At 39.9% G+C, this 144,179-nt stretch overlaps 8 protein-coding genes across 9 annotated transcripts; 3 read left to right on the top strand and 5 right to left on the bottom strand.

Annotated features, from left to right (window-relative positions):
* Positions 1 to 20: 20 nt before the first annotated feature.
* LOC116333233 (voltage-dependent P/Q-type calcium channel subunit alpha-1A-like) lies at positions 21 to 404 on the bottom strand. Its single transcript, XM_039613167.1, has one exon. It carries the CDS (start codon positions 402 to 404, stop codon positions 21 to 23), a length of 384 nt encoding a protein of 127 aa, XP_039469101.1.
* A 56,399-nt stretch (positions 405 to 56,803) lies between these two features.
* On the bottom strand, positions 56,804 to 60,361 carry wdr83os (WD repeat domain 83 opposite strand). Its single transcript, XM_031756418.2, has 4 exons — positions 60,187 to 60,361; positions 59,262 to 59,367; positions 58,096 to 58,193; positions 56,804 to 57,163 (listed from the first exon to the last, which is right to left on the bottom strand). The coding sequence occupies exons 1-4, from the start codon at positions 60,234 to 60,236 to the stop codon at positions 57,097 to 57,099; spliced, it is 321 nt and encodes a 106-aa protein (XP_031612278.1). The 5' UTR covers positions 60,237 to 60,361; the 3' UTR covers positions 56,804 to 57,096.
* A 75-nt stretch (positions 60,362 to 60,436) lies between these two features.
* On the top strand, positions 60,437 to 64,801 carry wdr83 (WD repeat domain containing 83). Its single transcript, XM_031756419.2, has 10 exons — positions 60,437 to 60,587; positions 61,255 to 61,367; positions 61,555 to 61,675; positions 61,805 to 61,910; positions 62,079 to 62,127; positions 62,351 to 62,477; positions 62,642 to 62,709; positions 62,854 to 62,962; positions 63,385 to 63,499; positions 64,068 to 64,801. Exons 2-10 carry the CDS (start codon positions 61,265 to 61,267, stop codon positions 64,221 to 64,223), a joined length of 954 nt encoding a protein of 317 aa, XP_031612279.1. The 5' UTR covers positions 60,437 to 60,587; positions 61,255 to 61,264; the 3' UTR covers positions 64,224 to 64,801.
* A 127-nt stretch (positions 64,802 to 64,928) lies between these two features.
* Positions 64,929 to 66,411, bottom strand: LOC120440777 (persephin). The gene is made up of 2 exons (XM_039613999.1): positions 66,300 to 66,411; positions 64,929 to 66,178 (listed from the first exon to the last, which is right to left on the bottom strand). The coding sequence occupies exons 1-2, from the start codon at positions 66,376 to 66,378 to the stop codon at positions 65,712 to 65,714; spliced, it is 546 nt and encodes a 181-aa protein (XP_039469933.1). The 5' UTR covers positions 66,379 to 66,411; the 3' UTR covers positions 64,929 to 65,711.
* Positions 66,412 to 74,826: 8,415 nt separating this feature from the next.
* Positions 74,827 to 76,492, bottom strand: LOC116333237 (transcription factor IIIA-like). Its single transcript, XM_031756420.2, has one exon. It carries the CDS (start codon positions 76,442 to 76,444, stop codon positions 75,227 to 75,229), a length of 1,218 nt encoding a protein of 405 aa, XP_031612280.2. The 5' UTR covers positions 76,445 to 76,492; the 3' UTR covers positions 74,827 to 75,226.
* On the top strand, positions 76,419 to 83,303 carry ccdc130 (coiled-coil domain containing 130). The gene is made up of 10 exons (XM_031756421.2): positions 76,419 to 76,496; positions 77,232 to 77,281; positions 77,411 to 77,464; positions 77,549 to 77,631; positions 78,148 to 78,203; positions 78,304 to 78,364; positions 78,530 to 78,672; positions 78,942 to 79,114; positions 80,305 to 80,443; positions 80,613 to 83,303. The coding sequence occupies exons 2-10, from the start codon at positions 77,279 to 77,281 to the stop codon at positions 81,104 to 81,106; spliced, it is 1,206 nt and encodes a 401-aa protein (XP_031612281.1). The 5' UTR covers positions 76,419 to 76,496; positions 77,232 to 77,278; the 3' UTR covers positions 81,107 to 83,303.
* Positions 83,304 to 84,216: 913 nt separating this feature from the next.
* LOC116333232 (complement C3-like) lies at positions 84,217 to 117,690 on the top strand. Of its 2 annotated transcripts, XM_031756416.2 has the most exons (44): positions 84,217 to 84,296; positions 84,386 to 84,403; positions 84,522 to 84,557; positions 85,553 to 85,591; positions 86,153 to 86,342; positions 86,804 to 86,969; positions 87,221 to 87,291; positions 87,515 to 87,606; positions 88,006 to 88,088; positions 88,177 to 88,264; positions 88,736 to 88,838; positions 91,487 to 91,601; positions 92,183 to 92,298; positions 92,369 to 92,512; positions 94,096 to 94,308; positions 95,544 to 95,744; positions 96,054 to 96,209; positions 96,324 to 96,453; positions 97,129 to 97,197; positions 97,509 to 97,787; positions 98,389 to 98,701; positions 101,533 to 101,618; positions 102,554 to 102,693; positions 102,771 to 102,980; positions 103,086 to 103,146; positions 104,524 to 104,607; positions 104,694 to 104,897; positions 105,124 to 105,199; positions 105,464 to 105,626; positions 107,269 to 107,382; positions 107,468 to 107,618; positions 108,196 to 108,359; positions 108,462 to 108,617; positions 108,770 to 108,829; positions 108,960 to 109,050; positions 111,890 to 111,941; positions 112,292 to 112,379; positions 112,793 to 112,882; positions 113,021 to 113,126; positions 113,374 to 113,463; positions 113,558 to 113,641; positions 114,275 to 114,355; positions 114,536 to 114,683; positions 114,837 to 117,690. In XM_031756416.2, the coding sequence occupies exons 1-44, from the start codon at positions 84,217 to 84,219 to the stop codon at positions 114,979 to 114,981; spliced, it is 5,346 nt and encodes a 1,781-aa protein (XP_031612276.2). In that variant the 3' UTR covers positions 114,982 to 117,690. The 2 variants fall into 2 exon arrangements, with proteins under 2 accessions (XP_031612276.2, XP_039470061.1); XM_039614127.1 differs by lacking the exons at positions 84,217 to 84,296; positions 84,386 to 84,403; positions 84,522 to 84,557; ... (6 more) ...; positions 88,177 to 88,264; positions 88,736 to 88,838 and adding an exon at positions 91,385 to 91,402 and having other exon boundaries at positions 114,837 to 117,661.
* LOC116333234 (B-cell receptor CD22-like) lies at positions 116,396 to 130,934 on the bottom strand. Its single transcript, XM_039614128.1, has 15 exons — positions 130,881 to 130,934; positions 130,629 to 130,769; positions 125,998 to 126,351; positions 125,651 to 125,878; positions 125,022 to 125,372; positions 124,685 to 124,918; positions 124,272 to 124,532; positions 122,392 to 122,652; positions 122,051 to 122,311; positions 121,697 to 121,957; positions 121,240 to 121,330; positions 121,089 to 121,149; positions 120,613 to 120,654; positions 120,183 to 120,361; positions 116,396 to 119,935 (listed from the first exon to the last, which is right to left on the bottom strand). Exons 2-15 carry the CDS (start codon positions 130,690 to 130,692, stop codon positions 119,872 to 119,874), a joined length of 2,712 nt encoding a protein of 903 aa, XP_039470062.1. The 5' UTR covers positions 130,693 to 130,769; positions 130,881 to 130,934; the 3' UTR covers positions 116,396 to 119,871.
* Between the last annotated feature and the right edge of the window lie 13,245 nt (positions 130,935 to 144,179).

The following is a 144,179-nucleotide window of genomic DNA, read 5'->3' as shown; positions in this document are numbered from 1 at the left end:
ACTAGGCCACACCTAGCCAGTCACTCCAACACACCACACCACACAACATAACAGCGGCGATACCTTGGCAGTCTGCTTGGCATTGCTATGAAAGGATATGGCCATTCGGTGATCTTTTTGGCGTACTTCCTCACCACGTTGTCTTCGCTGAAGAGGAAGAGGGAGCGGTTGACCGTTAGGCAGCTCTGCCGGACGGGTATGGGGTTGTACAGGGCCATGGTCCGGGCTCTCTGGGCCATCGACTGCTTGTACATCCGCTGCGCTCCGGGGGGCCCCCCTTGCCTGCTGCCGCCACGGCCGGGGCCCCCTTGTCCGCCGGCACCCCCGCCACCACCGCCACCACCACCTCCTCCTCCTCCTCCTCCTCCATACCTGTTGGGTAGCTCGTCTCCAAAACGCGCCATTCTGCAGACACCAAACGCCAGAGGTTAGGAAGGTGCTGGGGGGGAACCTCAGAGTGACACCTCCACATGCCACCACCCCATCAGCCTCGGCTCCAAACACACATGCAGAATGGAGTTGGGCTTTCTCTGGCTTATCTCGAGTCTCTCTTCTCCTTCTATCTCTGTCTCCTTCCCAGATCTTCAGCGCCGAGAAGATACCTCCATTTGTGATTGGAGAGGGAGGGAGGAGGGGGAGGAGGAGGAGGAGAGGGGAGGGTGAAGAGGAGAGGGAGAGCGCACGGTGTCTGTGATCGTGTGTTTGGAATATGAATGGGAAACGGAGGGATGTATTTCTGGAATTTCTGGAAAATCAGTTCTCTTGTAGAAAAAGAAAAAAAAACTGATTGGTTTTAAGTGGTGGCCAGAAATTTGTCAGAAAAAAAGGGAAAATCTTGTCAAACAATCGGCGTTTTTCCCTCTTTAGATAAGTAAGACATTCCGTTTTTTGTTGATGTTGTTTTTTGTTTGTTTGTTTGTGTGTGTTTATTTTTATTTATTTATTATGGTTAGGAAAACCCTCTCCAAGAGCGAATCGCTTCTTGCATTTCATCGGGCAAACAAAACACCGATCATCCTAGAATAACGCCATAAAGATGCATAGCTGTGCGTTTGAGTAAATATTGCGATCATCTCTACTAAGTAGGCTATCCTAGTTTGAGACTGCGTCTTTCCCCCCCTCTCTCACCAGCCTAGTGCATCTTGACAGGATCTGCAGTTGTCTTCCCCCCACCTACCCAAGTCCTCCTCCACCTCTTTTTTCCCCGGCGGTGATAAAAATAGAAATAGATACGAATGAAATTTTTAATAATTCATTTAATTTTGTGCCATAGATCTGCAACGTTTGATATGTCGCGGCTGAAAGTCCCACTGCAGCCTCTTACTGCCACCACACTGCTGCTCGAGTTACACGCAAACGCCAGCCGAGGGGGGCTTCCCCAAAATCCGAGCCTGGTGACATTTGTTGATATTTGGTGATGGACGGTGCGGCATCCCTCCTCCCCCTCCTCCTCCGTCTTCTTCTTCTCCCCCCCTCCTCCTCACCGCCAAGGCGTCGGTCGCCGATTTTGGGCGTGATTGCACGCACTTGGAGACGCAAAAAAATAAAAAATAAAAATAAAAATAAATATATATATATAAAAAAACGTTTTTAAAATACACCGGTCCTCAGACTGCCAATTTATGTCTTTTCCCTGCGCTTCGCTTCCGAAAATAAAAAGAGTTGATGAAATTAAAAGAAAAAAATAGTGTCCACAGCAATCATCTATAATCCAGTGTCGGTAGAACAAGAATCCCGGGCGAAAGGGATCCGGAGGAGCAGAAAAAGAGCGCTGGGGGAGGCAGCATCATCACCATCATCAATTCTTGGTCTGAAAACACGACGGTGGCGTTGCGGGTGTTCTGTAGCTGCAGCTCGCATCTTCTCCTCCGCCACCGGGCAGAAACTGTGTAAGATCCCCGCCCAGCAGCATCGCCCTCGAGGCTCCTCGAACCACAGAGAAGCGGCCAGCCCCGCAGAGCCAGAGCCCAGCGTCTGTTCTCTCTCTCTCTCTCTCTCTCTCTCTCTCTCTCTCTCTAGGGGTCTCTCCCTATCGTTCTATTTTTATTTTTATTTTTACTTCTTTCCTCCCTCGACCCCCAAGGGGGACGTGAGCCAACGCGCAGCGGGTCCGGAGGCTGTATTTCCGTGGAGAGCAGTCGTGGAAACGAAGAAACACGACCAGCCGAGCGCTTCAGTGGCTCTCCTGAGTTCAGTCAGCCGTCGGTGTTTAGCCGCGTGCTGAGCATCTGATCAGTCAAACGGGAACCGAGCGCCGCGCGCATATCGGTGGCCAAGCCTTGCAGCGCACGACGCACGGCGCCTCCCCGGAGCCTCCCCCTCTCCAGCCCACTCCCCATAGCGCACGACGGAGATGTACGGGCGACACTTTTAGGTACGGCATCTCTCGCCTTAACTTTCAGCACAGTGGGTGAAAAACTTTACGTGTGTGAAGATAAAATCAGGAAGGCCAAAATAAGCCAGGTTTCTGGAAGACTGATTTCCCACGGGCTTATACACACGATAATCATGAAACCACCGATGTTAGGATCACTGGACTTTACACACATGCGGAAGGCTTCTATTGTCAGTAGCCAAGTGTCAAAAGCACCAACGGCGCAGTCCAATTCGCCTCGTTCACTGTTTACTCAAACCCACCCGGCTGAGCACAAGGTTTTGCCATGGGCACAGAGGAGCTTGAGGCATATACAAGGAATTTATCTCCAGACAATTTCAGTCTAGCCTTCCAGCAAATAAAAGTAGGAGTCTTTCAGTATGTACAAGGATGATTATTATTTATTTTATTATCAAAAAGATTCTTATGCAACTACTTTTTACCCCCCCCCCATCCAACTGTACAAACAGTTATGTAATCCTGTACTAAGCCAAGTCTAACAATACATTTAAACTCAAATGGACTTCCGCGGACAACAACAACAACAACCAAAAAAATCTACCCTCTACCGTGATTATGCTTTTTGCGGGCATAAAACCTCTCATGTTAATTGCCAGGGGGAGAGCTGGGAATTTAGTGTTTGCTTTTTGTGAACGTACGGTTATTTTAAGGACAATTTGAAAGAGTTTTTATCTCCCTTCAATCCTCCCTTCCTCCAGGCCGTCTGTCAGTCTGGCTCTGGCATCTGAGTTGTCTTTGAAGCGATTCAGCAATCTGTTTGCTTGGGCTAAACCAACCAAGCTGTCACCCCTCCAGAGCAGGAAAAAAAAAGAAATTCCATTCAAAGTAATTTTTAAAGGTATTTTTTATTTATAGGTCTGTAAAGAAGATAAGATGTTTGGTCACTTAAGCACTTTGATGCTATCCTTGGTCCTGAAATAGGCACTGACACGCTTCCAAAGGCCTATTGGCGCTGTCCAAAGTGCTGAAACAATAGTACAAAGCACCAGACTCCAACCCAACTCCTTTGGAAGGAGATTACTGCTCAGGGTGGGTTAGTTACTGTACCTGCTGCCATCTGTTAAATACTGAGAACTATTTGCAAGTTCTGCTTGCTGTTTGTCTCCTCTACCAGCTTCTTTGGCAGGTAACCACCCATCATTAGGAGGTCTGAATCTCTTCTAAAAACAAACAAAACAACAACAAAAAACAAACAAACAAAAAAACAGTCCGCGCAGAACTGAAAGTGGGCCATATGGTGTATTTTGGGGAAGATTCTGAAGGCAAACGGTGAAAGACAAAGCCAAAAAAGTCTCACCAAACTTCAGGAAAACAGTGGAGTTTAATTTTCTCCCGTGTGTGCAAATGCAGGACTGGTCATCATATGAAAATTGCACGCAAGGAACTGAGTGTCAGCACTCTGGCGTGAGTTGGAGATTTTCACAGACTGGTGATATTAGGTAAGAAAAACTAGAAATAGCCAATTATGTTATCGAGAAAGGCAGAAATGATTGGTGCTACAGTTTAATGCAGGCATGTTCTAATCAAATGGAAACACTGCGAAACATAAAGTAAAAAGAGGAGCAGCGAGTCGGTGGATTTGTTCAGCCGTTTACAGGAAAGTATGGATCATACAAAAATAAATCTCGTGAATAAATAAAATGCTACACATAATAATCTTTAGGGACTATGATAAAAACGACCCCAAATGAGTTTTAAGTTATTTATATTACTTCTAGCTTGATTGCAGTCTTACCCGAGGTCATATAATGTATGTACACGCCACCAGCTGTAGGCTCCGAGTTATGCTAGTATTTCCAAGATGCCTTTTCAACGTCACAATGTCTGCATGACTGGATTTGCTCGTCATCTGCTTCCCGCAGACTGGAGGCTACTAACAGCGAGAGAGAGTGTGTCGGGAAGAGGTGGGTGGCGGTGGAGAAATGCTCGGGTGGGGTTGGGGCTGGTGGACAAGCCTGGCTGTGATTTTGCGAAATCACGGAAACAACGCCGTGGGTCAGATGACACATGACACGCTGGCCTATCACTTATTCATGATGAGGACAGACGGAGCGGAAGGTTACGGCTGGACACTTTTTAAAAAAAATCTTTCTGCACCCTGGCATGCCTCGGTTATTGCTGCTGCTGCTGCATGGGCATACAGCCTTTCCAGACTGTACTCCTCCAAGTGTGTGTGTATGTGTGGGTGAGTGAGTGTGTACGCGCTGCTGAGGGAGTCGTGCTGAGGCCCTGATGCGCAGCATTGTCATTCAGGTAGCGTTCACACAGGCTACCCCGCAGGAAGCCCTGGCACCTCCCCTTGAAATGACGACCCCCCATCTCTCACTCTACCCCCCCCGTTCTTTCATCTCACTCAGCAGGCCAAGGCAACAGAGCTGTGTGAGAAGAAGTAGAGAGAAAACAACAGCGAGGGATCAGGGCCCGTTCAAGTTCGGATCAGAAAAAATGAAAACAGAGTATAATTAACTGAGACCGCGGGCAGCGAGACTTTTACACTAAAATTAGATTTACTTTGGAGCAGACATCGTGACAACTTGTCTGAGTGAGGTAGGCCTACTTGAGAAAAAAAAACAATTCTGCTTTATAAATGATTCATTGTATTCAGCTGAATCTGAAGATGAAGTGGTTCTCTTGAATGCAGACTGGAATTTTCATTCTCAATGATGGCAATCCAGAGAGGCTGGACTGAAAAGATGTCCTCCATCATTGACAAAAGTAAAAGTTGAGTGTCAGGCCTCCGGAGCCAGCAGTAGTTCATTCTATTCATTGACTGCTGTAGCTGCAGGTGTAGTCACGTGGTAAAATATAAATAAAAACAGAATGCAATGATGTGCCAATCTCATGAACCCATATTTTATTCACAATCAAACATAGAAATCATATTAAAAACAGAATCGTGTCAGCTTTTATAATATGACATATTTCTTCTCCTTTGGCTGCTTGAGTTGCAGGTCATCACAGTGGATCCAACCCTCCGCATATCTTTCTTCACTGCATCCATCAACCTGCTCTGAGGTCTTCCTCTTTTTTACCTCCTGCCTGGCAGCTCCTTCTTCAACGTACTTTGTCTGATATATCCACTGTCCGTCCTCTACACATGTCCAAACATCTCAATTCTGCCTCACTGACTTCTCGTCCATGATGTCTATAGTATCTTTAACAGTGCCAGCTCTGTTTCCTGTCTTTTTGTCAGTGCCACTGTCAAATTATAATTATAATATATAATTTCAAATTATATATCATAGCAGGTCTCACTGCTATCCCGTAACTCTGCTCTTCCCCTCTCCTATGCACTGTTTGTTACTTTGGATGGTCAGTTAAATTAATATCTTCACTATCTCTTCTTTTTGCATGATCACCTTTTCGTCTGTCTCGCTCTCAGTCACACACGTACTGTTTGTCATTCCTCTTCTTTTCAGAGCATACCTCCACCTCTACAGACTCTGCTCCACCCTCTGCAGATCACGATACCTTCTGCAAAAATCATAGTCCACAGAGAATGCTGCCTGACCTCATCTGTCAGCCTATCCACACCTCACCAATCTCTCGCTGACCTCATACATGTCCTGCACCACTCTCACATACTTCTCTGCCTCTCCTGACTTCCTCATACAGTACCCACTTCTCTCGGCACCCTGTCATCTACTTTCTCTAGATCCACAAAAACACTGTTTTTTTTCATCTTCTCCTCTGTACTACTCCATCAACACTCCCAAAGCAAAAATCACATACAGTTCTCTTTCACAGCATGAACCCATACTGCTGTTCACTGATCGTCACCTCTCTTCTTTCTTCTTGGTGAACCTCTGCTTAGCTTTACTTCTGAGAAACTCTGCCTCTCCGAGAGACTCTTTTTCATTCCCAGCTAATAGTTTTATGATTATTATTATTATTTTTAAATAAAATATGTCTGTTTAAGCATCTGATATGTTTTCTGTGTTCTATTGTGAATAAAACACGGATTTGTGAGCGCTGTAGGAGATTTCTAACTTTTTTTGGAATAGGAATTTGATATCACTTCCAAAGAGCACCTCAAATAAAACTATTTTGAATGCAGGAAGCACTCCTACTCACATGCTTTTTTCCCCCAGCATTGCTCAGTGTTAAAAGAGTCTAGTTGCTAAACTGGCCAGCCTGCAGTCCAAACTTGCCAGGCAATGAAAAAAAAAGGTTCCAAACTGAACAGGAAAAATTTTATCACCCACAAAAATGTGAGAACGTTTACTTTTAAAAATTAAAGCAAAGCCTGTAAATGAATTCAGCTGCTTTGAGCTGTCATATGCAGTAACATGCCTCATATATAGCCATCATCTACTGGTGGTCCATTTAAATGATTGTTTTTTAAAGTATAGTAAATTATTAGATTATTAATTTTTTTTCCATAGTATCATAACTTTGGTTTCCAAACATAGATTTAATGACAAAAAACTCAAAGCAGCTCTTATCCTAGCACCTCATTTATGATTGTGACTCGAAACCTCCAGGTGTGAGTGCGCTGTTATGGGACCATCAGGCAGGCTGGTGATAAAAACAACCTGCACAATCAGCAAACCTCTGCCCTGGATACTGAAAGCTTTGAAAAATGAAGCAACATTTACAGAGAAAAGAGAAACCAGAAGTGACAATGGGGTCTCTAACCAGCAAGAATGTAGGTTTAGTTTGATCATTTATTGTGTGTATTTGTGAACTCCATCCCAGCCATCCCAGCATACGATAAAGGGCTAAGAAACCTACTCTGTCACACACAGACACCCATCCACATATGAAAGCAGTTATTGGTATCATTTCTAATAATCCTTCTTTGACCTTTAACTGATAATCTGCATGTGTTCACCCACTGGAGGAGATCCTGAAATAGAATAGTCCTGAAGTAAACTTTGGCTTTTTACTCTGGCAGGAAACCTGAAACACAGTTAAAACTGGTGTGCTGTGAAAAGCTTCTGAAATGCTGTCAAATATGGCATGTACTTCTGGAATTAAAGATCTACTCGATTAGGGGTATCATGTAGATGGGAAACAACAGGGTTGGGTTATTACCTTGTTTTTCAAATATCCTGTTTTAGATAATAAGCAAACTTTTAAAAAGAAATAATTACAGCACAAAAAGGCTGTTTATTTTGCTTCCTACTGTATAGTAGCCGTGCAGCACTTAAATTATCAACAAAGACTGAGACCAGCATCAGAACTTTGAGAAAGTTTAGTACATCCGGAACCACATATTTCTTATAGGATGTGGTGGAGACCAAAAACAGAGATAAAACAGGATGATAACTCAGAGCAGTACAGTTGTTTTGTTGCAAACTTGCATGTCTGCATGTCAGGAAGCAACAAAAGGGATTCTTCCGCACTGATTTTGTTCTGCTGACTTAACCATGGATGGACACACACACACACACACACACATGCGGAAAACCAAACAGAACAAAAATGAAAAAGCTTCACACAACGTGTCAGGTGATAAAGAGAAGCATTTTGTAACATTTGGTCACATGGTGCTACATAATTTAAGAGCCCGTGTGAGGACAGGGCAGCTCTCAGTGCCCTGGATTACTGTGAATGTGAAAGTGTGTGTGCATGAAAGAAAGAATGGTGATTGCGCGCGTGTGTGCATGTATGTGTGTGTATGTGTGTGTGGCGTTGGTAGAGGCTTCTGCAGAAAGATAGGCAGAGAAAGATATAGAGAGCTGATGTAGCGTCCAAGCTAATTAGATGATTGCTCTTTTTTTTGGCTCGTTCTCATGGCGACTCAACCTGTATTAACTGATTGGCTGGTTAATGGAAGTGAGGAGGAAGAGGAGTGTGCTAGTCTCAGCTAATGGGCCCGACTCTGGCGTGTGGAGTAAGCATTCCGGTCTAGGAATCAGCACTATGAGACAAGTACAAAGAAATAAAGGGAGGGAGGGAGTGAAAGCAGCAGAAAAGAGATGCCTGAGATCAGAAGGACCTGACTATGAACGGCGTTTTTTTACATTTTATAATTAAATGCAGTGTAAAACAGACTTTGTATACCATCAGGACTAAACACGAGCAGAATTCTACATTTTCTGCATCATTACCTGAATGCACATCAATTCCCATGTCGTTGTAAGGCATACAGTTTACACTAATGAGATTTTACATCATCAGTTCATTCAGTGCTATCATCAATGCGCAGCTCAGTATGTTTGCAAATATTCTCTCAGTTAAGAGAGAATAGTTCAGAATAAAGAAAGAATTACTGAAGTGAACATGAACCAGGCTTTGTGGTAATCATGGTGATCTAGCCACCTTTGTGATGTTAGGCTCAACATACCCGGCTAAGATGTTAATCACACTTTGCATTGCTTCCAAATGCAGGACAGGAGGCAATATACCAAAAAAATGATGATAACAAGATTCAGGTACTGCAAACACGTCTGAAGAGTAAAAAAATAATAATATACAAAACCCAAAATTTACTTCATTTTCTTGCTGGCATGTATTTATTCTTATTACTTTGGTTGTTGTCAGTTAAAAATAATGTCTAGCATAGAAAATCAATACCAGTATCATTAATCTCTGTCTCTCTAATCTCTGTCTCTCTGTCTTTTTAAATGTAAAATTTAAAGCTTATTTTTGTTTAAGTCTTTGTATCTTTTGTTGGCAGGTTTTTGAATACTGCAGGTTTATGATGTAAAAGCCTTTTCAAATATAATAACATATTCCACAAGAACAAGCAATCCTTACTCACGCAGTCATGTGAAAATGAAAGTAAACCCTCTTTGATTTCAAAGGTTTTATCAGGATATAATTCAGTTCAGTTTATCTATATAGCACCAAATCACAACAACATTCGCCTCAAGGTGCTAATAAAATAAATAAATTCATTTTGTCCTTGTCTTAAAATTAGGTTAATTCAACTGCAGATGAACAACAACATGTAATATACACCATTATCATTGTTTATTCAAAAAAAAAAGAAGAAGCAAAAATGCATTTCCAGAAATATACCCTTACTGCTTCCATAAGTACCAGGTGCTGATAATCAAATACACCTGTATAAAAGCAGAAATGTTGGCAGTTTTCTGGTTTGGTGCATTCAGGCAACACAAAGCCAAGGAGCAAAAACATCTGCAATGATTGTAGAGAAGCAACTGTTTCTCTCCACCAATCAGGGAAGGGCTATAAGGGCATTTCTAAACAATCCAAAGTCCACCATTCTACAGCTAGACAGAGTATTCACAAGATAGGAAGCATTCAACATGTTCGCTAATCTCTTTACATATACTACATCATAGCACATATCCCCCAAAGTCAGACCGTGCAGTGCTCTGAGAAACTGCAAAAGCTGCATCTCAGACTCGACAGTATGTTGAAACTGAGGGATGGCCAAAGGAAAGGCAAGTCAAGGATGTCAGGTCCATATGTCCACAATGTCCAATGTCCACCAAGGGGCTATAATATCAAGTTGGATAAATGTCAAATCACTCCAATAAATATGCTTCATTAGAGAAATGGCCACCCATAGCTACACAGGTGAAGACAAGAAATAGTTTAGAGAAAGAGTAAATACAGAATTTACTCTGAACCCATGCCATTTGAAATGCAATTGCAGTCCATCGTCAGGCGTAACATCCCGTCAGTGTTCTTTGAGTTTATTCTGTTACTTTAGATGATGCATAAGTGGAGGAAATGCGATTAATCATTTCAAAGAGGCTGTCATGTGAGATCCGCTGCGCCTCGCTGCGAGTGAGTGAGTAAATTATGACTCCCAATACACTGACTGATAAGAAGAAGAAGAACACATCCAGGACAATGATAATATCCAGTGCTGCTCTCCCCTCATGCATCTTACTCATGTCCAAAAGCAACCGTGCAATTTGGGCGACAGGGAGGGTTTTTGAGTTTGTTTCATTAGAAAGGAGAGCGGGGCAGTGAAGAAGAGAAGGGATGAGCGCATAGAAAGAAAGAAAATGAATAAAACGAATGTTGATAATCTGCAATGACATAGGTATTTTGTAACACAGAAGGTGATGAGGTAGGGGAAGACAGAGCAAGATGAAAAGGTAGATGGATGGAGTTAGATAACCAAAGTGGGTCAGCTCAGAGTTCAGTGTGAATTTAATATCGTACCACAGGCTAATGGGACATGTTTATACAGTCCAGAACGAAAGACTGACGCTGAGAGATGGCGAGAATCCACTTAACTACACAGTGCCCAGCTGCAGACAGCTACTCCTAATTTCATGCATACATGTAATTGGCTATTTCCCGGCACCTCTGATATAAAGTCACTGAGAAACTCTGTGCAATAATCCTAACCCTCTGTGGCAGAAAACTGCAGTTTTAATTATTATACTGTCTCTTAAAAGTTTTCAGTCATTTAATTTCATTTAATGACACCACACGTGTCACTATTCAATAAATTTAAGAGTGGAAGAGAGTTTGACCTTCTGAGTGGTGGTGGAGAGAGATCCTTCCAGGAACCAAAGCTGCACAGGCCACGGTGCCAGGTACTGCGAGCAGTGATATCATTTTTGTACATGTTAAAATTGAAGTAACCATATTAAAATATATGTGCTCAAGCATTACTACGTAAAGAAATATATTTGTCTGTTTAAAGATGGGTTTTGATTTCATTTATTTACTAAAACAACATCCTTTTGGTTTGTTGCCTCAGGACAAAGCTGCAGTTAGGCCACTTTTCCTGGGGGCAATAGCTAAAGCTGTGGTTCTCTGCTCTTGTTCTGGGGACTGTTTGGGGTTCTTCCTTGCTCCAACACATTTGTTATCAGGCACTTGGAGGATTTAATACCCAGCTGATCATCTGACTGAGATGTCCGGGATCGGGATCCTCAGAAGAACCTCTTTATTAACATTTTTGACCGTGCTTAGTGATATATAAGGCATATATAAGTAGTCAAACCATGCACTAAGATGAACTTGTACCAACTTACAGGAAATGGACACAATTGTTGTGGGAGGACCCCCTCACAGTGAACTTGATGAAAGTGACAGTGAGTAAGAGTAGATCTCAGAATCAGGTCTGAGGAGCAGTCAGGAGGTCAGGGGTCACTTTGGGCTCAGGTATATTTGATGTGTTTGGATAAGGAATAGTGATAATGGTGATAACGTGAGTACAGGCCTGTGTGGGTGTGTGTTGGGAGCATGGAGAAGACCTTATGAAGGGAGATTTAAGACACCGGGATGCTTTAGTACTCCAAAAGTCAGGAAACTGTGATATTTTGGTGCCTTTATATGGAGCATGTTTGTTTTTCATGAGAAGGTTGAGGACTAACATATCAACAGAGATCCCAAATCTCCCAACAAGTAGGAAATATTTTATCCTTAAAAGTAAATAAATAGATAAATACAATTAATTCCACAGAGGGAGAATGTCTTTATCGATAGCTACTTATTTTTTACAAACTCGTCTATTTCATTTGGCTTTAAGTTATACTTGACAGAGTGTGCTGTTTTATCTTGCTCATTGTTAGATTGTATGCATGGTGATGCGCTCAAATAAGTGTATTTTGCTTTAAGCTTGCTCTTTACTTACACATTAAATTCCCCTTAATTATCAGTTTGATAATGAGTTTTGCATGCTAACCAAGCCAGCTAGCACTACGTTTGCTGACAACTTACAACGTATTGTTAAAATCTTCAAAGAAGCCAAGCTAGCAACAGCAATGGCACTAAACTTAAGGCTTCAAAACTGTAGTACACAAACCAGTGTTAGACATCATGGTGGCTGCATTCATCCTTTTCACACAGTCTGCGGCTGTGATGTGATTTTTTTTTTTTTTTTGCAGTACAGTTTGTACTGGGCTGCTGCTAGAGACCCAGTGGTGGATGGATGAAACCCCATACCAGGGCCCAATTAGTTGTTCTTCAAACTTTAGTCACAATCTGAATCATCCATGTCTCAGTGGGTAGTAGGTTTTAGAGCAGTACTGCAGCACTCTGCTGTTTTAGTCTATTTATGGCACCGTGTGGTGGAATAAACTTTCCACTTTCCGGATGGTTTCCAGTTGTTATAGGTGTCATCACCAAAGCCTGACGGGTAGGAAGATACGTATAATTATAAAACACTAAAAAAAGCATATCCATGAGAAGAAGCCCAAGCGAACAATTTTCTACTTCACTCATCGAATGCCTCCAGAGTCAGAGTGAAAACAAAACGAGGAGAGAAACTGACAGAAAGTCAAGATTGGGGAATTAAAACCAGAGAAAACAGAAGAGAGGATGGCAAAAGAGAGAGAGGGTATGAGAAAAGATTATAGAAGGGGGGAAAAGTATATGATAGAAGAAAAAGCAAAAGCAACATAAAGACAGCAGGAAAGATGCGGAGGGCAAAGCCAAAAGTAAGGCGCTAAAAATGAGATGAAAAGAAGGTGAGTGGAAGGTAAGGAGAGGCACGGAGGAAGCAGGAAATAGGACCAGATAGGACCTGAGAGAGGAGAGATAGTGAAATGACAAAACGGAGACGAGGGGAGGAGAGGAGAAAGCGAGCGATTGAGTGGGTACGATAAGGAGGTGGACGAAGGTGAAAAAGAGGAAAACAGGGACAGAGTGAGATAGTGTGAAGGTGAGAAGGAGGAGGAGAGGAGATATGAGGGCAGGGAGGGAGGGGGAAGGAACAGCCTGTTTTCACTGTACCATCACTATATGTGTGTAGGTGTGTGTGTGTGTATGATTATTATGTTGTGTGATTGTACGCTCTTTGCATCCTGCTGTTATATTCTCAATTGCAGACAATAATAACCATTATTAACTAAAGGCAAGTTCATTGCTTTAGCTGTTTACTAATTAACGTTACATCATTATATTTATTAATCTGAGAGTCAGGGTGGAAGTGGGTGGCACTGAGTGTTGGGCTGATTTGTTACAGAAGGGCAGCAGCAAGAGTGAAAAGGAAGGTTTACAAAATGTGGATATATTGGACCACGGATGTTGAAGATGGAACTGCCGGGCATCTTTGTTAATAATAACCGGATACGCTTGTTGTTTTGAAATAAAGGTTTCATAACTGACCAGTGATTCTATTTCATTCATGTGAATTACTGCCTTTTGATAAATGAACAGCTCTGAGTAAGGCACACTTGATGTGATGCACATGACGTGGCAATAGTGAGACCAGAAATCAGCCTGAGAGCTTTTATTAAAAAAAATAAAATGCTGCTCCTGTGTCCTGCTTCAGGTGCTCTGTGGATCTGGAGATGGCTTCAGCGGGAAAAAAAGGCCCGATACTTTTTCAGTATATTGCCATGAGTGCGTGTAGAGCTGGAATGCAACAGCTTGACTAAATAATGGAGAAAATGAAGCTTCAGTGTGCATCAAACAGGACAAAAACCACATTTCCAGGTTCACAGTCTTGTGATTTAGATGTCAGCAGGCATGTTGTAGGTCAGTTATACCTGCGTGTGTGTGCTTGTGTTGATTTGATATTTTCCCCTCAAAACACAAACTGGTGGTGGGGAATCTCTCCATTCTCTTCCAGCTGATTAAAAAAAATAAAACAGGAGCAGAAGAAGAAGTATCCAGAAACGCATAACAGGACTGACCAATCACTGCGAGCGTGGCCTGTGCTGACATGATGTGTAGCGACATTTCTGTGCGAAAGGGACATTTGACTCTGAAATCAAATTTAAGTGTTATTCATCCATCTAGATTATTTTCTAACAGTTTGCCTCCAGTGTCTTCAAGAGAAGGCAGACATCAGCAGCTGATATGTGTGTGTCTGCAGATGGCGCTCGGTTTGTGGTGCTCAAAGTATTGAAACACACACTCTCATCTCTCCTTTCAGAAATTATGACAAATCTGCAAACCTCATAGTGAGCACTGTTATTTAGGAAACTGCCAATCAAGAGAACTGTACATCCAGACCAGCAAAGGGTGATGCCATTGATGCTTACATCCTCTCATTTGGTCATACGCACCAGCCTTAAGGGAGAATAGCGAGCGATACACTTTGTGATGCCATGCCATTTTTACCTTATCAAAAGCACTGTGCAAAGGTTTCAGGGACTCTAATATTTTTCCGTTGTTATCCATCATACAGTACCATTGGTCCCACATTTTAAGACAGTTTCCCCAGAGTCGTGAAACGACAAGAAGAACACAGAGTCCTGTAACAGATGGTGTGGCCCCAAAAGAGCCAACATCACTGAATCAGTCTGGTTTTCTCCAAGAACAAGCTAGCTCGCTTATTTTTAGCTCCTGAAACTCTCGCACAGTGTGTGTGTCTTGTACTTTTGTCTCTCTGAGACCTTCACAGTGAAGGCTTCAAGGAACAAGAGGACATTTTATTTGGTTCTTAGTTATGCAGAGGTTTGTTAGAGGGTCAGGACTGTTAGTTTGGCTTAGAAAAAAAACTATTAGAGTTTCAGAGTTGCATCTGGTGTTTAGCCAGATTATGCTAGTATAATTGGAAAAATCCCAACAGTAACAGTTCTGCATATTAGTACAACAAATAAAACCGTCAAAGCTAAACTACTGCTGTAGTTTAAAGTGTAAAAAAATGCTTGTGAGTTTGGGATGCAGGTGATACCCCCCTCTGCTTTGCATTAACACAAATGTTGCAGTCACATTTATAACTTGTCTGAATGTCTGATTGCTCAGGTTTCCAGTTACACCCTTCAAAATCTTTGATTTTAAATGGGTGATTCTTAGGTTATGTTGAAGGGTAGAGTAGTTCCTACACATATAGTTTGTGATAAAATGTGGTCCTCATTAGTAGAAAAGTACAAATGTGTGTGTTTGCAGTAAGTAGAGCAGGACACAGAGGTAAACCAGATCTTTCCTTTATCCTTTATTCCTTCTGTTGCACTCCCCTATGTCCCCTTCTTGAATCTTCACATTTCTCCTTGTGTTTCTGTTCCCCTTCTCTCCATTCCTCCTTCCTCATCTTTCTATTTTCTTATCTTTTTAGTCTACACTCTTTTGCTTCCTGCTTTCTAACATTCTTCTCTCTTTTTAAATTTCCTCCTTCATTCCTAACTACTGAATTAAGCTCTATGTCCCCTCTCGTCCCGTTTACTATCATACCTCCCTTCCATTCCTTCTCTTTGGGCTTCTTCCTCCTATTCACTCTAACATACCTCCATAAACTGTCATCCATTTTTTTTCTTATTGGGCCTCATTGCTGTCTGCTTTTTGGCTTCTTTAATTGTCTTTAACTGGCTCTCCTCAGCTCTTGGTTTCTGTACATGCTGGTGTTCATTTGGTTACTGGGTAAGCACTATCATGTTCTGCCCAGAAGCAGGTAAAAGTCAAAAATGCACATTTGAAACAAGGGTAAAAAAGACGAGAAGAAGTAGAAGTAAATAAAGTGTGCAAAAGTGCAAAGTATAATTACCAAATAAAACAGGAAATAATTAAATTGAGTTCATTAAAAACATGAAACACAGAAAGAAAAGGAGGTTTGCTTCAGAGACCAGCAGGAATCCTGAATTATGGCAACAGTGGAAAAAGAGCTTAGTGATCAGCGAAAGCAGTGAATGCTGGAAAACTGCTGGCTTTGTTTGTTGTTTGGGAGTCAGTTTTGCCCACGACTCTTGGCTCGTCACTATAACGCGACCTGAGTAATGATGTTTATATAAGAACACAGGCAGACCTTCTTTATAATTTTTTAAAAATAATGAAAATCTTGCTTAAGTGCAGCTGCTTTGAGCTTGGCAGGCCACTGGAAGTTTAAAGTCATTTACCACATCAATCTATCAAGCATAAAGTGAATGCAGCCATATGTATGTGTGTTATGAATGTCCTTAGTATAAAGGTTTCATTGAGAAAAAGCTGAGGCATGAAGGGTAGGGAGGTGCCCTCACTAAATGAGGGTAGCTGGCAGTCGTTCAACTGTAAAAAGCAGATCTGGCGGCTGAGGTGTTGGATTTCTTTGAGGAGGCCATACAAAGTCATTTTTCTGTTAACCTTTTCAATGCAACAACAGGTTCATATCTGAGTGCTTCATTGGTAATATGTCAAAAGACGGCCGTGAAACTGACAGCGACGTTCATTCAGCATTCACCGTCAGCAACGTTCAGTTTTGCAGGCGATGAAAGAGGCCATAAACTATAAACTTTAATGAAACACTCAAATTAATTAATTAAAAATAAGGCACGGGATGGTTTGTCTCTTTTTGATTCCTCAGTCTTGTGTAATAATGTTTGTTTAACCTCAGGCCTTTCATCTGCAATCGACATTCATTTTTCCAGGATAACCAGGGCCACTGTAGCTCAAGTAGTCATCTGTCAGTCCACAAAAGTATTGTGACCAATCACAACTGCATAAACACCTGATTAATTTTTTGAATGGGATAGTCAAGATTCAGAGTACAATCAAACCAAACACCAAGATGTCTTACAGATGGATTTATACAGACCAGTACTCACAGAAACTTGTTTTGGGCCAATGATTTCAGTTTTGTCTGTATTCAGCTGTAACAGAATTCAGTAACATCCGATCGTTAAAATCAGTAAGGCGACACAGTAATGGAAGCTACAACTCTACTATTTCGACTACTGACCGGTTTTCAAAATCCATGTTACAGCATGCTTTTCAAGGGGAACAAAATCAACCACACAAGTCAAAAAAGTGTGTTTCATTGTCAATTCTGATTAGTTTAAAGAAAGCTGGACAAACTGGAACCACAAGGCAATCCATGCAATGTCACCAAAAAGATTATATGTGTCTTACTAACTTGATCTCAAAGTTTTACATATTGAATATTCATTCTGCCAGAGGTTTCTTCCTGTTAAAAGGAAGTTTTTCCCAGCTGTGATTGGTGTGACTCTATCCACTGAGTCACAAATGAACCTGATATGTATAGGGTGTATATTAGTTGTAACTGTGGGATGAAGGCGAGAGGACACAAAGGCTCAAAAGGAGCATAAAATCTCCACACAGCAAGGCCCCAGCTGGCTGATAGATTTGAGCCCAGAACCTTGTTGAGTGAGGTGCTAACCATGCTAACCACTGCACCACTGTGCTGCCCAGTTATTTCAAATTATCTTGTGGTCAAAACACAACTTTTAAAAAATTCTGACATCTCAGATTTCACACTCAGCATCTAAGCCTTTTGTTTGTTTGTTTGTTTTACATATGAGATGACTAAATGCAGGTCAGCAACAGAGTCATAATTAAGCTCTATTTAGATTAGCACTTTGCTCTTTTAGATTGCAGATAAAGCAAATTCATCAATTTCGCTAAGGAAACAAATGCCAAATGCCTGCATGCAGAGTAGCTCAACACTAAACACACCCCCTCCAATTCCTTCTCTCCAGGCAGAGAAATGGCTGTGTCATTACAGGAAGATAGCTGTGACTAAGACTATTAGCTAATTGATAGGCTGACTGTGTTGGCTGGAGCTGTCCATCCAGGCTGACACAACAAAACCCACACACCCGGCATCTGCAATAATCATTTCAGACGCGGAAACTTCCACCAACGTTTGCCTTAAAAAAAAAAAAAAAGAAAGAAAGTGGGCCTTTTTTTCTCTGCAGAAAAAAAGAAAGAAATCACCTCAAAGAGGATATCATTTTATAATATTTATGTGTAGCACAATAATTCTGAGAGTACATCTAAACTTAGAGCTCAGTGGACAAAAAAAATTGCTGAAAAGGCAAACCTGTTTTCACAAGCTAAAATGTGAGTGTGCTCTAATGGAAACAGTGCAGACGAAATAGCCAAATAAACCATCCTCCCACTGACCTCTGCTGGGTCGGAGCCAAAATCCTCCACCTTTGAGTCCCCAGTTTGATTTACAGCACCACCACTGTAATAGTATAAAAAGTGGAAGTGGAAAGTTGTTTATACAGGTAACAACGTAGGACGCAGGCCACTGTCTTAAAGGACCAGCCTGTAGGATTTAGCAGAAATGGAAACTACTATGGTGGGCCACTATAGGCAGATCTACATGGGCCACAGTGAGTTGTCCAGTACCGGTAAGAAATGTAGTGCTGTGTAGTGCTCACACAGAGAGAGGCCCACAGTGGGGTCTATTGTAGGGCTGCAGTGTAATCACAGCATGCCCAACAGTGTGGTGCCCAGGTGTGCCCCAAGGTCCATTACTGCCACCAGCTTGTATGATGTTTGGGCCAGAATGTTGAACAAAAAAACAAAAACACCACCTGTGTGAGTGGGGCAAACCCAGCATTAAATTGCTGCCCTGTGATTGGCTGATCAGAGAAGTTGAACAAGCGTACCTAGCAAAGTGATAGTTTCAGCTTTTTTATGGAAGGCAGAGCTGAGACCTTCAAAAACAATGTGAGAAGTGAGCCAAAGCAACTGTGGAAAAACTATAAATTTTGGATCAAAAATGCACGACAGATGGAGTCACATGGCACGGTTTGTTGTTTCCATATTGTAGGACGGCGTGTATTAATGCGTGAAGTACATGTATTTTCCTCTGTGTGTTTTGAAAGAGGATATTTGTTTAAACTGCTGTCTTGTGCACTGTTTAATCCTCAGAGAGCGTGTACGCCCTCCCAGTGGACTTCTCCTCATTAAAATAAAGGACGAATCAATGATTTCCAAACCTTCCATTTATTCGGGGAAGGAAATTGCTGAGGTTTCATGCTTTCTCTGCAGAAAAACTATAAAGCCTCTGCTGCAGATTACAAACCTTAGATCTTACACCTGAAATCTTCCTATTGTAGCAGCCAAATGTGATTGATGGAACTGGTTTAACTTGAACTGATGGTGAAAATAAGGAGCTTTTATTTTATTTTATTTTTATTTTTGCAGCTGTACCATTTACAGCATGAATGATAAGCTGCTAATAATTAAGATTTTAAATGTGTTATCAGCTTTAGCATTTGCAGTCCATGAAGTCTGAAGTTGCTGTGTTTGCACCTAATGACAGAGTGCATGGCAGTGACAGTTTGTGTTGATTCAGCATGGATGGATACTGTGATGGTCCTCTGCTGACACTTTGTGGTTGCATAAGGTTTTGCAAATAGGTGCAAAAACCTAAAAACAGGGTGCTGCTGGTGTAGAGAGCAATCAGCTCTATTTCACAAGTAATAAATTTCTTTTTCTCTGGTTTCGCTGCCGCTGTCATCTGTATTTCTCCTTTTCTTTTTTCACTATCTTTCTTCTTCTTTCTTTTCATCTTTTCATGAGCAAAGTGCTGCAGAGTCATTTTCTGTGATGTGACAGCTTTCACACTATTGACTGAGAATTTCATCTTCATGAAAACATTTGCATTTTTAATCACATAAAATATGTAAACATATAACTTTGCGCTACGTTGTCTTGAAAAATGAATTTTAAAAGTAAATTAGCATAAATCTTATACTAGTTTTGATAGTTAGAATATACAATATGAAATCAGTCTTGACCAAACTTTAGATCAATGGGCTGCTAAATGAAAAAAATCAATTTTTATTTGTATTTCAAAATCATCATTATCATGATCATATTAAGTTTTAGTTTTTTTTTATTTGTATTGCATTATGGTGTATGTATTTGCACATGTATTTGTGTTTGCTGACAACTAGAGGTCTTACAAGTCAGTGCAAATATCATATTTATTTTCCTGAAGTAACAACGATCAGCTGTACATGACTGCATGTGTGTCCCATCTTTACACTGTCAGATGGTGGACAATAGATCACCCACACTCTGGTGCATGCACATACAAAACTATAAACACCACTGCCTGTGCATTATTTTTCACCATACTCTCTTTCAGGCAACCCTGTCCTATATGGAAAAGATATATATAAATCTTATAAAGTTTGTATCTGTCTTGTGTGAAACTTGTATGAAAAGCATACAAGAGTGAAAACAGATATAAGATCCCTTGAAAAATTATATAAATGAAACTTGTATGTTTTGGATACTTCCTAAAACAATATATGAAAGTAATGAGAAAGTGGCCACTTTCATGAGTAAATCATATAAACCTTATATGATTCACTATATGAAGCAAGCTAAAGCTGATGCAAGTCTTTTATAAGTCTTTCCTATTTCTTTTCCATATGGGGTACTTTAAATCATCTTTATATGTTTGTGCTTCTTTCTGTCCATTTCTCTTTCTATTTCCCTTCTGAAGTGTAGTGTAGATATTAAATATAAAGAGTTTTTAAACATAGGATGTAAATATTGATCCTAAAATAGAAGACTATACAAATGAGCCAATTGAAGTCTGTATTACTAATAATGGCAGATTTTTTGGACATAGCCCAATATCACAAGAAAATAATAAAAGAATAAACCTGCGGCTGATAGAAGACACCAGACAGCAAAGTATAAACACCTGGTCAATTTATCGGAGTTATATTTTTATATTCAAACTGTATATATGAAGCCATTTCCACATGTGTCACAAAACAGTCCTGTCACATGACTGTCACATGATGTGTCCTGTCAAACTTGCATCCTTAGAGGTAGCTACAAAGTTGTGAGAGATAAGAAGCTTTAAACTCACTAGAACATTCTTTTGTGTTTAACTGGGTACTGTTTGCTTTTGTATTAAATGTGGTATTAAAAAACATTAATCACTTGCTTACTGAAGATAAGCAACAGTATCTTCAGCAGAATTCAAATATTCACTATTCAAACTAAACAATCATACGGCACAAACAGTCTCACTGTTACGCCTTTGCTTTTAAGAACAATCGTGTTTTTAGTCAGAAAAAATAGTCATTTCTGATAGCTGCTGTCTCACCCAGAGACCTCTCAGCAAATTAGCAGAAACAACTTCAGAGGCCCAATAAATTCCACTTTAACAGTTGACTCAGTTTTTATTATGATACTTCTCTGGTTTCACCTGTTAGCAAACCAGACCTAACTCATATGAGCAAAATTGCAACTAACACAAGCACTACTGGAAATAGCAGTAAAGTTGTGCATACATTCAAGTCACACACGACTGTAACATGAGCCTATGGAGGCATGGGACACATGACACAGAAGCTCTAGAACCCCTCCTTCAAGCTTGGGTGTGAGTGGAGCCCTCTAGTGGGTGGCCACAAGTCCTGCCTTTGCCGCCTCCCTCAGCACATCCAGACATAGCCCACTGCAACAGCTCTGAACCCTTGGAAGGGTTTGTCTTCCCTAAATCATACCCATTGTGTGGGCATGGAGCCTATCTACGTCAGAGTATGTGTCAGCGTGCACACACACACACACACACACACACACACACACACACACACACACACACACACACACACACACACAGGAGCTGTGATTTACTCTTCTGGACACATAAAATCAAACACACATCACTGATAATGACTTCACACTTCACCACCACGGGCACAAGAGGGCAGCAGCTTCCCACTTGAGTACTCCATCACCTACTCCTCATGCCAGAGTGCACTCCCTCTTGTGTTTCTGAGTGGCTGTCAGTCAAAGGAACATCAGCCCTTTGATCAAACTGACTTGCTAGTGCGGTTCAGGCTGCGTGTGTCTGTGGACATTGGCAGGTCGAGGTAGAATGAAGGATAGACAGTGGGGTGAGTCACTGAGGGTTTGGATGTTGGTTATATAAACAGAAACAGCAGGAGAGGGGCAGACTGAGACAGAGAGGTGAAGGCATGGATGAGTCCCATTCCACTACAGGACCTTTCCCTGGGGAAGGGTAACCTTTTTAGGGAAACCTGATTCAATGCACACACACACAATAAAAAAATACCTGAATAGAAGTTTGATCTAAATAAAGTTGTAGATTGTAATTGTGAAAGCATGTTAATTACCTACACTACAGACATGCTGTTTTGCTTGTAGACTGTGAGAGCTCTAGAGATTATATGCCCAATGTGAGCTGGACGTCTTGTGAGGCCGAAGCTGTGAAATCTGGGAGTGCAATCATTTTGTCATTGTTTGCAACAACTGTGTACAGTAGCACAACCAGACTGTCTTTTCAGATTTCTAAAGCAGTCTTTTATGTATGGTGTTTATGGTTAGTCTTTCATTTCTTCATGTTTTTTTAAATTTTAATCGTTTTTAAGATTCAAAAGAAAACCTTTTCAGTAAACAAGCGGACGGTTAAAGAAGGATTCAAGCTATTTAAGTAACTGGTGAAATAGCTCGGTTTGCTGTTCCAGACATACTGACACCTGAATATGCATTTGTGGGAAGCATGACGTGGAGAAAGTAGCAGCATGAATCAGCACAGAATAGAACAGGCAGGGACAAAAGATATGACACTGCTTCCAGTCACAGAGGTCCAGATACCTGTCAGTGACTGATAACCACCAGGCTGTGTTCTCTGCACCCACCTAGTTGATGTGTGAAACTAGTCAGAAAGAGGTATATGGTGCTGCACCAAAATGTCCTTGGGATTGCTTTGGTCACAAACAGATTCCAGTAGTTGCCAGCAATTTTTCCTGAAGATCCCGGCTTGTCTGCAAACACTTGCATACCACTCAGCAAAGACATAATGACACTGTGATGGAAACTGGAAATGGAGACAGCTTTTACTCTGAAGACAAAAGTTTTCGGTTTTCGGTCAGTTTTCTGTTTTTGGGTTGCGTCACACTTTAATGGCAGTCTGAGAGCACTTCGCTCTCTGGTTCTAAGAGTATTTAAAAGTAGAATGGGAGGCAGAGCCTTCAGTTTTCAGGCCCCTCTTCTGTGGAACCAGCTTCTAATTTGGATTCAGGAGACAGACACTATCTCTAATTTTAAGATTAGGCTTTCCTTTTTGCTAAAGCATATAGTTAGGGCTGGATCAGGTGACCCTGAATCCTCCTTTAGTTATGCTGCAATAGGTCTAGGCTGCTGGGGGATTCCCATGATGCATTGAGTATTTCTTCTTCAGTCACCTTTCTCACTCAGTATGTCTTAATACACCCTCTCTGCATTGAATCACACTTGTTATTAATCTCTGGCTCACTTCCACAGCATGTGTTTTGTCTTGTCTTCCTTCTCTCACCCCAACGGGTCGCAGCAGATGGCCCCGCCCCTCCCTGAGCCTGGTTCTTGCTGTAAGTTTCTTCCTGTTAAAAGGGAGTTTTTCCTTCCCACTGTCGCCAAAGTGCTTGCTCATAGGGGGTCATATGATTGTTGGGTTTTTCTCTGTATGTATTGTTGTGGGGTCTACCTTACAATAAGCGCCTTGAGGCGACTGTTGTGGTTGTATAAATAAAATGGAATTTAATTTTTCAAGTTTGACTACAGCTTCCAGAATAAATGACGAGTATTTGGTGTCTTCTATGAAAACTATGTGCAGGTGTAGCGATCTGCTAGCGATCAAAGCAATCACCATGAGGTTTTTGGTGCAGCAACCTCGTGACCGATTTTGTTCAGGGACAGCCTTTAACCTCCAGCAATCACTCACCAACCGCTTGGAAAAAATACATTTTGCCAGGGGCTTACCAGCTGATCTCTAGGCCTGTGTGACTGAGGCTTAAGTCAGATGCAGCTGCTTTACAGTTGCAAAAGTGAAGTTTTGCAACTGTGAGTGGACTAAGCCCTCTTTTGTTAAAATCTAATATATTTAACGTGTGAAAAATTGATGTTGGTCAAATAAGAGATTTTATGTAGCCTGTAGTCTTAAACGCTTCTTAAGAGACACAGTAAAACACTAAAGTAACTTACAAATAAACAGAATTTCCAACTTGGGAACTGTCCAGCCTTTTTACAACTGAAAGGGATGCAGGCAGTCAGTGCATTGAATTGTGAAAACGCTTTACAGTAATGATTAAAATACAGCTCACACAGCTTGTTTCATTAGAAGTAGCTGCTGAACTGTGGAAAGTACTTTTAATAACCTTGGTTGGAGACAAATGTCATTAATATATTTTATAGACATTCAGTGACATCACATGAGCACCAAAAAACATCGTATCAAATCAGAACACAAATCCACAAACTGATAGTAAGGGCAGAGGAAAAAACTGAGAGAAAAACTGTTAGATAAATGAGTGCTGAGAAATGATAAATCAGATTAAATGTAAAAGGGGAGGGAAGGAAGGAAGAAGGAGGAAAAGACTGGATAGAGAAGGACTGATGGATGAATGGAAAAAGGTGACGTAGAAGAAAAAAATAGGGGTAAAAATTAAAATGAATGATGTGCACTCTCCAGTCAGAAGTGCAGCTGGCAGCAGAGTTGTGTCGTCAAGCCAGTGTAACAAACTGACTGATGTTGGCACTAATACAACTCAACAGAAAGCCAGCCACTGAAGGAGAGACAGGGACGGGGAGGTACATTTGACTTTTTTCCCTTCTTTATAAAACCCATCCACAATCTGCCCCTCAAATAACCCCGTCTCCAAAACATCAAACCTCTGCTCTTTACTGTCAGAGTTTTATCAAATATGTTTTGGAGGAATTATCGTCCTGATGGCATTGGAAGGATTCAAGTTATAATGTGTTTGATTTTTATGCCATTAAAGAAGTCGCATGGAGGTGGCTGGTGTCTGTCTTGGTTGCAACAAACAACTTAGTTTTGCTAATCCAAAAGGACAAATCTGCACTGGTGTAAATTAATATCTTATGTCCTTCTTTTATCTGCAACATGAATGCAGCGAGGATAAAGGAGTGCTTTGGCTGTGGTATGTCTGTAGCTTTTATACATGACGATCAACTACCATAGCATACCCCAAGAGCGATAAAACTCAAAATGTTGTGTAACCGATAAAAACTTGTTACATATTGCTCTTTTTCACTTAGCCCTAGATTGATTTTAAAATAAACTGGATTTTTTTTTACATGTTTCTTCCTGTGAATGTGGCACACATGTTCTAGCTTGAATTTTAAGCTAGTTTTCTCAGTGCTGAATTGCTTCTCTAAATTACATTATAAAGTGAATGAACAAAAGGAAATTGAACTATCTTCTTTCAAACTAGAGACCAGTCAGCCACTCCTTGGCAACCACCAGTCGTCATGGAATAGCATGTATTCCCTGACTGGTTGTGAGAAGATGCTGGCTGTCACTGTGAAACTGATTGCTAAAGCTTCATTCATCCTGTTCACTGTTCTGGGATTTCCTGGCCCTTCCAAGCACATATGAAGAACTCATAATGTGGAGAGAGCAGCAGCAAGAGCCAACACAGAACAGAACTGGCTGGGATGAAAGATACTTCTTAAAGCCTCAATGACACAGGCCTAGAGATCTGTCAGTGACCCCCTGGCATCCTACAATCAACCAACCTCAGCTCAGCAGCCAGACCCTGAACTTCAACAGGTAACAAAGGCAGAGATGAGCAGTCAGGCTTTCATATTTGCTTTGTGTTCATAACTAAATACTAAAAGACAGATTGTATGTGTTTCCTCATTAGGATAGAGATTCATGTTGGTGTGTGGGACTGTAGCCTATAGGTTTATAATGTTTCAGGTAATTTGATAGAATACAGCAAGAGTAATCTAATGAGTAGTGTAATGAATTTATTTTTCTAGCAAATAATTAAGTAATGTACTGCATTACTTTTAATAAAAGCAAGTAATGTGATATTTAATACATTTCCTATGTAACAACTGCAAAACTGGCCAAGAGGTGCTCCAAAAAACTGTGTCATTGCTTTGGTTACTAGCAAGTTTTCCACAGTCCTTTCTAATTTGAATTCACGTGGCTAATTGTCTATAAACTACTCATTAAGCAGATGGTGAATCTCTGAAAGGTGAGGATGCCAAACCAGAAACAGATACCGCTGATTTTCAAAGTAAAACTTACTCCTTAGCACTGCAGCTATCAGATTTCAAAAGGAGCGGCTTTTACATTGAAAGTGAATGTTGTCCATTTCCAGGAGACTGTAGCAATTTCCAAGTGATCAGAGCAATTACAAGGAGGTTTTTAGTGTAGCACCCTCTTTGTGACCAATTTTTACCCACTTACAACCAGCAACCTCCAGCAACCATTTGCCGATGGTGAATACACGTTTTCCCTAGCAACTGCAGATTGCCAGGAGTCTCTAGGCCTGTGTGACAGAGGCCTTGGCTACATTGAAATGCAGGCAGATTATTAGTATGCTCCTGAAAGAAGAGTGTTCCGCCTGAGCACACCATCTCACACACATACAGGAAGTGATTTATGAGTGTGTGTTTGTGGTGTTGAGGTGACAGATTTTGGCATGATGCTGCAGCTTTGGCGTGAGGGCACTGCAAATAGCTGCCACTAAGGAAAAGGCAGAGAAGAGAAATGAGAAGAAATCTAGGAGGAGAGAGACGGGGCTGGAAACATCTCTGTGCTTAATTATACTTTAATTTTGGTGCTTTGAGCTTCACTGTGAAATCACTTGGATTAGCTCTCCCATTTGTTGTCATCTCCTTTTAAACACAAATCACTAGAAAAATCACAGAATCTGGCAAAACCAAGTATTGGCAAACAACAAATGGATACAAACACTGTAACCATGGTTACATGGCTACAGAGAGACTTATCTGTTCTAAACTGATGCTTCACATAGTACACATAATCAAGATAATCTAGGTTAAGATTGTCTATGGAGATAATACTCATTGCATTGTTAACAGACCCTATGTTGATTTATAGGTGATAGACGTTTCACTGTATCTGTTTCGTTTTTGGGACAAGTTTCTCCTGTTATGCCCGAACTGTCTGCTGTCTTTACACAGCAGCAGGCAGATGATTTTAATTAGCCATAATTAATGTCACCTACAGAAAATGCAGCACCACAGGTGTCTCTGGTTACAGAATTGCTAAAAATATTATTTTCATGTTGAGATGTGCTGCTGCAATGAACTTTCCTGGGCTGAATGCCTGTTTGATTAATCGATTAAACTGCTTTTTAAGAGATAAACAAACATGATATTCCTACATGAAATTAAAACAAACATAGTTGTGTGTGTAAAGGATGTTTTTCAAAGATCTAATAATCTGTGTAAGTAAGTTTCTAGACTTTGTTTCCAAAGTTAACAAAACAGCAGAAATGGACTGAAAAAGTTATACAGTGCTACAAGTCTTAGACTAAATGTTGAGGTCTTTTCTAATAATTAGTTTACATATTCATCTAAATGTTTTCTTTCCTATTTATTGATTAATGCATGTGAACCAAACAACAGTGTGGATACTTTTGCTTAGATGTCTGCTTTTTATGATGGTCAAAGCAAAAACTCACTCCCTATCAAACACTGATCATGATCATGGTAGCCAGAAATCCTGTCTACTATACTAATGAGGAACACTACAGACTACTCTTTGTCACATCCCTCTCATCCTGTTAGAAGAACCAACAAGGGGTGCTTGAAGATGTAGAAATTCAGAATAACAACAGTTTTCTGATTAATAGACAGAGAGCTAATCAGAGCAAGTTATGATTGTTCTGAGTAATGATTATTGGTGTAGTGGTTAAAACTCTGGACTCTGAATCCTGTGACCTGAATTCCAATTCACTGTCGCATATCCATCAGCTATGAAAAGGAAAGACTCATGATATGTGGTCTGATCTTCACCTAGATCACAGTTATAGACTAAAAACTCACAAACAGCCTGCTGAGTAATCATTCATTGTGTACCGTTTCTCATGCAGTGATAATAAACTGTAATTCAAATTTCTTGGGACTTCTACAAATAATCTTAACTCTAAATTTCACATATCTTTATAATGTCCATCTTGGTCGGTCGTGATTTTAGAAGTCTTGACATGGGTGTCCATGTCTTAATGCCTTTGTGCCAAAAGCAGTCATTTTGGGGGTCACCATAGTGCAGGGGTGGGCACCGAGGGCCGGTGTCCCTGCAGGTTTTACATGTGTCCTTGAACCAACACAGCTGATTTAAATGGCTAAATTATCTCCTCAACATGTCCTGATGTTCTCCAGAGGCCTGGTAACGAACTAATCATGTGATTCAGGTGTGTTGACCCAAGGTGAGATCTAAAACCTGCAGGGACACCGGCCCTCAGGGCCTGGAATTGCCCACCCCTGCCATAGTGGATGCATCCTCCTCCATCTCACCCTATATCTAGCACCCTTTTCTGTCACACTGACCTTCTGCATGTCCTTTCTCACTCTGTCCATGAACCTTGTCTGTGGTTCCTCTTTTTCTCCTGCTTGAAAGCTCTATATTCATCCAGGATATACACTATCAATATGGTGGCCCTGAGAGGCCAAACAGACTGCAACTTAAGAAAACACCAGCAAAAACGCTGCAAAAGCACACAAAACACAACGGAAATAGGAAAAAACACAAGGGAAGTGTTTCTGGGGAGACAATAACCTGACGGACCAGTTGCAGGAACCCAAAACATGGTAGGCGTGTTTTATCATGATTCATATAATACTGATGATGGATTTTTAGGCTAATAGTTAGGCTAACACACTTACCTCTCATCTTTTCTTTCCTCACAAAACCGATAGATCCTCCACTTCTTTTAAGTGTCTCCCAGCACAATTCTTAGCATATTTTTGTTCCTGCAACTGGTCTGTCGGGTTATTGTCTCCCCAGAAACACTTCCCTTGTGTTTTTTCCTATTTCTGTTTTCTTTTTTCCTATTTCCATTGTGTTTTGTGTTCTTTTGCAGTATTTTTCTTATTGCTGGTGTTTTCTTAAGTTGCAGTCCGTTTGGGCTCTCAGGGCCACCGTACTATCACTTTTGTGTGCGCATCTCCAAACCATCTAAATTATGAATGAGCGTTGAGAAAAATCAGTTCATACACAGGTAACATTTCTTGCTGGATGAATCTTAATTTTTAATTGTCCAGTTGTCAGTTCTTTTATAAATTCCCTCTCATTCCAGTGACATAAAATCATCTTGAGTTTTAATTTCTAAATCACAATGTGTACCACAACATGGTAGATGCATACTTTAGGTTTATTTAGAAATGAATGATGTCAAGGTTCTTTTTTTTTTTTTTTATTCCAAAAATAAAAGCTTATCTGATGTTTCAGTGTTTCTTGACAGGTCAGAATATACAACCGTCATCTTTCCCTTCGGACCCTGCCTTTGTGTCTTTTTGCATTGTGTTTTCAAACCACAGACTTTCTCAACAAGCCGTGACCTTAAACAATGTCAGAGCCTACAAAAACACATGTACAGTAACTGAGTGCTAGTGACAGCAAAGTGTAAGAGGGGTCTGACCAGGGCAGTGTCCCAGCTGACTTTCAAAGCTGGCTTTGGAGAAAAAACAATGCTTTATTGTGCTGGAAAAATTAAATTAAAATAGCATATCATGAATAAATATAAATATTAGATAATTAGCTAAACTTAGCCATATGAATAGCTTTAAGGCCTCATGATTTGTCTTTACCCTCTGCTTTGTTGATCCACTAAGTTTTTCCTTAGTCACCATAATATAGGTCAGTGTTTAGCTCATTTAGCTCATCAATGTCCACTAAACATTTGTTAAAAGTGAAAATTAAGACCAAAAAATACAGATATGTGGCATATATATAAACCTTACATGGGTAAAATAGCTTGGCTGGTAAAGTTGGTTAGATGTACAACTTAATAATTATAATAACTATCCATAGAGATCAAAAGTGTATCAGGCTCTAAATGTGTTTTTTTGACACTGTAAAGCTGGACATTTTAACATGGGAGTCTATTGGGACTGACCCCTACAGTTTTTGCCTCTTTTATGTTGAATTCATCTTTCAGCTCCTACGATTGCTCCTTGGGATCAATAGGCTTTTGAGGTCAGACCCAAGTGACTATTCCAGGAATTGCAGTTTGTGGTCTGTGTGTGTGACACAGCTGTAGATTGACACAATTGTGTTAAAATTCAACCATGTCTGTTTCTATTCAGAGCTCACATATATTTTTCTTTCTTTTTCTCTGTTTCTTTTGCTGTTGCTGTAACACCAGCTGCTTTTTATTCAATTGAGGAGTGTCATTTGAATGACTTTATCTTTTTTTTTGGCAACACATGGAACTCGGTATTGTGCCAATAATGAACTCACTTAACTGAACTGATGCCAAAGACAGCGAGCCAGCAGACAGGTGATGCACCAGAAGCAGTAAACATGCTCTCAGTCACAATTAGAGGGGAGTAATGGCAGAGGATAGACGAGATGATACAGCTGTTGGTCCTGTTGCATTACTTGCCATTCGGGTTTGATTGGCTAGTAGAAGTGCGCTACCTCTGAGACTGGCATTAAAAGAGATGGAGTGACAGACACACAGCACCAGAGGGTAACAAAATCTATCCTGCCCATCGGCAATCTTTGCATCCACAGATCTACTGCGTGACAGGGTAAGTGGGGCTTTAACCTGTCATGTCTAATAAAAATCAGCTTCGCCCCCTCAGGCTTCGCTGACACACCTGGTCTGATCTGCAACTGGGTCAGCAGCTGTCTGCCTGCCCATCGTTCTGCCTGTTTGTCTGTCAAAAAAACAAAAAACAAAAAGGCAGAATAAGACCCTGTCTGTCACCGCTCTCTGCCTCTATTACAGATCTCAGTACTTGGCTGGCTCAAGGACACGTGATGGAAAAAGGAAACTTTTGCCTTATGGGTGGTAAGAAGGTCACGTCAGGTAATGATTAGAGTAACTGCTTTGAATTATTATCTGCCATGTGGTACTGCGACTAAAGATCTTTGTAATTTTGCAACTTGTATGATCTTTGGTTTGTGTTGCATTTTTAGCTTTTCCTTTGTCCTGGCGATCATGGGTATTTGGTGTTTTCACTTCACTCCCTTGTTCCTTTTCCCATTCGTGTAATTATCTTAATTGAGCTCACTTGTGCCTTGTTACTCCTGTCCCTGGTGTGGGCATCTAATCTGTGTCGTTCCTCAGACGTTTTTAGGTTTCTGTGTCTTTCCCCATGTTTCCCTCGTATTGAGATTAATTTCATGTTACAGCTGGGCACTACTTTTTGTTCTCTCTAAATTCTCATTAAAGATGGTTTTTTCTGAATTGAGTGTCATCCTTTCAATCCATAAACACGTTCTAACCGTTGTGACGAAAGAGTCTGCATGTACACGTGGCAACCGCACTCGCTTTCATTTCACTGATTGCTTCTTCTCTGAAGGTGTTACTCAATGAAATCAGCTGCTGCAGGATTTGATTGGAAGTAAAACCTGCAGACTCTTTTTTTTTTTTGCCAGTGACTGCAAGTGAGAGATATGGCACAAGTTGCAAAATTGTAGTGCCAAAGTGCCAGATTTAGTGTAACCAAGATCCCGAAAATCATATAACACTGGTTTCTATTTCTATTTTAAAAGCATGAATAAAATAAACATAAACCTCTTAATTTATTTCTAGAAAGAAATGCAAAAATTAATATGCACATTTTTGTAAAGAATACGAAATAAACATTTAGATGTTTTGGTACATGATCAGGCTATACTGGGACAGACAAGATATTCTTCATATCTTGTTTAAGACTTTCAAACTATAGACATTTTATCTATAAACAGTAAAAACAATCCCCTCAGTTTGTATGTTGGACTAAGAGCTATGTGTTCATCTGGTAACAGATATTTACATTCCTTCTTGTTGGCTGAATGACCATTTAATGCACTCCCAGGTTTACTAGTCTTCTCTATCCTTAGTGTAAAATATCTAAATTCTAAGGTTTTACACGTCTTTTTTATTATAGTATTGTCAATGCTAATTGTATTAATCAAATCATGTGTTGTAAAATGAAAAGTGTAAATACAACCTCATGATTACAAGTTATTGCTGCTAAAGGTGGTTTCTACAAGCTGCTGAAACGTGAGGTGTACTTAGTATTTCCACATCCTGCTTCTGCATTTGATTAAGTTTCCAATAAATAAAAAATGATAATATCCAGTACTGTGCAAATTTCTTGAGGCACCTCTTATTTCTTTAAATGTTGCTTCCAAGGACTTTATTTTACTTTTTGATAAAGTGGTTTTAAACAATAATTCTCCAGGCTTCTGAAGAGCTTTCAGGCTGTTTCTTCGTTTGTTTAGTCATTTAACACTGACACATGAATCATTCAAGCATTAAAAAACCTCCTAACTCAAAGGATGATTTGGTGTTGTGGCAGACATGGCAGACAATTTAGGAAAGAACAAATTTTAAACTCTATTGTTAGGAAGTTCATTTTTAGCAGTCTGCTGCAAAAACAGATAATTTGTTCACATTTCTGTAGTTGAGTCTACAAAAAATACCACAGATCAGACAGTCTGACAGGCATAAAATAGTATTTTTTCACCAACAAGGTGATTTCCAAAGTGCTATTAATCAAAAATCTGGTGTAGCTCAGCATGGTGGCAGTATACGTCAATAGAAATTTGAGGAATCTATAAGTGGACAACAAAAGAAGTGGAAGGTCTGAAAGAAACTACCTACATGACCTTAAGAAATGGGAAAACAGGTCCACTAAAGACCTGACACAGGACCTTATTGATGTGTCTGACCATTCAGTTGATCACTGTTCACTGAAGCCTGATTTTTAATGGTATCAGTGGAAGGAAAACTTCAAGAAGCCTTTTTTTAGGAAAAGAAACAGGAAGAAAAGGCTAATATATGCCAAATTACACAAGAACTGGTGGCAACAAGTCTTATGGAGTGATGAATCCTAATGTGGAATTTCTGGTTCAAATCTTTGTCGACGTGTACAGTGGAGGTCAGGAGAGAGGCACAACAGCGAGTGTTTACAATGTGACACCATCTAGGAAGCATCAGATTTGCAACAGCTTCATTTTTCACTATGACAGTGATCTCAAACACACCACCAATCCAGTAAAACCATATCTGGACTGAAAAACACACAGTGGAAAACAGATCAGTCATGGACTGACCTCCCCATATCCAAGACGCGAACATCAATGAACTACTGTGGGATCATTTTGACAGAGAACAGAACAGAAAGTAGCCAACATCAAAAGAAACATGAAGAACTGAAGATTACTTCGAGAAATTACAAGAAAACTTGTCTAATTGAGTTCAGACTGTGTTAAAGAATAAAGGTGGTCCTATTAATATTGACATTCAAACTCATTGGAATTGTGCAAACTGTTGTTGCCTTGCATGTTGTGTTTCCATCTATGATTGCACATATTTCAATAAATCGCTGGAACTATTTCCAATTTTCCCAGCAAAATATAAAGAAATGAAGAAAGAATCAGGACTGATACACAATATCATGTGTTGTTGTTCATCTGAGCTCATATTTACCCAATTTTATGACCTATTAATGACCAGATGATTTTTTATTATGTCCAGATATATGAAACCTTAGAACTGAAAGAGAGTCTATTTCCTTTTTCATGATTGTAGGATTGTATAAATGTTCATTACATGGCGAAAAACTAATTAAAGTGCTGCATCATCCAGAAGTTATTAACCACACATAATTATAAATAATTATAGAGCTGGGACCTTCATAAGACAGATCCTCAATATGATTAATGCAGTTAGCACTGAGAATAGTAAATATGTATTCTGGATTTTCCATCTCTCTAGATAACATGTGCAGAGTTCTGTGTTAGGTCGGTAATAGATAAGCTGTGTTTTTCACGTGCAGGTGTGCAGAATATTAAAAAATGTCTCTATGGAAAGCAGGATGAGGGGGGGAGGCAGGCATGGCAAGACCTGAACAGAGGGAAACCATACTAATGTTGGCTGAAGCTGATTATCTGATTCCACACCTCAGTTACCATCAGTGTTATTAGGTACATTATTTTTTAAGCTCTACATTTGTTCCCAGAAACAGGACATAAAACACTGGGCTCCTAAATTAATGCTTTAGTCAGTCAACATAATAAATTATGGCATATTAACTTACGGTTTGAGCACTGCATACTATGAGAGTCAGAGTTACAAAATACTCAAGTATGGGCAGTTCTGCAGCCATGGAAGCATGCTGTTTGTTGACAGTTCAAAGCGTCATTGTCATTCAAAAGATATAAAACTAGTTAAGCAGTGGGAAGGGTCAGGTTCATGTCACCAGCTTTCAGGAGTCAAGGACTTTCAGCTAGGACCTTCTTCACCGACAGTGTGAACAGCATGATGCTCGGATAGAATATTCTAACTATGGCTGAAACATTAGTGCCAAATGCAAAAAACAAGGTGTGTTTTCAATCAAAAGTCAAAGGTCTTAGCCTTTGGACACTAAAAAAGTAAATAATATAAGTCCCGAGCAGCAATTTTAGTTAGTATTCTTAAAATGTTCTTTTTAACAGAACCCGCAGCTCTGGGTTCAGTGTTGTCATATTTGAGTTTGTAATTCAGTGAAACACAGGCCAGCCCAGACTGATGGGTAACGTGGTTTTTAAAGCTTGTCACACCAGAATGACAGAAAAAAATGATTATTTTTAGACACATAAGAAAATTACTTATATGGAAAAATATAGTGTAATTTTTTTCCCAGGAGGAACCCTGAGAAAAGTTCAAGATTAACTTAAACAAAGAAAAATGTCCTCCCAGTTCACAACCTATTTTGATCTCTGAACATAAGCTTTACTCACTCCCATTGTTTCCTCCTGGCCTGTGGTGTGTTGTGCAGCTTGTGCGCCTGGTGTGCCAGGATGACATCCCGGTGATCCACCAGTCCTCCCCTCCGGCGAATCAGTGGAACTGTGGGATCATTGTTGCTGGTAACGAGGGACATGGAGTCCCGGCAAGAGAGACGCCCGTAGCTGTCACCTCCACCACTGAAGGGCACTTCACTGTAATGCTCCACCTGAACGTCATACACAGCATGATAGTATGTGGGGTTGGGGCCCACGCTGCTCCCGCTGATTGGTGGCGGGTGGCAGCGTAGTGGCCGGTGAAGGCCCTGAGAGGAAGAGGAACAGGATGAAGTCTGAGGCCACAACCCCGAACCGCCATGGTCCTGATAGAGGGGGGACAGCATGGAGCTGGAGGAAAAGGGTCGGAGGAAAGGGAAAAGAGAGACAGAAGAGAGACATTCAATAATCAAAGGAACGTTCACTATAAAGCTGCAACAGTGAACCCAGAAAATTAAATGTAATATATTTATTTCAGCATTTTTCATTGCTCAAAGAAAAATTCAAATCTTCCCAAAAATGCCAAATTAGAGCAGAAACTCCATTGATCAGACAATCTTGTATGGGCAAGCCTGAGCCTGGTGCTGTCACAAACTACAGACAACAAATGCAGTTGAGGGGAGTGGGGGAGAAATGCACAGGGCATCTGAGGAGATCTCGTCCCACAGCAGCCGGAGTCTACAGCAGCATAACTAAGGGATGGCTCAGGGCCACTTGATCCAGCCTTAACTGTAACCTGTATCAAAAAGGGAAGCCAAATTTAAAACCAGAAATGTGTCTGTGTCCCAAACCCAACTGCTGGTTCCAATTGAGGACCCTAATACCTTGAAGGCTTTATCCTCCCATTCACTCTAGCAAATAGATTGTTCAAAGCAAACAGTCTCAAGAGAATTATGATGTATGTGAATGTAGGCATCTGGCACTATAAGAATATACTGTGGATTAACAACATTGCTAAGTAACTGTTTCACTTTCAACATATACGTGTGATTTGCAGCTATTACGTGATTTGAATATCATAGAAAACTGTTTGGGTTTTTGTGATCATTTTTGCTACTTTTCAAAACCAATAATTGGACAAGCAAAAGCACTTCATGCAGAGACTGGCCAGCTGTGCGGAGGCGTGAAAGTAGGCAGTATACTACTTGTCATTATCACTGTCACTTACCATGAACAAAACTGATTGCAAAATCATGAACCCTTCAAGTACAAAAAAAAATGTGAGGTGTTTGTACCTGCTATGCAATTCACTGTGCAGAGAGAACAAACACACACACACAATCGACTACTGGGATATGATCACTTTCTTTTTTTAAATCTTGCTTTTCATGTGTCCATTAAAAATGGGTAGAAACTTGTATTTTCTTGGTCAGACAACATGTCGCGTGTCGAGGCATTTTTCAAGCAAAGCCTAAATTTGATAGAATTAATAGAAGACAGAAGAACCAGCAGTTGTGGCCTATTTAAATATTGCTTGTGGTACAGCCAAACACTTCTTATTTTCAGAGCCATAAAATGAATTCATTAAGAAAGTTAAGCTACATCAAAATCAAACATTCAATATTTCTTCTATATATCTTTTTATAAATCAAGTGGTTCTTCTTTAGCTGACTCTATGAGCTGTAACAAAGCTCTACAATCATTCTTTAAATCATGATAAACAATCTGCTGCTCTGCTGCAGGCTACACCGAATACATTTGCAGCTGCTTTTTTTGTAACTATGCTCATCAGCTAACATTAGTCCTGAACCCAGAGGTGTAAGGGAACGGTTAAGAGGGTACAGCTCTAACAGCAAAAATGAGCAAAACAATTTCAGAGGTTTCAGAAAAGAACACCTGGGTTGGAGAGTACTTTGCACAACAACTATGAGGCATAAGGGCAACAGCAGAGTAGAACGCAGTCAGTAATTTAGAAACAGAACGTTTTTATTTAATGACAAATACAAAAGTTGTATTGTTTAGTCTGCAGACAGCAATTATGACACCTACATTAAGGCCCAATAGCAATTAGCAGGTTTGGAGTTGTTAAGATGAGTTGGGCACCTAAAGATGACCTCTTTATCCCAAAGTATTCTAGAGTGAAATGTGAGGACATCTGTCTGTCAGCTAAGGCTTGACCCAAACTTGGTCATACATTAAGACAATGATCCCAAACACATTAGCAAATCTGCAACAGAATGGCTGAAAAAAAATGCAGGTGTTGCTCAACTTGACTGAAAAACTGTGCAAGGACCTTGTATATAAATGTGTATAAATGAGCCAAAGCTCCTTTACAATGAACTGAGAGTCTGACAAAGTCACACAGAAAAGGACTGTGTGAAGTTATTGTTGCTAAAGGTGGTTTTTCAAGCTGCTGAATCATTACATGTACTTAATTTTTGACAGTACTGCAAAAAGTCCTGTGACTCCACATTTTCAGATGACTGTATGTGATTGGATTTCATTTCTGTGTTCCAGTGTGCTTGGCAAAACTGCAACTGGCTTTGGTTGTGCAGCTCTGTTCTTCACACTCTAATGCTTGTTTCTAAAATTAAGGTTTAGCCAGGGGGAAGTAAAATAATGTTTGTTACCCTCAGCAAAGAAGAAAGTAAAAAGAAAAAAAAGAGTGAGGAAAAAATGAAGAATACAAATCTACAGAGTTAGAGGAGAGCATTAATAAAGCAGGCGATCAATAAAAGTGCCGAGGCCAAACCAAAAGTGAGAGGGATGAAGGGACGGGGAGCAAGAAGGGTGGGCGAGAGGTTTAAGCAGAAACTCTCTTTATGCGACCCCTGCAATGGCGCTAATTTGGCATTTTCATTTTTTACTACACAGTTGCAAAAAAAGAGAAAAAAATCCCCCTGTTTTTGTGTTTATGTGAGTCTATAAGTGTGTGGATAATGGAAACAGCGTTTTCCCTTACCCATTACCTGCTGACAGTGCATTACACATTATTTCTCCCTGACATGGTGTAAAGCAAAAACTAATTCACAGAGACAGCAACACACACACACAGATTTACATTCACACGCTGCAAGTACAAAGATGAGACATACTGCAATGGTAAGGAGTTTGTTTGGTGATTGAGGATGGATGTGTTTCTCTGTGTGTGTGAGTGTGTGAGTGTGTGTGTATGCTGCAGGGCTTGAATAACACAGGTCTAGTAATATTAGTGGCAGCAGCAGAGAACACACAAAACTGAGGACCATGCACATACCACAGAGCAAGGGCAACCTAGAACTAACAAGGACACCGAGGATTCATGAAGACGTGAGGTACAAGAAGCCATTATAGAGGGAGACAGAGAGGGTGATGGACAGGTAAAGAAGGGGGAAGAGGGTGCACAGATGAGAAACAAAGTGTGTGTGTGTGTGTGTGTGTGTGTGTGTGTGTGTGTGTGTGTGTGTGTGTGTGTGTGTGTGTGTGTGTGTGTGTGTGTGTTGGGGGGGGCAAAAGGACAGAAAACTGTGTGACAGAAGCGAAAACAGGAAACCAGAAGTCACCCAAAGGCACTGTGGTGACTGTGGTGGAGAGTGCGCTTTAATGAAAGGTACAGAGGCAGCAAAACAGAGTGGAGAGTGGGAGAGATTAGTGGACATGACAGATGAGTGGAGGAATGACTAATTGCTGAGAGGGAAAGACAGAGCAGAGCCATGCAGATGAAGCAAAACTCTTTCTCACTTTCACTCGCTGTGTCCCTCTCTTCCTCCCTCAGGGACTGACAAGCAAAGAGTAGGAAGGTTCTGCATTTCTGGTCTTAGCAGGGAACTACTCCAACTCTCCATACTGTACATATCTAGTACAGAGGGCCAGTCTACACTGCCTAATAGTTACAAGCCGTTCACCCACATGGGAAAAATAACATTGCTAAAGGACTTCTAGAAGGAGCTGGAAGCTACAACCGCAACCGCTCTTAACTGATGTGATCTTTTACAGATAGCCTTTAATGTGGTAAATATGTGGTAAAAATCAAAGGAGTGCATTTCTGAAAGGTCTTATACTCTAAAGCTACAGTCCTGGCACTTAACTCCGAATCAGACTGGGGACCACATATCTAAGATTAGGCATTTTTCTGCAAAACTGACCTCCTTTTTATTTAGGCAAAAGGCATCTTGGGTTGATTGTGGTAATTTGGGCAACCTTTTCTACCATTTGGGTGAATTTCAGTGAAGAAAGCTCAGGCTGGATTGCAACAAAATCAGCTCCCACTCTCACCTGAGTATAATAACCAGGTTTAACAATAGCCTTGAATCTCTTTCTCTCTGAACTCACAATCAGCACAATGATGAGCGAGGACCTCCAGATCAAATGTCATTTGAGAGTATTATAACTACCTTCTTTCACAGTGCAGATTAATTATCACTTATGCATCAAAAAACATGGGAACCTGAAATATGTCTGATAAATTTGACTTCTATAAAGTAAACACCATCTTTTCTGTTACATGGTTTGTTGCAGTCTGAGCAAAGCCTAATCCTCTACATGTGACACTCCGCTGTCGTGTGAACAGGCACAGTGACTTTTCTGAATACCTAATAAATTAAATAATGAAGCTGTTCTGTTTCTCAGAAATGAAACGGTTCGTTTGGATGAACGTATTCAGCTAGCTGTTATCACACAGCTAACTGAATACGTTCATCCATCCTGCTCACTGCTGATATGGTGACATTAGAACTTTAGTTTCCAACAAAAAGCAACAGTCAAATGAGCAGCAAGACTTATCTCACTCAATTAAACATGACTCACCCGCAAACAACTTGTTTACATGGTTTAATTCAAAGTCAGCTGTCATGTTTTTCAGTAATTTGTCTCCTCCTTTAAGGGAGCGAAAGTATTACTGATTAGAACCACAGTTTGCTTTGACTTGCCACGTAAGCAGGCACAAAGCTCCTGCAGAAACTGAGTAAAAATTAAAGAGGCATAGATTTGGTAGATTTGAGAAGAATAGAGGAGAAAATAATGCCTCAGAGTCTTGGGAAAGCTGTTTACCTCAATCTCAGGACTGTCTCTGGCTAAGTAGACACGTACAGCATTTGTATCAATACTTTACATCTGCTTTAAATCTATAAATATGGTCCAGATTTTCGACCAGATTTACACACACATTTTTAGAGACTTAGATGAAGAACAGTTCATCTAGTGTGTAAAGTGATATTTACAAATTGAGAGTGTTTATTTCACAACAAGACCAATGTCTACTCTTATCCACTTCAGGGTTGCAGGAGCCTATCCAGTCTTTTATAATGTAGGGGGAGAGGTGGGGTGCATCCAGCCAGTTCACACCTACAGCCAAGTGTTAGAATCCCCAATGAACCTAATGCATGGATGTTTTTGGACTTTGGGAAGAAGCCAGAGAGAACCCACACAAGCACAGGGATCACATGTAAACTCCAAACAGAAAGGCCCCAGCCTGGATTTGAACCCTTCTTGCTTTGAGCTAAAAGTGCTAACTAAGAACCACCATGCTTTTATATTATCATTGTACTTAATCTTTATCTAATTTTTGTTTGTAGGAAAAACAGGTAATCTCTGCATGGGATGCATTTAGTTTACTGACGTTAGTGAGTGTCAGTAATAGTGCGTGTATATATTTATATTACACACCCTCCATACAAACTTAAAAAAAACATGACGTCAGAGCAGCTAAATAAACCCCAAGTGATTAATTATTGCAAAATTAAGTTGTCCCACCACAGGAAATTGAATAACAGCAAGAAGGTAGAGTCACGTTGAATTGAAAGGCCATTCAGTTTAACAAAGGCTAGGGCAGGGCAATAATTTAATATCATCATTAATCATATGCCCATAAAAATGTATGACAAAATCCTTATTTGGTTAACAACATTTGTCAGTCATAAACAGACCAGACAGCCCCATTGCTCAGTCCATCACTCATTCAGCGGGGATAAAAGTAATGCAGCTTTCCATTTAGCAGCCTAACACAGCTTACAGAGCCTGACTGCTGCCGACCTGCTTCTGCCCCCCCACCAAAAAAACAAAAATCAAAACAAAAAACTGACCTCTGAGGTCATAGCTTCCTGACTGTTGCATCCATTAAGGCGCAGGTGAATGCTAACACGCCCGACTCTTCCTCCTCTCGCATCAGCTATATGTGGCTATTACAAATCGGAAACTGAGCATACACATTCAGTTCCTTTAACTAAGATTAATTACCCGAATGGTGGCTCTGACTGTAGCCTTGCTGAGTCTGCGTTAACGCAAAAAGCCACAAAACAAAAAACTAGAATCATTAAGTAATACTGACATGTTGGTTATTTGGGAAAGAAGCTTAAAAAACAAAAGGAACTGTGTTCTCAACTTAGCTGACTATGCGTTTCGAAGGAAGAACGGACATGTTACCCAACAACAAACACACACCATCATCTCAGAGCATTACAAATATCATTTATCTCTCCCCAGTGTTTGCATCCCAAACCCATTAAGTTGTTTTGTTTATTCTATCAAAATTTCTCTTGCTAGAAAAGTCTGACAAAGATATCTAGGAGACAGTGAAGACGTACATCAAACCAGCATTGTGGTAACATTTGTGATGTTGGTTCAACTTTTATTTTGAAACTCTTTTTTAACTATGATTCAATGTCAAGAAAAGGTACTACTACTGATATATGAATACTGGCAGTTGCATCTGTATATGAGCCTCTGCAGAGGTAATTCCATGTATGCAATAAGGTTATAATAGTTTACTAAGACAAAACAAAACAATTCACTGTGAAACAGCATTTTATTTCAACTGAAATAAAAAGAAAAAAGTCATGAAAATGCAAACAAACAACTCTGGTGTGCAATACAATTCTGTCTTCTCAGCTGCAGAAATCTCCCAGGTGGAAACACAGAGAAGTAAAAGCACCGAGCTGAATGAAGTTTGGCTGTTTCTTTTTGGTCACTGGACTGTTAAAGATTCAGTGTACATTCACAGAGTGTGCTTCTCTTATCCAGACACCTGGATAACAGAAGGGGGTGGGGGTTTGCCTAAGAGCCAAACACACCGGGCATACAAAAATGACATTAGCAATATTCTATGGTAGTTATACAAGGAGAATACCCCAACAAATATCTTTCATCAGCTGTGTTTTATTTAGAAACTAAATCCTATGACGCCTCCATTTTTTGGATTGAATACATCACAATGACTTGCATGCCAATCAGCCCACCAGCATGGCGCTACAGAAAACAAAAGCTCAGATGGAATCATTTGGCTAGGGAAAGCTCAATTAAGTTGTAAACTGTCTCAGTGAGTCACCACACTAGCTCTGGACATGAATAAAATCCACTGGCAACGTGCTGAAAGCCATTATTCTGGTGGTGGAGGTTTTAGTACAGCTTATAAATTTGAATATTTGAATTCATATAAAGACAAACAGAAAAGACATTAAAGTAAATATTTTTTTTAATCAAAATACAGATATGGAATATGGTTGCTTTTCACAACTGCTCCTCTGAAACCTGCCCATATTTACTTTGGGTTTAATTTCAGCTGTCATACCAACTACTACATAAGATCCAGAGCATAGTATCTTGTTTGCTTTCCTGAAACCCAGCACACCCATGACAACAACATTTTATTTACGTCATACTATTATTGGGAAGGGAGGGCATGCAGACAAATTAAATCCCAAACAATCTCTGGGCATTTTGCATTGAATTGTGAGCATTATGGAGAAAATTGTGAACCTGTACTTATACGGTAATACAACTTACAGATAAGCTTGACATTGACAAACAAATAACACATGCAATCAACCCTTTCTAGCTGTTAGTCAAATCTTATTCAAGCCACTAACAGACCTCTAGGATCAGGTGTTTTCTTTGATAATTAAGTGTAGTGCCACATTGAGATCTAAAGACCTCTTCAAGGCTTTCAAGAAAAAAAGGTTGTGGATGCATAAACATGCATTATTTGAAATTAATCATTTAAACCAGTGTCCAACAATTTCAGCAACAGATGTTTCTAAGAATCCTTGAACACTTTAGCAGGTGGCTTTTGCAACTGCTGGTGTCATAATGCATGAGTGAACAAAGTTGCCCTGCAACAGGAATACACTACCAGTCAAACGCTTGGACACACCTTCTTATATAATAGTTTTCTTTATCATGACTATTTACATTGTAGATTATTACTGAAGCATCAAAACTACGAATGAAAACATATGTAATTATGTAGTAAACAAAAAAGTGGGAAATAACTCAAAATATGTTTTATATTTCAGATTCTTTTAAATAGCTTTGATTACTGCTTTGCACACTCTTGGCATTCTCTCCATGAGCTTCATGAGGTCGTCACCTGAAATGGTTTTCCAACAGTCTTGAAGGAGTTCCCAGAGATGCTGAGCACTTGTTCGCCTTTTTGCCTTCACTCTGCGGTCCATCTCATCCCAAACCAGGTGACAGGTGACTGTGGAGGCCAGGCCATCTGACGCAGCACTCCATCACTCTCCTTGTTGGTCACATAGTCCTTCCACAGCCTGGAGGTGTGTTTGGGGTCATTGTCCTGTTGAAAAATAAATCATGGTCCAACTAAACAGAAACCAGATGGGATGGCATGTGGCTGCAGGATGCTGTGGTAGCCATGCTGGTTCAGTCTGCCTTCAATTTTGAATAAATCCCCAACAGTGTCACCAGCAAAGCACCCCCACACCATCACACCTCCTCCTCCATGCCTCACAGTGGGAACCATGCATGTGGAGACCATCCATTCACCTTTTCTGCATCGTACAAAGACACAGCAGGTGGACCAAAGATCTCAAATTTGGACTCATCAGACCAAAGCACAGATTTCCTCTGGTCTAATGTCCACTCCTTGTGTTTCTTGGCCCAAACAAATCTCTTCTGTTTGTTGCTTTTCCTTAGTCGTGGTTTCTTAGCAGCTATTTGACCATAAAGGCCTGATTCACACAGTCTGCTCTGAACAGTTGATGTAGAGATGTGTCTGCTACTGGAACTCTGTGTGGCATTTATCTGGGCTCTGATCTGAGTGGATGTTAACTTGCGATTTCTGAGGCTGGTGACTCGGATGAATTTATCCTCAGCAGCAGAGGTGACTCTTGGTCTTCCTTTCCTTGGGCGTCCTCATGTCAGCCAGTTTTGTTGCAGTGCTTGATAGTTTTTGTGACTGCACTTGTGGACACATTCAGAGTTTTAGCAATTTTCCAGACTGATTGACCTTCAGTTCTTAAAGTAATGATGGACTGTTGTTTCTCTTTACTTAGCTGATTGGTTTGTAAAGGAATTTCTTTTACTTATGTACTAATCACATTATTTTATTGTATAATGCCTTGGTGCCACTGGATTTTAACATGTCTGACACCCATACTGTAAGAAGGAAGTTGGAGGGAAGCAGACCACTCCACAGGAAGAGTCTTTTGTCTCTTCGAGGACTCTGGGAGGTAGCAAGGGAGTGTGAACCTTAAGGTGTGAAACAGCTGTACTGCCTTTTGTTCCTGGAGAAGGTATTTAACTGAGAGCCATGCTAGGCTCAGTGAGACTCTGCTGACCCTGTAGGCTCTCCATCAAGCTTGGTTGTCTGTTCTGTGTGTTTGGATTAAAGAATGTTAGCTACCGCTCACCGCTCGTCTGCAGGCTTTATTTAAATGGAAAACTTCCACAACAGGTTCCTGTCATAATATGAATTCTAACAGTTGTCACATAGGACTGTCAGCTGGGTACCAACCTGACTGCTGCACAACACAACTGATGGTCCCAACCTCATTAAGAAGGCAAGAAATTGCACAAGTGAACAAGGCACACTTTGTTGAACTGAAAACCATTTCAGGTGACGACATCATGAAGCTCAGTGAGAGAAGGCCAAGGGTTTGCAGCGCTGTCAACAAAGCAAAGGGTGGCTACTTTCAGGAATCTAAAATATAAGAGATATTTAGAATTATTTATCAATTTTTTCTTTGCTGCATAATTCCAAATGTCTTTCTTCATATTCATTTGATGAATATTTGATGTCTTCAGAATGTATCTACAATGTAGAAAGAATGAGAAGGTGTGTCCAAACTTTTTACTGGTAGTGTATGTCAGAAAAAGTCTGCTGTCCACCCACAGAAACCTACTGTTTGACAATTAACATACAAGCAAAGATCGAGCCTTTTGGAACAATGTACTCTGGACAAACAAATCAAGGACAGTGGACATGTTTGAGCACAAAAAGAAAATAAAATGCATCCATCCATTTCATCCACTGAGAACATTTACTTGTAAGAGGGGTTGAAACCATTGTCAAACTAATATCAGGGTTGTTTCTACTCAAGTTGTTTCTCCTAAGTACTTGTCCAATACTTCCCACTAAAGCAAATATGAGGTCAATATGTGTGCACTTACATCATATAATTAAAAGTACTGGGCTACCTATATGACATCCAGAGGAGCTGCTTGGACATGGAAAATGAAGCTCCAATTCAACAATGCTGTAACGTTACATGGTCTGCAACCTCATGGCAGAGTTGCAGTGGTCCTTAAACACATCCACTTTGCAATAATACCACTTTCTAAGAAATTTAATGAGCTGTCTTGTCTCGACAGTGGCATCATACTTGTTATTAATCTCTGGCTCTCTTCCACAGCATGTCTTCTATCCTGTCTTCCTTCTCTCAACCCAAACTGGTCCCAGCAGATGGCCCCGCCCCTCCCTGAGCCTGGTTCTGCTGGAGGTTTCTTCCTGTTAAAAGGGAGTTTTTCCTTCCCACTGTCACCAAAGTGCTTGCTCATAGGGGGTCATATGATTGTTGGGTTTTTCTCTGTATGTATTATTGTAGGCTCTACCTTACAATATAAAGCGCCTTGAGGTGACTGTTGTTGTGATTTGGTGCTATATAAATAAAATTGATTTGAATTGAATTGAAATCCTGCAGACTGCAAAGGTTTTACACACACTTGGCAATGGGATGAAAACATCTGAATTCAAAGATTAAGCATTGCCCCAATTCTTGTATCCATATAATGTACTTTTACCACTGTGGACTACTACAGCCATGGAATCTTTTGTTCATCATCCATACAAAGTGTTTTGAAGCAGATGAGATGTTTATTGGTCAAAATACGTATGACCTTTTTACACCAGTTTATACTTTGTACATTCTTGTTTATCTTTGTTTATCTTTGTTCACTGCATAAACTGTATATTAATTCTGTGGTGTGTTGACTTTTCTGCCTGGCCAGCTTCTGTTTATTGTTACTTTAATTTGACAGCGACAGACTCTGACATCACCCCAGTTTCGTCTAATGGTAATAAAGCAATAAAGCTCCATTCAGTTAAATAAAGCTGACAAACAGACAGATGGAAAACACTGAGATGGACTGATAGATAAAGAGACAGAGGGTCAAGCAGACATGACCCAGAAGCAACAGGCAGGTGTGCAGGTGTGGCATTAGATCTGGTAAACAAGAATGCAAAAATCACACATTCACACATCTGTCAGAATCCATTTCATTACTACAAAAACACCTCCATATCTGTGAGAGCTAGGAGAAGCCCTGCTCTGTGTGAATGTTCAATAACACTTAAATCTGATTATGTTACTCTGATGTAAAGTTTGAGCCAACACATGCCAAAATAGTAAGGAAAAGCAGAGAAGAGGGACTATCTTTGGCTACAGTAGTACTTTGGAGTGATCCAAATGTAGACATTTTACATAACTCACTCAAGCGGAAGCAGATTTGACTCAGTATTGTTCAATAATAGCCTGGAAAGAAATAGTCAATGTCTATCATGAGCTCGACTCCTTTAGATAGAGGACTGAGGAATCTGTAGGTTGTATATTCTTTTCTTCAGCATCAGTAAGTGAGCTGTTTGTTCTCCGTATATTGCTGCGAAAGGCTTCCAGCACCTTCTGGTGCTTCTGTTGTGTGAAATCTTGAAATGAAGTTAGGGTTCAATAACAGCATCACTATAAACTGATAAAATTGTTTTTTCTGCAAAATCACTCCAGAGTTTGACATTATTAAATACATTTTAAGTGTTTATTGGGTTCACAGCAACCTAAAAATACCTAAAAAAAAAGTTCTTTGTAGCTAAGGTAGATTGACCTTGTGCAGTGTATTTTTTTTAGATGGTGTGTGAGATTATTTTGGTGTATGCTGTTCTGGGTGCTTCTGTTGTTTTTGAGCAGAACAGCCAAGAGGTGAAAATATGTCAGTGTTGTTTTTAAATTGTTGTTTACTGGACCTAAGTGGCCATAATAGCCATACTAATAATAGCAACGTACCTAGAATAATCTGTACCACTTATATAAATTATGTCACACTATTAAGTGCTTAATTCATCATTTATATTTCATTATTCCTCCTTGGTGTGTCATTAATAAATACAGATATGTTTATCCATCTGTTACTGTTATCAGTGCTACTGCTCGTAATAATCACAATGATAATCATAATCATTATAAATGTCGTACCAAGAAGGAATAATGATATATAAATGATGAATTAAGCATTTGCTAATAACTTACTAGTACCTTATTACTTAATCATGTGGGATTATTATAAAGTACTACCAAAAATCCAATAGAGGAATTGCCTGCTTTCCAAAGATTAACATCACATTAATTTTTAGAGGAAAAACTCTCTTCCTGTTTAAAGGGAGTTTTTCCTTCCCACTGTTGCCAAAGTGCTTGCTCATTGGGGGTCATATGATTGTTGGGTTTTTCTCTATATGTATTGTTGTAGGGTCTACTTTACAATATAAAGCACCTCGAGGCGAATGTTGTTGTGATTTGGCGCTGTATAAATAAAACTGAAATAATTTGAACTGAAGTGAATTAGTGTTTACTCTTTCATAAACAGCTTACACATGAAACCGGCTTTATTAACTATGATCCATGGAATTCAGAAGCAATGAAAAATGCAAGGGTGTCAGCCGCAGCAGACTGTAAATAAACTGTTCTCCCTCCTCTGTGTGTCTTTTATCAACAGTGACTGAGCAAAAGGCAAACAGTTATTATTGCAGTGAGCTGAAGATGCTCCCGGGCCCGTGCAGCTCTCCTCGCTGCTCTCCTTTGAGCCTTGTCTGCCAATCACTTGTCATATCTCATGTGGGACTCTGACAGACATATGCAGGTCGGATTTTAGCCAAAAGTGGTGGAGTGATTGTATGGAGAGAAAAAAAAACATGGAATCTTTCACACCTACATCTTTTTATGATTTGAAAATTATCTAAGTACATTTTGATATTAAAAAGTATTCTTATTACCCTTATGCTGAAAAATTTGCTCAGTAGTCTTTAAAAGCTGGTCCTGATTTCTTTTAACTCACACTGCAGTGTCTCACACAGAATCTAAACAAAGGGAAGCATATATTGTTCAGTGTGAAGGATATATTCAACCTTAGTTTTTAAATACTATATGAAGCTTTATTTGGAAAATATTACTAACATAATTTGAATCTAATTTGAGATGCTGTCATTTCACCAAATTACTTATGTGTAAGAAGATATGCTTGACATCTAGAAGTACATCAGAAAATACACACAGAAACCTTCCACATCCTTCCAAAGGCTGAATTGTCACTAAATAATTTACATGAAACTATTTACATAACACTGTAGGCTATTAATCACTCAGCCCACATTTTCAGCAATTACTATTCATTGTTCAGTTAAATTAAACATTCTCCAATTAAAACATGGAACAGAAACAAACTCGTCCAAACAGGGCAAATTTTATACTATTCCAATTAATTAATACTAATTAATATTCTAGATTTCGGTATAATTGAAATATGTCAACTTTCACTTAAGATGTTTTTTTTTTTCTGGCAAATGGTGCGTGAAGTTAATCTCACGCATCATTTACTCGATGTTTAAAGTGACCTGATGTTCCCGGAGTCAAAATGTTTTGTTAATGTCCTCCCTGAGTTAATGCAGCTCTTCTGCGCGGGTATAAAGCGGCTGACCTACCTGTCAGGTGCTCTGCTCTCCAGGGAATACTAAACCTGCGGACTCCTGGGACTCCAGACCCTCCCACCGGGTGTCCGGTGGTCCCGACCTGTTCACCTCTCGGGCAGAGGCGGCTGGAAACCAGTCAGCGGTGCTGGGAGCGGTGGACCGGGGGAGAAGAAGCAGTAACGTATCCACCAACGGAGGGGAGGAAAACTCCATGTTCACATCCAGAACATCCCGACTAAAGTGACGTCCGCCGTGCAGTGAAAGTCAGTGCACCGCGCACTAAAGAGCCCAGATGCGATAATGTTGTTTGAGGACGAGCAGTCACCGGGGAAACTGGAGAGCTATGGAGGATATGTTTTTCCAGTCAGTTGTGGTCTGTTCTTCTTAAAAGGACGTTTCGGTCAGTGGGCTGACTGCTCCTCATCCACTACTCCCCCCCCCCTCCCCCCCTCTGTCTGTCCTCTCTCCTCGGTAGGCTACTATTCAGATCGACTTCTTTTATAGGTTGTAGTGTTTTGATGCACTGAGCATGGCTATAATAGCCTGTGATCTGTAAGTACAGACACTTTATTTTTCTTGCATGTTCTTCAAATCTGATTGACTTTTACATAATTTTTTATTTTAATTTGTCTATTTAAATGAAATTACTTTTTTAATGTATTTTTTTCTAACCAGGACTGTCGTTGTCTAATTTGATCTTATAAATTATTTCATTTTCTTCATCCACATTCTTCAGGGGGACTATCCCCTTGATGCTCTGATTGAGGTGTTTATGTAATTCCCCCATCAGCTTTTTCTCATATTTGCTTTGCTAAGAGTCAAAGCAGATAGAGTATCTGTGCACAGGGTTGTACATGGTTAAAACCTATGAGGAACTGGCTTTATTTCATTTTATGATTGTTTATGGTTATAGGCTATAAAGATACAAGTTTCAGATATATGAAAACTATTATTTGCCATGTTAGTTTATTTCACCTTTAAGTGGTCCTCTGTCTCTATTTTCATGTTTTCTGGTCCATTCCCCAGTGTGTCTCCTTAAAATAGAGACAAAGGAGATCACAAAGGAGATCATTTTCAGGCAGATTTATAGGTTAAAGCTACAGGACCTATGTTAACTTAGTTTCTCTTGTTTTAGAATTCGGTGTCAAACTGTGTTGCACATGGCAAACCCGTGCCATTGCACCGGTAACACTGTGCAGCCTACCATTTGAGTTTTCTGTGCATGTTTGCCCGCCGAGTCTTGGCATTATTCCATGCACAAAGAGTCAGTGCGTGACAGGCTGGTGACGCAGAATACCAACTCAGCATCTTCTCACCCACAGTGCTGGTGTTCCCATCTAACAGCCATAAATGCAGTTTAACCTCATTTGAGGACACAAAAAGCTGCCAGAGTAACAGAGACTCAGTGGGGTTTCACTGAGCTTTACACGCATTAACACACATGCACTTTAATGCCTGATCACAGCTCACATGGGCTGTGGTACAGAGACTGCTGCACTATAGCATTTGCAAAGGATACAATCTACATCAAATAAATATATACTGTGCAAACACACTCTGACAGCCAGTGGTAAAATTCCAGGTTGGAATCTTAGAATTACCCTCACAATAAAAATTTAGTCTTTGATGGCTTCAGATTACTTAACGTTGTCACCCCATGTTACCACTGTAATCATATCATTCAACATATGAAAATAATGACCAATTTTAAATGTAGCCCCTCATTACGTGTAATTAAAAGAGTGTGCACCTGTTTGCCTGTCCATTCAAACTTCATGACCTTTCTTATTTATTGGTTTATACAGTCATAAACTGTTGATATCATACATTTTAACCATTATCCCATTTGAAAATCAAGTCTTTAACCTTGTTAACACGTCAGTCTTGTCTTTTATGTGCTGGAAGACATATCAGTGACGTATGGAGTCCATGTCTTGGCTCAGCATGGCACGTTGGAACTGCAGCATGCAAATGACGGGCTCAAAAACCACATTCAGTTGCAACTTGTCAACATGGTAGCACCAGCAGTACATAATTAGCTGGCTCATACTGTAGTCAAACCAAAGACACTTTACGATCTCTTGCCTGCTGCATTTTGCTGTCACTCACAGCAAGTGCAGAAAAACTTGTGAAAATATGTGATCACATTTTTTGCTTAGCTGTAACAGCTGCATCCATGCGTTGTTCAGCATATTCCAGGTAGTGCTGATATTTTCACAAAATCACAAAATTTTCTTTCTTTTTCTTTTCTTTTACCAGCAACCTCTCTGTGTTCAGGACAAATTAAGCACTGGGTTTTCTTCAGCTGATTAAGGAAATACTTACTTTGGCAGAGTGGACTGGTTCCACATCTCCCTATAATCGTTAAAATTTGCCCTTCGGTAATAGAGAAAAGAAATGCAGGCAAAGTATATTCAAGTAATAACTTCAGAGCTGTTTATAATTTTGGAAGTCATCCAATCTTTTCCCTGCAATTTACTTCACATTCTTCATTCTTGAAAGCAAACAGTTATTGGAAATGACCTGCTTTATGACACAGGTTTCTAAGGTGAAATGCAGGATTAGCCCATGTCTTCCTGTGTTTGTCAGGGGAATAGCTGCTTAACTAAGCAGAAGAAAGGGTAATGTACTGACTCACTGATATAAAAGCAGTCCAGCTTTTTTTCAACATTTTAACATCATCAACACGTCATTTTATGGACCACGTTTTATTCTTATGATAATAATAGTAAGACAATTTTTTTTGCAGTGGTAAAAAAAAATTGGGGTAGGCCACCTTCCACTTTTTGTGCATCATTACAAAATATAGTTATTATTCTGTTATTTGATCTTTAAATCTTTTACAGGGAAAATGCCAAATATTTAACTATTTCATGTATAAAGTTACTGTAAATTTAATAACACTCACCTAAACTTGTGTTATTGTTTCATCAGAGATTCGTTCATTTGTGATGCCACTGTGCCCTCTAGTGTTAGACGGACACCTGTCCAGCACTCTCCTTACACTCTGGATCAGAGGAGGCAGAGCAGAACAGTGAGATTAGATTTAATTACAATCGCCTCCAGCCAGTCATCCACTGAACTTAAGATCTCCCTTCAGTAAAGTGTGGCAGTTTTCAATATCCAAATTATGCAGCCCATTGATCAGCGCTGACGATAACTGCTAACTCATCCAAATTCAATATCCTCCCCATGGATCACAAACAACTGGAGCAGATGAAATGGAAAAACTACAAAACTGGCCTCCTTAAGGGCTTCAAAAAACAATTCAGTTAGCAGTTTGACTCAGGACAGAATCAGGGAAAATCCAATGGATTCTGCTGTAAATGTGGCAGCAAGCCAAGCAGCTCAAGTGCCCACTTGGCATGGCTGTGGTGGAACCAGGCCTGGGGGGACATGAGTTATAAGCCACTAAATCAGTCTCACATCCAGCTGACTCTCCAGCTTCTTGTCTGTCATCAGCACACAAAGTGTAGGTGTCTGCATGAGTTGTGCTCAGTGCCCTTGCTGAATGAGACATTGGAGAAGCAAAGACTAAACGGTGAGTGTGTGTTTGTGTGGAGGCGATTAACAGATGTAACAGCTCCTCAACAAAGAAGGAAAATTGTACAATCAGAAACGGAAAACTTTGAAGTATACTCTGAGGTCATGTAAAAGATCTTTATAAGCTGTGGACTGTGTTAACTAGTGCTTCTAAACTGTGGAGCATAGAGCTAATGTAGGAGATTTGTGGATCACCAGAGGAAGAAAACTGAGTTGAACAAGAAGCACACAGATAGTGCAAACCTCCACCAAGGCAGCTCACTCTCAGGGCAGCATTTAAGTATAAGTATCTTTACTCTTTTAAAACCTTCTTTAACAAGTTTATAGTGCAGTGAATGATGTTTACATCAAGTATATAATCATTATGTATCAGTGGGTAATGGATAAAAGGTACTGATTTGTAAATAAGTGGACATGAATAACTTGGGCTTATTATTTAATGATACTGAGGTATATTTCTAACTAACTAGGCAGCTCATTCGCTCTTCTTGACACATACTTGAAAGAAAGGCAGATGTGAAATGTAAAAGTGAGATCAGAAGTCAAATCTGACATGATATTTAGATGCAAACTGTAATGTGATATTTAGAATCTTCATATATCATTCCTTATAAATGTTGTCAGTACAAACAATGTCAGTGAGAAACATAGTGTTAAACAGCTCTATAGCATTATTATCAGTTTGAGATTCAGATAAATCTACTGATATTGATGGAGAGGTCACAGGTCAGTTGTGACATGATATTTTAAATCTTTATATGGTACTTTTATATATATATATATTTTTTTTTTAATTATTTTTTTTTTTTTGCCCCTGCCCCGTTTGGCTCTTTTGTCATCAGAATTATTGTCTAAAGGCGAAGAAAGATGCCCAACGGATTTACTTTACCGAATGGACCATCCCAGCCTTGCCGTAATGGTCTATTTGATTCACCTTTTATTGTTTATTTTATTTTCACTTGCTGAATACGGGACAGACTTGACTGGGGGAAAGAAGGAGAGAAAGAAAGAGAGAAGAAAAACAGCTGAGAAGAGGGACGGGGAAAAAGGGCAAAAACAAAACCAACAGAATAAGCAGACAAAAATACATATATCGATCACCTGGATCACCTGTTGAGAAAGAAAAAAGAAAACAAGCAGAAGAAAATGAGAGTAATAGAATAAACAACATCACAATGATATATGGGAATATGACAGTAAATACTAAATATTAAACATTATGGTGCAGCACGTGAGATCGACAGCGCACAGTGTGCTTTGAGGTAGGAGCCAAAAAGGGTGTAGTTTGTGTGTGTGAGCACCCGTGTGTACACCTGTGAGCATGAAAGCGCTTGTTTTTAAAAGGTTCCTTCATGTAATGATCTGCTAGAGGGTGTGGGGAGCCACAGCCCCGTCCTCCAGGGCATGAAGCAGGTATGGAGGAGATCAAGACTCCAGACATCCAGAGGCCCCCAGAATACAAGAGACCAAGGAAGACCAACAGAGGGGGCAGCATGCTATCCCAGAAAGAGCTGAGGAGAGTCCCAGATGAGGGGTCACTCAGCAGCCGCGGAGCAGAAGCCAGGGGGTTGCAGTGACGTGCCCGGGAGCTCCGCCGGCAGCCAGCTGTGCCTGAGTGACCGAGCCCGGGCCGAGGCCGAGGGCACCCACCCACCCCCAGTGGCCCAGCGAGCCCCAGGCTCCAGGCCCGGCAAGCAGCCACCAAGGAGTGAGCCGGTGTGTACCTGGGCGCCCATCCCCGGACACAGAGAACCACCAACGCACCGATGTCTGAGGGCGTCCGCCACCAGCAGGGGAAGTGGGGGGGGGGAGATAGGCCTCCAAACCTTGGAGGGCCTGAGATGTCCCTAGAGAGGTGACGTCTGATACCAAACCTGACATATAGACACAGACATACAGGCACACACAGATACAAACATCCATTCCCACCCTTATGCTCTCATATGCAATTACTCAACACTCACCCAACGTGGAGACAGACATAAAGAGACACTGTACACACAATCACACTCCCCAAACGTACTCTAAGAACCGGGTCCAGGCTGAGATCTTCCTCCACCTCTCCTGTATCTCCCCCTCCTGCAGAGAGAGTTCCTGAAGAGAGGAAAGCTCCTGCAAGATGTGACAACCTCCCCCACCAGTTGAAGAGCCCCCCAGGTGGCTCGATGCACTAGCGGCACCCTGCGCCAGGGCTGGGCCCCCATACACCCACCCGCCCACAACCCCGGCAACACACCAACCAGGACCCAAGCCCCCGAGGCCCGGCCAGGGCCCCAGCCCTGAGACGGAGCGCCCCCAGAACCTCACGCCCGTCCCGGACCCACCCAGGGGCAGCCAGGCTACCAGGTCAGTAACCCACGTCCATCAGCACAGACCCTCCCCTAGCCACGCTGCACGCAGCCACGAGGAAACCGTCACCTAAGAGCCAACAGAGCCCTTAATTGGCCATGACCGCTACCCCGGGTTGAGCCCCCCAAGGTACTTTTATATGTTGACACACCACACAAGAATCTACCTTCTGAATTATAAGGCTGTTTGTCCATTTTTGACCAATAAATCATGAAGTTGACCTTGAAGACCTTGGTGGATTTAAGCAAAATTTTAATGAATTGTTAACATGACCCGACTCTACACCCCTACAACGCTTAATCAGAATTCCTTCAAAAGATTTCAAGCTATGATATTTACAGATACAATGACATGGAAGCAAATGCTGCCAAGAACATAACCAAGGTAACAAATGAACACATGTATATTCTCCTGCATATATATATATATATAGATATATATATATATATACATATATATAGATATATATAGATATATATATATAGATATAGATATAGATACATAGATATATGCAGGAGAATACCTTTGGGTTGTCTGCCTTATTAATAGTAATGTGATAGGTCTTGAGAGGCTTGAGGGAGTTTTTTCCAGTTTATGAAGAACTGATTAGAATTTTATGGTCCCAAAGTTCAAAAGTCGAGATCACTTTCACCACCTTCACAAAAGATATTTTTAGCAATAATTTTAAAAAATCAATGCAGCTTTAATACCATTACCACATTTTTTGGTAATTGTTCAACACCATAACTCATAAAGAGAAGGTGCGATTGTGAGCATATTTCTTTGGTCACACATGTCTGTACGTGTATATTACATAAGACTTGGGTGCAAATGCATTTGCTGGTGGGAGGAATATAACTATTCCATTAATTCCAGTTTTTAATATAATTGTATGAGTGCTAAAATGTAGTAATCTACCTTAATATTTTCAGTTGCAGTTCAGTTTCATTTTTATTTTTCCTATGTAAGTTAACATTGGGTCAACATTGTAATGAAATGTGTATGACAAGACAAAACAAGTCACTCAGCATCTAAAAATGTCACCAGATAAATAGCAATGTAAGTTTAAAAACCATGAAATAAGCAGAGAAAAATAAAATTTAAAAAAAGTCCTAATGTGTTGGGTGACTATGATCCTTGATAATGCTGTGGGCAGACTCGGCTGGAGATAAATGCCCTTAATGGCTACACCACTTGCCAGTGATGTTGTCGGCCACCTGCACCACTCTGTAGTGATTTCTGACTGTTGGCAAATCAACTCCCATACCAACCTGTCACACAGGCCTTCAACAGGTTCTCGAGGTGCTCCTGTAGAAGGTTGAGGAAATATTGGGGGTTCATACCAAACTTCCTAAGCCTCCTTAGAAAGTTTAAACAACGACATGCCTTTCTGACCACAGTGTCTGTAAAGGTACCAGGAGAGACCCCTGGCAGTGTTCATGTCAAGGAAGTTGAAGTTGCTGACCGTTTCAACCTTAACGACTCTGATGTTTGGAAACAATTTCAGAGCAATGATGGTGATGAATGCAGAGCTGTAATCAGTGAAGAGCATTCTTATATACTTCTTCCCCTTGTTCAGATGGGTGAGCACAGTGTTTATTGCCAATATGATGGCATCGTTGATGGGTCTGTTTTTTTGGTAAGGCAAATTGAAGAGGGTCCAACATGTCAGGGATGGGAAGAGCAGATGTGTCTCCTTCGTGTTGTCTGGTGCAAGATGGTAGTCCTTAAGACATGAATCCACCAGTTTCTTGGGGAAAGGAATGATGGTGGATTCCTTGAAGGATCTGGGGACCAACAACTGCTTAAGGTTTGGTTTTGGCACTTATTGATGATGGTTAGGTACCTGACCAGTTTAAAGCAAATGCGGTGAGCAGTTTTGGAAAAGGTGAGTGACACGCAGATACAAGACTGTTGACTCTGTTCAGCCAGATTTAATTTTGGGTGAAGCATTTGCATCTCTCACTGGAAACTCTACATCCAAACGTAGAAAATTTACTTTCTGGGATTTGCTTACCTGGTTGATTAAGCATGCATCAAAACACTGACATACAGTAACATCCAAATATTTGCAGGAGGATTCAGTAGGACTTTGTGTAATTCATGTGTAATTCACTATGATGGTGAAGCTTTGTGGAATAAAGCAAACCAAAATGTAAATAGGGGCGAGATTAACTTGATAGGATGTGTCAAAGTCTGTTATTTATTTTGTGACCTGTCAAATGTACCCGAGCGTCACAAAAATGAGATGTATGTTGACATGATTATTTAAGGCCAAGTAAACAATCTAAATGTCATATAAGCAAATCCTTAACACTTTTCCTCCAGAGTAATAAAAGCCAGCAGATCCTTTTAAAACCGTAAAACTTTATTGATGACATCAGTTCATGAACAAGCAAAAGACTTAGAAAAGGTTATAAACACAAAAAAACAAGTCCAAGATATTTTATCTTTCTATCTTGACGTAGTGCTCTCCTTGCTGTCTACCTCTCCTGCTCGTCTGTTTTCTCTCTATTACATTATGTTCTTCTTCGTCTCTGTTTATGCTCATAGATGGCCGGGGGGGATTCAGTCAGATGTGCTGTCACCCACTCCTGCATCCACAATTCACTTCTGCTCTCTCCTGAGATTGGCCGTATGTTACCATGGCGGTGACATTGGCTGTGGGTTCTGGAGGTAGGACATCACAACTGCTGAGATGGACAGCCTGAAGACAGCACAGAAAATGGGATCAAAGCATCATGAAAACTGTGCAATTTAGGTTTTTAAAGGCATGTTAAAATTTTGCTTTGTAGCACCTTTTTCTGCAAAGGGGAGCTCTTTAAAATGACTCATTGTTACACTGCTTACAAAACAAAAATACACTCCTGGTTACTTTTAATTGTATTATTTTGCTGAATACTTGGGGTATTATAAAATACTGCAGTTGAGCACAGCTAAGAGTAGAATTTGTGCCTGAACCTTTTGAAGCTTCTATGGGGTAAATTCACCCACACACGTGGGACCATTTTCATCTGATACCCTCAATGTCATACTTGCCCTCCACTGTCCATTCATCCTGCACAACCACTTGGAGTGTCCTAAATTTGGCCTTGAACCAGCTTCTACACACACAAGGCTGGTGCCTTTAACTGGTCGTCTGACATTATTTGCCGAGCCAAACATTTTGCATTACTAATCTTTGAGTGCATTAGGTTCATTTTTAATACGACCTCATTCAGACAATGGACAAGAAGGCTTTTCCTCATTGCAAATCTGTCTGTGAAGCCTGGACAGGGGCCCTACTGTAGTGGTCTTTTATAGGCAAATGTACCTCCCAGATGGGTCACACATTTAAAAGCTTTTGGACATTAAAGCGGGCTTGTCTGGACTTGCAGTTGCAGAAAGACACAAGGTCTAACCTCCAATTTCAAAAATGCAGACTCCTACCCTATAATCTAAACATGTTCATTTTACTGGCCATTATAACTAAGAACTAACAAAAATAGTTTAAGTTTGTTCCAGTTTGAGCCAAAAAAATGTTAATTTTATATCAAATGGCTTTAACATAGATAAATCTTAAACAATATACAAAGCAGTGCTACACATGCATTGTGTAGTGTGTTTATAGTGCATCCACAGATGGGATGGTATACTCACATGAAGCTGCTCATCATCTGTTTGGTGTCCTCTGAGCTTCGGGAGTTTGCAAAGCTGATGAACGAGCAGTAGACTGCGATCCATGCACACCACTTAAGCTGAAACACAAACACATGAGTCAGCTTTAGACTGTGTTTATGTTCTGACGAGCTTATTAGAGATGTATAACAAAAAAAGGTGAAAAAGTTGCAGGGCTGAAATCTGCTAAAGAAATAGAGGAGCATCTAACAGCACAGCTCCTAAATTGCACTTAACTGGTACATGAAGTACATGAGGAACAATTATGTGGTCTGGAAGTGCTCGTATCACAGAAAGCATACAGAGATGCTTAACACAGCATAACCCGTGTGGGGGTTATGCTGTGTTGAGCATCTGTTATCCCATTTGGACAGAGGTCCAAATAGGATAACAGCATTCCAGGAAAACTCTAGTCTAAAGCCAAGGGTGGTGCTGATAATCTGTTTTCAAACAAGCCTCTGAATCACTAAATGCTTAGCTACAGTATTGAGTAGAGAATGGAACAGAAAGAACATGAATCACATGGGCTCAAAATAAGACTCCACAGGTTTTATATACTGAGGAGCTGGAAGAGTAAAGTGTGTTTAATGCCTGCTTCAACTGATTCAGAAAGTTGCATTCTCACACAGGGATCCTTTAAGTAATGTCTACAAAGTGCAAATGTGAAAACAGCAAGAGAGTACGTTTTTAGGTGTTGCCACTGTTTGTACACCATCTTCAAATGCAATCATTCCCAGCATTTGCCTAAAATTTAAGATGCTCTTTCTTAATATTTTGCCTTGAATCAAAAATGAGTAAAAATTGTCAGTTGGTTATTAAAAGAAAGTCAATTATAAAAATGTTCTCCTTGGACCTTGAATGAATGACTTCAGCTCCATCGTCTTTTTTTTTCCCCACTAAATGTGTCCTTTGTGGTCACATCGGTAGCTGCTGTTCATCCTTTCATCTAAAAAGGCAGGTTTACCTTTAATCTTCTAAATGGAATGAATGGGCCTAAGGTCTATCCTTCAGGGGCAACACATGTTTATGTGGACACATAAATATGCAGAAAACAAAGGAGATGGAAGTCAGAGTTTTGGTGTGAGGAGGGTGTGTGTGTGTGTGTGTGTGTGTGTGTGTGTGTGTGTGTGTGTGTTTGTGTAGGTCACCTTGAGCATAAGTCCACACATGCTGAAGATCATGCCGAGCAGGTTCATGTAGTCAGGTGTGGGGTCCTCCAGTGTCGGGTTAGTCTCTGTGCTGGGAGGTTTGTACCTGTCATGACACAAACTTATTTTAACCAAAGACAACTAAAAGGGAAACTTACTGTTTTTTTGGTCACTGTTAAAATCTCTGGTCCTAAGTTTATATAAATAAACACACATTTTACACAGCTGAAAATTTTCTCTACAAAACTTTTGACACTATAAGACTTTCATATGTTGCTACAGAAGTCTTCCCTGCTTCACGATGTCCTTAAAGCAAATTTTGGAACCTGACTATAGGGATTTTCTCCCATTCAGCCACAGAAGCTTTACTGCAGTGCCAAACTTGCACTTGATGTTTTTGATCCAGTTTATCTCACATGTTAAACTCAGTTCAAGTATGTCCAAAGGAGAATCACCATGTTACCAAAAAGGAGCCATCCCCAGTGTTTCCAACAAGTTATTGCCTAATTTATTGGTACTGGTTGTTGTTGATTTGCTGCTGTTATCATTTTTCCTACAACAACTTCTTAGTTAACCATTGAACACCTTTATGAAAACCGCTACTGACGGGCCCTAAACAAAGCAATCTATGACAGCTAACTCAAAAGAGACCCATTGGAAATCATAATCGTAAATAACGGTGAAACAAAGATGGGAACAGGTTGGGTTAGTCACGACGACTTTGTGTAAAATTAAACAACCAAGAGCGGACAACATATTGATTAGCTGCCATTATACAGCTGCTCTTCAGCAGTATATATTAGGTCCTACAGCTAATTCGCCCAGTTAATCCTTTCAGGCTCCACTCATTATAAATGATATAGGTTAGCTAGCTGTTAGCTCTATTCTATAACATAGAAACTTGTTGACTGAATTAAACGCCCACCTTAAGATTTTATTTTGCCTCCTCGGGTCTGCCATATTGTTGGATAACATAATATGTTTCAAGGTCTTCCTATTGTAAGCAAATGAAAATAAGTTTAAACTCCGAAAACCGACAGACAGCTGACCAGCCACTTCAGGAAAGGAGTCGACAGAGAGAGTCGTTTCCGGTGTATTTAACAATAAAAGCTTAACGCAATCCTTATGCCGATATCAAAGCGGTAAATGCTTTTTGAGCTTTTATTTTGACGGGAATAATTGTTCCCATGATGCATTGCGTGCCTGTGCTAAAAACATGGAAGAAATGATGCGAAGGAGAGGGTTATAGTAACAAACTGAGCAAAAACGTTACTTTTAATCAGGAATGTGAATATGGCACGTCCCTGAAACTGTCTTTCAATAAAAGTAAGTGAGCGAAATAAGCTACATAGAAATAAATAAAGTTGTCTGCTTTAATTTAAGAGGTCCTTTAAGTCATTCATGGATTAAGGAGAAATTGCCTAAATGTATCCGATAAACGTAAATAGTTTAAATGTTGGTATGTAGTGCTTTTGTGAAAGCTAATAAAACTGTCTGTATGACAGGATATCATACTCTGTAACTAGCTTAAATTTTTGTAGCCGTGTAAACTTCTGGTCTTAAATCTACAGCTACAGCAGACTATGCGGAAGAATTTAAGAGTTTAGGATCGCCACAGCATGTCCTTCACTTCACCAGTTTGTCTTCTCTGTGGTCTTCCTTTTTTCCTCCCAACGGGCACCTCCACATCCTCTGTTCAATACTGTCTAAACCATCTCAGCTCTGCCTTTTTGACTTTGTCTCCAAACTGCTCGACCTGAGCTGTCTCTCTGATCTAATCTAATTCTAATCTTGTCACTTCCAGTGTTGCTTTTTATTGAGCCCAGATTTTTAAACGTTTCCCCTTTCACTACCTCTACTCTTTGCATGGTCAACGTAACACCCGCCTCTTTACCATTTATACACATGTATTCTGTCTTGCTTCTGACTTTCATTTTAGAAGGAGATGTTAATGTGGGTAGCTAAAAGGTTTGTGTGTGTTTGTTTTAAACAGAGGTTAAGTGATGGCATTTCCTCAGCCCAGACCTCAGGCTCCTCAACTTCCTCAACATCTTCTCAGAACCATAGACTGTCAGCAAGGAGCTGTCAGGGCTGTTCGCTTCAACAGTAAGAAAAAGCTAAAAAAACAAATCATTCTCAAGTTGAGTCTATTTAGCTGCTGGCATAATATCAATTGCCAAATCTTGTTGAAATTGTATGATCTTTATTTCATTTGTTAAAAGTATGTAAGCTCCATTCCTCATTTCTGAGTTATCCACTTATATCAGCTTGTCTCTGGGTCATGTCTTTTAAGTTGATGGGAACTACCTGCTGTCTTGTGGCAGTGACAAGTCTTTAAAACTGTGGAGTGCAAGCCGAGGCACCTTGTTGAAGACGTACAGTGGTCATGGATACGAGGTTTTGGATGCTGATGGGTGAGAGAACTACCACGGGGTTGTCTACGGGGTTTTAGTCTCAGGAATATAGCCCCAGAAGTAATATAAGCAAATGTTTAAAGTGTATAAAATAAATGAATGACCTTTTCTCGTTGGCTCCTTGCACAGGTCCTATGACAACAGCCAGATTTGCTCATGTAGCTCAGATAAGACGGTGATTCTGTGGGACGTCGCCACCGGCCAGGTCACACGCAAACTCAGGGGTCATGCCGGGGTCAGTCCTTCTCTTTTTAGCTCTGTGTTTCACTTTGGGCATCATGGTATTTCATTTGAAAAACATCTGCATGTTTTCATGGCGGCTGCACTGTTGTTTGTGCCTGTGTACTTGTTTTATGTAATATTTTTTTCACTGTCTGTCTCCTTTTCAAATTTTTGTTTGCAGAAAGTTAACTGTGTGCAGTTTAATGAGGAGGCAACAGTCATATTGTCTGGTGAGTCATAATGACAGTAAATTATTTATGGAATGTGGATGTTCTAACTGGTGTCTGCCTTATGTTAAAGTCAGTTATCTGTACATTCTCAAAGTTTCCATGCTTTAATCATCCAACTTGAAACGTAAACTATTTTTAGTATTTCTTGTATTTGCTTAGCAAATGTATAAACTATTACATTTGTATTTACTGGGTTTTATTTTTATGTATTCTCATCATTCAGGGTCCATAGACGGGACAGTTCGATGCTGGGACACCAGATCCAGAAGATATGAGCCAATCCAGGTTCTAGATGAAGCTCGGGACAGCATCAGCAGCCTCAAGGTGGCACAACACGAGCTGCTTACTGGGTCAGCACTTCAGACATAGTTGGGAAAAAAAACAATCTGCATGTTAAGAGTTTCACAAATAAAAACAGAGATTTGATTCATTTATTCAACTATTTTTGTTCATTTTTGCTATGGAAGTTTATAATAATAATAATTATAATAATGATAATGATCTTGTGTTTTAGGTCGGTGGATGGCAGAGTGAGGCGCTACGACCTGAGAATGGGACAGCTACATGTTGACTTCATCAGCAGTTAGTAATCTTTTTCATAACATTTTTTTAAACTTTCACACAGTTTAATCTCAGCAGATATTACTGTTACATACTGATTTTTGTAGCAAAACAGTTTCACTGAAAATATAAAACCATTGAAGTGTTTTTATCCTTGCGTTCCAGGTCCTATTACCTGTGTGTGTTTCAGTCAAGATGGTCAGTGTACCCTGAGCTCTAGCTTGGATTCAACACTCAGACTTCTAGACAAGAGCACCGGTGAAATGCTGGGAGAGTGAGTGCTGATTGTTTTCACTTACAGTGTGATGTGCTGCTACTATGGCTTCATAAAGTAAAAGCAATACAATAAATATTGTTTTTTTGTTACCTCATTATGATATCTGAAAACTGAAATCTGAAAACTTGTTCCCTGACAAGCTGACTGGTTGCAATATTTTCTTTGCAACCAGCCATCAGCTTGTCAGAGAACATTTGTCCCTCGCGACCGTTGGTTGTGCTCTTGAGTAATGTCCGCATGACATCACTCGAGATACCTCAACATTTAACATAACCTCAGGACCACATGACATAAACTGAAATTTAGAAATTAGACCACAGTTAACTTAGAGTGAGTAATTACAAGATTCTAAATCGTACGATTTACTGATGTAAATAAGTTTTTTAACTCGTGTTTTTATCGTATATTTGTTTTTATAGGTATACCGGACACAAGATGAAGGGCTACAAATTGGATTGCTGCCTGTCCAGTAAAGACACCCACGTCCTGAGCTGCTCAGAGGACGGACACGTTTACTGCTGGGACCTGGTGGAGGTAACTATGCATTTGAATTTGATTTTCGAATGGTACTTAAAGGGCCTCTGCAGAAAACAACTGTTATTAAATGAAGTGAACAACATCTGCATTCTGTCAGTCACTTTTGCATCAATGTGGTTTGACATTTGTAATCATTGGTTAGTATCACAGTTAGGTGTAGTAATCAGGGAAGCTGATCAAGTAGCATTTCCACACAGATATCATTTTATTAATGATATCTTAAGCAGGCAAGGTACAGAGTGTAAGCCAGCCTTGCTGCACAAATCTAGTGATGGTTAGCAATAGCCTGCTACGTTACCAGATCAGCCCTGAGAGTTTAAAGGCTCAAGAAAAATATTTTGACACATAAAGCTTAGTTGCTCAAGTCTTTTTTTTTTTTTAGCTGGTATGCTAACATTACATTCTCAGTGCAAACCTCCACCAGATCATTATAATGCAGAACCCGTATGATATTTGTGACAGAATAATGAATAGTGGAGGTATTTGTCAAACCCGCACAACAATTCTTTACTGAAAGCATACAGTCTAGCATGCAAACTAACATTTTTGCTTGTTTTACTTTCAGGGGTCTTTATCATTGAAGCTGCCGGTGGGGAAAGCAGTTGTCCAGTCCCTGTCCTTCCACCCTACAGAGACCCGTCTCCTCACAGCTATGGAGGGGCGTGTCCAAGTGTGGGGCGCAGAGCAAGAGGAGATGGAGGAGGATGTGATAGCCACATAGAGGGAGAAAACAAGAACCTGCTGTCTGTACATACAGTCTATCTGACAGATCCTTACAGAAGCACGCAAACCTGTTCTTCCCACAGTCAGATGTTGTGCCTGGAGACACTGGGTTTGATGCTGGAGTTATCACTATATTGTTTGTTATGTGAGTCTTTCCAGGAGAACCTGTTCTCTGGCATACTAATCAAATGGGATTAGGTGTGCACCCAGTGATAATGCACATGCCTGAGAAACCAAGCTGTTTATCAGAGCTACATGGAAATGTTCCTCTATTTATTTTTATTTCTGTGTTCCACTCAAAAATAAATAAAGTGGAAAAAGGTTCAGCTTGAATAAAATCTTAACAAGAGACTATTTAATTCTTAAAAAGTTCCAAGTATTAGAGTTGTTTTTGTTTGAAGCTGAGCTACATCAGTAAACTAAATTCTTAATTTGTAATCAGTCTGACAAGAAGACAAGTGAATCATTAGCAAACCAGCCAAATCATATAGAGGCAAAAATGAAAGAAAAACTATGCTTTGCTTTGGTTCACAGACATAAACACTGTGGTTGTGAATCCACTTCAAATCCACAAATTAAACAGAAAAGCTTGCAAAATGAGTGATTTTTGTATTTGTGCCATTCCTTTTTTTTTTTTTTAATCTAAAATCCTTCAATAATAAATGTTGTGTAAATTACACTAACGCATTTACTGCATGTGTCTTTTTCAACTAAGATAACTCCCATAAATTCAGATGTGGTCAGCAAGAGTTTATTTTTATCAGAGATTGTGGACATCATAGATTTGCAGTTTAATTTGTAATTGTAAAATAAATATAATGAAAATGACAAAAAAGTATCAAATAAATAAATAACTTATCTTACATACATACATTTTATCTTACATACATTTAAAACTGTCCACTGCAATCCGCAGTGATTGTCGAACCACTGGGCGTGTCTACGCAGCTTTGTACATGTCAGTTCTGTTATTCAACCCCAACATCGCACCGAAGAGTTTAAATAAATACATATGAGTGTATAAACAAAATGGTCAAGTTGTTGTTGAAGAATTGCATTGACACTTAAGCTTAGTTTACCCTTTTAGATCAGAAAATATTTACAACAAAAATCAGTTAGCAATAATAAAATAGTAAAGCTTTCATTAAAAGACAAAAAACGATCAATGCACTTTTGAACAGATAACTTCTAATGCCCCATACACACATTTTTAGCGGACATGCCATTAAAACTGAGTCAATGAGAACAGCAACTGCAGTCCAACATTTAAGACAGCTAAGTAGTTTTGATATTTTCACCCAGAAGTCATAAAGAAAACAGCTTATTTTCAGCTTATTGAGTTTCCCATTTCATAAGAACTGATTTCCACTTCACTGACAGCATGCCACGAAAGAACAAAAGTTCAATCATTCATATACAGACATTACAAGAGAATGTTCGCCAAGTTCATGTCCCCCTTTTACAGTACCCGTTTACTCTCAGCCATCTAGCCCACGCAACTGCAGCCGGCAGCTGACAGCTTCTCCACCTTGTGCCATCGGTGCGAGTTATCAAGAAAGGCCACGTCCTCGTGGTGGGTGGGCCTGCAGCAGGGAGCATTGTGCCACAGCTCCCCGGGCACTGGGCTGGGGAGAAGTCCAGTGAGCAGCAGGTTGGTGAGGGTGAGGTCGTGGTTGGAGCGCACACGGGGGCATGTGCCACTGCAGTACTTGAATAAAATAGTCTCATCTGAGTCGTAGCCCAGCCCCAGGTCCCGAACCTGCAGCAGGATGGAGTGGAGGCCGCACTGGGAGTCCAGAGTTGAGCGGCGTGATCGAACCGGGATTGGTACGATGGGATTCAAAGATGATCCGACTCCAGAAGCTTCCATGTGACTGTTTTCAACTGCTGAATAACTGCTCCTTTTGTCCTCATCTGGAGAAATGTGTGCAGATGCTGTCTGTCGTTTCAGATCTGGAAAAGACAAAGTCATTTATACAACTGATAAACCCACTTACAACTATATTTACTTTAATTTTAACATTCTCAAAACAAAAAGCCATCGGTCCCAACCGTCACTTGAGCCATCACTTACCAATCAGCGATCTCAGCAAGTGGCCTTGTCCCCTCTCGACGCAGAAAAGAATCACCACAAACTTCAACAGGGACCTCATCTCTACGTTCTGGTCTTCGTTTTTCGCTGTCGATCAAAGTGAACCGTACACGAGTGGGTTTGTATGTCTGCGAGTGATGCCTAAGATGCAGACGAGTTGCGACCTCCAATATATAGCCCCAGGAGATAAGGGGGGGTGAAGAGATGAGGCGAGGAGGTGTAGCGGGGAGACAGACACTAACCCGTTACTTGCCAACAGACTATCCTACTCACCTGAGCCTGACAGGGAGCGTAGGAGGGCAGGCGGGCGCTTGACCCAGAATTTGTCCTGTTGGGATTATCTAATTGATGTAAATCACTGGTTTATTGTTGAGATTCTCCCAGATGTTTTTCCAGAGGATGCTGGCCCCTAGCAATATGGATTCCCAAAGGCTCAGGGCTTCTTAAAAGCTCCTCAGCGGTGGACAGTGATGTCACTTTGGTAATGCTGAGAGGTATGTGCGACTGTGTGAATCAGTAGATACGCAGACAAGCAAATAGTCAAACATTCATAGATAGTAATTTATCCAAACATAAATACAGGGAATAACCAATGGAGGAAATGCATGAGAAGTGTTAAGGGCTGAGAAATAAAAAAGGCCTACTGAGTCATTGTGGAATGTCTCATATTTGGGCCCTCTTATGTTCTGCTTCTTGATTAAATGCAAGAGACGTGAAAATGTGAAACACATTAAGAATAACAAAGGGAGGCTATAATTAGAACATAACAGGGCCTGCTTCAACAGACATTCCACATTGGGTGACTTGTCTTGAGCTGGTCCGTAAATTGAGGGATTTCACCAGCAATGTGTGGCTGACAAGTGGAATATGTAGAATGTGGATTATGTAACAGTTATAGGGCCCAAACAGGCAGAGCTATTGGAATTTCACATTTTCATCAAAGTGCATATTTGGGGGCAGTTTCTGCCAGCCATACGCAGGACGAACGCCCGATTGTTCCTTATTTAGCAAATGATCTTAATTATTCTGAATATATCCAATCGGCTCAAATTCATTTGTAAGTTACCAAAATTTGTGAATTCATTTTGGCCTTTCTCTGTGCTTCTCACTAAAGATATTCTGCTTGGGACATAAACAGTATCCATCGTTAGGGATGGACTGAGGTGACGTGGGAAGCCTGTGCTCTAACGCTTCAAAATTCCTTTTGGAATTGCCATATTCTCTGGGCTAAAGCAAATTTAGCGGATTTAGTGAACCCTAAAAAATTGTATCTAAATACAATGATTATTTACATACAGTACAGTCTATAGGAGTATGTTTAGATATGCCACTTTGAAGTTGCCTTGTTCAACCCTGCATTTTCAAACCCTCATTATCTCAAAAATCCAGCACTGAAAAACAAATAGTAAATAAACTGGTTCTTATATAACACTTTGTACTCTACCTGAGGACTCAACAAACTTTGTACATCTTGCCTCATTTACACCCACTCATACAAGCACATTCTGCTATGCTTTTAAGTGCTTTCTATCTATTATACACACACTTCCATACTCGAATGGATGCATTGGAGATAACTTGGGGATGGGATATGTTGTAGTTTCACTATCCATCCATCCATCCGCTTATCCTTTCCAGGGTCGCGGGGGGCACTGGAGCCTATCCCAGCTGTCATAGGGCAAGAGGCAGGGTACACCTTGGACAGGTCACCAGTCTGTCACAGGGCCAACACACAAGGACAGACAACCATTCATGCTCACATTCACACCTAGTGACAATTTGGATTATCCAATTAACTTATCCCCTCAAACTGGACGGTGGGAGGAAGCCGGAGTACCCGGAGGGAACCCACGCAAACACGGGGAGAACATGCAAACTCCACACAGAAAGACCCCGGCCTGATGGTGGAATTGAACTCAGGACCTTCTTGCTGTGCGGCAACAGTGCTAACCACCGTGCCACCATGCTGCCCTTGTAGTTTCACTAGCAAACCTAATATCTGTGTCACAGAGTAACAGAGACAGCCGTTGTTAATTTGGATGTTTTCTCCTAATTCTGCAAATTTTTTGGCTAAACTTTGAAGGGCCATATCACCTTTTGGGATAGGTGGCTGGCCAAAACAGCAACATCTTATAAAAAGGTCTCCTTTTTATGACACAAGGCTCATATTGTATCCAAATTGTTTTCTAATACTAATATAGTCATATTTAAACACTTGGCAAATCTTTAATATGAGATTAAGAGAGTTAATGCCATGAAAATCCCAAATGAATGACCACTTTATATTCAAAATGTCCCGTCAACCTGCACTAAGGAAGTTGTGAGCAATCAGAAATGCTCTGAAAAATATAAGGCGAAGAAAAAGGCCTGTAAGTTTTCATTGCACGGCAGTAAAAATTTGCACAGACCCAATGAACTAAAGTTATTGTGAGCGGGTCAGGAGGAAACATTTTGAGTGCTTTTACACAGAGTTAGCAGATGAGGAGTTTACATAATGTCCTTGTGTTTCGAGCGGGGCGATCGTGGCTCAAGAGTTGGGAGTTTGCCTTGTAATCGGAAGGTTGCTGGTTTGAGCCCCAGCTCCGACAGTCTCGGTCGTTGTGTCCTTGGGCAAGACACTTCACCCCGCTGCCTACTGGTGGTGGTCAGAGAGCCCGGTGGCGCCAGTGTCCGGCAGCCTCACCTCTGTCAGTGCGCCCCAGGGTGGCTGTGGCTACAATGTAGCTTGCCATCACCAGTGCGTGAATGACTGGATGTGTAAAGTGCTTTGGGCTCCTTAAGGACTAGGAAAGCGCTATACAAATACAGGCCATTTACCATTTTATTACTTCCTGCAGGACAGTCTGTGCTCTCTGTTTTTATGTGACCGTTTAAATGTTTAAAAACTGAATTAAACCACATCTTGTTTAAATGTGGAGACTTCTACCTATAGAGAAATGAAACTAGAAGAAGAAAAAATGATTACTGGTAAACTTGTAGCACTCAGTTCAGGAGCAAAAATTATTATATTATAAAATTAATGTTTTGCAAGGATGAAACAATTACATTTGCCTGAGTCTTCGTTGAATAGACAAGGCTTTTACCATTAAAGAGCTTATTTAAAAATATACTCATTTTTCATTCAATCGAGAAATTTACTCAGGCTTCAAAGTCTGATCCTTGAAAGAATTATTGAAATTCCTGGCAATAATTTTTGTGGGCCATTATTAGTTCAAGACTTAGGGATGAGTCGTCAGTAATTCATATCAACAGTGGTATAATAGATGAGAACTGGTGCTGTTTAATGCAGTAATAAATACACTTAAAATCTCTTTGGACACACTCATTTTGTCCAAAGGATTGAAGCCAGACCTCTAATATTAAGAAGACTCAGTAAAACTAATGTTCTTTCTGGTGATTGCTGTGTTGTAATTCTTGCTATCAGCACAGCACGATTTGCACGTCTTATCTTTTGTAATTCTTTATCTCTTATTCTTTTATATATTTATGTATTTTGTTATGTGGAATTTAAATTTAAATATGAAAATGTCTGCAAAGTTCAGAAACTGGATTTGGGCATTAAAATGAATTCCTGATCTGGGGAAGAGTGTGTATGACCAACAGTCACTGAATTGACGTGGATAAATGAACAGGCTCGCTCACATCTGACACCAGGAGTCTTATTTGTATGCAGACCCTCTCCCCTCATTATGACCATATTTTTCACACGTGGTAAGGGATGTTCCACTTTTTAGTATAATACTTGCTGCTTCCATCTTCTGATGAAAACCATTGAATGCGATTGAAAACCAAACAATTTCTTTTAAAACCAAAGGTGAAAGGTTAAATCTTTTTCACATGACTAAATTGCTATATGGATTCAGGACTTGGAACAGGACCAGTCAAATAGAGAAAAACACCACAATACCACAGCTAAATGTGTCCAGTCATTCTTGCTTATCTTTTTTGGGCTTATTGTAAATGTATATGTAAGTTTATTGACAGCTGGACCAAGCTTTCAGTTAGCTGTCCTCAGAATATTAAGACCTTTATTACATTTCCCAGCTATTTGCATAGAAAACCAGAAAACGAAAGGGCAAAGGACCCAACACATTCCTTCCACTTCTTAAAGAGACAGGAAGAGACAGGGGAAAGGGGAGGAGGTGCTGGGAGAAATACAGTGGAGCAAGAGCAATCCTTTTGGATTACAGGGTGAAGAGCCCGTCTGGAATTCCACTGTTGTCAAAAGACAGGAATGGAAAGAACGTGGCACCAGTTTCTGTAAATGAACAAAAACAGAAAAGATAGAAATCTGATGCTATTTATCAGACACTCATCAAGCACACTGACTGATATTGTTCTAAAGTTAGAAACACAGTATTCAAAGCAGTATCAAAACCTATGTCAAAATAAAATAAAGTAGGTTGATATCACAGTAAGTGCTTTTTTATAATCTTGTGGATCCAATTGCTGATGTTTACAGATGGTTTCTAATTTAGAAAAATTTCAAAAGAAATGAGTCAACATCTCTAGCTTTTTTTATTGCGCCACAAGAACCAATGACCTGATGTAGAGCAGAGGTGCTTGAAACATCTCTTTCTTATTTGGTTCAATAAAACTGAGCCCTACATTATGCAAACCTTGAATATTTTTTATTTTTTGTTTGCTTGTTTTCATCCCAATTCAAACACCTCTTGCCATTAAGGTTTTTTTTTCTACTTTGTAAGCGGGCTCTATGCAGTCCTGGAAAACTGAGTACACCCATACTGCTTACATAGGAAATAAGATGGTAAGTCATGTGCTGATAATCACATTTACTGGATTAAATGATCTCCAGCAGTGTCAGCAGTTTTTGTCCGTTTGCTGTCCTGGAGCATTCAGGTGTGTTCTAACACAACGCCACAATATTCCCAGGAGCGGACGCCCCAGTAAATTCACCCCAAGATGTGCAATATCCGAAGAAACTGCAAAATAAACCCCAAGAGCTTCATCTCAGTTCATGAAAGTTCATGACAGTACAATTAGAACCAGACTTAACAAGTATGGCTTATTCAGACAAAACCTTCTTTTTAAAGTGAATATGTCAGCATAGCTTTGTTTTGGAGAGTAAAAGACTTCTTTAACAATGTCCTTTGGACAGACGAGGCCAAAATGGAGATGTCTGGAGATAATGCACATTCCCACCTTTGGTGAAAACCAAACACAACAGATCAGCACAAGCACCTCATACAAACTGTCAGCACAGTGGCATGATCAGTTGGGTTTATTTTGCAGACACAGGACCTGGGAACCTTGCACTCATTGAGTCAACCATGAACTCCTCTGTATGCCAAAGTATTGTAGAATCAAATGTAAGGCCATCTCTGTGATAGCTAAAATTTGGTCAAGTTGTCATCGTCCTGCATGCAGCATGACAACAATCCTAAACACAGGAAATCTACAACAGAATGGCTGAAAAAGCTATCAAAATGGGCCAGTCAAGGTCCAGACCTCAACCTGACTGAAATCCTGTGGTAGGACTCTAAGAAAGCATCATAAATTAATGCCTGTAAATCTCAATGAACTGAAGCAACACTGTAAAAAAGAAATTCCTTCACAATGACGCGAGAGACTGATTACAGAAAAAGGATATTTGTGCTAAAGGTGGCCCTGCAAGCTACTAAAGGCTGTGTTTCTGACGACTGCACAGAGTCCCGGGAAAACTTTCTTTTTCACCTGAGTGCATAAAATCTTTCCAATAAGCCATGGCCACCGGTCATGTACTGGTGGCCTCTTCAAATCCAAAAACAATGCTTGCCTGTATTCTTATATTTTCTTTAGACTGGCCTGATTTTGCAGGGGCCACGTTACAGCTTTTTAACTTCTAGGTTTTTAATAAACTGTCTGGTTCCTGGCCTACTTTTACATTTGCAAAGCACTGTAAATCTTTAAAGTGAAAATCACTGCCCTCTATAATACTTTGCCTCTGCATTCCTACATGCTCAGCACCTTGTTTTTTGTGTGTCTTGTGAAGCACATGCATACAATCAAAAATATATTTCCTTTAGAATGTACTGCTTCCTCAGTGTCTGTCCATTCAACAATGAGAAAAATTATCCTACCTGGGTAAGGAGAGGCATTAACCATTTGAATGTGATAGTCCTACCTCCTTCACTAAACAAGTGCAGTGGACCTAAAGTCTTCTTACTGTCATGTATTTTACATTTTCTCCTAATGACATTTGAAATTGTTGTTACCTGTTAATTTTATATGCAAGTCGGATTTTGGAAAAACTAGAACCAGTCAAATTGTGAGAAATTGTCTCAGTATGTGAGAAAATGTTGTATAGTCCAACACGAAGAAAGACACCTCATTGCCCTACAATACACTCCATGCTGTAGTAAGTTAAAGGATGGACTCGGAGATGCTTTTATGGTTCCTTATTAGTTTTTTAGCCTAAACTAATTGTTAGTACCAAAGTGAGTTTAGTCACCAAGGGCTTTTTTTAATTGTAACACTTCTTAAATTCATCAAATTATACTTTTTTGTACTTTTTGTATCAACTGACTGAATGTACTCACATGTTGTGCTTCTAATATATAATTATCCACCATCTAATTACATTTTCAAGGCTAAGTGAAGTGTTTGAGATACAAATAGAAGTTTGTATAGCAGTTACCTTTAAACCAGTGCCATCAGCCTACAATCATGTTCAGACAGAAACTGGGATGACTGTGGCCTTGCAGAAACTGATTTGATGGAGTATAAAGTTTACCATCATATATATAATGGGGAAGGTTTTTTAATACACTTAGTGTGCACTGTATGTGTCAAAACCTACAAAAATGACCCCCCAAACAAACAAACAAACAAACAGAGAAACTAATGTTCATCAAAGAAAAAGAGTGTGATTACATTTCAAAGTAAGAGTGTGTGCATTACACTGTATCTGTGTGTTGACGACTGCAGGGCTATCAGAGGGTTTTGCAGCTTTGTCATCCAAGAAGAATTAGTTCTACATGATGAATTTGGGTTTTATCATTCTAATAGTCATGTAGGAAGCTCTTAAAATAGGAACTGATAACAGGACATGTTACATTCATATTCTATGAATACTAATTGGCTGCAGTCTCTGGTGCATTCCTGGAGGAGCTGGTCAGACAGTCAGTCCATATAGGGCTCGTCTGAGTTGAGCGGGTCAGGAATGAAGGGAGCAGCCTTCCTGTAACTGGAAATATTCAGAGAGGATTTAGCCTTGGAATGTCAAACTTGCACGGAGCTTCTCCTATTCATGCCGTAAATCTGTTGGTCCGAGCGGAGACGCTCTATCGTTTGTCATCAAGGCACAAGAATGCACAGGGCTTCATTCCAGCTAATCTGGGCAGCAGGTGATTTCACACACACATGCACACATGCACACCTCTCCTCTGATTGAGGATGTGCAAAGTTGTTGGCATCAGCTGAAAACTCCTAGACCACGATGACACGGTGGCATTTCACCTGTATGTGATAAGATAGGCAGTTCCATTATCATTGGCATTAATCTGCTCTTAGATTTTGGAACCTGGCTGCAGATATCTGCTCCTGTCCATACACTCATCCAGTTTTCCTAAACGTGTTGAATGGGGTGAGATAAAGTTCATACTGAACACAGGGTGTAGGATACTGCTGTTTTTCAACATTTTCAGGGTGTCTATCAGTAGCCAAAAGTTCAACTGAAGACCCCTTTGAATACCAACATACCAAAGTTGTCCATATTATTATGAGGTTGTCTGAGTCTGACTCTGAAACACCTTAAAAATGCAGAGACCGACTTCAGAGATTTTCTCAATTTATTATTAATCTCGCTTCTTCTATTTCTGCAGACTGACATTCAGGTCAGTCAGCAAGATCTCCATCATCCTCAAGGCCTTTTCTGTGGCACTTTACCATCTTTGCCATTTTTAAGATGGTTTTTAGACTTTGAAGTTAGAGAATGTAATCAGTTTTCACATATAAAAAAAAAGCTGGAACTGTACAGCACCAAAGTTGCATCACGATTTGCCGTGATCTTACAAAGCCTTTTAAACAAATTAGTACTCAAGGCTTTTTATTTTTAGATGTATTTAATATATTTTTAAAACTTCTGCACACACCTGAACATTAGAAACAGTTCTAAAGCAAAACTGAATATAATTAATTTAATGTATTGAATAGAAAGGCGTGTCCAGATGTTTTTAATGGTATGTTTAGCCATGTAGTGTCAGGGTGAAAGTTTAGCTTTCATTCCCAAACTCTTTAAAGACTCTGTTGTGAACAAAAATGCTAAACAGCAAGACATTATTTCCAATTAAATACCACTTTTATCATCACTGCGAACAATTTAGTGTTTTAGATGATGCTGCAGTTCGAAGGATTTGAAGACTGTTTTATTATTAGTCTTAAGACTTGAATTACCAACAGATACATGTCAACACCAAGCTCTGCATTTTAGTTATACTGAACTCTTGGACAGGTTATATTATGACCCACTTATTTAAATGAACAAATAAGAGCACTCAAGAAGAAAAAATACATTCCACAGGTTTTATTGAAATACTGTCATTATGTAGTAACAAAACACCCATCACATTTTTTCAAGTTTTATACAGTAAACAAAATATATTTTCTTAGATACAAACATCAAACATAATTAATTGAATTGCTCTGGGGAAAAACAAAACATTATAATGTTTTTCTACAATGAAACACTCTAGCGGACATAACCCAGAGGACAGAACACCAGGATCAGGTTCCACTTCTTCATTCTGAATTCCCTTTCAGAAAGATTGTAAATTATAATAAACCAACCAATGACCAGTGTTCAACACCAAGACTCCCAACAACCATGTCACAAATAATATATATTATAAATGCTCTTTTAAAGTGCCTGCTGTCCACACAAAACCGGGGGTGCTCCTCTTCATTTGACTCTACACTGATAATGGTGTAGCCAAGGTGTTTGTAAGTCCCTGCCTGTCCACAGCAGGGTTGCACAGCAAGGACGCGTCCTGTAGGAGAGACACCAGCTCAAAAGGGCCAGGCTGGTCTGCTTTCTCTTGTGAAGACTGTCTGTGCGCTGCATGTTCGGTTTGCATTTTGTAGACCACTCTCTTTGTTTCACAGTAACCGCTTAACCTCGAAGCAAGAGATCTTTTGGCTCTTGGCTTCTTCAGCTTCTTCCTCTGTGGGTCGTGGACGACGCTATGACGCTGGAGGCTCTGGTTCATGGCGAACGTCTTCCCACAGCCAGCGTGGGTGCAGACAAAGGGTCGGCGCTCCTCGTGGAAGGAGCTGATGTGGCTCTGCAGGTTGAAGGCAGTGGTGAACGACCTGTCACAGGTATCCCTGGGACATTTGAGGACCACTCTCATTTCAGAGTGGATGCGCTGATGCTGCTGCAGAAACCAGGAGTCCCTGAACACTCGGCTGCACTGCTCACACTTCAGGGTGACTCTGTGCTGCTCCTTCCTGTGCTTCAGGTACTCAGTCCAGGTCTTCCCCGTGAAGACGCAGCTCTCCTCTTTGCAGGGGTACCCTCTGTGCACCTTCTCGTGACGCTTCAGTTTGCTGGGGAAGCTGAATCGCATCTGGCAGCCTTCGTAAGTGCACTGATAAGGGGGCAGCTGAGTGTGCTGCTCACACATGTGAGATTTGAGCTGTTTGTTCTTCTTGAACTCGAGGCCGCAGCCCTCAAACCTGCAGACGTATTTCCTCGGCTCCAGGCAGTGGATGCGGCCGATGTGTCGGGCCCGGTTTGCGTTGGTGGTGAAGGCCTCCGCGCAGCCGTCCACGGTGCACCGGAAAGGCTTCTCTCCGTTGTGGCTGAGCTCGTGCCTCGCTAGGTGGTACTTACTACAGAACGCCTTACTGCAGCCATCGCGCTCGCACGAGTACGGCTTCACCCCCGTGTGCTTACACAAGTGAGCGTCCAGTTTCCACTGTTTGTTGTAGGCAGCCGAGCAGCCGCTAAACGAACAGATATAACGTTTGTATGACTCCGCTTTAGTTTCCATTTCTGCGGCATTGACAGGCGAATTGTTTTTAGCTCGTTCAAAAACACGTTTTTTCTCCCGATACCGGCGCTTCCCAGAGGGCTTTTCGACGTGACGCCACTTCCGATGCCAGGAAATTACGTCTTCATTACCCATCAACCCTCTGATGTTGTTGTAGTGCAGCAGCAGTGCAAACGGCAGTTTCAAGGTTGTTTGAGAGTATACTTTAGATTTTCATCCACAAGTAATCACAGCTGTTGGATCTTTCAGATGTCATTGCAGTGATTTTTTATTTATGGATGTTTTTGTGTTCACGTTCTTCTCATTCTGGCTAGTAGCAGGCGCTAACATTAAGTAGCAAGCTAGCTTTTGCTAAGGCTACGTAGCCTTCGGCCAGCTTGCGATAGGTCATCCTCTCCAGAAATTTGTCAAAATACCTTTTGATATAGTGTTTAATGTACACGACACTAGTGTAACAGAAATACTGTCAGTGTTCACGTGCTCTTTAACACACTACTTTCGACGTTTTGCGCTTCAAAGACTGTTGGCTTCTTTTGTTACACATCCGAATCAGAACTTAATTTTGCCTTTAACTGTTTGTTGAAAGATTACTGGGCTATTTGCTTCAACGTGCTTTCGGATGAAATCCGTTTCGCCAGCTTTAGAAATATTGGTTGGAATTAGACTTTGAGTGAGGTGCGGTGTTTCATGCTATCTGTGGTTTAGAAGATACTCGGGTAGTGAAACTATGATAACATATGCAAAGCTATGTGTTCCTTACGAACTCAGTATGTTTATGTGTGATTCATTTCCTAACTTACAGGATACTTTTTCAAATATTCTTAAAAATAGTTAAGGAGAGCGCTTAAATTGCTATAATGAAAGGTACATTAACCTTACTGTTACAGTGTGGTGTAAATGACTTACCTTCTTTTTTTGTCAGGTGAAAAGGAGTGAGTTCACTACTGGGGCAGCGTTTCAGTTGTCACAATGGTAAGCCTTAATTCAGCTATGTTTCCAGGGATGCACACAATCACAGGAATATCTATGTGGAAATACTAGCTAAAGAATAATAGTTTGTATTCTTTATTAATAAAGTCTTCTGCACTGTTTTCTTGACAGGGTGAAAGAAAAGGAACAAACAAGTATTATCCTCCAGATTTTGATCCAGCCAAGGTATGTTAGATCACACAAACTTTTGTGGGTGTCAGTTGTTTTAATTTTACTATGGCTTACATTTTTATCATTCTTTATCTTTAGCATGGATCCCTCAATGGCTACCATAAGACCCACGCCCTGCGTGAGAGAGCCCGGAAACTGTCCCAGGGCATCCTCATTATCAGGTTAGTGCACACTTGTAGAGTAGTAATGAACTGAGGCTGGAGATGGGAAATTATTACATTTTTAGTCTTGTATGAGTTACCATCCACAAAAATATTTGTACATTCAAATGACAGATGCCACAGTATAGCTGTGCCTTCATGAATGATATTCTACCACCACCATCACCATGTGATTAAAAATCAGAAAAACAATACATGTATGTGTATTATATAGTTATTAGAGTTTTGTGTGTTTTTGATTAGTATTAATTTTTGTTTGGTTTTTTTCTCCAGCTTTAGCTTTTTTCTGTCTAGACTTGTATGGATTTAGTTTCAGTGTTCTAGAATAACTTATTATTATTTTTATGTTAAACAGAAAATAGCCAAATGGTGAATCTATTAAAATAAAGCATTTCCTTTTAATGGCAGAAACATTGAATTTGCATTGAACAGAACCTGGAACCTTTGTACATATGGGTTTTTCTTTGAAACTCACCCAAATGACATGTTTTAATTATCTATTTTGGTTCCATCAAGGTTTGAAATGCCTTACAACATCTGGTGTGATGGCTGCAAAAATCACATTGGCATGGGTAAGTTTGGAATGAATGAATGACAAGATTATATAATTTTCTTTGAGGTACAATCAGTCCTTCTTTTCATTTCCATAACACTGATGTGTTGTTTGCACAGGGGTTCGGTACAATGCGGAGAAGAAGAAAGTGGGGAACTATTACACCACGCCAATTTACAGGTAAACGGGAGGATCAGGTCAACTGTTAAAAGAAAAAACTTTTGCTGTTGTGCGAACTTGAAATCAGAACTATAAACATGTGTGTTTGTGTTCTGCACTTTACAGTATCACAGCAAAATTCATCTTGAAGCTGTCCTCAAGTTAAAATCTTGTTTCCTTAACCAGGTTTCGGATGAAGTGCCATCTCTGTGTGAACTACATTGAGATGCAGACAGACCCAGCCACTTGTGACTATGTCATAGTAAGCGGGGCTCGCAGGAAGGAGGAGCGCTGGGACATGGCTGAGAATGAACAGATTCTCACTACAGGTAAAACAGTTGTTATTATAAAAAAAACAAATTGTTTGGTCAGTGCTCTTACCTGCACCGTGTGTAAATATCATGCACAAAATGGGCACCATGATATAATCATTTTTCTGTGTTGGACAGAATCTTATAGACGGCACATATCAAACAAAAAGACATCTCCACAAATGGTTGTTTGAATATTTGATGTAATCTGATGTCATTTTTACAAAAAAAGGGCTTGTTTGTTGCTGCTCGCTACAACGTAACTTTCCTTGCTCCTCTTTGGACAGAGCGGACAGAGAAGGAGAAGCTGGAGACGGATGCCATGTACAAACTGGACCACGGTGGGAAAGACAAGGAGAAGCTTAAAAAGGCTCTGCCATCTCTGTCAGAGATCCAGGACTATCAGGCCGGGAAGAAGGATGACTTCCAGCTCAACAGCACCCTCCGTAGGAAATTCAGAGTAAGATATTGACTCTTGGCCATTGCAGTAATACTCTTTTCTCATTTGCTCACACAAGTAACATTTTCTAAATGGTTCACTCACAGGCCTAAAATTAAGGTCGGCGGCTGGAATGACACCCTTTGCAGAAAACATTACGACGTTACAAAATAAAGTATACCATAGTAAATTATTATTATATTTTCACTCAGTCATTACACATTTCAAAAGAAAAATTAGAAAATACAACACATACCAGTAAAATTTTAATGTCTGCTAGTGTTAATTTATCTCCCCCTTGTTTATAATGCACAGAATATGGCATGTTTCAAATGAAAAGCTAAATCTTCTTGCCCTCTACAGCTTCACTTTTCATATTTTCTTTTTTGTGTTTTCAAAAAAATCAAGCGTTTTCTTCATTTATTTTAGTCACGTGTCTGTGAACTGATATTCAAATTAAAGACCTAAACTACTGCTAGTGAAAATAAAATATGCATGTAACTGCATATTCTTCAACACTCTCTGTAATAGCCTTTTACTCATCCTTTTACATACCTTTGTGATATCACGGGCCTCGACATCTGTCAGCGACCCCACCAGGCAGCCTCTGGACATCAGGACCAAAATGTTCTGGTTGTTGAGTAGTTGCTGGGGATTTCTGGCTGTCACTGTAAAGTCGTCCAGAAAGTGGGTGCTGTACAAAATTTAGTGCTCATAGTTTGTAGGATGGCGGCTAGTCTACAAACCCACTGCCCCTCAGAACTTGGAAGTACGAGACAAATTGGAAATTGACAGTTTTCATTGTTAAAACAAAATTTGTGCCCTACTGCTGAAAACAGCATGTTTCAAAGGACACAACGTTTACTGTGAAGGTAAACAACCTTCATTTCCAGTTTGCGTGACACTTTTGAGTGTTTTACTACTGCTAGTTGGAAAATGATTATACATAAGTCTGCGCCTTTCCTACAAACTACGGCTGACTGTGGAAATCTGCTAGTGACTCAAGTAATCACAGACAGGTTTTCAGTGCAACACCTTACACTTGTTTGAAGTGTGCGGACCAACAGGAGTCAACCTACAGTACTCTCAACTGCTCAGGGAATACTCATTCCTGTATTTGATGGTTGCCAGGCAGCTCTGGTTTTTAATGACAAAATTAAAAGTTTCATACAATGTCTTTCTTTGTCGTCCTCCTTTTCTTGGCTGTATAGGAAGAGAAGAAAGTTCTGGCTGATCAGGAGGAGAAGGATAATGCGGTGAGGATGAGAACCAACTTATCCATCCCACTGTTACCAGAGAAGGAGGAGGATAAGAAACTGGCAGCACTACTTACCTACCAGACACCGGACTGTAAGCAACATATTTTGTCACAAGTACATAAATTTAAAAAGCGTATAGTGAGTTATTTACTGTCTCACTCTGAAAATGTACCCATATGTAAATAGTGAAAAGTCTGAAATCCTTTAATAGAGCTCATTTAACAATTTCTGCATTATTTCTCTCCTCTCATTTCAATCAGCATATGAGGACAAACAGCAGAGCAAAAGGAAGGAGATCGCCTCTCGTTCATGGTTTAACTCCGCGTCGACACCACCAGGTGGTGCTGCAGGCAGCCTGCTCCATAAGCTTGGTCTCCAGGGGAAAGAAGTAGCTGTGGCCAAAGCCCTGGGTTCCTCACACAGTCCTTTAATCCGCAAACGGACATCACAGTCTGAAATCAAGACTGAACAGCGTGCCACCATCACCCCCAGAAAGTCACACCATGATGTCAGCACAAGCGATGGGGACATTTCATTGGCCACACCCACAGTGGAAACCTCGTGTATAGTATCGGAACAAGTGGTTCAGAATGAGACAAAGGGTGATGGTTTCAAGGAAGTACATATCAGACCTACAGAGGAAGCAGACACAAAACTGACAAATGGAAAGGTGGAGGACCGAAGTAAATGCTCAGGAGGAGTCACATCTCTGGTGGCAGACTACAGTGACTCGGATTCAGAGTCTGGACAGTGAGACTGAATGATAAATGGGACACTTTGTGTTTTCAGTGAAGAGTCAGAAGAAAAATGGAGACATAAACAAACTGTAGATATTTGTCACAGCTGCACACGTCTCACATAGGCTTCTTTTATCTGCTGAAGTAATAGTGCTGCATTCATCTTTAGGATCTGTGTGGCCTGCAGATTACAGTGTCATGATTGTGTCATGTGTGAATGTGTTGGAAAAAATGTTTAGAACTTGACCCAGCATATGGTATTTGGTTATCTAACTCGCATGCCTCAGATGCCCAAACGTGTCCCAGTCATAAAACAGCCAAGAAGCTTGTAAAATTAAATGTAAATTGCTTCATCTAGTATTGCTGCATTTTTGTTTAAATTTTAGTTCACTATGTTGGCTCAAAGTGTTGAAACTATCCATCCACAGTAGAATAACTTGTATCAGATGCAAAGTTCATTTTTACCACAGGCCTGAGGGGGTGTACTGCAAAGGAAGTTCAGTTTTCAGTTCAGTTTTCTGATGCAGGCTTTGTGTGCACTCACACAAAAAGGGGCACAAAATGATCTCTATGAGCGCTGCCTACTCCAGTCGTCGATGTTATCAGATGATGATAAAACAGGGATTACAAATGAATAAAGAATATAAGAAACAGAAGACTGTTGCAATAAAACAGGAAATAAATACTGCAGAAAATCATTGCTCTTAGAATTTCAGCTGCAAAGTGGAAAATAAATATTTTTAGATCATTATTTTATCGCTAATTCTCAGTATTGGTGTTTGTTTTTAAAGTGACAGCTGCATATTGGCGTTCTGAAACTTTAAACCAGATACATTTAAACATTAAAGGTTAATGTCCCCGCTGTGGTGAAATCCCTTTAGTTTTTTGCCAGATCGAAAAGAAATAAATTTTATTGATTTATCCTTGGTGATAAAAACCCAGATCAGTTTGCTGCTCTAGTAGCTGCAATTCCAGCAGTGTAAAAAAAAAAAACCTTAGCAGCAGATTAACACTAAGGTGTCACAGCCTGGCCCAAACTATATGTCACTGAAGCGTGAGACCATACGTAGACTTAGGTTGTTAAATAACTTCATGAAGTAAAGAAACTTAAAAAAAAAAAACCTTGAGTAATTGTCAGCATATGTCATGTCTGAAAGCGTTGGTGTATGAGTGAGTATGTGCCAACACCAAAAACAAAATGCTTTGTCAGCCAAGCAGCACCCATTAAGAAAAGAAAGGAGGCCCCAAGAGGCCCTGGCAGGGCTTCTTTATAGGGGATCTTAGCCTGACCTGCTCAGGTGTGCATTTCCATAAAACAGGCTTCTACCCTGAAACAAAACTGGAAAACTATTGACATTGTAAATAAACCTAACAAATGTAACATATGATATGATTTTTATGATTTTTTTTTTCATAATCAACCTCACTGCCAAAAACATTGATATATGCTCAAACCGCTTCCATCTCCAGACTCCGCTGTCTTGGAGCCTAGCAGAGGAAGGAATACTGAAGAGGAACTAGTACAAAGCATATTAATGATACAGCTGTGACAAATGACTGAGGGACACGGGACAAAGCATCTGCCATGACATTATCTTTGACATGCTGAATGTCTAAATTGTAAGACTGAAAGAAAGCCCACCAGATGAGCCTGTGATTTGGGTTCTTCACTGAGTTTAAATCTGATAGTTGATATGTGACATCTACATGCAGCTTAAATGTGTGATCCAAATGGGGCCAACATCTGAAACTGGGTCAGCTCCACCCACCAGTTGCCTGAAAAAAATAGACACAGATAACAAGAAAACAAGGCCATGTTGTGTCGGTCAAAAAGGATAGAAAACTACTCATTTTCTTCATCACCACATGACTGCTACGTACACATTCAATTGACAATAAAATGCACAGATTGTGCTGCTGTAACTTCTAGCTGAGCTTCATTCGTCATGTTAGTAAGTTACAGCTTAATGATTTACACATGTACAAAGGAATTCTACAGCATAAAATCAATATTGCACCTAAAACATACTGTAAAAAGGCCCAATCAGTGAAAATGTGGCTGTGTCTAGCTGGTTTGAAATCAAAACTCTGAAGATAACCTGCTCCCAACCAGGTTATTTGTTCAACATACGTTACCATGGTGATTTAGACAAGTAAATAGAGCCACTTTTGTGACACACTACAGTCTGACTTTAGGTTCACCATAACTCCATTAATCTGGCTGAAAGTATACTCACTGGATTACTGGATTTGGACATAACTATAAACAAAAAATAAACTTCATTACTTTGATTATTACACAAATAATTGCTCATTATTTGTTACCAGACTAGCACCAAAACACAATACAGTAGTATAGTCATTTGTATTGTCTTTGTTCCATGATTTCACTCCCTATCAACAGGGTATGAACTACTACAGGAACTATTTCTAGCCGGGCAATTTACACAACATGCTTTCTTCCTTATCTCCACAAAGCTTAAAAACATAGTTACAAGTCTCATTGCACTCAGCAGAAAACATCTGTTGTGGTACACTATAGGTATGTCAATAAATGTAATCCACTTTCCAAATGGAAGCACCTCAAATTCATAACTTAGGCTTTATAAAGCTTCTGAAATGCAGTGCATTGTGGGGTTGTGAAATGGCTTTAGACAATCATTATCTCACAGCAAACGTAGCTGCAGCACTGTCCTGTTAACAGGCACTGTTGTCAGTAAATTGCACTTACGTCAATTCAACGTTATTTTAGGTTGCTTGTGTTAAACAAGGCTGAAAAAAGTATTTTTCTTTAAAAACAAAAACAGGTTTGTTATAGATGTGGTTTAAAATGACTTAAAAACTGAAATAAGTTAACTATTTGTACATTTTAAAATTATAGAAGTAATCAAATTAAATAAAATTAGTAAACTTAAAACAAAATGACCCTTTGCCCTGATTAAGACCTCCCCATGATTCTTTGCCAACCAAGTCAATAGTTTGTTTTATTGATCAGCAGCGACATCCCTCCCCTTCCCGTTAACGCTACAGTATTTGATGAGGAAATATGACAAAGTTTTTGGGTCTCTCGTATTAGGTGACTGTCTGACTGGTAGCCATAGTCCACAGAAACTCCAAGACAGGTGGTATGGTTCGATTGAAGCTACACAACATTTTATTTCTTGTACTTTTCTGCAGCTCAAATGGACAGTTTGACAATTCTAGGAGGTAAGAGGCTTTACTGACTCAGTACCTGCTGTGGGTTGGACATTACATCTTTGAGGTTTTGTTTAATAATCGTGCTGTGCTCTTTACAGGCGTCCATGGATGGACAGGTATGTGTGTGTGTGCACAAACATGTTTACATAGGAGGTCTGTGCGCAAGAATCATACAGTACAGACAAGGTTAAGCCTCTGGTAGCTTCAGTTATTGTTTTTGAATCTCATCCCCAGATTTGTACCAATTAGGCGATACTGGGATCTTCATGAGTAAGTAACTTTTCTTTAACATTTATTTTAAAATATCAAATACAGATTTAATACCCTTCATCTTTGGATATGCACTCTCATTTCCTTATCAAAAGTATTCTCATCATGGTTTTGTGTGGCCTTTTCTGCTGTAATGATGAAGAATTTCTTATGTCGCTTTTGAAAATATCATTAAGGCATGTTCCTTTTTAATGTTTTTTTTACATTTGTTATAGCAACTTCCATGTCATCATCCCCTCTCCATTTTCATTTTAACCCTGTGAAGCCAATCTGAAATAATTGACAAAAATTTGCATTGTTTGAAAAGAGTTTATTGAACCTGGTGACATTTTTTTAAAGAAATGAAATACTGTATATCAGTTTAAATTTGTATCATATTTGCTGCATGTGGCATATGTTTTGTGCAGTTTATTTACAACATGGTCTCTGCAGATGACAACACGTGCAGACAGACACACACACACATCCCATACACAATTGTAACTGATGTGCAGTATTACCAAGTACAATTTTTCCCACTATAACCAATCATTTTATTCTATTTTGTACAGCACTTTATTCTATTGTATAAATTATTTTATTTTTGTTGTATAGTGTGTTATTCTATTTTTTCTTATCCTATTTCATTGTGTTTTCTTACCTTTTATTGATCTTAAAACTTGTACTTTCTGCCGTGACCAAAAAATTTCCCACCTGTGGGACTAATAAACGTTTATCTTATGTTATCTTATCTTATTTCATAAAAATAAATTTTGTAAAATTCATTTAGGTTTTTTTATTTGAGAAAAAAATGCTGCTGCTGATGCAGACGTCTCAAAATCTCACAAAATCTCATGCAACAAATATGATACTTGGTATTACCACACTGAAGATCAATAGAAAAATGCAGTGTCATAAGCTGTATGTTGTTATATGTGCAAAATATGTTTTATCCCAGTCTCATTTAGCAGCACTATGTGATGACTGAAATTAATGTGTTTCCTCTTCATTTGTAGGAGAGAAAAACCACCGAAAACGATTAATCCTTCACCAAGGTACAGACGTTCACCAAATGCCTTCTCTTAATATATCATATATCAGTCAAACCAAATTGCATATTGTGTTTACCAAAGTGTATTCTATTTTTGTTTATTTTTTTTAATTGTATTACACTGTTAGTTATTCATATTTTATGCTGTGACTTGTTGGTTCAAAATGAAATTGTTTTTTAGAGTTATTCTAGAGCAGTGGCTCTTAACCTTGTTGGAGGTACCGAACCCCACCAGTTTCATATGCACATTCACTGAACCCCTCTTTAGTGAAACATAAAATATGATTTTTTTCAAATTCAAGACATAGATATGTTTTTTACTGGTGCACAAAATGAGCCGTGCATGTCACGGCGGAGGCTCTGCCGAACCCCTGAGACTGGCTCACTGAACCCCTAGGGTTCGATCGAACCCAGGTTAAGAACCACTGTTCTAGAGTCATTTACCAGAGTAACATAGAAATGCTGAAATTGTATAGCAGTGGTACTGCAGTAGCCACAATAAAGACAGCTGAACCACTGGTGACAGTAGTATTAGTGAAATCCGTGTTTTGTTGCTCTCCTCCAGGTTTGTTCTGCTGGCTCCAGATCTGCTGAGGACAGACAGCGATGAGAACATCTACTTACAGGCTGATAGTGTGTCTGACCCCATCACTGTCTACATCGTGATCCAGGACTTCAGCGAGGCTGTCACATTTTTACAGGACTCGGTCACACTAAACCAGGCAAATGGATTCAGCACCCTCAAGCCTATACAGGTGACTCAGCAAGCTCATATTTAAGGTTACCGATTCAACTCAAACAGAGGATATGTGCACAAGTGCCATTTGTCTGAAGCTACTAACCTACATCTGAAAAATGTGCAAACTATTTATGATATGATGTTCAATTTAAAAGCCACAAACAAATATAAAAGGAGCAGTGCAAAATCTTAGAGAGTGTTTGTAACATGACTCATCCTCATTGTTTGCATGCAACTGCCTTCGCTCAGTTTTATTTATTGTTAGCAAAGGACCAGTGAGCTGATGTGATGGTAAGACGTTGCCCCTCCTAAAAGTCCCAAGAATTTCTGTCCCCCCGGGAGTCAGACTTTAGTGGGATGAGATTTATTTGTACAGCTTGTCTTGGATATGAATGTTTGTGAAATGATAAAATTCATTGACAAAGAGCAGCTTTTGAGATTAACTGTTTTCTATATCACAATCACATCTCAATGCAGCTTTCCTCTGATTTATTGAATCGCGAAGAAAAGAAGAAGAAATTTGTGACTCTGAAAGTGACCTTTGGAGGTTTCCACGTTGAGAAGAGGTTACTGATGGTAACCTTTCACTCTGGGTACATCTTTATCCAGACAGACAAACCCATCTACAACCCAGGAGATACCGGTGAGAACACAAGATACTGATTAAAACTTCAAAGAAAACTTCAAAATAAAGATGCGAATAATGAAAACAACTATAACATGACTAGAAGAGATAGTTTTCAAGTTGAATCTTAAATAGCATAGTTGTTAAGGACTATTTTGAGATGATAGTGATAGCAGTTGCTGAAATGTTTCCAGTAGCAAAGATCATAAATAATAATTTTGTTTGACTGATTTAAAAGAAATGTCTCTTTCTTTTCCTCTCGTCTCCAGTTCGACTTCGAGCCTTTGTGTCTTCTCCAAACTTTAGGGCCATTAACAACTCCATCGCAATAGATATTGAGGTGAACAAACCATTGATTGCGAATATAAAATCTTGTTATAAATGCTGAAATATAAAATGCCAAAAGATCTAAAACCATCCATGTGACACTACAAGAGGGATTGTCCTGTAGCTACATAACTTGGTAGCTTTTGTAGAAACTGGATTCTGGCAGTATTTTGGTGATATCTCTTTCATGTACTGAATGTATCAGCTCAAATGCTGACATAGTTTCTGTGTTATAGAATCCAGATGGTGTGGTGGTTAAACAGGTCTCCAGGACCAGGGCTGTTCATGGCATCTATTCGGAAACATTTCCACTCTCTGAATATGTCAAGTAAGTATCAACCCATTTGGTAGATCTTTTAGAGATCTATTACAAGCTGTGTGATAGTTTAACACAGATATTTGATAGATTCTTGGCTTCTAAGTTGTCTTATCAAATTCTTAGGAAGTCATCATTCCAGTATGATTTTATCTCATGCACATGTTTACGTTAGGCCACCACCTGCCCCAGTTTAGATTTTAGAGTATCTCACAAAGGCTGACTGGGTGGCACACAGAGTACCTGTTTGCTGCTTAATGTGTGCAGCGAGTCAGCAAGACTAACAACATGGCATGACAGAATGTTAGAATCTCAGGAAAGAGAAGAACAAAAACAAAGACATTTTATTTGACCTTTACATTGTTGGAATGAATTGTGCGTTCGGTGCTGAGCGACATTTATGTCTTCCAGTGAAGGAACGTGGATTATTACAGCAAAGTTTGACCACTGGGAGGAGAACACTTTCACCTCTCAGTTTCAGGTGAAGAAATATGGTAGGTGGAGTTATTATGCTAATCAAATTAGCAATATCTTTCCCTGTGTTTCCTGAATGTCACATTCACTGTAATGTTTCTGTTTTAGTGCTTCCTGCCTTCAATGTTACCTTAACACCCAAGAAGACCTTCCTTAGCTTGGATGACAGTGAACTGGTAGTAGAAATCTCAGCCAGGTTTGTTTATTACACTTAAATACACCAACAAACTCTCTTACTTGTGACTTTTTTCAACATCCTTTGGCCATATTCAGTCTCTAACTAAATCCTAGCCTGTCAGTGCTATTGAAATGTTATTTCCATTACAATTAATTTTAGTTTAACCATATGTTCTTAACCATAAGAACATTCATGGTCATCATTTTCTTGACTTTGTATTTTCTCTGCTGCGCTAAAGAAATTGCACACACATAATTATACAAAAAACATTAAAAAGTAAGGGGCTTCAAATTACATATTTAAGGCTCTTCCGCAATGAGCTAATTTTTCCTACCCAGACGTTACGTCCATGTTTTTTACTGTCTGTCCAAGAGGTCATTAGAGGAACTGCATATTCTGTGTTGGCTTCATTTGGCTTGGGAATTGTTAGAGAGGTATTATAAACACACCACTGACTGATGGATAGCTGTTTTGGGGACTGTGTTTCAGGTACCTGTATGGAGAGCCAGTCCAGGGGACAGCTTATGTTGTGTTTGGAGTCAAGATCAATAAAGAAATGATAAGATTACCTTCAGTGAAGCAGGTGTCAAATGTAAGTTTACCCTAAATGTTTACTATGGCTGTAGATTTTGGCCTCTGTATTTTGGATCTATGTCAAAATTTATTTGCTTATTTGCTTCCTTTTACTGTTCTATTATTTTCGTTTAGCTCTGGTGCTAAACAACCATACTGCGACAGTAAAAAAAACTGCAGCCTTTTTTCCCTTTGTATAAAGGGAGATACTGTTAGCAGCTACTGCTGTTAATAACACTTAGGCCTTAGTCACACAGGCCTGCAGCATTATATCTGGCAACCACGTGTTCCAAGGATAAAATATGTATTCTTTAATCAGGTGCGAGTGGTTGGTGGCAGTCACTGTGAAATCAGTTGTTTCACTAGGTGGAGACCAGCTAGTGACCCCCATGGTAGCCACTGGCTGGTATTTCATGACTGACTGGCAAGTAGTATGCACTGAAAAGTCTCTGCGTGAGTCCTTTGGTTGCTGGCAGGTCACGTGGAAGACACGGGCTCACCTACAAAAACTTGAAAGCTACTCACCTAGCAGTAGTGAAACTCTGAACAGAGTAATGCTAACTGGAAGATAAAACTTCTACTCTGAAGATAACAGGAAGTTGGTGAGAGCCATGGGACTCAAACATGCGGTCTGAGTGCAGCTGGAGAACAAAAATAATAATTTATAAGAATTTTCAAAAGTTAAAAAAGGTTTAAGAAATTATTAGTTTTGTGCTTAGTTTTTTTTTAGCATGATATGTTATTAAACTTGGAAAAAGTAAAGCAACCCCCCCAAAACAAACAAGCAAACAAACAAACAAACAAACAAACAAAACCCCCAAAGGCATTGATGCCCCAAAGTCTTCATAAAGCATAGTGGCTTTAAAGAGGTGCTTGAGTCAACAGTTTATATATATTAAATAACCAGAGGAGCCTGTTCAGTGACAGGTTGCTTCTCCCAAAGACAAGAACCAACAGACTCAAAAACTCCTTTGTCCCACACGCCATCAAACTGTTTAACTCCTCTCTGGAGGGGAGAGGGAGGGGAAACTGGGGGACAAAGGAGGGCGGGAACAACTAAGGGGACCCCTGCTGTAGTGCCTTTTCACTGTGCAATAGTTTTTGTTAATATCCAATGGTGCAATAGACTCACAATACTTGAAATGTGTAATTCCCTTGTATTCTTATTCCTATTTATTCTGTTTATCTCTTTTGTATACTCTGTGTTTATATATGTCTCTGTATTTATATGTGTGTATATATGGTATATTTCTGCTCACATTCTGTAACTTCTGTCGGTGCTGTGCTATTGGAAACTGAATTTCCCGGAGGAACCCACCCGAGGGATTAATAAAGTTTTATCTAATCTAATCTTTATAGCAGGGGTCTCAAACTCCAGCCAGTGTCCTGAAACGCTTCCATGTGTCCCTGTTGCAACACACCTGAATAAAATTAGTAGGTCAATAGCAAGTAGGGCTGCTCGATTATGGCAAAAATGATAATCACGATTATTTTCACTGAAATTGAGATCTCGATTATTTGACGATATTTATTTAACAATAACAATGTATTGAATAATGGCTTTAAAGATGTCAAAAATAATATAAAATAGTGTGCAAATACTGATAACAGTGCAAATGTTTGCAATATAAAAAATAAATGAAAAATGTAAACATCTATGTTTAGTGAACTTCAAAATCCTGCATAATACTGGTTGTTCACTGTGTTAATTGAGCAGTGGTCTTTGGCGAGGAAAACGTTACCGCGTTTGTTATCTCCTTGTGTCTCTGGGAGCTGGTGGGATATTTATTCGCGTTGTACAGGGTAGCATGAATGGAGGTCTGTGAGGATGAAGCAGGTGTTGTCAAGAGTTTTTCTCTATGTTCCTTCATTGTTTGATCGTATGTCACTTTGTGAGCGGTCTTCAAATGATTGAATAAATTTGTAGTGTTGCTCTGTGGTGCAGCTACAAAGTTTACACACTATATCTACTTGATTCACGTCTGACTCCGCAAACCCATAATGTTTCCACACCACTTAAGTCGTTTTACCTCTCTTTTCAACCAACGGCATTCTTTCTTCAGCAGCCATTATCCTCTCCTCACCAAATAACTTCTGCTTAGCTTTCCGAGCTTCCCTCGGGTCCTCTTAATTGTTGTGACGCGTGTTCGAAACGCAGAGAGGTGCGCTCGATTTGCCACACGGAGCAGCGCGAGAGGAGGAGCTAATAATCGGCTCAGTCATTTTTAATGATCGTTGAAAGCCCAGATCGTAATCACGATTAAAATTCGATTAATTGAGCAGCCCTAATAGCAAGACTATAGAACGATTGCATGCTGAAGTGGCAACCCCTAATCCTACTCAAGTAAATTTAAGTAAATGTAAGTGTTTGGGAAAATGTACTTCTAAAAGTACTTTTATTGCACCATGTCCATTCACTCAGGAGCTGCTGTAACAAGAATCAAATGGCTGAATTACCACCTCAGCATGCAGTCAAATTCTATACTCTTGCTAATTGTATTCAGGTGTGTTGGAACAGGGACGCATGGAAAAGTTTCAGGACACCGGCCCTCGAGGACTGGAGCTTGAGACCCCTGGTTTATAGTAATAACAATTTTAAATACTGGGTGGGCAAAATGGCCTTTCTAGCTGCTAAATGTGTTGTCCTGACTGTTTCTCTTTCTGCAGCTTGATGGTGGAACTGTTACACTGAGCATGGAGGAGATCAAAAGTGCTTACCCCAACATTCAATCTTTGATCGGGAACTCTGTGTATGTCAAGGCCTCTGTGCTCACCAGCACAGGTGAGCATGAAGTGTGAGCCAGAATTTCAGACAAACTAAAGAAAGTCAACATTTTGAAATAAATAAAACAATAACTAAATAAATTAATTAAAAAATAAACATGTTTAAAATGCTGCAAATCTAAAATAAGCATAAAATGTGCTGTAAATGAGCAGATAAATTTCGTGTGCTTTCTTATGCAACTAACTCAGAATTTTGGACATACTGTTAAGTTGGCTTTGTAACTGCTTCATGTACTCACATCGTTGATGATCAGCTTGTCAATTTTGCCTTGCTCCTTTTCTGATAACTCTCCAGTGTGTTGTAATTAACCACTGCTTGCCAGGATCAATAGTGTCTACTGTGAAACTCCAAACTGACGCAACTTAAGCTCTGAATTGTATCAACATGCCCTTTAGCATTCTGGATAAACCAAAGCAATCAAAACCTTTGACTCTCTTTAGTATCACATTATTTGGAACTATAGGTCACACCCTGGACATGTCACTAGTCTGATGCAGGGCTAGATTCTTTGTTCATAACATTAATTACCTCAGTGGTTATTAATACAATTTTTTTTGATTGTTTGATGATCATTACAGGAAGTGATCTGGTTGAGGCCGAGAAGTCTGGCATTAAAATTGTGGAATCTCCCTACGTCTTATTGTTCCAAAACATACCAAAGTACTTCAAGCCAGGCCTGCCATTTGACTTCACAGTAAGGGTCATTCTCTGCATTTTCATTCTATTTGAATGAATTATTGAAGTTGAAGAGAATTTTTTTCCAGATTCAGGTGAGCCACCACGATGGTTCTTTGGCCCGTAACGTCCTGGTTAAGCTGAACTTGCTGGACACTCCATTAGTCGTGTCCTCCGGAACCACCAGAGCTACCATCAACATGCCCAAGAATAATCAACCACAAACCATCATTGTTAGTATGACTGTTCTACCTAACTGATTCTACCTGTGTATGTGATCTAATTTTTTATTTAAAAGGAACCCCGGCTATTAAGACATGTTTGCGCTAAAATATGCACTGTGCTTTCAATAACATATATGTGATATTAAAATATGCCAAAAGTTTGCCTTTTAAGCACATTTTATATAAAACCGATTTACCAGTAGGCCGCCATTGTTATTTACTTCTCAATGCACTCTGGGTAGTGACATCACACGGTTGCATCGACTTCACAGTTAGCAGCGCACTGGAAATGGCTTCTGTTCCAGTTTGAACCAGAGCAGTCCGAGAGAGAGGATGAAAATAGTCAACCAGTACTTAGTTTAGATGAAGATGAAAACAATCCGTCACACGAGGACGCGAGAGTGAGGGAAACTACTGGTGTCTATGCGGCTACTGCTTGCCAATGGCAACGCCGTCGTGCCAAATTATGTATCCCCGACAGAATTTGTTTCCCCTGTGTTGGGACCTTGGCACAAGATCAGATGGGATTATTTAAATAAACCAATGACATTTTGAGTGATCATTATTTGTATCCTTCTGTAACTGTACAGAACTATACTGAGCTAAAACCTCCAAAGTTTCAGGAGCAATAAGTCTTTGGACAGGGGGAACAAATTGTGGCAGGATCAGCGTGATATTATTTGTATCCCACTGTAACTTTACTGTATAAAGAGCTAACATCTCCAAAATTTCTGGAGTAGTTAGTCATTATAAGAAGTGTTTATGAACTAAAAATCACGAACGTGGGATACTGTTCGTCCATGATTTCGAAAGGCCAGTGTATGCTCCCGATGCAGGGGAAACAAATTCTGTCGGGGATACCTAGTTTGGCACGACGGTCGGCTTCAAAGTTTTGGCGCACTGTGTTGCATGGAGAATCTGTAAAAATAACGATATCGTAATTTCACTGTATAATAAAAATTTGAATTCTTTTAATGTTTTTATCATGCGGTTATGCGATACCATGGATAGCCGCTGCCATAAAATTTACAACAAATGCTCTCAGACACCTGTCGCCATTGGCAAGCAGTAGCCGCATAGACACCAGTAGTTTTCCCTCACTTTCGCATCCTCGTGTGACGGATTGTTTTCATCTTCATCCTAAACTAAGCACTGGTTGACTATTTTCGTCCTCTCTCTCGGACTGCTCTGGTTCAAACTGGAAAAGTTGAACAGAAGCCATTTCCAGTGCGCTGCTAACTGTGAAGTCGATGCGGTGCAACCGTGTGACGTCACTACCCAGAGTGCATTGAGAAGTAAATGACAATGGCGGCCTACTGGTAAATCGGTTAAAAGGAAAACATTTGGCGTATTTTAATACCACATATATGTTATTGAAAGCACAGTGCATATTTTAGTGCAAACATGTCTTAATAGCTGGGGTTCCTTTTAAGGTCAGGAAGTCTAATTAGTTAGTTACATTTCTAGCTATTGGTATTGGTCTTAGTTTAATACTTTTTTCTTTTCTGCTTGTGGTTTTTTAATAAGAAGAGATAGAAAAGAAACACTGGCACAAGCCTACATTTTTTTTCTGTTTGGTTCCCGTTTTGCAGGCTGAAACAGCACAGGATGGCTTGAGACCAGAGCAGCAGGCAAAGCAACAGGTCACTGTTCAGCCCTACACCACCCATGACCATGAAAAGAACTACCTGCATGTCTCCACAGGAACTACCACAGTGTCTTTAGGAGAAAGACTGTCTGTGAAGGTCACAGCCAGTCCTGCAGATGACTCGTTCAGAGGATTCATCAAAGTTATCACCTACCTGGTGAGCTGACATGTTGTAATACACGTGAACATAAAAAAGAATATGGGACAATCAGCTGTCCACAAAAATAAAAAATAAAACACACATTCAAAGATAAAACAATACTAATACTTAATACTAATATCTATCTATCAATCTAAAAAATAAATTACCACGGCCGGTTGGTTAACCATCACCATTTTGTCCGTCTGTATCTGGAAGTCCTGCAACCACAGTGAAGGGTTTTCAAGCATGAATGGCGTGTTTAAGGTCATCCCAAAGCTTCTCAATCTTACTTTGACTAAGCCATTCCAAAACCTCTTTTTTGAGTCATTGGGGGTGGACTTGATCTTTTTCATATTATAGTCCTTTTGCATAACCCAAGTGCTCGTGAGCTTCAGGATATAAACTGATGATCAGACATTTTCCTTCAGGAAAGTCTTGTATAATTCATGGTTCCATCAAGTCATCCAGGTCCTGAAGCAGCAAAGCAGGCCCAGACCATCACACTACCACCACCATGACTGTTTGACGCTGTGCTAGCTTTATACCAGATGCAATAGTACTCACATTTTGTCTTGTCAGTCCAAATGTGAGATGAACCTTTGTGTTCTTTTTGGTCAGCAGTAGTTTTCTCATTAGAACTTTCCCATGGATGCCATTATCACTCAGTGTGTTTCTTATTGATGAATCAACACTGAATGTAACTGAAGTAAGTGAGACCCGCAGTTCTTTATATGGTGTTCTAGCTTTGTTTGTAACCTCACAGATGAGCCGTTGATGCTGAGTTGTTGAGGCCAACCACTCCTGGGAAGGTTCTTTACTGTTTCAAGTTTTATCCATTTACGGATAATGGCTCTCACTGTGGTTCACTGGAGTCGTAATGCCTTATAAATGGTTTTGTAACCCTATAGAGGCCAATAAAAAGTGTGATAAATATGCAAAAATCTAAGAAATTTACAACAGGACAATCTGTCGGATGATGAGTGTAATCAGGATGCACTTGAGCTCAGTTCTAAATGCATAGGAAAGGCTGTAATTACCTTTGTATACATTATATTTTAATTTTTTTAATTTTCATTTTTTAATAATAGAGTGTTGTGTTTAGAAGTTTAAGGTGAAAAATAAATGTAATCCACTTTAAAATAACATGACAAAATAGAAGTGAAAAGTGAAGCACTGTGAATACTTTCTCGATACACGAAATATATATGTGTGTGTGTGTGTGTGTGTGTGTGTGTGTGTGTGATTCTCAGATTCTCAGTAAAGGAAAAATCATACAAGCTGGGCGCATGGATGTAACTGGTCAGCTGGTCACCAACATCGGGCTGATGGTGACACCTGACATGATGCCGTCGTTTCGTGTTGTGGCGTACTACATTATTCCCTGGATTGGAGGAGAGGAGGTGGTGTCAGACTCCATCTGGATAGATGTGGTGGATTCCTGTCTTGGAGGGGTGAGTCCTCAGCTCTCTCACTCACTCAGAAGCTACAGTGTTTACCAGCTGGAGGGTTGGTGGTTAAAACCCGGCCACCTTCAGTCTGCGTGTCAGAGTGTCCTTGGGTATGATACTGAACCCCCAGTTACCCCGGGTGCATTCATTAACCATTATTAAACGTAGTCTTAAATTATGATTTTATTGCATTCTTAAATGTTTCTGATAACAAGAAAACCAACAAACGAAAGATTAAAATTTGTTCTTTTCTTTAGTCTTTTGTTTATTGTTCTGTTTGTGGGTTTTTTTTGCTTTCATTCTCTGTTATAGCTCACAGTGGGGCCAGTGGACGGCATACCGAGAGACTACCTTCCTGGGAAGATGTTTCGCTTTAAGATAAGAGGTGACCCGGGGGCAAAGGTCAGTCTGGTGGCTGTGGACAACGCTGTGTATCTTCTCAGCAGGGACAGACTCACGCAAAAGAAGGTGAGCCTTTTTGACTTTGGAAAATTTGTGTTTTACAATATTGATAATAGACGGAAAAAGACAAATGCAATGCAGAAGTAATTTCACCTTTTGTTAATGGAACCCTTTGCTCAGATTTGGGACGTGGTCGAGCACGGTGATATTGGTTGCACACGAGGGGGAGGCCGAGATGCCAAGGGGGTATTTCAAGACGCAGGACTGCTTTACTCCTCCAGCAGTGGCTTTCAAACCCCAAATAGGCAAGGTATCTATGAGCATGGAGCATCTGTGGAAAGTTTAAACTTTTTAGTCCCTCTTTATAGTGACTAAAAAGCAGCTGAAGACCATGTTTCTGCCGCAGATCAGACCTTTCTACATCTACTACGGCCATTTTGTCTACAATCTGCTCATCAGTTGGGCCTTACACTGTATATTACAGTGCTGTCTATTAGGCATGGGTTTAGCTAAAAGTTAGTATACTAAAACTGACTTAAAACTAAGATTTATACAAATCCGGTTCCATAAAAACTTGGACATTTAGCTAAATGTACATAAAAATTCAGTGCAATGATTTGGAAGTCACATAAGCTCATATTTTATTCACCATGAAAAATGCAAATGATTGCATTTTTATTTATATTTTACACAATGTCACAGCTGTTTTGAAATTAAGGTATAACTGGCAAGTAGTTTCAGTTTGTTACATTAAGTGTAGCAGGCATCGGTTTATATTTAAGCCAATCTGTACCCTTTTATGTCTTGATGAATTCAATTAAACCCATACAAAGCAGTAGACCTCAGTGCAGTTGCGCGTCTTATTCTTCTCCCCATGTTACACCACCATGCCAGATGTAAGGGTCCCAACACTTCACAAATCCCACCTTAAACCCTGATTATGTATACAAAGGTTAATAGTGTTATTCTACTCTTCTTGCCCCAGCCTTGCAGTGTCCAGGCAGTGCCAGAAGGCGGCGCTCTGCTGAACTGTTGCGACGTAAAGCACAGCTGGGTGAGTGCTGCTGAGATTAGCTTGTATAAAATGTGCCTGCAGTTTAGCTCTGCTTTCTCTGCTTTTCCACCTTCTAACATTAGTGTGAAATTTATGGCATCAAATAAATAATTAAGTTAAGAGAAGGTGAATTTCATTAAATGTTATGGTTAAACAGCAGATGCGGGGCAACATTATCAACAATTTTATTATACGCACTTTTAGACATTTAGAATTTGACATTTCATTAACACAGAAATGGCAAAATACAGAGTATCATACAACTGGTGCTGACCCTGCTGCTTACCTCTCTTTCACCCCTCTGCCTCCAGAGAGTCACTACAAGGAGAAGCTGCAGTATCGTTGCTGTAAAGATGGCCTTCGGGAGATCCCGATGCCGTACTCTTGCACACGACGCTCCCTCTACATCACCGAGGGATGGGAGTGCATCCGGGCTTTCCGCTATTGCTGCGCCACATTGAGGGACCAGCCGTTTAACACAGAGATTCCTACGACACCGTCGTCGCCCACTACAACACCTGTTCCCACCACCACTGCTGCTGAAATTATTTTGCCAGATCGGAGAGTACATCTCTCGCGAGAGAACTTTAGTAATTTCTATACTTCATTCTCATGAATTTGGCATTCATATCTTTGATTTTAGCTTGATATGTCAAAGCTTTTTACATTTAATTTAAAATTGAGCAGTATAACAATAAAATAGTTAATCAAAAATAGTTCATATTATGATTTAAAGAGCCACATTTCTAGATTTGGCACAAATCTAAAACTTCGGGTCCTCTCAAATCAGTTTAAGGACGTTGACCTCTGCTAGCTTACTGGGTGCTGCTTCTTAAGAAAACAGTCTGCTTGACATTTACTGTTTTCCTGTGGAGGGCCAATTGCGGCATTTTGCACTCTTTTACTCACAGCACTGAAAATCTCTGATCAGGGCAGAAGGCATCTCCTGCTCCATCTACTGAGATCGCCAATAGATATTTAGAGTTTAAGAAAACCTCATGTTTTACAGAAACATTTTATTTATTGTGTAAAAAAAAAAGAAACAAAAAAAATTTCACTAATTTCTCCAATAATAACTATGGATGAAGTCAACACCAGTAAAAGCTAAACACTTACACTTTAATCACAATCTGCTGGGTGTTGTCTAAAACACTATGCGCATAACTGTTTGAATATATTCAAATATTACAGACTGGAGATATCCTTCACCTGGACTACCTGGACCACCTGGACCACCTGAAATTGAAAGAAGCACTGTATTGCGTGGACTTCCCGGCCAGCCTGGACCAATTGGGCGTGATGTGTACCTTCAGACAAATGCGAGGAAAACAGAGGAAGAAGATTTGGTGCTTAGTTCAATTGCAAAAGAGATCATCGAAGAAGGCGAAGAGGAAGAAGAGTACACAGATGAGGCTGACGTATATCTGCGTTCCAAGTTCTATGAGTCTTGGATGTGGATGGATGTTAACCTGCCCAGTCAGGCAGATAGAGACAGTAGACACGGGTGAGTAAATGATTAGACCAGAGGTTACATCTAATGAAGACAAGTGTGATTGGTTAGTTAGTAACTTGGTTGTTTCAGCTGCAAAGTGGGACAAGCAATGTGTCATAAACAATGCTGGTCAAGTTACTTGAAAATAGTAATCCGTTACTAATTGCTGATTACTTCTCCAAGAAAGTAATCCTATTACTTTACTGATTACTTATTTTCAAACATAATTAGTTACATTATTACTTAGTTACTTTTAAAAAACATGATACACAGCCTGAATATATAATAAAGCAGTAGACCTTTCAGCCCAATTCTATTTTTTCTGCATAATCCATCATACAAAATTGAATCAAATGAAAAAAATCTTTTTTTAAAACTTGTTTTATTAGTTTTAATCTTTTAATTTTATGCACATTGCATCAAGCACAAATTACATTATATACAGCAGTCTTTGATTGGAAGCAATGTGTTTAACATTTAAACCTATTTTCTGCATATTCCAGCATATAAAATAAAATGTTTTGTGTTTTTACACACTCTTTGAAATAGATGCAAGTAAAACTCAGCAAAAAATAAATAAAATCAAAGATTCAGCAGCACTAAGTCCTGTCGCTCTTAAATCTATTTTCACCTGTTTAGCAGGAGTGGGGCGGGTGGAGGTTTGCCTGGTGCCACAGTGGTTATGTCAGTGGGGGGATCCGGGGGTTTCTCTGTGAATTTTGCATTCCAGTGGCGGCTTGCTCGGTGCTTGATCAGATTCGAAGTTTAATTTTTCACTGTAAAAAGAAGTTTTCTTCCCATGCAGAGTGTACAGCAGACACTAATGTTTTTGCCACGTTTTACGGAATCAAACTAAAAGTAATGTCCGTACTTCGACGCTTTAAATGCTGCATGTTGAGCTACACACGCCTGTTGCTGTCACAGATGTTGCACGTACTCATGTCATTGTCATGAGACACACTCACAAACACAATGACGTTTTAGTAACCATAACGCAGCGTGCTTACCGGAAAGTAATAGTAATCTAATTACTTTTTTGCAATAGTAATCCCTTACTTTACTCGTTCTTTTAAAAAAGTAATGTGTTACTTGTAATGTGTTACTGCCCATCTCTGTTCATTTATACTTTTAACTTTCCACTAGTCCGATATTTAAAGCATCGTCATATACTGCCTTTCTCCCCGACACTTACTTCTCACCCCTCCATCGTGGACACTGGTAACAGCTTTTTCTTTAGTGATAAACCACCTGAATGAAATCTTAAAAATCATGCACAGAGACAAACACGGATCAGTACCAACTCTAAGCAAATCCAAAGTTAGCGCATCACAATAATGCAAATATCCGCCCTTAGTGTAGCCTTTGTGATTGTTCCCACTTGCATGTAAATCATATTACACTAAATTTATCACAGTGTGAAAGCAGGGTGGAGGAAACAGGTAAACTGAAAAGTATTAATATGCATTAATATCATGTGGGCTCCAGTGGGAAAACACTGAACTCAAGTTCAGTGGGTTCATTTGACTGCGGTGTACACTCTACTAGCAGTGTGTGACTCGGTTTGTTAAAGATCATGATTCATCGTCACTGATAAAAGTAGACGGCAAACTAGCTTTTCTGTGGGTTAGCAGGAACACAGTATTTCATATCCATTGACCTTTAAAGACTTTTATTGTACCTCACAATATAAAGGTCCTTGAGGGGAATACTGTTGTGTTTTGGTGCGATAGAGTAGATCAAATCGAACTGAACTAATAGACTTTTAAACACTTGTTGCCGCAACACTTAAATGTTCGCAGTATTTGAAGAGTTTGCAAGACTTGGCTTTAAATGCTGTTCTTCTGTCAACATCCACAGATTAATGGACTAATTAGGTGGATCATCGCTCACTGATTTCTCTCAATCTGTCTGTCTGATAAAAGAAAAAAACTATTTTTTAAGCGAGCGGGATCGTGCTGTTTGGTCAGTGATAACAGCAGAACAAACAGTTCTAAGTGCAGAAAACATGAACACAGCATCATTCTGTGTTTCGCCATCGTGACCATCGGTGCGTGTGCGTACACTCACAATGTAGTAACACAAATTCCTGCACTGTATCTGTGTCGTGCTTGCTCTGTGAAAACCATCTGCTAGTGTCCAGAACCAAGTTAATGTTTTACAGATTGTTTGCTGAAACTTCAAAAACCTCCACTGCAGTTTAATAGAGATAAAAGAGAGTGAGAAATGTCATTTTTAACTGCACATTATTATACCATAATCATAAATCGTACTACACTAAACTGGTAGTTAATGAATTGCTAGTGGCTAGTTATGTTTCAGCTAACAATGATAACTAATATACACAGGTGATTAGTAATATTTAATTAATGTTAATTTATTAGTCAACGCTTTATTTTAAACAGCATGTTTGGTGTCATAGGTGGTAAGTTCATAAATAAATTTAGGTCTAATGACATTAGTGGAAAGTAAAATTCAGTGTACTTCATTATTCATTAGTTAATCATTACCAAATGTTATTCTTCTGAAATACAGACTTTATGATAGATCAGACTCAAACTAATGGGATGGATTACCAATTAGTGATTAAACACTGATTTGTTGCTTGTTAACACCAAAAAACAAAATTTACTTAAAATGTAATTAAATGTTCTGTGCATTAACTGTGAAATGTGTATTTTTTTTTAATCTTACTTTAAATATATATTTACACATCTATACTATACACATTTTCTGTTGAGCATGCAAGATTTCTAAATAGTATAATATATAGTAGTTGTCTTCTTGTAGTTTTGAGCTTGGATCTATTGGAAGATAAAAAAAAATAACATGCATCTTATCAACAGGTTGGCCTCGATGACTATGGGGGACCCCTTACCTGATAGCATCACAGAATGGGGGCTTCTGGCTGTCAGTGCATCACCCCACACAGGTAAGATGACAGTGAACTAGGAATCAAAGTGCTTAACTGGTTAAGGACTCAGTTTTTGGAAATTGATGCAGTCTGGCTTTAATGGGAAACACTTTTAAACTTCCAGATGTAATTTTGTGCAATCCCAAAAAGGTTATCTAAAAATAATCATTATTTTTGCTTATGAACATGGATATACTGTTACAACACTTTTTTGTAATAGTGGTAATAATTCACAATATTTATATAGCGTATTTCAAAACACATTGACGTAATACTTTACAAGGTGAGATAGACATAGTGAAAGAGACAGGAGAGATCTGGAGAGGAGAGATGATGAAATATTATAAAAAACAACATAAAAGAAGAGTCAGTGAGAAAGTCTGCTTATACAAATGTTAACTTAAGAGTGTTTTGGAAGATACTGTGATCAGATTTCTTCTATGAGGTTGTTCCAGACCAGTGTGTATTTTATTGGCTCAATAAAGTGTATAAGGAGTTACAGTAGTTTAATCAGGAGGAAAATACAGCAATTTTTACACTACCATGTAAGATTAAAGCATGATTTGTAGGAATATCTTATATTAATAAGAAATATCGTGTCCTGGCAACAATCAAAAATGAACTCAATTCTTAAATTAACCATTTTCAAAAAATAAGTTTTGCTTTTCTATGTTTAACTAAAAGTTTAACTAAAAGTTAAGGACAAAGTTTTTCACATTCTGTCAACCACCAATCTCTCAGAGCAAAAAAATAATAATATACTTTCACACTTGGCAAAAGAGTGAATGTGCTCTACCTCCATCACCTCCAGGTGAAAACAAACAGTGGCAAACAATGCTGAAAGATTAGAATTTTCCAAACTATCCTGGTTTCTATCATCAGCCTGAATGATAGAGAAATTGTCAGAATCCTAATCACTCACAGACTTTTTTCACCATCTTGTGAATCTGCAGGTTTCTGTGTTGCGGAGCCCTACAACTTCAGAGCGTGGAAACGTTTCTTTGTGGAGCTGAAGCTGCCGTATTCAGTGGCGAGACATGAACAGGTTGAAATAAAAGCTGTGGTCCATAACTACGGCTCTGAGGAATTACATGTAAGATTATTGACTTTTACTCTTTCTCATAAATTACCAGCTTCTTCTTCTGTAACGGCTGATCACTTTCTGCTCAGGTCAGGGTGGTGCTCATGAAGACTGAAGGCATATGCAGCATTGCTTTCAAGGACAGACACACACAGGAAGTGACAGTGCCAGCTGGCTCTTCGATAGCTGTGCCCTACACCATTGTACCGCTGGTGGTGGGAAAACATCCGTTGGAGGTGATGGTGCTCGGGAGAGACATGACGGGAGGAGACCGTATCCAGAAGCTTTTACGAGTAGTGGTAAGTGACTGTGTGATGAAACTGGCATTTTCTGTGCGCTTAGACGATAATTAAGAAGTAACACATATCTTCTTGAATCAAGACCTTTTTCCCTGATACAAACAGCTCGATGGAGTTCAGAAGACTGAAGTTTGGAGTGTGGTGTTGAACCCATCTGCTGAGGGAGGTAAGTAGATTGTAGTGAGGTATGATAAGGTGTCATTCCCTGTTTTATGACCACAGTTCCCAAAAAGTTGGGATAGATATGTAAAATGTAAATAATAACAGAATGTAATGACTTGAAAATCTCATAAATGCATATTCACAATAGAGTTATAATAAGAACATCGAATGTTTAAAATGACACACTTTAGTACTTCATGGAAAATTAGCTCATTTTGAATTTAATGGAAGAAGCACAGTTCAAAAAAAGTGGGAAAAGTAAGTGGTACTAGACAAAACAGCTGGAGGAACAGCTGGAGACTAATTGGGTTTACTGGTAGCAGCTTAGTAACATGAATAGTTCTAAAAAGAACAGATTAGAAGGGCGGGGTTTCTGAGAAGTAAAGATAGGCAAAGGCTCACCGAGTTCACAAACTGAGTCTAAAAAGTGCAGAACAATTTTGCACGAATATTCCTTATTTATTTATCATCAGTTATCATATATAACATCATCTAAAAAAAGAATCTTGAGAAATCTCTGCGTGTAAGAGGCAAGGTTGAAAAATGGGGTGCCCTCGATCTTTAGACTCAGACAGCACTGCAATAAAAACTGGCATCATTCTGTCATGGAAGTCCCTGAACTCACTGTCTGCGAATACATTTAGCTATCAACACATACTAGTCCCTGCCTCATCTTCTCTGTGCCACAGCTCATTTAAAAGAGACTTATCGGGTATCGATTTCTATAACTGCTTTGATTCTGATTCACAAGGTCCCGATTCGAATTGACTCAGACAGTCAGAAATGTTATAATTCTGATCATTTATCAGGACATATCCATGTTTTGATATCTAGCCTATGTATAAAAACAAAGCTGACACTAGCTGTTTGGTGGTTGTTGAAATTATTTTGGGAGCATTAACTTTTGATTCTGCAATTTCTGGCAGAATATATTTATATTTAAAAATCGATTCTGGATTTAATGAATCGATATTGCATTATCCAAACTAAAATCGATTTGAATCAGGAAAATCTATTTTTTAAACCCACACCGACTTTTAACCAGTTTATAACACACATGAAACAAAAAATCCAACACCCAGGACCGTTGAACAGCTAGGGTCTGGGATGGACTGAAAAAACCTCCAAAGAGAGGTGCCATCGTTTGGCATTGGGTTTGTTGGTCAGGCCATGTGCATCCCAGCATTGCAGACTGGTATTTCGAACGTAGAACGGGAAAACATTCATTGTGACATTTGCAAATCTTTGCATTCTGTTTTTATTTAGATTTTATGGAACTGGGTCTAAAGTTTACCAAAGTTATGAGGTTTCACATTTATGTCTGCTCCCTTTGAGTCTCTTCATTTTCAATTTGGTGTCAATATGTTTGCATCCAAAACAGGAACACAGACAGTCCGTGTTGGAAAGATTGAACTGGAGTCAGTAGTGCCAAACTCTCAACCTGAGTCATTGGTCAATGTCAGAGGTCAGTAACTGTCAGAGTGGTGAGAAGGATCAAAAATGAAACCAAGAAGGAGGCTTGTTCATGAAACTTCTCTTTTTCCCTACTAGGCAGCGTGTTAGCAGACAGTATTGAGAACTCCATCAACGAGGACTCTCTGGGATCTCTGATCAGGATGCCTGGTGGCTGTGTGGAGCAGAACCTAGCCTCCATTACTCTGCCCCTCATTGCCACCCTCTACTTAGACCGAACTGGCAACTGGGAGAGCGTAGGCGTGCAGCGCAGGGCAGAGGCTCTCAAGTACATCAAGAGAGGTGAGACGAAAGCAAAAAGCAAAGAACAAAGAACAAAAAAGAAGGAAAGGGGGATTTACTGTTTTTATTCTTTTCTATGGCTTAATTCTACAATAAAAGCTGAGGTTTGCAAAAAGAAAATCTAAAACCAGTTCGCAAAAAACTTTCTAACTAGGCACAAAAGGCTGGAATATGAACACCTAACACTTATTGTCTCTGTCTTTGTCTCTGTCTTTTGTGTTTTCAGGCTATGACAATCAGCTGGCATACAGAAGGCGTGACGGCTCTTACCCGCCCTACAGCAGGGAAGGAGCAAGTACCTGGTACTGTCTAATCCTTACATTCTTAGAGCTTTCAAGTATCTCAGTTTTAATGGCAACACTAAAATATTATTTTTATTAGTCTTTGCGGTAGTGATTTTCCTGCTTATATGTGTCACATAACAAAAACAATACATGTTTATTTAAGTTTTACTGTGCCAAAATGTACAGAAGTGAGTGAGGGAGGAAAATCAGTTTGAGAGTCATAAATAAATAAATGTATTCTGTTGGATAAATAGTATATATGACATAGATTGTGATTGACAGGATCACAGCATATGTGGTAAAGGTGTTCTCCATGGCTCACTCCATCATCGGCATTGAGAAGCAACAAGTGTGCGACCCTCTGGTCTACCTGGTGATGAACAAACTCAGAGAAAATAAAGGAATATATGTAGAGAACAACCCAGTTTACAGCACTACCATGACGGTGAGACCCACATGCAAATACAACCACACACTCACACTATGGTGTTGGTAATTTATGGGGTTTCCATTCAAAGACAGAGAAGTTTTAATTTCCTGGTCCTTGTATTGTTTCTCTTGTAAATTATCAAAACTAATTATTATAACTACATGTCTTCATGAGCATAACCTGAACCTGAATCACCCTGAACACACGACTGAAAATCAAATGAGAAAAAGGACAAATTTATTCAGTGCAGCCACGGAAATGTAGAATTTATGGAGTGCAACAGAATAAATAAAAACTTTAATTGCAATAAATGTTTAATAACAAAATAAGCTGTTTCATTATGATAGCTATTACAGCTAAGTTTATCAAATGTAAACAGTTCAGTCAAACTGTAACTTGGAAAATAAACATCAGTCTATTGATCCGTCCATCTGTCTCTTGGGCAGTCGTCTAAGCAGAGAAGCCCAGATGTTCTTCCTTTCAGTCATGACCCAGATCTCATGACCAAATGGCACATAACAACAGGTTAGATATCCATCCTCCCACAGCGCTCCCTAAATGATCCCCTAAGAGACACGGTTGATGCCTTCTCCAGGTTCACAAAGAAGATGTAGACTGGTTGGGCAGAATCCCTTATCCTTTACAGATTAAAGAGCTGGTCTAGTGATCCATGACCCAGGCAAAAACTATATCCCTCTGAATCTGAGATTCAACCATAGCGTGACTCTCCTATCGAGAACTGGGAGTCAATCCACCAACCTTCTGATTGGTAGATGGCCTGTTGTACCATCTGAATCACAGCCACCCCTCGCTTACACCTGTAAATGTGAGCGTTAATTGTTATCTGAATCTGTACTGTAGGTAGGATAGATACATGCAGGCACATATATGAAGTAAAAACTACACCTTTCAAAATGATTGCCTTATTATTCAATCATAACTTCCAAGACTTAACAAAATCAAATCAATAAACTGAAAAGAAAGAGATTATTATGAAAGTAGAATGTAAATACAGCAAAAGTCTTTATAATCCTTTGGTCTGCTGATGATCAACAGAAAAAGCACGCTGTCATGTAGCATGCCATTATTTTCTGATGACATATTTTCTTTCTTGAACTTTAAGCATTTGTACATTTTTAAAATCTAACAAACAACTTTATTTAACTCATTTAAAATAGTTTCCATTATTTTAGACACTTTATTCAGCGATTAAAATTCTAAATAATCAAATACTTGAATTATTCTGATGGTTTTAATACAAAATTACAAGGCATGGGAGAAAGACATGACGAAAGTTTTAAATACTGAATAACCCCTTAAAAAGTTTCTAGTTCACAAGGTAGAGCAGGCCCCCTGCTAACTGAATGGTTGTTGGTGGACTGTTCCAGTCTGCATGCAATTTGCACAGTGTCCTTGGGAAAGATACTGAGCTCTCTGATGTGTTCATCGGATCATCACTGTTAGACTGTATCATGGACAAATATTAGATAGAAGTTCTGTGGGTAATGATGTCTAAGCTCCTTGAGTGCTCAGTAGGAAAGAAAAGTGCTAAATAAGCACTTTTCTTTCCTACTGAGCACTTTATTTACTTTAGGTGCTTTCTGCCTAAAATCTTTGATAACTGCGATAAAGCCCTTCTGCCTCTCATCTCCTCTAGGGCGGTCTCCGTGGTGATGACCCAGAGATAACACTTACCGCCTTTGTCCACATCGCACTAGCTGAGGCCAGGCAGGCAGGGATCACCTGCGTCATTCCTGGTTTGGAGATGGAGGTAAGTTACAAGCAGCAATGTCTCTTTAACATTTGTTGTAATTGTAATTATACTAATCCATCATCTACCCACTCATGTGATATAGAATGCCATGGGTAAGACCACACAGTACTTGACCAATGCCCTGACTAGAAATGGGAGGAGACCGTACACCGTGGCCATCACCTCTTATGCTCTGGCTCTTGCGGGGGCACCTCACAATGTTCATCAACCGTTACTCGAAGCTGCAGCCCGAGGTATCCTCAATCAGAATGATTATAGTTCTGTTTTTTAATTAGATTTGTTTTGTTTTCTTGTTTTCATTTGAGTTACCAGAGTAAATGTACCTTAAGCGGTCCTGCTTTATTGCCATGCAAAGCATCAGTAAAACAAAAAGCATGGCTCTGCTGGAGGTTTCTGCCTGTTAAAAGGGAGTTTTCCGTCCCACTGTCGCCAAGTCACTCCTAGGGGGTCATCTGGCTGTTTTCTCTGTATTATTATAAGGTATTCACCTTAAAATAAAACACACCTTTAAAGGAACTGTTGTGATTTAGTATTTTATAAATAAAATACAATATAATTGAATTGAACTCATTTCTGTCTACTAGCAGGATCCTGTTTACTTGCTATATCATTGATATTGTCATATAACACTATTTTATAATCACGTAAAAGTTTGTACTGGTGTTATGGCAGACAGTATGGTATGACATAGCCCTAATCACTGCACCTTTGCTGTACAGACTGTGTGCTCTTAAAGCCGGCATTCAAATAGTACCAAAAAGCCACTGAGGATAAGTGTAAAACATCCCTCTAATTCTGTCGCTCCTGCAGGTGGCAGCCACTGGCCTGACAGGGAAAACCACTTCTTCACGTTGGAGGCGACCGGCTATGCCCTGCTGGCTCTGATTAAGTTGGGACACATGGAGGAGGCAGCAGCACCCTTTAAATGGCTGAACAGCCAGCGAAGAAGAGGAGGCGGCTTTGGCTCTACTCAGGTCAGTTAAAGGATATTTATTTCACTTGTTGATATTATATTTCATGCCCCATTTAATTGTCAGAAGGCTGTCAGTTAGGTTTTTCTTTTTCTACTCTTCCAGTCCACCATGGTGGTGCTTCAGGCACTGTCAGAGTATATGATTAAGAGACCTCCTCCTGATGACCTCAGTCTGGATGTAGACATCAGGATCACTGGACGCAGAGATGTCCGCTACCATTTTAACCCAAGGACAGCCTATGGCGCTCGCTCATCCAAGGTGAGAGACACCAAAAGAAATATAAAAAGAATCTGGCTTTGTGGCAGAGTTTATAACTTTAAAATGTGATGCTTTGGGATTTTAGAAGATCTTGAATGTAAAAACATCATTATCCAATATTTTTCCTCTTCTCTGGTGCTTTTGTTGCACAGTTGCCTGCTAACCTTGATTTGGAAGTCAGAGCTCAAGGAAACGGACAGGGAATACTTGAGGTATGAATTCACTGAACGATGTTTAATAAAACTCATTAGAGATATTAAACTAAATAGTAGGACAGTACCATCATTTGGCTGTATAACCTTTTTTGACTGATTGATTTCTCTTCCTGAAATTTGACCCAAGGTTGTGACCCATTATAACCAGCTGCATGAGGTGGATGAGAAAATGCCCTGCCAGCACTTTGAGCTCAGTGTTGCTATTGAAGAGTCCCGGGGTAACTCCATTTATATGTCTCAAATACAGCAGATAAAATAAGGGTTGAATGTGTCACCAATTTAAGTAAATGTGTTTCTGAAGGTGCAATTGACATCTACACATGTAAAGAAATCAAACAATGTTATGCGTTATAATGAGAAATGACACAGGGGAAAAATACTGAACAAAAAGTGGAGGCACTAAAAGGCACCAGCTGAAATCTGTTAGTAATTAGAAACTAATCATGCCACTTATTGCAAATTAATATCAGCTGGTTCAGTCCTGACTGATGGTCTATAAAAAGGTGTCTCGTTACCAAGGTGTCACACAAGAAACATCTCATGATGGGTTAAAACAATAAGCTCTCATGAGGCTGTCACAACCTTATTGTTGGGAAACATACTGATGGCATTGGTCACAGAAGAATTTCTAAACTACTGAAGATTGCAGTGAGCACTGCTGGGGCCATAATGTGGAAATGGGAAGAACACCGCTTCACAACAAAGCGGCCAGGACCAGATCCTCTCTGCAAGATTTCAGACAGAGGAGTGAAAAGAATTCAGAAGAGTTTTCTAAGAGCCAAGGAGCACTTATGGAGACCTACAGAAAAAAAGAAAATCAGTCAGCCACCATGGCCTGTATGAACGCTCACCATGCAACACTCAATTTCTGAAGAAAAAACATGTTGAATTCAAAGTTTGCTGAACAGCATCTAGACAAGCCTGTGAAATGCTGGGAGATTAAGTGTGATCAAAACTGACCTTTGACACCATAATACACACAATGTTACGAGGTCAAAGGGCACTGCATGTTTTCAGAGGAAAAAGAAAGCACAAAAAGCACCATACCAACAGTGAAGTTTGGAATTGTGGTGTGGGCTGTTTTTCAGCATATGACACTGGCACACTTCATGTAATTTCAGGAAGGATGAGTGGAAACTAACACAGACATATTCTAGGTCTGACCAGCTGTCTCAGCTGTGGGCAAAAGATGACAATTAATACAATTCTGACATAATTTTTTAGTACAATGATCAAAAAAATGAAGGGATACACAGTCCAGCGTCCCACTTGCTAAAGGTATAAAACACACAGTTGAAGGTCTGAGCCAGCGATGCCACAAGTCAGTTGCACTTTACATGCCAACTACTTAACAGGGATTAGTAGTTGTCCTTCAAGACCCACCCTGTAAGTAGAAGGCTGGTAATCACTCCAACCTCAGCAACCCAACTCCGCTTTTAGGCTGTGGCATATAGTAGGTCCTGGCCTGCACAGAGACACACAATATCACCCCATCTTCATTATATAATTCACAGAGCAGCAAACTATCCACCATCAGCATATTTAAATCAAGTCATCTTAGTTCTGGCCATATGATATACCTCTACACAGAGACAAAATATCACAGCAGTGTTTGTAGTGTGGCCCTGCAATTAATCCAACCCCATCACAGCCATTGGCTCACAGCAAATGTGACGCATAAAATCACACCAAAACCAGTGCCAACTTCACACAACAAACAAGGAGATGAATTATACAGATAACACTAGACCAATATGTTACAGAAACATGTACTATAACACTGTTGATAAAAATCTGCAGCCCTCCACCAGGATTATGGTGGTGAAACGAGGGTGGATGTTTCAGCAAGGCAATCATCCCAAACACAGCCAAGGAAACTCTCAGCTGGTTTCTTAGCCAATCACCTGACTTGAATCCAGCTGAGAAATCTACTGAAAGAGTTCAGAGAAGGGGCCCACAGAGACCTCGGGATTTGAAGACTGTGTGGAAAAATGAAAAAAATCACACCTGACCAATGCATGTGACTAGCCTGTCCATGCGGGAGGCGTATTGAAGCTCTCATCACCAACAAAGAATTTTGTTCGAGGCATTAAATACATGTCAGTTGGCGTGTTGGGATGTTACTGACATGTGGCGATAATTTCATGTCAATAGTGCCTTTAGAAATATATTTACTTGGAAAATGGTGACACATTAAATACTTATTTTACCAGCTTATTTATGTTCTCGTAGTTCTTAAGGTGTTAGGGTTTAAGTTATTATAAGGGTCAAACAATGATGAAATACATTTCAGCAAAGATGTTTCATTTCCTTGATATTTTGAAATGAGATAAAACAGGACTTAGTTCAAAAGATACAAATTTAACTTTTCTTAAATAACTGTAAACTACAAGCCTGCCATAACACAAACATATGTTATTTGTTTAATGTTTTAATGGGATCTGGAGGGTGTGTTATATATGTCACTACTGGCACAGAAGGAATTCAGATTGTGCAGCAGCTTTTAGGTGGGAAAAAGAGAGCTGTTACTGGAGAATCAGCTTTAAAAAGTCAGTCATCAACAGATCGAGGTTTCACATAAAAACAAAGAAGGAAATTCCTCTCAGGCTGGTGTGTGGTCAGAGTTTGATTGTAAGGTGTACGTGGGCTGGAGAAGATTTTTGAAAGTCTCTCTATTCTTAATTTTGGGAATGGCTGAAATACCATTTAAAATACTGATGTATGTACATTTAATACATTGTATTTATGTGGCTTTTTAAAAAATAATTTTAAAACGTTCCACATGTGAAAGATTCCCAGTTCAAGACCTGGAGGGGACACAAACCCTACCTTGGGAGGTAAAAGCCAGTGTGCTAGTAAATGGGAGGTTTCAATCATAAACGGCATCTAGTTAGAAATCAAACATCTGATATTTTTAAAAAACAGTAGAAAAGACAGCAACTGCAATATGAAAAACATATACATAAAAAAAACTATCAATACATATACACACCAAGTATCTTCAGCAGGCTTTATGGATTACATATTTAATAACACTTTTCCTCCATCTCATAACAGAAAAGCCTCCAGCAGATGTAGAGAAGTCCTATCAGATCACCATCAAAGTGAGGTAAGATACAATTACTTGCTAAATTTTAGAGAATAAGAAAAAAAAAGTATGTATTTTCATATCTTTTACTTCATACAAAGTGTAGCAAACAGCAAAAACTGTCAACTCTTTAATATGGGACGACCACATTTTAAACAAAAACTGCCAAATGTGTGAGTCTGTCTGACCGTAATACATTGTCTTTGAACATTTGGTCCACTGAATGTGAGTTATTGTTCCAGCGATTCAGAACAGATTTCTGATTTGATATGCAGCTGCTCACATTTCTCATGAGGTTAATCAGATCATTTGGGTCCTTTCAGATTTAGATTTCATATCCTTTGTCAGTGCTTTGTGTTTTTCTTTCACAGGGCTTTAGGACCCAGAGATGTCAGGATGGTGGTTCTTGACATCAGTTTGCCCACTGGCTTCACCCCAGAAAACTCAGACCTGGAGATGGTAATCAGCCTCTCGTCCAGTGCTTCAAAAATCTGAAACAAAGCTTTCATGGCTAAGAAATGATCCAAGTTTAGTTTTAGCTTTCTTACACAGAGTAAACCTGAATTTATTTTACATCTATTTTATTTTGTTTTATTTAAACCTTTTTCTGCGCATATTGTGAAAAAGTTAAGCTGCAAGTTCAATTTTCTTTACTGTAATTTATCAGTATCACACCAAAAAGCACACCTCAGCTCACTTGTTTGACCCCTCCATCACCTAAGGCTGTAATGGGTTTAAAATATTTCGGTAATAAATACAGCATTGCATTGTGAATTTACACTTTAAATACAATTTTATAAAATGTTTCCTACACGGCAGTATTTTATTTCTGTTTAAATTAACGAATACATTCTGAACATGTTTGTCTCTAGTTGTCCAACTCAGTGGATCATTACATCAATAACTTCCAGATAGTAGATAACCTGAGTGACAGGGGATCCCTGATCATCCACCTGTTTAAGGTAACCTCATTTATTGGATTGCAGAAAGAAGGAGAGTTTGAGGTGCTAAAATCTGTCCAGTTTAAGTCAGTTTTATGACCCATTTTTAAGAAGTATGTCTTACAACGTTCCCCTGCTCTGCATTTTTTCTCCTTTTAGGTTTCTCACAAAGAGCCTGAGATCCTAATATTCAGACTCCAGCAGACCTTCAAAGTTGGCCTCCTGCAGCCATCCTCAGTGACTGTTTACGAGTATTACAACCCAGGTTGGGAAATACCGCTGTAGACATAAAACTCAGAGATTCTGCGATACAGTATTATAAGGAACACTTATAAAAGGAACGCCAGTTTAGCTCACTGGGATGAGCAGGTGACCATATGTTGCATGGCTGAGAGCGGCCAACCAAGTGGCCAAGTTGTACTGCATCCTTATATTTCGCATAAAACCAAGATAAATAAATAATAACAATAATATTAAAGCTTTTAGATTTCTCCCCTCTCTCTTTGTCACAGACCGCCGCTGCAGTCGTACTTACACCCCCCGTGAGAACAAGGAGCAGCTCAGTCAGATCTGTAGAAACAACGTCTGCCGCTGCACACAGGGTAAAGTATGGGATTTGCAACAATGCATTAAAGGATGTCTATAGTTTTTTTCCACCTCTGCACATTTGACCTCCCGTGGTTTCAAAACCTCCAGGTGACTGCTGCATCTCCAAAGCGGACAGTGAAAACTTCCCCAGCAAAGAAAGAGAGACGTTTGCCTGCAAGAGCTTACACCATGGTACATGTGCTTTTACACTCCGGCAGCTTTAACATGCATGCCTGCACACTGGAGGCTTACACTTTTGCATGTTCATAGGCTGACTGCCATTCAAATGATTTAAAAATATTCAGATGTAAGTTGTCAAAACTGCCGCTAGATGAAGAGATTAAGATTTTAATATTTATAGAAATAAAAGAAGCCATATTAAACACCCTTATTCAAGCAGTAACAGTGACATAAGCCCTGCAGAGCATCAGCTGTTAGAGTAGGAACAAATAATATGTTGTTTGAGTAATAAATGGAAGCATAATGTGAGCATTCACAGAAACTGTAATATTTAAAACATTGTGAAGAAGGTTTAGCTGATGGCACTATTGCTATCCTGTTTTATTTTTCTCTCATTTACCATGGGGACCATGAAGCGCTCATATAGCGACTCCCCAGGGCATCATACAGAATTTCAGTTTAGTATCTTACTGGAAAAGGGTGGGAAACTGTCACCTCCCCCTTTTGTTAGTAATGCTATTATTATTTCGTCGTGGAAACAGTTACTATTACTATATGGAAACAGTGCCTCACCCATTTAAGAGCCCCATTAATTTTAGAGTAATTTGCTCATGATGCTCAGGTTTGGTTGCTGCTGTGTTTTAGTTTTCCAGGTGAAGGTGCTGAATGTCATCCAGAGTTACTACGACAAATACGAGATGGAGATCACACAAGTTATCAAACTGGGTGAGTCCTAGTAGTGACTGGCTTTCACCTCTCAGTCTTTTCAGTGCGAGAAATGGGGGAATGATGTGGTCCATTTAACTTTTACATTATTTGGTGACCCCATTTATGAAGTGCTGCTTGCACATTATTGTAACTCAAAGAGAAATTAAGGCTTATTATATCTGTTCTTCTCCCACCCAGGTCTGGAGGGTGGAGTTGGAGCGGGTCAGACGAGGATCTTCATGTCTCACGGAGGCTGCAGAGATGGACTAGACTTGAAACAGGGCTCCCAGTACCTCATCATAGGCCCCAAGGAGGACCAGTGGAATGTTGATACTGAAACCAACAAGTGAGCAGAACAGGAAAAATAAATGCTTACAAATAATTTTGTGTTGATTCAAATTGGGAACTATGACAGGACAAGTTTACTATGAGACACTTGGGTGCTCTTACTTGTTAACTTGACATCTGTCTTTCTTTCTTTTTTCATTTTGTGTGTCAGGTTCATCTACATGTTGGGGAAGGACACCTGGGTGGAGCGCTGGCCTTCACCTGCAGAGTGCTCCAGCCACCCCAGCCTGCAAGCTAAATGCAGGAGTCTAAGCGACACTGCCAGAGAACTGTCGGTCAACGCCTGCAGGCTGTAGAGGTGTCAGAGCAGCTGTCGCACACTATTTGTCACACACATACAAAAAAAGGAAATAATTTTGTATGTGCAGGCTTACTGTACCCCTGATAAATTCTTTCAATCTATATTTAGTTTTCTCTGTGAAAAGGGAAGTGAGAGTCTTGCCAGTTACCATAACTTTGAACAAGATGAAGAAGTATAAACCGCAGAGAGAGATGTGTAGTTATTCTGTGTTTTGCATATTTGTCGCACTTACATGTTTGAGATCAACTTAATTTTAATGCTGGACAAAGAAAATACACGTAATTATAAAATGCATTTTTAAAAATTATGTTTTTATTAAGGGAAAAAAGGCTATTCAAACCTACCTGACCCTATTTGAAAACATAATTGCCCCATAAACTGTTTTTTTGCATTACAGTGGAGGAATTTTTGGCCTACCCTTCTTTGCAGAATTGTTTAATTTAGCCACACTGGAAGTTTTTACAATCATGAATGGCCAGTTTAAGTCCAATCCAAAGCATATTAATTGGCTTTAGGTCTGGACTTTCACTATGCCATCACTTTCTGGTCTGCTTTGGGTCATTGCTACATAACCAAACTTAGCTTGTGTTTTCAGGCACAAAATGATGGCTAGATTTTCTGGTAGAAAGCTGAAGCAGCAGAGCAGCCCAGACCATCACACTAAAACCACCATGTTTGACTGTTTTTATGATGTTGATTTATAACATGCTTTTAATTTGACACCAGATGTAACAGGATTCAAACCTTCCAAAAAGTTAAACTTTTGTCTCATCAGTCCACACAATATTTTCCCTGCAGTCAGATGTTTTGTGGCAAATGTGAGACAAGTCATTGTGGCAGTGGTTTTCTGATTGGAACTCTGCCATGGATGCCATTTTTGTTCAGTCTCGTTCTTATTGTTGAACCACAAAATCTGACCATAACAGAGGAAAATGATGTCTGCAGTTCTTCAGATGTTGCTTTGGGTTCTTTCATGATCTCCTGGATGAGTAGTCAGTGCACTTATGAAGTCATTTTAGCCTGCAACTCCTGGGAAGTTTCACCACTCTTCTCAGTTTTCTCTGTGTGTAGATAATGGTTCTCTCTGTGGTTCACTGGAGTCCCAAAGCCCGAGGCTTTGTAAAGCTTAACAAACCGATAGATATGGATGATTTTATTTTAAATCTGTTCTTGAATTTCTTTAGATTGTTTCTGACCTTCTTTGATCTTGTAACCTACCTACTTCATTTTGTCTGACAGATTCTATTTATATGATTTCTTGATTCAGTGCTCTTCTTGTTGGCTCTGACTCGGTAAATAACCGCATGAATAATGATGTTATTTTCACCTCTAAAGTTGTCTCACTGTTTAACACAGATCAAGATCAAATTAATCTTAAAGGACAAGCAATGAATGTAATGAAGATGTAGTGTGTGTGTGTGTGTGTGTGTGTGTGTGTGTGTGTGTGTGTGTGTGTGTGTGAATAAGACTTAAAATGTAAAAAGTCCTTTGAGAGATCAAAGTTGAGTACTGGTCCAACTTTTCTTTTTCAAGGGTGGAAAAAATAAACACATGAGAAACGAGTGGACCAGCTTGAATTATTTAGGAATTTCGGTAATCAACACAGACTCGAACATATAGATATGCTAATATTTGGTCATATGTACCTTAGCAAGTTCTACCTGGATATTTTCCCATGGATATTGGGAAAATGTACTGAGCTCGTGACCAGCGTGACCCCAGAAAAGGAGCGACTGGTGATTGGAGCAGACTTCAGTGGACAGGTAGGGGGAAGGGAACAGAGGTGATGAGGTGGTGTTGATTAGGTATGATATTAAGAAGAGAAATGCAGAAGAATAACAATGTATACTTTATTGATCCCCATGGGGAAATTACTTTCTCTGCATTTGACCCATTCACTCAGTGGAGCTGTGGGCAGCCAGTAAGCAGTGTGTAGGGATGGTACCTTGCTCAGTGGTACCTCAGGGTAGCTGCTCAGTGGATTCGAACCCCCAACTTTCCGATCATAGGGGGCGACCACTCTACCTACTGAGCTATCCCTGCCCTAATGCTGGTGGTTTGAGAAATGGAATCAAAGCCAGTGGAGACAAGACAAAATACATGTATAAATGAGAGGGAGACGAGTGGAAAGGTGAACGTGCAAGGATCACAAAAGCGATATTGAAGGTGGATGAATATGAACACCTGGGGTCAGCCATGAAATGAACAGTGCACAAGAGAGATGAAGAAGCGAGTGCAGGCCGGGTGGAGTGGGTGAAGTGGGTGGAGTAATTTGTGACAGATGAATAACAACGAGTGAAAGGGAAGATTAACAAGATAGTAATGAGACATGCTTGATGTGTGACTTAGAAACATGTCATGTTCGTTGTGGTGAAAGAAGAAAAGTGATGCATACAGAGCAACATTCTTGACAGGAAGTGATTTGTAACTTGTTTGTGCAATGTTCAATAAGAACACAGACATGATAACATGCACAGGCCTGCAGTAAAACCAGTGGCTGTAGAAAACCCTCCACCGACGCTTATTTTAATACTTTTATCTTCATAATACAAGAATTAATTCCACTGTGGGATGCATCTGATTGCATTTTTATTTGTATTTGTGATTGCTGTTGTGTTTTGATTAGTGTTTGACTCCTGATGTTATTGTGAACAATATAAACAGTTTGAATGAAATATTTGATTAAACAAAATCTGTAATGATACATGAAAGAGGCAGTAATGCACAGACACACACCTGCTCAGCAGTCATCATAGAACGGGGCTGGTTCATTTTTGTGGTCTACATTAAACCAGCTGTGAATAACAAGGCTAAGTGCTCTTCAGTGTAAATATGGATGGACTGACGTGACACTAAGAGGACAAGAACAATACATCCACTCTCTGCTGCTGTCAGACTTACAGCTGCTTTCTTTGTGATTTTAGTGACAATACAAGAAGTTAAAAGTAAACAGTGAACAAATGATTATTCACTTCAAACACTCGAAGAGATTAAGATGTTGCTAAATCCTTCCTCTTTACCTCTCAGTAGAATAAACAACATGCCAGTAAAAGGCAAGAAAAGGCAACTTGGTAAGAGATGCAAGCTTCATAACATTTCTTTTCCTGCCTTTTTTGTACAGGAAACGTCTTGTTAGATTTGTATTTACATAGTTTCACAACTAGAAAAAATGAATCTGTGACTCTATACTTGGCCCTATGCCCTTTAACAATGTGCTGCATTACTAATAGGTGTACTGAAATCTATCTGTTATTCATTTGCATAACACACGGGTTTGACATTAGACTTCCCCCGACTTCTTATTTATCTACTGTTCCATCTGACTTTACTTGAACAGGTGTGGTTCCAAACCTTTAGTCAAATCCAGGAAGTGGTCACGTACTGGTGATCATGCAGCAGAACAATGAACAAAAGAAAAAGAGAAAAAAAACCCTAAGTCACAGACACAAAAACAACCTCTAGACATGGAAGATAAGAAATGAAAAATGATGACAAGTTAAGAAAGGGTGGCAAGGAAGTACTGGGCTAAGTGATGATCTGATGGAGCTGAGTATTCAGTAACAAACTATTCAGGACGGTCAACAACAATGACAGAAAACTAACATCCATCCATCCTCTTACCCTTATCAGGGTCACAAGGGCACTAAAACCTATACCAGCTACCACAGGCCGAGAGGCAGGGTACACCCTGAACAGGTCACCAGCAGGGCTAATACAGAGAGATAAACAACCATTCACACCTATGAGCAATTTCAAATCACCAGTTAACCTAACCCTGCTTACTGCATGTGTTTAGACTGTGGGAGGAAGCCAGAGTACACAGTGCTAACCACTGCACCACCATATACAAAATACAAAAGCTAACAGATGAAGTAAAACTAACATGAGCACACAAAGGCACAAGGTTACAATATAATACAAGAGATAACATGAGAAATGATTTGAAACAGAAATATCTGACACAAAAACATGAACCCGGTAACTCAGATGTAAAGATTATTCTATTTGTCAAGCATGTTATTAACAATCAGTGTGAAAAGAATGCATTTAAAACAACATTCAAAACCACCATCAGAGTTAACAACAGGAAACAGAAGAGTTCTTTTAAATAATGATGGTTTTACTTTAAGCTAATTACAATTAAACAACTGAGAGCAGGAATGATGCAGACAAAATGTAAAACATACAGAACTAAAGTGAATCGTGGAAAATGTTTTAAAATACTATTCTGTACTACTATGGAGTGGAAACAGGACGCATGTTCTTTTCCAATAACTCAGTGTTCTTTAACTCAGCATACCTATGTATTACAACAACAATAATAATATTAATAAATACAAGCTTACCATGTATTAGCTATTACATATAGTGCTGCAGTGCAAAAACATTTCCTATGTCTCATGAAACTAAAAGAAATATACATTTTAGTCAAGTATACATGACTTCCAACAGACGTGTGAGACGAATTTTTTGTGTGATGGTGAATCAGAAGGTGGACATGAAGGTTTGCACTAAATTTTGACAATAGATGGCAATAGATAACCTGAATATTTGTACCAAACTTTATGATCCTGAAAAATCTTGAATGGACTTGTTGTTTTTTCCAGTGTTGAACAAGTAGTTTCAACAGAAAATGACAAAATAACCTCTACTCCCCAAACATCTGGGCACTCTTTTGAAGAAATATCAGTTGAAGTTGAAACTAGAAGTGTAGTACAAAACTTCAGATGAAATCAGACAATCAAGTCCACAGCGGTTACCCTCAGGGGACTATGAACGCCTGACCAAAATTATATAGTAGAATCATATCTACTGTCCAGTAGCTGTATGGTTGCTAAACTGACAATTAAAGAAGGGTCCACAGTTTGGCTTCTTTTTGTTTTTATCAGATTTTCTTGACTGTGCTGTACAATTCAGATGGATCCTCCTCACTTTCCTGGTGTGCATTTCTGGAGAAAAAAAATAGGACAGATGAAGGAGGCGTGCTGTAATATGTGTGCCCAAGTTCATATTTGTAGTGTATAAAGCAGCAGGCCAGGTCAGTCAGAGAATCACTAAAGTCCACTGCGGTTTCCCTCAGGCTATGAAGTCAGTTGGATGAAATGTTTTTCCCACTGTAAATGTTACGTTCTTGGATTTCCTTACATGGATCATTGAGCATGCATCTATACAACTGAAATTCTTAGTGCTGGTTACCTCGGGGCAGAACTGAAGTTGACTGCAGCGTACTCTACATGCTCATCCTCCTCCTTCACCTTTTGTCTGCGGGATCCAGCTGATCGGATGTTGTAGTAAATGGGATCCGTCTGGTTCGTTGAGAATCGGACACTAGCATAGTTAAGCTCTTCATCTTCCTCTGAGTTACTGGGTGGAGACTGAAAAAACACAGAGTTCAGAAACCTGTTGAACTTTGGCTGATTTCCTTCATTTGCTCTACTTACAGTCATTTTAAATATTTATGTTTATAAATATTCATGTTGTAAAGATTGACCAACTTTGGGATAAATAAGCATACTCATACTCATATTTAAAGTAAGATAAGTAACGTTGCCCAGAGCTCCCCCTCAACAACCATGACCCTCAGTATAAAGTTCTTTTTCAGTTCAGATCTGGTTTTCAGTCTTACCTCTGTCTTCCCTGTGTGCTGACTTGGAGATGTGCAGGAAACCTGTTCAAGAAAACGTTCAAGGAAATGTTATGGAGCCAGCTAGATTAGACATCCAGAGATTCCAAGCTAGTTTTAAATCAGCTAGTTTTAAATCAGTGTGCGTCTATGGCCACAGACAGCAAGAGGTCTGATACCATTGTGTGGTTTATCAATCTTGATTTAACCCAAATGGGCATTATTCATGTCTCAGTTGCAAAAGTTAAATTACATTTTTAGCAGAATACTATGATTTGCAGAGAATATTGCGAGCACTACAGCCACATTTGGGTTTATCAAAACATTGATAAGGATGAGTTCTAATTGGGGTGGCTCAACTCTTTCCTTCTGCAGGTGTTTTGGAATTTTAAGCTTCACTTTGACTGTTCAGATTGAATTTTAATGCATAACCAGAATGCAGTTTCACAGGATTTCACACTTGGTTATTAAATGCTCACCTTGTTGTTGTTGTCCTGTCTGTTTCCAGGCAGAGGAAATAATGCTGAGGGCTTCTTTTTTCTAGATCAGGGGGATGAATGAAAAACTTCATTAAAAGTAAGCAATCTGAGCACCAGCAAAGGTGATTTTTAATGTGCAGCAGATACTCACGTAAGCAGGAAAAAGATCAAGAGGCATATAATAACTAGGAAAACCACAAGAGTTATTCCAGTGACAACTAGTTTTGCCGCCAGTGGGAAAACTGTGATTTGAAAACAAATGTAAAAAATAAAAATAAATATTTATATGCAGCCAGATCACAGATTACAGACAATAATCTCTGCTTTGTTTTCTCTTCTATATAAATGTTGCTGGTTTTTAAGTTGTAACTGATGGACTGCTTGATTTTTTTGTTTGTTTTGTGAGCATTATTGTTATCTCACCATATTAATAGAATTTGTATAAGTTAAACTCCCAGTGACTGTGAATAGTTTGCTAATATTATTTAGTGTGTCCATGCATTGATTATAAATAATACCATGAGCTACTCATTACTACCACACACATTATTATATATAGTGGTTTATTACGTCTATGAGCAAATGAGTAAGTGAAATAAAAAATGTACCTTCCCTGACAGTCAGCTGTAAGGTGACATTATGAGTCCCTCTGTTGTTGTGGGCCACACAGTAATAACTCCCACTGTGCTCAGGTCTGATGTTGCTGATGGTGAAGTTGTGTCCTGATGTTTTAGGTGAGTCTTCACCCTCCTTGTACCAGGTGTAACTAGCTGCTGGGTTAGCATCACTGCTACAGGTCAGAGTGACTGAACTGCCCTCCACTATCTCAGCAGAGGGACTCACTGACACAGAGGGAAGCTTTGGAGGATCTAGCAAACATTAAATAAAAACATGTATATAATCACATTCTATCAATGTTATCAAGTATTATTTTTAGAGATCTGCACTGAAAAAAGACTAACATTGAACATCTATGGATAGAAACGTAGAGTTCTTCTGTCCATACTGATTCTCAGACCGGCAGGAATAATTCCCGCTGTTCTCCAATTTGATAGCAATAAAGTGATAAACATTCTGTTGTCCTGCTGACAGTACTTTGTTGTCCTTGTACCAGGTGTAATTAGCTGCTGGGTTAGCATCACTGCTACAGGTCAGAGTCACTGAACTGCCCTCCACTATCTCAGCAGAGGGACTCACTGACACAGAGGGAAGCCTCGGAGCATCTGGAAAGTTATACAGATTCTTCACTGATATTAACATGCAAAGTATAGAGAAACCTTTGGAATGAATGAAGAATACTTACACTGAACATTTATAAACACAGGTGAAGAGTTGATCTGTCCATACTGATTCTCTGACTTGCAGAAGTAGTTTCCTCTGTTCTCAGAGCTGATGGAGGTGAAATGATGAACGCCCTCTGGTCCTACAGGCAGTGGTTCATCCTCCTTGTACCAGGTGTAATTAGCTGCTGGGTTAGCATCACTGCTACAGGTCAGATTCACAGGGCTACCCTCTACTATTTCACCAGAGGGACTCACTGACACAGAGGGAAGCTTTGGAGCATCTGGAGGAGAAAACATGAGAATGACAATATGGTTATAAAACAACTACATTTTAAAGTATGAATAGCTTATATTCTAAATGAAACAATGTAAACTTCCCAACAAGAACAAAATCAGCTTTATTGAGGAGTAAAGGAGTAAGAGAAGTGAACTCACACACTGTTAGAGAACAGCACAGTTAAAACTGTCTGCAGGTTTTTCTTCAGCTAAAAACTTGTTTTGAAGACTGCGTATAATGAGAAGCTGCAGTTGATGTTCTCAGTTGGATAAAGTGTTCTGTAGTAGTAGACTGTTACTTAAAGGGAAATGTCACAAATATTTGTATGCACATGGGACTTTTTGAAAGTGGAAATGATCAGATCAAACTATATATCACTATTTATTGAGATTTTGATGTACACATTTGTAATGTTTCTTACATGTGTTCACATATCTTAGATTATAAAACACATCCTGCCATTTGTCCTCCAATTTTCAAAAGCATACAGCTGAATCATTTCTGCATTTCTGCATTAGGCTGGATGGAATACACACCAGTCATAGCCTACACACATTTTTATTAGTGATATGTCCACTAGAAATATTTCTGCTCTTGCTATTCACACGAAAAAATAGTCTGTGGTCTTCTTATTGGCATTCAAAAAAGAAGGAAGGATGTAAAGTGTGTGAGGGAAGGAACTGGGAAAGGAAGCAAATGACATCCCACTGGCAAACACAGTCTCATTCTGCAGCAAGGAGTGGATGCTAACATGGAAGAAACCAAGGCTACTTCTGTCTGTGCTTCTAAGATTAGCCAAACTCTGCAAACACCCAATTTTGAATTCGGTGTCAGCAACACGTCTCAAAATAGTTGGAGCAGGGCCATTTTTACCTTTTTGAGAGTCTGAATATCACAGGCATCCAACATTCATCTCAGTCAATGCACCTTATGGACACAGATTTCTCTAGATTCTCTCAATATTTCATGATATCATGTACTGTAGTTGGTCAGATATCCAGAGTCTTAAAATATAAAATTCTAAATTTTACATCGTGGACGATAATTATGTAAAATTTCCACAATTTGTAGTCACAGGATTTTACAGATTGAAGAACCTTTGCCCGTCTGTACTTCTGAGAAACTGCGTCTCTCAGAGTTTATTTTTATACCCAAACATGTTACGAGACTGTGTCCAGTTAACTTGATGCAACATGTTCCTCCAGATGTTTTTAGTAACTCTTAGTTTTCCAGCCTTTTGTTGGCCCCATTCATATTTTTGGACTTGTGTTACTGTCATCAAATTCAGAATGAACAAATACTTTTTTTCTTTAAATCGTACATTTTCTCAGCTGATGTGTTCTATTATGAATAGAAAACATATAAAATGTGCTAATGAGATTTTGTAATCATGGAATTCAGTTTTTTTTTCTATTCAAATGCATAAAATTAGTTTTGGTATATGTAAAACCAAACAATGTCTTCAGAGCACACACTCAACTATCGAAAATAAAAAGAATAACAGTATTTCTAAAAACTGCAAACATGGTGTTCATGATATGTAACTCAAGTTTTTCCATATTCCTGCAGCAGTCTCACAGCTCTTCAAAAAGTCTTTACAGCTTATAAATGTGTTTTACTCACATTTCACATCAATAGTTCTGCTTTCAGATCTCTTTTGTCCCAGGTTATTATCAGCTGTACAGTAATACTTTCCAGAGTCAGAGGGCAGGATGGAGCTGAAAACATGTTGGTTTTGGTAACTGAGAGGGTTGATGACATCCTCCTTGTACCAGGTGTAACTAGCTGCTGGGTTAGCATCACTGCTACAGTTCAGAGTGACTGAACTGCCCTCCACTATCTCAGCAGAGGGACTCACTGACACAGAGGGAAGCTTTGGAGCATCTGGAGGAGGAAACATGAAAATCTCAACATGGTCACAACAACTAAATTTTACATGATTAACAGTTTGTTTTCTAAAACAAAAACATCAAAACCTTCCAAAAAAGAAACAAATCAGCTTTATTAAGGAGTGAAGGAGTAAAAGAAGAGCTCACACACTGTTGGAGAAGGGAATGTCTCATATCCTTTCACAGCACAGTGAAAACTGTCTGTAGAATCAAATGTGTTCAGGTGTAAATATTGTTTTTCTGATGAAAGTTTGTGTCCATTCCAGTACCAGATGTAGGAAGATTGATCAGGTAGCTGACAGTTGTTGTGACATGTCAGCTCTGTCCAGTTAGAATAAGAGTTTACTGTTGATCTCCTCACATGTACCTGGAGCTGTGGATCTGGGAGCAAACAACAGATATTATATTAAAACAAACTCTCAGCATACAGACAGCTGCAAGGCTTATAAATGTTTAAAGAGACTTTCTGTGAAAATTATTTTACCTGTGACAGTCAAAGAGACTCCAGGTACACCAGAATATTTCCCTCGTGGATCGTTTGTTATGAATCTGAACTTGTACTCAGCTGAGTCGCTCTCTCTCAGGTCTGTGATTCTCAGAGTGCAGTCGTTGTTTTTACACTGATAATGAACATGATCTCTGTACTCTGACTGTGTTGTCAGATCCACAGGTTCATTATCTTTGACTTTAGTAAACCAGAATGTTTTCTGAATGCTTGTATTTCTTCCATCTATAGTTGATGGGTATCTGAAGGTGCAGCGTATTTCTGCTGTTGATCCTTTGAAGGCACAGACCTGAGTAGAAGTGTAAGTCACATCCCAGACATCCTTCACTACTGTGAGACAGAGAGAGTTGGATATTAGTCAGAGTCATAACATCCGAAGACAGAAATGAAAATGATGTGATAAGGCCTCAGTATAAGCCTGTGAGAAAGGTTTCCTCCCTCCAGTGACCTCACTGTAGGATAACTATTTATGAGCCCCGACTATACAGGTTGTGTGATCAACAGCAAAATACAAACCAATAGTGTTACCCTTATTAAAACCTATAAAATATACAGCTCATTTGCCACACGGCTCCACAACATGGCATTATGTTAAAGCATAAACTCACCCACTGAAGGAGCGCGGGAGTTCTCATATCCTCTGACAGCACAGGAAATCCTGTTTGTGGGATCGCAGTAGTCTGTATAAGAATTAGATGTTTGTCCTGTGATGATCTGTTCATTCTTGTACCAGATGTAGGAGGGATTATCAGGCAGAGGACAACTGCTCTCACACTTCAGATCTGCTGACTTAGAATCACCTCTGACAGCTGATCTGCTCACCTGCACCTGCAGATCTGCCCATTAGTAAATAAAGAACATTAAACTCAGCTGACAACATACAGATAAAACACACAAACACACTCACAGTAAACACTTGGATTTAAAATAGTAAACGAGTGGATGAACATGTTACCTGTGACAGTCAAAGTGACTCCAGGTACACCAGAATATTTCCCTCCTTCATGGTTTGTTATGAATCTGAACCTGTACTCAGCTGAGTCGCTCCCTCTCAGGTCTGTGATTCTCAGAGTGCATTTGTTGTTTTCACACTGATACTGAACTCGACCTGAATACTCTGGATCTGTTTTCAAATCCACAACTTCATTATTACTCTCTTTTGTGAACCAGAATGTCCTCACAACTCCATAAGGATTATATTGTCTAGATGGGTATGTGTAGGTGCAGCGTATCTCCACTGTGGATCCTTTTACAGCACAGATCGGAGTAGAAGTGTAAGTCACTCCCCAGCCATACTGACCCAAAACGACTGTAACACAGAGCACATCATAACAAAAAATAAAGTTAGATTAACAAAAATAATAGAATAACAAAAATTAAACACACTCATTTGGGTTAGTATTTTTCTGTAGGCTACATTTTCAGCTTCATGTGTCATGGAAAACAAAGTTTGCAGGTTTTTATTTTCAGCTAAAGATTCATCTGATCTTCACATTAGAAGGCAGGAACTGAGTGAGAGCAGCTGCTTTGTAGACCGACTGTAATGAGAACCTGCAGTTAGTGTTGTCGTTTGGACAGATAAATAGATTCTCACTTAATGTTAGAATAAAACAAACTATAATGATAAATGATTTGCTGATGATAAACATAAATGTGTAAAAGTTACAGGCTGCCAGAGATGATTGCATTGACCCACTATTACAGTCACTGTATGAAACACTAACAGCATGAACTTCTCCTCTTTCCATTATGATGCATGAGACGCCATTCTGGGAATTAACCACAAAGAGAAGTGAAGTTTTGTCAAACAGTTGTTTTCTTTGTGTCGGAGTATTTTAGCAGGTGATAGATGCCATCCTGAGCACAGATGAAGATCTAAAATAACATTTCAGTGGTGAGGCTACCCTTGACGCCCAGGTTAACCCAGACTGAGAAGGAAACACCTGGCCAGCCCGAGTGCTTCTGGTGACACAGACAGTGGCGAAGGAACAGCCAATCAGAAGTTTCATGTGTCAAGGGTGAAGGCAGGATGGAGATGGTAAGCAGTGATGATGGAGACAGGAGAGGACGTGGGAGAGGAGAAGCACGTGTAGCCCACAGTAACAAACAGATAAAAGTAGAAACCTTTGTTGGAATTATTGCTCATGTAGTTTAATGTATTTTAGTCTAAAATCTTCAAAATTAGGAAAAGAAACAAAAAAAACTAAAGCAAAACTAAATTTTGAATAATTGTATAAACTTGTATAAAAGTAAGTTATCGTTGGGTTGAAAGCCTAATTACTTTTTGTTTTGTTATTTATTCTGTTGTGTTTAATAATCATTATTTTCTGACCTTGATGGACGATTTCATTTTTAACCAATGGGATTTGTTGTCCCACCTTTAGCTGTTTGCTGTCTGTTTACACTGGTAAAGCTGCTTACCGCTACACCCGCTACACGTGTACCGACAACACTAAAGGAATGTTGCTGCTATTCAGGCTTAATAGTGGCTGAAGCCTCAGGTCTGTTCGGTCAGCTGCTACATCTGGAAACCTGTTTTTTGTGAATACACGGAGCTTTGCATTGGTCAGGGTTTTTTTTATTGGATATCAAGAAACCGAGTCCACAGAGAACTTCCACAGACCTTCTGGAAATCCACAGAAGAATGATGATCTTTCATTGCGATGGATGGTGAGGCACAGCTCATATGGAACTGAATCTTGCAGTCCGATTGTGGCAGGACAAACTGTGCAAAACATACATTGATTGTTGGACTGGTTTCACACCAGTAAAGTGCCCAGATCACCCAACAGGCCTGAACTGGATAACACTGACACTGAAAAGACCCGGGTCTGAATTAATTTTACTTTATTATATTTTTTTGGTATTCGTGCACGCACTCTATATTCGTTACTGTAGTTGGTTATAATACAGTTTACAATATTTTAATACAATGAGATGCAGTTTCAACATCTTGTGGTTGTGTTTTCCTTGTGGTTACCCATCCTCTTGGCTCCTACCATTCCTTAAGTTTCTAAAATTGGCCATCTTTTGTTATTGTTCTTACATACTGGTTACACGGGCAGAGTGGCGGTGAACGGAACCACAAAGAACCACAAGAAGACAGAAATAAAAATCGAGGCAACCATGGTCCTAAAGTACTCTTTTTATTACATTTATGGCTCTTTTAATGGGACATTAACTGGAGGGACAACTGTGCCACTGTCCATGAAAGAGCTGAGGAGAGCCCCAGATGAGGGGTCACCCCGCAGGCGTGGAACAAAAGCCAGAGGGGGTTGCAGTGACATGCCCGTGAGCTGGTAGCCAGCTGTGCCAGAGTGGACCGAGCCCCAGGCCTGGAGGCCGAGGGCACCCCGCCCCCCGAAGGGCGGGGCAGACCCCAACAAGCAGCCACCAGGAGTGAGCCGGTGTATACCTGAGCGCCCATCCCCGGACACCAAGAACCACCAACGCACCGATGACTGAGGGCGCCAGCCACTGGCAGGGGGATTGGTCGGGGAGAGACTGGAGGGGCTGAGAGGTGGTGTCTAATACCCGACCTGACATATAGACACAGACAAACAGGCACACACAGATACGAACATCCATTCCCACCCACATGCACACATATGCAATTACTCCGCACTCACCCAACGTGGAGACAGACATAAATAGACACTGTACACACAATCACACTCCCCAAGCGTACTCTATACCCCAGGTCTAGGTACCCTTGCCCCTAAAGGGGGAAACTGCACTTTTCTCTAGGGTGGAGAGAAGCAGACCACCTCGACTCTGCAGTAGCAAGGAGGCCCCAGATTCCAGACCCCAATCGGACGGCCAACTCCTCCTCCCAGCCCCCCCGCTCCGACAGGCAACAGAGAACGCAGGTGTGTGTGAAGACTCCAAACCTCCCTCCGCCCGCTCATATGTAGTGTTGATGCATGTGTGTTCTAAGGTGCATTCAAAACTCAGGAGGGCATGGAGCTACCTGCCAGAGAGCAGTAGGTTAGCGCATAGCCCCTCCTGAGAACCGCAATGTCTACATGTATTTAAAATTGAGAGGTGGGCACCGGCGCCAGAGGTGAGGTTGTATACACAGACGGTAAATAAGACGCGCTGGGGGGGGGGGGGTGCAAGCAATTCTGTTAGAGATGCAATGTGTGTATTATATGTTCACACATCACAGGCACCCATTGTGCAGGCTAAACAAACACAATCTCTTAGTATGCATGAATCTTATAGACGGAGTGTCGATCACTGCATGGTCGAGGTGGAAAAGAGGAAAAAAGTGGGAATGATAGTGAGTGTAGAAAAGGTGCAGGAAGAGGAAGATAGATTCTTACACAGTCGGTATTCGAGTTTTTGTTATTAAAGGGTACATTTTAGATAATTAACTATTAACTCAGAAACACTCCAAAACAGGAAGGCACTAATCACTACTGTAGTAGTCTAACCACTACTGAAGAGCAGTGGTTAGACCCAAAATAGGCCAAATGGAGTATTTTGGTAGTTTAGTCAAATTGAGTTCTACCACACACTTAAAACAACCGCTGATGACCAAAATGAAGCACAGTTAAAATGGAAAACACAGGAGAACAGGACAGGATTTTAAAAGGAAGTAAAATAATAAATACATAAAACAGATAAAAGTAGTTGGACCTCATTCTGATTTAAAAGCTAAAGAATAAAAAAATAAAAAATGTAGTCTATGGAATTAACAATTTCTAACACAAGTAACTTCTAGGATAAATTACACTCAAACACACTTATATAACAAGAGACGCACTGACACATAGAGACACTTCAGCAGAACCACAAAGAAGGACACAAACACAGACACAGAGACATGTTCTCATACGGGGACGTTACACGTTGGCTTTTCTGTGTAACGAGGTGAAAACTTCCATTTCACAGATAAAGTTTTGTTTCTAAACTTTTCAGGTTCGAGTGATTAAAAGTAGCTGAAAATGCATCCCAGACAAGAGCTCAGGCCTCAGCAGCTTCAAAGTCAAACGTTAAATGACTCGTTCATTTTACAGAGCAGCTTGAAGTGGCTGTAGTGTCACTATCACTTAGTCAATGACAGCCATGAATTTACAATTTGTTCTTTATGTAGACAAAGAAAAAAGAAAAGAGGTGAAGTGAGACTGATAGTCTGGGTTTTGTCAACATGAAAACAAAAAGAGGAACAAACAGTTCACACTGATAAACGTCAGCCATGTTCATCCTGAGAAAATCCACTTAAACACAACAAATACATTCTGTGAATCTAAGACGACAGATGATTTATAATAATTAGACTAAATTATTGGGTCTTTCACCCAAACATCATTAGTGTCCAGATTTATGGCACTGCAATAAAACGCAGATAAAATGATTAGACTGCAAAACTCTGAACTGCTGAGTGTTAACAGTGCAAAGAAAAACATTGAAGAATGGAGACAGAAGGCTGGAGCTGCAGAGCTGTAAGGACAGACGATGTTTCACACAGCATCATTTTACAGATGGAAGAAAAATACATTCACCTGAAAACAAATCAGTGTCTGAATTATATTTTCTGTCACATTTGGTTACTCAAAGTAGAATTACTCACAGCAGACCAACCTGTCACAGTGAGGAGAACAAATCCACTGACTGCTGTTATTACACTCATAGCTGCTCCTCTCATTGCTCTGTGTGAGCCGTTAAAATGCAAGTAGATAACTGACAGTCCTTTCTGTAAAGCAGAAGTCGACTCATCCCAGTCTTTAAGATACAGAAGAGAAGTGTTAAAAAAAATGACACCCTCTCATCTTCCTCCTTATTTGCATACATGGTTAACCAGATGCAAGTGGATAAAACTTCAAGACAGCAAACCTGCAGTTTTACCAGCAGTGACAGCGTGTCTGATATTCTTTACGTCTTGGTCATCCAGGAGATGCTCTCTGTGGCAGGAAGCCTTTTTCTATCTGTGAACAAATGTTTTTGATGTGATACAAGTGTGTGAGATGGACTCACAACACTTTACAGAATTAGAGCTGAGCTCAAAATGAGGTCAGAGTTAAAAGAGGAGTGTGGTCTGAACCATGAGTGCTGAGAAAAGCACACATGAACTGTGAAAGCTAATTCCTGGTTATCTGCTTTGCATATTCATTATAGTTTAAATGTGTGTGTAGGTGCCCGTATGATCTGACTAAACACAGCGTACATAATAACATTGATAGCATAGTGTAGAGAAGAGAGCTCTCCCCGTCTCTTGATGTTGGCAGAAGAAGCGTGACGAGACAGGTTCAACTTTTTATTGTAGACAAATTAAACAAATGCACATTTGCAGATTAACAAGTTCCACATGAATATTGAAAATGCAAACTGGTTAATACACACAGCAGCTTCAGAAAAGACATCAGAGGATTCCTCTGTGTGTGTTACATACTACACATATTACACTTGTGGTTGGCAGAGTTGGTTTATTGTGGTGCTTTTCAGGGTTTCTGCAGCGTCTTGCACAACAACAGTTGTTACAGACGCTGCAAGTGATTGGAAACAACAGCAACTCAGCCATGAAGTGGTAGGAAATGTAAAATCATCATATCAGGAAAATTCAGACAATGGGAACAGTTTGGGGATGGCCTCTTCCTGTTCCAATATAACTGCACACCGGTGCACAAAGCAAGGTTCAAAAAGACATGGATGAGTGGGTTTGCTGTGGAAGTAGAAAATGGAATTAGACTTCTCATCCAAGATCAGAGTCTGACTTCACAAACTCCCATAAACACTCCTAAACCTTGTGAAAAGTTTCCCCGGAGGAGTTAAAGCTGTTCTGCAAACAGTGGGCTGACATCACAACAAACCTTGAGGATTAAGAATGGGATTTCACTCAAATTGATGTGCGTATGTGAAGGCAGAAGAGTGAATACTTTTGGCCATATAGTGTATTTTTGCAGATAATTTCCACAGGAGAGTCCATCGGAGAGAGAGTGAGCTTTTACTTGGACATGGTGAGGAGGCATCTTTGAGGAGGGCCACTGGGAGGGTGGGCATGCCAGTGGAAGCTGCAGGGGAGTATTCTGATGATTGATTCTAAAGGAAAGTGAGTCTGAGGACAGATGATGATGATGATGATGATGATGATGAGGCAGCTGAGCAGCAGGTGAGCTGGATTTCCATTCCTGGATTCCAACATAGGATTCCACCCAGAGAAGGAGTTTATTTAACTGAATTTTGGGTTCACAAACTGGGCCTGTTTTCTTCTTAAAGTCTGACGTTTTACATTGTTGATCTATCACCATGGATCATCTTAAAAGCATATCCCATTGTAGTTCTTCAAAATTGGGCCTTCAAACAGTTTCTTACGTAGGTGCCATAAAAAGCCCAGATTAGCACACAGAGAAAGATGAGCTGTATGATCAGCTGACAGGTGGACTGTTTCTAACTATTTCTTGTTTTAACAGTCTGCCACATTGATGTAGCTCTGCTCTTTCACTTACATACAAAGCAAAATACAATTCAGCTAATTTAGCTTTAATTTGAACAAACCAATAAACCTCAAAACAGGTGGAATCAGTGAACTAGTGCCCCTTTCACTGCAGGTCACACAAAAAACCACTTTAACACCACTGATACTGTACTGGTGTGAATCACAAATATTCAAATAGTTCAATATTTACTCTCCATATTTACTTTTTTCTTTATTTAGGATGAACGGACTCTGTACAGATGAGAGAGCGCTCAGATTGAACCTGGAACTGTAACACTATAGTTTCACCACTAGAGGGCAGAGAAATATCAGACACGCTGAATCAGGAGCATCAAAAACACATTTCTCCTGTTTGATTGTTGAGATTATTGGAATTTTACGTTGTTTACACTGATGATTTAATTCATTAAGCTCTAACATACAGAAAAAGTTGAAAAAGTTTGAAAAATGACACTTTTGTCATTTTCTTTTCATAATCACTTTTCATTGATCTTGATGTCAGGTCATGTGGTCATGTGGTCATGTGGTCAAGGGAAGATATGAAGACAAATAAAAGTTGTTCTGTGTGTTTGTCATGTAGAAACTACAAAGTCCCAAAGATGGACTAAGAATTACATCTTAAACACTGAGCCTCATGTGATCTTACAGCATTGTTTTAAACAGGCTGTATACACATGGACACTTTCCAGTGTTTGCTGAAGCTTGAAACTTTGGGCTAATCATTCTGGATGTTTTTACTCTTGTACACATCGTTCAGTGTGCTGCTAAAATGACTGAATTCATATTTTTATACTCAAGTTTGAGCCGACACACTGGATTTCTGGGATGGCACCAGTTAACTCATTGTGCTGAAGGACTAATCTAAGTTGTCTAACTCTGACTATATGCCAGTACATCAGTGATCAGAGCACCGCTTTAACTGTTCTAACCTGCAGTAACTCTACTTCATGTTACAATCAGGTAACTGAGGTCATAAAATAAGGAAAGCATTACGTGAGTTTCAGTGAACTCAAGTCTTACAGTAGCTTATTTTACTGGCTATTCATGCATGAACAAGTTTTTATGCAGTTTTACAAAGAGTACAATTATCTAAAATTCAGGCACAGTAACATTTATTCTACAATGTTGTGGCTTAACTTGATCTCGTGCCTGAATCGACTCTGTGCTCAGTTGTTGTAATGCTAACTCAACTGTCAGTGTTTTATTTGGATCTTTGTTTCCACAGGAGCAGGAACATTAGAAGCTGCTGGAGTAACTGCTGCTGTTCTCCTGCCTGTCATATTCTTCTCTGTCTTCCTGTGGATTCAGTGAGCAGATCTGTTACATTATTGTTTAGAAGATAAAGTTTGATTTTAACAGTTTATGAATGTCATTATTTTGTTCATCATTAATTGTCCCAACCAGAAAAAAGAGGATGTCCAAGGAACCTGTTAAATCTGAAGACAGAGCCAACAACAGAGAACAGGTGAAAACAGTCACATCAGTGTTGTACAAATAACCAACATTGTGGTTTTAAACTTCCTGTTGGACTCACAAATCCTTCTTTGCTGTTGTTCTTTAACTCAAATACATTTGATCACATTTGTAGCTGAGATCTTTTTTCCTATACAGTGTTTACCTGATCAGAGACAGCCAGAGGAGCAGGATGATCTTCAGTATACCAGCATCCACTTCTCCAATAACCAGGCAGATCCTCTCTACTCCAACATCAGAGCAGCTCAGCCTCACAGACACATGCAGGAACAGGAAGTTACTGAGTACACTGCTGTTAGATTTAACAGAGGCAGTGCAGCCAAGAGGTGAGAGAGACTGTCCTCTCATGTCTAAGAAACAAACTCACTGCTTTTACTGCTCTTTTTCACCATTAATGGAAATGATTTCAGTTGATGCTATATCCTCCAAATCATGAAATGTTCTTCTCTGTTTTCAGAGATAGAAGTCAGGAAACAGGAGAGTCTCCATGTGCACTGTACTCCACAGTCAACAAAACCAGATGAAGAGACGGGTTGATGATGATGATGTGATATTTATGTAGATTTTAAAAAAGATTCGGCTCAATTGTAGCTAAATTTATAAGTTTATAAAATAGGTGAAAATTTCTTATACGGTTATGTTTACTAGAAAAATGTTACTGTTGTGTAAAGTATTTTCCTCTTTTTTTAGATTTTTATTGTTGTTAAATGTAACACTTTACTAGACTAGACCAAGATCTGAGTGTATACAAAATGCAGAAGAATAATTTTTAAGGGACAAGCAGCTATCCAGACCTACCTGGATGCAGGAATCCAATAAAGTCTTTTCACAACAGACATGTCAAAGTGGATCAGCTTCCTCACTTTGTTCAATGATTTCACTCATCTAAATCAGACCATGGATCACACTTTGCTAACTGTACCAGTTTCCATGAACTGCAGTAGCTGCTTCAAATAAACAGCCAGATTCCTCGACCGTTCTCTAGTTACAGCCGTCGTGGTCCGCTGTGTGGCAGGTAGAGTGTGGACCCAGATGCAGGACACAGAAGGCAGAAATAAACTCATAAAGTTCACCAAATGTTTACAAACGTCAAGAAGTCACAAGCAAAGAGAGACCACACCATGACACATGTTTAAACAAGGAATGTTTATTCACCAAAACTACTTATTAATCAAACAGACATGTTCAAAGCACCACAGTGGTAGAACGATATCACACAGCACCGTCACAGGATATTAAACAGAAACTGGCAACAGAGCTCTGTAGAGTGAGCGATCATAATGAAACTTTCACGGTCCTGGGCCTGTGGCCCAATTCAATTCAATTCAATTCAATTCAATTTTATTTATATAGCGCCAAATCACAACAAAAGTCGCCTCAAGGCGCTTTATATTGTACAGTAGATAGCACAATAATAAATACAGAGAAAAGCCCAACAATCATATGACCCCCTATGAGCAAGCACTTTGGCGACAGTGGGAAGGAAAAACTCCCTTTAACAGGAAGAAACCTCCGGCAGAACCAGGCTCAGGGAGGCGGCCATCTGCTGCGACGGTTGGGGTGAAGAAGGAAAACAGGATAAAGACATGCTGTGGAAGAGAGACAGAGATTAATAACAGATATGATTCGATGCAGAGAGGTCTATTAACACATAGTGAGTGAGAAAGGTGAGTGGAAGGAAAAACTCAATGCATCATGGGAATCCCGGCAGCCTCACGTCTATTGCAGCATAACTAAGGGAGGATTCAGGGTCACCTGGTCCAGCCCTAACTATATGCTTTAGCAAAAGGAAAGTTTTAAGCCTAATCTTGAAAGTAGAGATAGTGTCTGTCTCCCGAATCCAAACTGGAAGCTGGTTCCACAGAAGAGGGGCCTGAAAACTGAAGGCTCTGCCTCCCATTCTACTTTTAAATACTCTAGGAACAACAAGTAGGCCTGCAGTGTGAGAGCGAAGTGCTCTAATGGGGTGATATGGTACTACAAGGTCATTAAGATAAGATGGGGCCTGATTATTTAAGACTTTGTATGTGAGGAGCAGGATTTTGAATTCAATTCTGGATTTAACAGGAAGCCAATGAAGGAAGCCAAAACAGGAGAAATATGCTCTCTCTTTCTAGTCCCTGTCAGTACCCTTGCTGCAGCATTTTGGATCAGCTGAAGGCTTTTCAGTGAGTTTTAGGACATCCTGATAATAAAGAATTACAGTAGTCCAGCCTGGAAGTAATAAATGCATGAACTAGTTTTTCAGCATCACTCTGAGACAGGATATTTCTAATTTTAGAGATGTTGCGCAAATGGAAGAAAGCAGTCCTACATATTTGTTTAATATGTGCATTGAAGGACATGTCCTGGTCAAAAATGACTCAAGGTTCCTCACAGTGTTACTGGAGGCCGAGGTAATGCCATCCAGAGTAAGAATCTGCTTAGATACCATAGTTCTAAGATTTTCAGGGCCGAGTACAATAACCTCAGTTTTATCTGAATTAAGAAGCAGAAAGTTAGCGGCCATCCAGGTCTTTATGTCTTTAAGACATTCCTGCAGTTTCACTAATTGGTGTGTGTTACCTGGCTTCATGGATAGATAGAGCTGCGTGTCATCTGCATAGCAGTGAAAATTTATGCTATGTCTTCTAATGATGCTGCCTAAGGGAAGCATGTATAATATAAATAGAATTGGTCCTAGCACTGAACCCTGTGGAACACCATATTTAACCTTAGTGTGTGAAGAGGACTCTCCATTTACTTGAACAAATTGGAGTCTATTAGATAGATATGATACAAACCACTGCAGTGCAGTACCTGTAATACCTACAGCATGTTCTAATCGCTCTAATAGGATATTATGGTCAACAGTATCAAACGCAGCACTGAGGTCTAGCAGGACAAGCACAGAGATGAGTCCACTGTCAGAGGCCATAAGAAGATCATTTGTAACCTTCACTAAAGCTGTTTCTGTGCTGTGATGAGCTCTGAAACCTGACTGAAACTCTTCAAATAAGCCATTCCTCTGCAGATGATCTGTTAGCTGTTTGACAACTACTCTTTCAAGGATTTTTGATATGAAAGGAAGGTTGGAGATTGGCCTATAATTAGCTAAGACAGCTGGGTCTAGAGATGGCTTTTTAAGTAAAGGTTTAACTACAGCCACCTTGAAGGCCTGTGGTACATAGCCGATTATTAGAGAGAGGTTGATCATATTTAAGATCGAAGAATTAATTAATGGCAGGACTTCTTTGAGCAGTTTTGTAGGAATGGGGTCTAAAAGACACGTTGATGGTTTGGAGGAATTAATTATTGAAGTTAACTCAGAAAGATCAATTGGAGAAAAAGAGTCTAACTTAACACCGATGGTACTAAAAGTAGCTGTAGATAATATTACATCTGTGGGATGATTATTGGTAATTTTTTTCTCTAATGATAAAAATTTTATTTGTGAAGAAGTTCATGAAGTCATTACTAGTTAACGTTAAAGGGATTGTTGGCTCAGTAGAGCTCTGACTTTTTGTCAGCCTGGCTACAGTGCTGAAGAGAAACCTGGGGTTGTTCTTATTTTCTTCAATCAGTGACGAATAGTAAGATGTTCTGGCTTTGCGGAGGGCTTTCTTATAAAGCAGCAAACTATTTCTCCAGGCTAAATGATGATCCTCTAAATTTGTGACACGCCATTTCCTCTCCAGCTTACGAGTTATCTGCTTTAGGCTACGTGTTTGAGAATTATACCACGGAGTCAGGTACTTGGATTTGAGGCTTTAGTTTTCACAGGAGCTACAGTATCCAGAGTCGCACGTAGAGAGGAGGTAAAATTATTAACAAGATAATCGACCTCTGTTGGAGTAGCGTTCAGATAGCTGCTCTGCTCTATGTTGGTACAGGGCATTGAAGATGATAACAGTGGGTGGATTATATTTCTTAAACTTAGTTACAGCACTTTCAGAAAGACATCTACTTTGATAAAGTCTACTCTCCACTGCTGTGTAATCAATTATTGTAAATGTAAATGTTATCAGGAAATGATCAGACAGCAGAGGGTTTTCAGGAAACACTGTTAAATGTCCAGTTTCTATGCCATATGTTAAAACAAGATCTAGAGTGTGATTAAAGTGGTGGGTGGGTTCTTTTACATTTTGAGAGAAGCCAACTGAGTCTAATAACAGATTAAATGCGATGTTGAGGCTGTCATTTTAGCATCTACATGGATGTTAAAATCACCCACAATAATTATTTTATCTGAGCTGAGCACTAAATCAGATAAAAAGTCTGAGAAATCAGAGAGAAACTCTGTGTAAGGCCCAGGTGGACGATAGATGATAACAAGTAAGACTGGTTTCTGAGTTTTACAGCTGGGGTGGACGAGGCTAAGCATCAGGCTTTCAAATGAATTAAAAGTCTGTCTTGGTCTTTCGTTAATTAATAGACTGGTGTGAAAAATTGCTGCCACACCGCCCCTCGGCCTGTGCTTGGGATTTCTGGTAGTTAGAATGACTCGGGGTGTTGATTCATTTAAACTAACATACTCATCCTGCTGCAACCAGGTTTCTGTAAGGCAGAGTAAATCGATTTGTTGATCAATTATTAAGTCATGTACTAACAGAGACTTGGGAGAGAGACCTAATATTTAATAATCCACATTTCACTGTTTTACTCTTTGGTTCAGATGTGGATACTGTATTGTTCTTTCTTTGTGATTTTTATGTTTAAGTTGTTTATTGCTGGTTTTAGTTTGTTTTTGTCTTTTTGGGAGCTGACACAGTCTCAATGGAGATGGGTTTTGGGGGTAGCAGGAGGAGAGAAGCTGCAGAGAGGCGTGTAAGACTGCAACTCTGCTTCCTGGTCCCAACTCTGGATAGTCATATTTTGGGGGTTTAATAAATTGGTCCATATTTCTAGAAATGAGAGCTGCTCCATCCAAAGTGGGATGGATGCCGTCTCTCCTAACAAGACCAGGTTTCCTCCAGAAGGTTTGCCAATTATCTATGAAGCCCACATCGTTTCTGGGACACCACTCAGACAGCCAGCAATTTAAGGAGAACATGCGGCTAAACATGTCACTCCTGGTCTGATTGGGAGGGACCAGAGAAAACTACAGAGTCCGACATTGTTTTGGCAAAGTTACACACCGATTCAATATTGATTTTAGTGACCTCCGATTGGCGTAACGGGTGTCATTACTGCCGACGTGAATTATGATCTTACTGTATTTACGTTTACCCTTAGCCAGCAGTTTTAAATTTCCTTCAATGTCGCCTGCTCTGGCCCCTGGAAGACAATTGACTATGGTTGCCGGTGTCTCTAGCTTCACATGTCTGAGAACAGAATCACCAATTACCAGAGTTTGACCCCGGCGGGTGTGTCGCCGAGTGGGGAAAAACAGTTGAGACACATGAACAGGTTGGTGGTGTACCTGGGGCTTCAGTTTAAGACTATGCTTCCTCCTCACCGTCACCCAGCCGCCCTCTTTCCCCAGCTGCTTGGGGTCTGCCGGGGAACAGCTAGCGGGGCCCACGCTATCTTCGGCTGCACCAGCTACAGGGGCCTGGCTAGCTACGGGTGAATGAAGGGTGCGGCCGAGTCTCCAATTCAGTAATCCTGGCCTCCAGAGCTGCAAATATGCTACATTTGTTACAGGTATCATTACTGCTAAAGGAGGCCGAGGAGTAACTAAACATCTGACACAATGAGCAGGAAAGTGCAGGAGGGACAGGTGAAGTAGCCATGGTGCTAACGAGTCGGCTACGAGCTAAGCTAAGCTAGCGAAACAGTAAAGAGACAGTGAGTGAATACTTTGGCTACAAATTAGGTAGTGAGTACACAGAAAGGGTGATTCAGATGAAGCACGTTAAGATTATACTATGAAGAAGGGATGTATCAAAAGATTTAAATTAAATTGCTAAGCAGAAAAGCTACTCAGAAACACCACTGTGTTTGAGCAGGAACAGGAAGTGATACTCTACCACAAAGCGAGCGAACACCAAGTGACAGTGTTTTGATTCTATATTATTGTTTATTGGGTTCTGTTTTGCTTTTCTAGATTTCTTGTCCTTCTGGGTTGTGATTTCTAGCTCTTAAGTTTAGTTCTGCCCTCATGTTCCTCCTGTCCCTGTACTGTGTTAGTATTGTCTCTGAATTCTGCCTGTGGAGTTCCTGTTTTACTTTGAAGGTCTAGGCTAATGAGTCCCAGCTGTGTGCCCACCTGTTCCTCCTTTCCTCATGTGCCCACCAGTGCATTTTAGTCCCTGTCAGTTAGTTCTTGTTGTCGCGTCGTTAACGTCAGTTCCCCCTCATGCTGTGTGGAGCTCCCTGTGTTTCCCGTGAGTTTATGTTGTTTCCCAGTTTAGTTTAGTTTGCGTTGCTTTGTATGCTTGTTTTCCCGTGCCAGCAAATAAAGCTGAGTATTCTGAGTTCATCCCTCGAGTCTGAGTCCTGCATTTTGGGTCCACCAATCCTGCTTGCCTGCCTGTCACACAGCCAACCATGACAGAAGCAGTTTATTTTAAGTTGTGATTCAACCTGCTCTTCATATTTCAGGCCACCAGATGTCACCAAAGACAACTGTGGTGAAAAGTTTCAAGTCATGAAACCTTTTTCAGTACAAGCTTCAGAAAGCTTTATTTGGCCATCAGCTGTGTTGGTCGAGTTACTTGAAATTCGACTTTTTCTGCATAATCCATCATATAAAATGTAACCAAATGAAAAAGTCTCTTTTTAAAACTAGTTTTAATCTTTGAACTTTATGCATCAAGCAAACATTAAATTATATGCAACATTCTCTGACTGGGAGAAATTTGTTTAACATTAAATCTATTTTCTGCAGATTCCAGCATATAAAATAAAATAGTTTTTTGTGTTTACATTTACTCTTTCAAATAGATGCAAGTAAAACACAGCAGAAAATAAGTAAAATCAAAGACTCAGCGGTCCTGTTGCTCTATTTTCACCTGTTTAGCAGGAGTGGGGCAGGCGGAGGTTTGCCCTGCTGCAGGTGTGCCGCAGCAGCCATGTCAGTGGAAGGATCCGGGAGCTTCTCTTTGAATTTCACATTCCCGTGGCAGCGTACTCGGTGCTTGCTCGGAAGATTAGGGTCTTTTTTGCTGTAAAAAGAAGTTTTCTTCCCACGCAGTGAGTGAACAGCGGACGCTAATGTTCTTCTCACTTTTTACGGAATCAAACTCAAAGTAAGGTCAGCACTTCCACGCTTTAAACGCTGCACGCTCAAACTCTCTAACGCACTCCATGGCTGTGTCCCAATCCAGCGACCGCACACTTGAAAATGAAAGGAAGGTTAGAGATTGGCCTATAATTAGCTAAGACAGCTGGGTCTAGAGATGCTTTTTAAGTAACAGTTTAACTACAGCCAGCTGGAAGACCTGTGGTACACAGCTGATTATTAGAGATAGGTTGATCATATTTAAGATTGAAGCATTAATTAATGGCAGGACTTCTTTAAGCAGTCAACTCAATCCAAGATCCTGCAGTTTCCTGTCCAACGATGGTGTTGAACGCTGAGCTGTAATCTACAAACAGCACTCTCACATATGTGTCTCTGTTCTCCAGGTGTGAGAGGGCAGTATGTGTCAGGGCTATGGTGTCATCAGTGGACCATGTGTCATATGTTAAAACTAGATCTAGAGTGTGATTAAAGTGGTGGGGGGTTGGTTTACATTTTGAGAGAAGCCCACTGAGTCTAATACATGATTAAATGCTGTGATGAGGCTGTCATTGTTAGCGTCTACATGGATGTTCAAATCACCCACAATAACGTATTTTTCCGGCTACAAGCCGCTGCGTTTTCCCCACACTGTGAACACTGAAGCTTATAGTAACGATGCGGCGGCTAATGCATTTTTTTTTCATGTCGCCAAAAACATTTTGCCTGGTAACAGCAGACCAATAAAATTGATAAGTAGTTCTCAGAGGACCAATGAAATTGTGGGAGATAAATGAAGAGCACTTTCACAATTAAATGATTGCAAATCAGTAGTTTGTACTCACCCTCATCAACATGGAAAAGACTCGAAGAAAACCATATAATGCAGCTTATAAGTTAAAGGCATCAATCTGGCGGCTCAAGAAGGAAATCAAGCTGCTGCACAGAATCTTGGCATAAATGAATCGATGGTGAGACGGTGGAGACGCCAGCGTGAAGAACTGAGTCAACGCAAAAAGACGACAAAGCTTTCAGAGGTAATCATAGCAGATGGCCTGAGCTTGAAAACTTTCTTGAAGACTGTGTTAACACTCAGAGAGACAGCGGCCGCGGTGTTTCCACCGTGCAGATCAGACTGAAGACAAATGCCTCCAAAATGAAAATCTAAGATTTTAGGGGTGGGCCATCCTGGTGTTTTAGATTTATGAGCCGCAAAGGCCTGTCCATCAGGGCACGCACAACTTTGTGTCATGTCAGCAGCTCCCCCCGATTACGATGAAAAACGTGCTAACTTCCGCACATTTACTCAAAGAAAGATAGCGGAGAATTCCATTGGGCCAGATGATATCATAAATATGGATGAAGTACCTTTGATGTTTGACCTGCCTCTCAATCGGACTGTTGATAAAAAAGGTGACTCGTCCATCTCACTGAAAACAAGTGGCCATGACAGAACGCATTTCACTTGTGTCCTGAACTGCACAGCGTCCGGACTAAAGCTTCCATCGATGGTGTAAGCGGCTGACAATGCCAAAGGAAACATTCCCAAAAGAAATGGTGGTGAGAGTCAATAAGAAAGGCTGGATGATGGAGAGCCTAATGAAGGATTGGCTCAGAGAGTGCTACGCCAAGCGACCAGGGGGATTTTTTCACAGAAAAAAAGCATTGCTCATTATGGACAGCATGAGGGCCAGATGAGGCCAGAGCGCTATCAAACATACTAATGAAGACACTTATGTTATGTTATGAATAGCCACATTTTTGCATCATGTTACATTTTAAGCAATGCCACTTTTAGTTACCAGCCAGCAACGAGTAGGACACAAAAATCATCAGGATGACTGAACTTGCCCTTTCCACCATGTTTGTGCTATTGGTGCTTTTAAGTGGATTTTGATGAAATTCTCTCATAAATAATAAAAATAAAAAATAGCCTGCAGCATGATACAGCTAATCCAAAAAGTCCAAATAGACTTCACTACTCCAAAGTGTCCTACCACATTCTTTCCATGTTGGTGCTGTGCCATATGACCAAAATCTCATGTCCCCATATAAACACGTTTCATCCCGATAACGATATCTATCGCAAAATAGTACATTTTCTGTAAATGTTGTGAATCTTGGGACACTCGACTTGTGTGAAGTGTTTTCAGCTGGAGTCGAGTGTTTTGAGCGATGTATGAAGCTTGTAAGATTTAAAGAAATTAGTTTACTGCTGAATTGTATATAACCACCATCCTTAACATTGTATTAATTATCATTCATCAGAGCGTTTATTGAAGCTGCTGACATCATGTTATAATTTGTATTACCGGGGTTATCATAATCAAATATTAATATGTTTATTACAGGTGCAGTTATAACTACTTTAAAATGATTGAGTTAAATATATATGTATCATAACTCATATGCTGAGTATATTGTTACAGTAAAATAGTAGCTGAGCAAAGGCCTTAGATCATCACCATATTCGGAAGAGTATGCCACAAGGAGGAACTTCTGTGTTTGCATTTAATTCTTTAAATACATGAATGTTCTGTACATGCAAATTATGTGCTTGTATTTTCAAGAAGGGCCGTTACAAGACCCTGATGTTATAAAAGCAATCTAGAGTGTATTTTGGGCAGAGATGTACAACTGTTTTGTAGTTTACACCTCTCACGCAAGATGCGTGCATTAAAATCAATTGTTTGAACGACCTCTTCTGGACTATCATTGTTTTACTCTCATCCTCAATTTCGAACCCGTAACAAGCTACACCTTTTTAGACACAAGTTGTAATGGCCGGCGGTTTCTCTGTGAGTATGTATTACATGGCGTGCTGCGGGGAAAAGCCTGTTCTAACGTTTGAGTCTAAGGTTTATTTTTAGCCCACAGTAACGCACCTTTTGGCTTTTTTTGCTTTTCATTCGTAAACTCTCTCCATACTCTTTCACGTGATTCTTGCGTAGGTGCTGAAGAGGTTTGCTGTGTTTTGCGTCTGTGGTGGGGACAGGTCTGCGGCATAATTTGCATAGTACAGTTTTCTGGTACCTTTATCCACGTGGTGACTGTAAGCACCATTTATAGTTACTTTGTGTTT

This window comes from Oreochromis aureus, linkage group 6, assembly GCF_013358895.1.
Source record: "Oreochromis aureus strain Israel breed Guangdong linkage group 6, ZZ_aureus, whole genome shotgun sequence".
NCBI lineage: Eukaryota > Metazoa > Chordata > Actinopteri > Cichliformes > Cichlidae > Oreochromis > Oreochromis aureus.
This window is presented reverse-complemented; position numbering and strand designations above follow the sequence as displayed.

Bases quoted from the DNA above. Each gene is read 5' to 3' on its own strand.
- LOC116333233 (XM_039613167.1), bottom strand. From the start codon at position 404: ATGGCGCGTTTTGGAGACGAGCTACCCAACAGGTATGGAGGAGGAGGA.
- wdr83os (XM_031756418.2), bottom strand. From the start codon at position 60,236: ATGTTATCCAACAATATGGCAGACCCGAGGAGGCAAAATAAAATCTTA. The intron at 59,368-60,186 runs GTGGGCGTTTAA...GTGTCATGACAG, and splicing joins AGGCAAAATAAAATCTTAAG to GTACAAACCTCCCAGCACAG. The intron at 58,194-59,261 runs GTGACCTACACA...TTTGTGTTTCAG, and splicing joins TGTGTGGACTTATGCTCAAG to CTTAAGTGGTGTGCATGGAT.
- wdr83 (XM_031756419.2), top strand. From the start codon at position 61,265: ATGGCATTTCCTCAGCCCAGACCTCAGGCTCCTCAACTTCCTCAACAT. The intron at 62,478-62,641 runs GTCAGCACTTCA...CTTGTGTTTTAG, and splicing joins CAACACGAGCTGCTTACTGG to GTCGGTGGATGGCAGAGTGA. The intron at 63,500-64,067 runs GTAACTATGCAT...TTTTACTTTCAG, and splicing joins ACTGCTGGGACCTGGTGGAG to GGGTCTTTATCATTGAAGCT.
- LOC120440777 (XM_039613999.1), bottom strand. From the start codon at position 66,378: ATGAGGTCCCTGTTGAAGTTTGTGGTGATTCTTTTCTGCGTCGAGAGG. The intron at 66,179-66,299 runs GTAAGTGATGGC...TGTCTTTTCCAG, and splicing joins CTTGCTGAGATCGCTGATTG to ATCTGAAACGACAGACAGCA.
- LOC116333237 (XM_031756420.2), bottom strand. From the start codon at position 76,444: ATGGGTAATGAAGACGTAATTTCCTGGCATCGGAAGTGGCGTCACGTC.
- ccdc130 (XM_031756421.2), top strand. The intron at 78,204-78,303 runs GTAAGTTTGGAA...TTGTTTGCACAG, and splicing joins CAAAAATCACATTGGCATGG to GGGTTCGGTACAATGCGGAG. The intron at 78,365-78,529 runs GTAAACGGGAGG...TTCCTTAACCAG, and splicing joins TACACCACGCCAATTTACAG to GTTTCGGATGAAGTGCCATC.
- LOC116333232 (XM_031756416.2), top strand. From the start codon at position 84,217: ATGGTTCGATTGAAGCTACACAACATTTTATTTCTTGTACTTTTCTGC. The intron at 92,299-92,368 runs GTAAGGGTCATT...ATTTTTTTCCAG, and splicing joins GCCTGCCATTTGACTTCACA to ATTCAGGTGAGCCACCACGA. The intron at 108,830-108,959 runs GTATGAATTCAC...ATTTGACCCAAG, and splicing joins ACGGACAGGGAATACTTGAG to GTTGTGACCCATTATAACCA.
- LOC116333234 (XM_039614128.1), bottom strand. From the start codon at position 130,692: ATGAGAGGAGCAGCTATGAGTGTAATAACAGCAGTCAGTGGATTTGTT. The intron at 121,958-122,050 runs GTTAGTCTTTTT...AATGTTTGCTAG, and splicing joins TCTATCCATAGATGTTCAAT to ATCCTCCAAAGCTTCCCTCT. The intron at 121,150-121,239 runs GTGAGTATCTGC...CCCCTGATCTAG, and splicing joins TTGATCTTTTTCCTGCTTAC to AAAAAAGAAGCCCTCAGCAT.